The sequence below is a fragment of the Spea bombifrons genome, chromosome 13, assembly GCF_027358695.1.
Source record: "Spea bombifrons isolate aSpeBom1 chromosome 13, aSpeBom1.2.pri, whole genome shotgun sequence".
NCBI classification, from domain to species: Eukaryota; Metazoa; Chordata; class Amphibia; order Anura; family Pelobatidae; genus Spea; species Spea bombifrons.
Genome location: NC_071099.1, coordinates 7435391 through 7579569, shown reverse-complemented (window position 1 = coordinate 7579569; position 144179 = coordinate 7435391). Strand labels below are relative to the sequence as shown.

The window sequence follows — 144179 nt, the reverse complement described above, 5'->3', positions numbered from 1 at the left end:
AAATAGTAATAATGAGGCATTTACTTTTACTAACAGTGCTTGTAGCAGAGTATTCAGTTTTCATAAGCATGTGATTTGAAAAACATGTAACAGCAATGTCAATTGGCCCACACTAGTGTGACCAGGTTGTTCTTGAAAACAACCACGAACATAGCAAATCAACTTGCATAGTGATATATAAACGTATTATAAAAACAAAATTAACTCCCTTCTTATAGAGTGCAGCTACTGGCCCACACTCAAATTATATTATTTTAAGCAAACTGAAAATTTTAAAGAAAAAAAAAAACGAGAAAAAAAACCTTTTCCTTCAATATGTACTGGTTATACCTTGAATGGACTTCCCAGCATGTCCATTCATTTTCCTAGAGTTTTTTTTTCTTTTATCCATCTTATTCACTGTGCATTGTCCATTTGTATTCAGGATATTGTTTTTTCTTAAATCTAGTTGTTTATCGAAATCCTTTTGTCTTGAACAGTTTCCTTTAAAGATTAACTATCTGCCCTTTAGGGATATTATTCAACCAAACTGAATTATGACAATTTAAAAAAAAATATATAATATATATAAAACGTTGATTTAACACGTTTTAGAATTTCTTATAATAACATTGCATTGAAAACATTTGATTCTTTTTCTAGTTGGGTACAAATGTCAAATGCTAAATGTATTAAGTTATTGTGTAAATCATGGCTCGACAAATCTCAGGCGCCAGGTCGCAATGGTGACAGAGAATTTTGTCCTGGCGACTAGGTGTTTGTCAGCCTGTTACATGCACAAAAAATTGCCCCCGCGTCACCACACAGGGCTGCTGCTGCTCTCTGCCCAGGAGTCCGAGCAGACCAGCACAGCCACTCCGAGCCCGCCCCCGAGCCTGTGATCACTCCCACGGGCAGCTTCAGGGAAGGGGGTTGAGTGTTGATTGGGTCCCCACACAGATCAGTAGGGGGCAGGCTGAAGGACTTTCTTCATCAGTGGACTCGGTCCACTTAAGATGGCTGGTTTCTGGGGGTCATCTCCAGAGGGTACAATCTGGAGTTTATAAGTATCCCCCCCCCCTAGTGTTTCCGGGTGCCAGGCTCTTCAAGATTTATTCCAAGGTTTTGTAACGAAGAAGGCCCTGATTCCATTGCCCCCAGACCAAAGAGCAAGAGGCATCTACTATCAGGTCTTCACAATGCCAAAGGCTTCAGGTTAATCATAGACTTCAGGTTCCTGAATCGTATTCTTTACAAGAGATTTAAGATGGAATTGTTCGAATCTACCATAGAGTTTATCTCCCTGGGAGATTTCTTGGCGACACACGATCTTCAGAACGCTTATCTTCATGCACCTATCCAAAAAGACTCCCTAAGTTTCCTGCATGTGGCCATTCCTTCTTCAGGGGTCTTCCGCTCCAAGGATCTTTACCAAGTCAGAAGGTACAGCCTTCCTGAGAAGGTATAAATGTGGCCCCCTTTCTAGACGCTTGGCTACTAGCAGCAATGTCTTCAGATCGCTTAATCCATCACCCCTCTCTATTTCAGATCATACATTTTCAGAAGTCCCGTGTTCTGCCAAGCGGAAAAATCCCTTTTCATTATATGCACTTCTGTCTTTTTCCTTCGGAAGACACGGGCCATGATACATTCTGACTCATTTTGTCGTCAGAGATTGCTAGTGCTCCTTCTAGGAAGGTGTGCGTTTCTAGTAAGAGTTAGCCATGCTCTCGATGGGCACCAGCCTGAGTGGCTGGGGTGCAACCCTGGAGGAAGGCTTCCAATAAGGACTATGGTCAGCACGACAGCAGTGCCTACACATCATTGTTTTGGAGCACTTAGGTCTCTGGAAAGACCTTTGGTCCTGGCAGAACAGATTACGAGGCAGTTTAGTGAAGATTCTGGCAGACAATGTTAGAGTCCTGGTGTTTTTTTAACTAAACAAGGAGGAGCAAGGGGACCTACTACAGAGCATAGGGACCAAGAAGAATCTGCCCCACTGCTGTATTCATTCAAGGAAAACAAAAGATCCCTGCAGACTTCCTCAGCAGAAGACCAGTTAGACATTGCCCTTATGGTTACAACAGTCAACAATAGGTTGAATTGTTTCTACTCCCTGTCAGCAGTGGACCATCCTGGGCGCCTTTTCCCTCTGCCTCTAATTGCCCGAATTCTAAGAAAGATCAAGAAAGGGAAATGTCTTGTAGCTCTGGATTGGCCCAAGAGCATTTGGTACCCATAGCGTGTCCCCCTGTCAGAGTCCCAGAAGATAAGAGATCAAGCTAGAGCCTGTTCTCCATCCAGATACCTCATACCTAAAGTTTACAGCATGGCTTCTGACAGGAAGAGATTTGTCCAGGCTGGCCTCTCTAAAGAGGTTGCCGATACCTTTTTAATGTGGAGTAGGAAACAGATTACAAATCTGATACAAGAGCTGAAATAATTTCTGTTTATGGGGCTCCATTAGTCCCCTCTAGCTAGATTACATTCACAAATCTTGGACTTCCTGCAGTAAGTAAGGGATAATTTCCTATCGCCTTGAAGCTGTCCATATTGCGGCCCTTAGTTTATTCCACCCTGGGTGAAGGCTAAGTGAAATATCTGCTGACTGCAGCCTTTCAACCGATCACGGGTACCTTTCTGGAATCTCAATTTGGTCTTGACCTTAGCTCGGTTTAAAGCTTTGCAAGAAGTCTACCTCAGGATGCTTACCATGAAGACCGCCTTAACATCAGCCAGACGGGTAACAGATTCATGCAAAAAGTTCTTTCTCCTTTCCGCCTAAATCAAGAAATTGTGTGTTTTATGAAGTAATGGATGCTGGCTGTGGGCATGTACCGTATTTGCCCAAATACAGGCCACACTTTTTTTTTTCTCCCACTTTAAGTCTTTAAAGTGGGGATGCGGCCTATATTCGGGGTCTACCGCGCGACGCCGGGACATGCAGTGCCGGGCGCTGGGCAGGCAGCAGGGTTAGGACCTGCATCCTACTCTCCGATACGCTCAGAGAGCCTCCCCTGCCAGCACTTTCCACAGGGGGGGTGCCGGCACGGGAGATTGTCTAAGCACATTGCGCAGACGTTCACCGGCTGCGGCGATGCGCGCGTAAACAACCTTTGCTGCCGGCAGGTCTGCATGATGTGCTTTAACAATCTCCCTTGCCGGGAATTCCCACGAGGGGAGTCCCGGCAAGGGAGATTGCTAAAGCACATCGTGCAGACGTGCCGACAGCGGAGGTTGTTTACGCGTGTCACCACAGCTGGTGAACGTCCGCACGATGTGTTTTACCTCTGCCCCCAAGACTTACCAGAGCAGACTCCGGGGTGTCTTGCAGGGCCGGTGGGGGACATCTACGCAATATGCGTTGTGACAAACCCTGCAGCACAAGGGCCATAAACATCGCAGTTAGGGGTCTTAAGCACAGTCCTCTAGGGCGATCAGAGTCAGGAACAACAGTTTGAAGCAAAACAGTGCTTTATTTTTAATAGCTCAAAACCAAATTATAAAAACAAAACCTAGCTCCCAATTTGAGCCCTCTAACTAAACTATGCTGGTCCAGACTGACCAGCCTAATCACCCACTACCTCAACCTCCCAGCCAGCTACGCCAGGCTCTGGAAAACCTCCCCCAGACTGCACACAAAATGTCCAGGCAGGTATTGCCTCACTTGGCTCCGGGATGGTCCTCTTGTGCAGGGCCTCTCCTTGCCCTGGGAGCTCAGGGAAACTTCCTCTTCCCCCAACAGTCTCTCCAGGGGTTTTTAATGCCCAGCACCTGTACCTGATGCCAGCCTCACAGAAATCCCGTACTGGATCCTGCAGACTTCTAGCCTCCTGGAAAAGCTGGCATGGATTTTCCACAAAATGGGGGAATGGAGCATTGGCCCACCCTGCTCTCCAATTGCTCCACCCCAGGGACCCATCTGTATAATCTGCATAGCAGCTGTACTCAGATTCCATGCTAATCATCTCCCTGGGGTTCACAATCTCACAGCGTATACAACTTCCGGTACCGGCACATCTGCTGAGTGCCGGCACCGGAAGTTGTATAAGTCGGGGGGGGGCAGAGTGGCAGCATATCTCTGGGGAGGGGGGCGGAAGAGTGGCAGCATATCTCTGGGGAGGGGGGCGGAAGAGTGGCAGCATATCTCTGGGGAGGGGGGGCAGCAGAGTGGCAGCATATTTCGGGGGGGACGACGACAGAGTGGCAGCATATCTATTACAAAACCTTTTCTTTAAAAAAGCACCAAACTTTTAGGGTGCGGCCTATATCCGAGCCAAGACAGTAATTACTCTGGCATTTCTTTCCTTCTATCACTCTTGATATTTGGAGTGTAAAAAAAAAAAAAAAAAAAAAAAAAAAAAAAACAAGCAAGACAATTTTTCGAATCACTGTGGTTCAATCAAGAAAGGTCCTGAGTTTTCACTCCTTATGATAGCAAATGGGAGTTTTTGGAGGGTCCCACAACTACTAAAATTTCTGATCCCTGAGGTTCCCAACTAGTAAGTTCTTCACCATTAACTACAGCATTCTGCATCCTGTCATTCAACCATTGCATTATCCATTGAATTATTTTGACATCCAAGGACTGCAATTTTATTTATACGTTTTTAAAGGGGCACAGTGTCAAATCTCTTACAGAAATCGAGATGGGCTAGATTAACTGTTCCTCCTTGGTCTGTAACCTTAGTTACCCAATCAAAAAGGTTAGTTTGGCTACAAATACAGACTTTTGCATTAATTGACCAGGTACATTTTCTTAGAAGGATCAAAATTCAATTTTGGGGGGGTCGTCTTATAAACGAGCAAATACGGTATACGTGGTATATCTATTAACTGTTAACATTTTGTATTTTTTGTAGGCTGAAGATCTTGTTGCTGGCTTTTTCCCAAAGAAACTATTAGAACTGGATGGCTTTCTTAAGGTATTCACAACTAATCCTTTTCATTAATCTTGGTATGAAGCAAGCTGTACCCTTAACAAAACATATATTGTCTATAACAGGAACCCATATTAAACGTTCAAGATCTAACCCAGATCCATTCTGAGATGAACTTGCCTGTTCCAGATCCTATCTTACTCACTAACAGCCATGATGGATTGGATGCTGTAAGTATTACACATTTATTTATTTGAGGACCAATGATGTGTCTGGCATGACATGGGATTAAACAAGTGTAGACAGTGCTACTGCAACGCCCCAACAGATTATGTTAAGGTGTACTACATGTACTGGAGCCAACCAATGCTGATTAGTGGAGCCCAGCATACCAATCACTATGTGATCAGTAAAATAAGTATTATAATTTTTTTTTTTGGTTTAAAATAAAAATGTAAAAAATACCCCAGTGATGTCACCATGACACTGTAAGGGGAACCACTCAGCTGCAAGAAAAAAAGTCTAGAAAATGTAAAGTTTTCATGAGCAAGTCATAAAATTGGTGCTGTATCTTCCCAATAATCCTAGCATGGAAGTGGTCTATACCTAGAGCTGTAAATTTACACCTGAAGTATGTGCGGGGAATACAAAGCACAACGCGATGACTACAACAAACTTTGACAAAGGCTGATGGTAGAATTGATGCGTGAAAAAGTTAACCCCTGCACCATGACGTACCAGGTACGTCATCCAAAAAAAGAAAATGCCCACGCGTTGCCACAATCATGGTAATCTCAGGGGCTCTGCTGCTGCTGTCTGGGCAGATCAGCACAGCCCCCCCCCCGAGCACCCTTCCCCCAAGCCTTTGATCACTCCCACAGAGAGATTCTGTAGAGTCGGGCAGCTTCAGGGAAGGGGTTGTTTGTTGATTGGGTCCCTACACAAGTGTGGGGACCTGCCACAACATTCCCCTGCTGCCTGATCACTCCGTAAGAGCGACAATGCTGCGTTAACCCCTTCAATTGCATTTTAGGCCCCCACAAGCCTTTTGATCACTCCTACTCCTCTCTGCAGTCGGTGTAACTGCAAGGAGAGGGAAAAAGGGTTCTTCGGTGTTAACCCCTTCAATGCCACCATGACACCATTGTGGCATTGCAGGGGTTAATATTTGTCCCCACAAGCTTGTGAGGACTAAATATCGGTCAATGCTGTGCTCCAATGGACCTTTGGGATGTCAACTTTTAAAACCAGGCACATGTGGTGTTTCTAAAAACAGGACAAATACACTCTTGGATTTTTTTTTTCCATTTGCGCTGGTGGTTATATAAAGTATTCATAGGTGAAACTGAAAATATTTCTATTTTTACCCCCCTAATTTTCCCCACGTTTTTAGATATTTTTCATACTAAATAATGGTCTATATACCGTATTGGCTGCGATATAGGCCGTACCCTTAAAGTTTGGTACTATTTTAAAGAAAAAATACTTTTAAAGAGAAAATACACAGCGGAAGAGTAAAAGTGTTTTATCTAATGAACAGGAATCCATATATTTTTACATTTTTGGTATCTATTATACAATTTGTCAGCATATGTTATATACAAACAGCTGTTTCGAGGTCCCCCCCCTTAATTCATAATGCACCTTATTTATAGATATGCCACTCTGCTTCCTAGAAGTGCCACTACCCCCCCCCGTATTACCAATGCACCCCCAGACTCCCTGGTGTCTAGGGGGGGGCTGGCCGGTGGACATCTGTGCGATGAGTGCAGACAACCTCCGCTGCCGGCATTTCGGTCGGGGCTTCTACGGTGGAGCACCAGAAGGTTATGTCGCGCTGGTGCTCCACCATAGAAGCCCTGACGGAAGTGCCGGCAGCAGAGGTTGTCTACGCACATCGCGCAGATGTCCACGGCTGCCGAGGAGGAGGATCCAGGTCCCCTGCAGTGCTGCGGGGGATCTGGATCCTAACCCTGCTGCTTACCCGCAACAGGGATAAATAGAAAAAAGAAAAAACACCCGCTCCCGGAACTGCATGTCCCGGGCGTCGGGCGATACAAACTGACAAGGGTACACAATATAAAAAAAAAAGGTAGTGCACAAAAATTAAGATAGAAGGATAACAGAATATATAAAATACCGTATTTGCTCGATTATAAGATGACCCTGGTTATAAGACGACCCCCCAAATCTGAATATTAATTTAGGAAAAAAGAAAAAGCCTTAATATAAGATGACCCTATAGGAAATTTTTTTTACCAGTAAATGTTAATTCTATGATTGAGAAAAATATTTTGGTTTTATTTCCTTCTATTTTCCAACCTGCCCCCCCCCCCAGTTATGCACATCTGCCCCAGAAATGCCTTATGCCCCCTATATGCCACTGTGCCCCATAATATGCCTTTTAACCCTATATGCCACTGTGTACTATATATGCCTTTTGACCGCCTATGTGCCACTCTGCCTCCAGAAATGCCTTATACCCCTATATGCCACTCTTACATTAAGGGGGTTAAAAGGCATATTATGGGCCAGAGTGGCATATAGGGAGGTTTAAGGTGTTTTAGGAGGCAGAGTGGCGCATAGTGTTAAAAAGAAATTTCTGGAGGCGGAGTGGCATTAAGGGGGTTAAAAGGCGTTTCATAGAACACTCTGCCTCCAGAAATGCCTTATGCCCCCCATTTAACACTCCCCTGCCCCCCCAACATACCGGTGCTTCTGACTCCCCTGTCATGCAGCCGGGGCAGCGTGTAGATGTTTACGCGATTCGCGTAGACAGCTTACGCTGCAGCCGGAAGGAGGTGTGGCTAGGTGCGGGGAACTCTGATCTCTGACAGCCGGGGAAGGTCTGCGCGATGGACGCAGACAACCCCCGCTGCTAGCCACACCTCCTTCCGGCTGCAGCGTAAGTTTTCTACAGGAATCGCGTAGACATTTACACGCTGCCCCGGCTGCACACCGGGGACTCAGAAGCACTGGTAAGTGGGGCGGGGGGGGGGTTGGGAGACAGGAGGATCCAGGTCCCCTGCAGCTGCGGGGGATCTGGATCTTAGTCGTCTCATAGTCAGACCCATTTGAGATCTGATTATAAGACGACCCCAATTATAAGACGAGGGGTATTTAATCGAGCAAATACGGTATATAAATTAACCCCTTCAGTCTCCTATGGACGGCCGAAGACGCATCCCAAAAATCCCCTATGGACGTACCGGTACGTGGCTGGGACACATTCGCGTGATCGGTCGTTCTGAAATGCACGATTGGGCATTCCCTTCTGGATTGCGTCATTGCTGAGGTTATTGGAGGACAGGATATCCCCTGCCGTAATATCCGGTCGCTCCGATGAGGCACAGACTTGCGGTGCAGGGGAATCGCAGGGAAGAGAGTGAGAAACCATGTTTCTCACCCTCCTCACATGCTGAAAAATGAAACGGAAAATAAAAATTGTGATTTAAAAATAAATCACTAAAATACAAAAAAAAAGTGAGCTAAGTGATGTGATTATGACATCACTGGCATTAACATGTTCAAGAGGTCTATAAGAGGACCGCTAACTTTTTTTTATTGCTTTCTAAGCTTGTTTAACCCCATTACGTGCCTAGCACTGCATTGGCTGTCAATTGACCATTTTTCCATGACATGTCTGGCACTTCCTTGGTCGTTACTGTATTGGATGCGTCTTATACAGTGGTGGTAGTTTTTTTTTTTAAACTGCTGCTTACCTTCATCCGCTGCGGCTGCACAGGAACCCGGTGGAGTCACATGAATGCACATCGCATCACATGACTCTGCTCAGTTCCTGTTCCTGTGCAGCCGTGTCGAGCAAGGCAGAGGGGAAAGTCGGCAAGCGGCAGCAGAAGATATCATGCACAGGCAGCCAGTACAATTACTTTATGTAATATATACCGTATTTGCTCGATTATAAGACGACCCTGATTATAAGATGACCCCCCCCCCCAAAATCTAAATTTAATTTAGGAAAAAACATCCTGAATATAAGACTACCCTATAGGAAAAAAAGTTTTACTAGTAAATATTAATTCATGTAAAAATATTTCATATTTAATAAAAGCTATGATTGAGAAAAATATATATTTTTTATTTGCCAACCTGCCCCCCAGGGTTGCCACTCTGCCCCCAGAAATGCCTTATACCCCCTATTTGCCACTCTGCCCCATGATGTGCCTTTTAACCCTCTATATGCCACTCTGCCTCCAGAAATGTCTTATACCCTCCTATATGCCACTCTGCCCCATGAGTGGCATATAGGGGGTTAAAAGGCATATCATGGGGCAGAGTGGCATATAGGGGGTTAAAAGGCATTTCTAGATATAAATAAATAAATAAATATATATATATATATATATATATATATATATATATATATATATATATATATATATATATATATATACTGCTAACAGCAATCACACTCCTATCAAGCCAAGGCAGCCAGTACATTTTGGAACCTGGGGATGATAGGAGTGTACAGCCTCCCTATGCCATGCTACCACCACCACCCTCCTTACACATCCATGCTATCACACACACATTCACAAACATTTAAATACTCGTTCATTCCGTTAATCACCCATACTTGCTCAAAAACCCTCCCCATCTCCTTACCTGAACTGCAGATCTCTCACTCGAAGACTTCTGCAGGGGCCTGGCTGTGCGTGCAACTTCTCTGGCCCCGCCCCCAGAGGAAGGAGGGGGAGGCAGAATTATGTGACACTCTGCTAGCTTCCTGTCCTCCTGCTGCTAGTAGAAGAGACGCTGCTCGCGACCAAAGCACCGGTAAGCAGCCTGGCCCCAGCAGACATTTTTTTTGATGTCTGATTAGAAGACGACCTCGATTATAATCAAGCAAATACGGTATATATTTTTTAATTTTGGCCCCCAAAAATAGGGGAGCATCCAATACTTGGGGAAATATGGTAAGTGGTTCCCATGCACACCAGCTTTCATTGAAAAGTGTACTTGAAAACCCAGAGCTGGTTGCTGTGGCCAGTTTCGGTCATAAAATACGCAGGTGGAATGTCTGAACTCTTAAGGAGTGTCTTCATTTTTCCCCTATATGCATAATTTAAAACTGAAAATCCAGCCGTCATATGAAGTTTAATATTTTTACCGTTTTAAATGAATGTGGAGATTTGAGAATTATCCCTATGCTTTTGCTCCTCACCTCCCTTCTTTGGCTTGCAAGAGGTAATTTCATCTGAAAATATCTCCTGTTTGTCAATGTCTATGCCGTACACTTCAGCGTGAGAGTTCCAGGGGGGTCTGAAACCCCATTCATGCACACATGCTCAGAAAGTATTATTGTTGGTAGCTACTTTAATTAGCATTTTGCATTGGTGGGGATGTTTGGGGATATTAACCTTTAACCTGGAATATGTGTAACTCTAGAATCAATTTTACTACTTTTTAAATGTATTTTTTTTTTTTTTCAGCCGACTTTGAAGAAAAGGAAACTGGAAGATGCAGATGATACCTTTACAGGTATATACCCGAGTGCATTGTAAAGCTCTTTAGATTGAAGATGTCATACTTCCTATGTTAGCATCAAGATAATACATATAAATGCAATTTGTCCCATTCCGCATAAAATAAATTTAGTATAATTACTGACAGGTTTATTGAATTGAGTTAATAGACAATTTGCAAGTGAAGTACCCTAGACATATTTATTGGCATGCATTCTCTATGGTATCTTTAGAAAAAGGAAAAAAAAATTCTCTAGAATGTAATTGCACTTGCTTTTGCTTACAGTACAGATATCTACAATAGGTCTCAAAATTATAAAGAATAAAGATGTAGGCAGTAGTTATAAAGGCTATCTTAATGTACATGAGGGTCATCTAATTTCAGATTTTGAATATGGAAACACTAAAAGGGCTCACTGACTAATATGATCACTGCTGCATATTAGCCTAGAGCCTCGGCTCCTGTGGGATGGCAGACCATCTATGTCATGACTGTGGGCAGATCACCCTATTGGGTGACTTCTCTCCCTGGCATGCAATTGCTCCATGGCTGTCCCTTGTAAGCGGACCATATCTGCTTTGACTAGGCACCACTGACTCTGTGAGTGAATTTACTCTGTGCTATATGCCTTTAAAATGCAGTGCAGTTTAGACACCAGAGCAGGTAGCGTGGGGGGGGGGCGTCTGAGGAGCTAGTTTTTTTCTAGGAAATCTTTTCAACAAGATGGAACATGTCTGTGGGAATTTGTGGCTATTTCATATGTGAAATTAGGCACTGTTGTTGGATGAGAAGGCATGGCTCCCAATTGATGTTGCAAGTTAATTGTTTGGCGTTAAGGTCAGGGTTCTGTGCGGGTCTCATTCCTCCACACCAAACTCATCAAGCTATTTCTTTATGGACCTTGCTTTGTGCACTAGGGCACAGTCATGCTGGAACAGGAAAGGGTTTTCCCCAAAGTGGTGCCCCAAAATTGGAAGCGTACAATTGTCTGAAATGTCTGCTGTATATTATCCTTCACTAGGATTAAGAAGGTCAAGCACAAACCACTGAAATAAAGCCTCAGAAAATTATCCCTCCTCCACCAAACATTGAAACTTTGTTCCAGGAAGTTAACCCAGATTCATCATAGTGAAGTGTGATTCATGATATTTCCACTGCCCCAGTGGTAGTGTGCTTCACTCCATTCTAAAAAAAAAAAAAAAAAAAAAAAAAAAAAAACCCTCAGCAGGTTTACATGAAAAAAATATATGTATAAACAGTATTATACTATTGTGTATATAAGAGAGATATTAACCCCCCACTCAATGTTGTTGTTCCTCCATGAGCATCAGCTCAGGATTTTAAAAGCAAAAATTACAATTTATTATTAGTAAAAGTTAACAGCAAACAGAGTTCCATGCTTTGCCTGTGTAGTTTGTGCTACTTCCAGGTGGGCGTGTCACCAATTTGCATAACACGTTTCACCCAATCAGGCTTCCTCAGATGCATACCAGTCCCTCCTCTTCATTGTCCTTATATGCTCTGCTGCATTAGATCTACCAGGTGGCGTTCCTTTATGTGCAGCTGATGTTTAAATCCAATATTATTAGACACTTTATATAGAAAAGTTTGTCCATATTTAACACGTATATTTAAGTGTCCATAACAATGTCCATATTGCACAAAGAGAATCATATTAAAAAGACACTTATCTATAAAACATCGTAAGTCGTATTATAAGTTAGAAAATGGTTTAGAGACCTATCAAGCAAATCTATATAGGGCATATAGTATTCCTCACATAATAATTTATAAAGATCGCGTATAAATACCAATATAGATATATATTACATAATTTAAAACGAGCATATAAAAATATACCGTATTTGCTCGATTATAAGACGACCCCCCAAATCTGAATATTAATTTAGGGAAAAAAAGAAAAAGCCTGAATATAAGATGACCCTATAGGAAAAAAGTTTTACCAGTAAATGTTAATTCATCTAAACTTTTTTTTTATTAAAAGCTATGATTGAGAAAAATATTTTGGTTTTATTTCCTTCTATTTTCCAACCTGCCCCCCCCAGTAATGCACATCTGCCCCAGAAATGCCTTATACCCCCTATATGCCACTGTGCCCCATGATATGCCTTTTGACCCCCTATGTGCCACTCTGCCTCCAGAAATTCCTTATGACCCCCATTTAACACTCGCCGCCCCCCCCCCCAACTTACCGGTGCTTCTGACTCCCCTGTCATGTAGCCGGGCCAGCGTGTAAATGTCTACACGATTCGTGTAGAAAACTTACGCTGCTGCCAGAAGGTGTGGCTAGCAGCGGGGGTTGTCTGCGTCCATCACGCAGACCTTCCCCCCCTGTCAGAGATCAGAGTTCCCCGCACTGGTGCAGACAACCCCCGCTGCTAGCTACACCTTCTTCTGGCTGCAGCGTAAGTTGTCTACACGAATCGCGTAGACATCTACATTCTGCCCCGGCTACACACCGGGGACTCAGAAGCACCGGTAAGTTGGGGGGGGGCACAGGAGGATCCAGGTCCCCTGCAGCTGCGGGGGATCTGGATCTTAGTCGTCTCATAGTCGGACCTATTTGAGGTCTGATTAAAAGACGACCCCGATTATAAGACGAGGGGTATTTTTCAGAGCAAATACGGTATATAGAAGATAAACATTTAAAATCACACGCACACATATATTTTATTTCATATCTCATGACCTGAATAAATATAAAAAAGGAAATTGTCTGCAGCTCAGCGTCAGGCTTTTCCGGTAGCTCCCATGTCCCCTGGCTCCACGGTCTAGTGCGTCTTTCGAAGCAGCGTGTAGTGGGGAAGTCAACGATGGGAACTGGGGGCCAGATCTGACCAAAGGGTGAGAGGGAGTTTAATTTGCAGGCTGGAGTGTAGGAGGGGGTTACTGAAGGGACCCTGGGCAGCTGATGATGGGATAAGAGAGAGACTGGCGACCGGATCAGGCCAAAGGGTGGGAGCGGAGGTAATTAATGCATACCTTACAGTAGTCTGGCACGTGTTCTCCACTTAGATCCGAAGTAGCATCTGTCTGAAGTAAGTTAAACGTTGCCTTTAAAACAAAAGTATACATTTTTTTTTTTTGTCGACTTAGTCGATTAGTTTCAGCATTAAGCTTGTCTGCACAGAGCCCTGACCTTAACCTCATCAAACACCTTTGGGGATGAGCTGGAACAGAGATTGAGAACCAAGCCTTCTTGTCCAACCTGACCTCACAAATGCTGTACTGGATGAATGGGGAAAAAATCCAACACTCAAGTCTTCCCAGAAAAGTGGAAGCTGTTATGGCGGGAAGGGGGGGGGTTGGCAACTACATGTTAATATCTATAATTAGAATGCAATGTTATAAAATTCTGTGTCAGGTGTCAATACTTTTGTCCATATAGTGTGTGTGTGTGTGTGTATATAATCCACTTGTGTCTGTACTCAATCTTAAATCAGGAACGATAGTTCTTGACGCTCGAATACAGAGCCAATAAACTAAAGTCTGTCAAAAAGGCACACTCACGAGACGTGAAATCTTATAAGAGCGTGTAATTTATTTGATTAAACATAAAAAATATTTTAGTTCTGGTATCGGACCTTTATCGAGATATTAACACATGCAAAGGAATGAACAATTATACATTCACCTGATACACGTGTATTGCAACAATTAACCGCCAATAATGTTGACTCATGCCAACTGTATATGCTATCCAGTATTTCAATAAATAGAGAGGCGCCTCCACTGATTAACTTGGGAAACCTCTTTTCGCCTCCCTAATTTCATGTGAATGAATAGTGATTTGATTTACTTTTTCTTTTGATGTATCTTACTAAAATGATCTTTGCAATATTTCTATATACGGGTGCCTGATTCTGGTGCTCTGAATTGATATTTTCATATCTGTAGGTTTGTTTTTAAGATTTATCTACTAATCAGTTGAGCAGTTTCAGTGTATCTCCTATTGGAGACACTATAACACACATTAAACAAAGTACACAAATGTACAATTGTGTTTTTTGTTTGTTTTATGGTTCCATTATACATAGTAGGATATATTGCAAGTTTAACGTTTCAGTTTTCTATAGCAACCAGTAGAGATTCCTCTCTATCCATTGATACTCAATACTATGTTTAGTTGATGGTTGATTTTCTTTGTGTGAATTTTAGCAGCTCGTGGAGCCGCCGTTAATATCTTGCTAAAGGTCTGGAGCGAAACATCAATGAGGTTCTGTTGAACAGAATAAATGACTTGCTCTTACATAATTTCAAGTCCCATGTGTGTGTGTATGTGAATGTGAACCTCTTTCCTTTGTCAAGGTATTGCTTTTGTCTTGACAAAGTGAGGTTTATACTCTTGAAAGCTTATTCTTAAAATGAAATGTTAGTCCAATGTAATTTGTGTATTATACGTTTGTACGTATTATACGTTTGTACGTATTATGAAAATAACAAAAATAAAAATTTAAAGGAGTAATTTGTGTATTAATTGAAATACCAATTTCTATTTTTTTTATATATATATCTTAAATTTTCTTCCCAAAAGAAATAAATTGATTCAGAATTCCATAAAATTTACTTACCTCATTTATTCCCAGAGATGTAACATCTCTGCAGTTCAGGAAAACAGATTTATGCCACACTAATCCAAAGCCCAATAATGTATGTTACCACAAGCAGATGCCCATGTCTGTTCAAACATCAGATATCCTTACAGGTCTTACGAAAGTGATCAAAGTCTAGTAAGCTGTATCTATTAGACGTGCAAATTGGGCCAAAAATGTAGACACATTTTTCGGTTTGTTTTCATCAAATACACACATTCACTTACACTCTCTAAATGTTTCCCTAACTTCTCTGCCGACCACTTCCACATCTCCTTCCTCATATTCTATCTTCTCCCTTCCCTTCTATTTTTCATCTTTAATCTGGTAACTTTTCTTCAGTCACATCTCTGTGGACATAACTGGGTAACTTCAGCCGAAATGGCGGCACTGCAGTGAAGTCCTACTCGATCCTCTAATCGGGGGAGAGGATGTCACTGCAGGTGGCATAATTTTGCCCTCACGTGAACTGAGGGCAAAATGGTGGTGCTCGCAATGACGTCTCCCCTGATTGGAGGTTCAGGAGAGCATGTTACAATATTGCCCTCAGATGGCGCTTTCGGGGATATCCTCTGGGAGGAAGGTCACTGCAGTGCCACCATTTTGGGGGAAGTTGCCGGGTTAAGCCTGCGGAGATCGGATCGGAGAGGTTACCAGATTAGATATAATATAAAGGGGAAAAAATGCTAAAATGGCAAGAAGACCTGGAAACATTTAGAAAGCACGAGAGAGATAGTGAATGAGTGATAATGAACCCACAAATTGCGGATGAAAATTCTGAGCTGTTTGTGTGTGCCCTCATTTTTTGGGCTTGGTATGAATCGCTGTATATACCAAAATTCGGTAAATTTGAAATTTTTATGAATCTAGATGCCCAAGTATGTGGAATTATTGGAGTATATTAGCAACATCATTTATTACCAAATTAGATGAGTCATGCAATGAATTGTTCCATTTTCAAAGGCACAAAGGTTTTTGTGATGCCCAACGGCATGCTGAAGAGCAACACACAACTGGTGGAGATAATTGAGAAAGTTAAGCCAGAAATTAGGCTGCTAATCGAGAAATGCAACACGGTGAGTGTTAATGGTCATACATTCCTTGTATTGTAATTATGATCAAGTGGTGTCAACCCTATTAAACATTTTTGTTAATGCTTGCTATTTGAACAAATGTCTGCAAAAAGTATATGCAGTGTTGCGGGATTTAAATATTAGTTGGTGAGTTTGTTTTTTTTTTTTTTTTTTTTTTTCTTCGGTTTAGCAAAGTCACATCAAGTGCAGCCTGTTGATCCAATTGACAAAAAAACCCTCATTTATTTCTCAATGCTAAGTTATATATTTGCCCTTATTTAAAGGTATTGAATTTGATAGCACAAAACCAATACATAGTGAATTTAATATCTGTTCTTTTTGTGAAGAACCCAAAATAAAATTCCTTCATTGAAATCTGAATAGGTGACCTCTTGTTCTTTGCACAATCCTTTTAATGAACAGATCTGCAGAGTGACTGGTATTGTTTCCCTGTCAGGGCTGTCCAAGTTTTTTCTGCAGTGGGCCACTTCATCAGAAATGTACGTGTGTGTGTGGGCCGCACTCATTTTTCTGAGAGAAAATATGGCCTTTTTGTTTTATAATGCATATTAAGACAGGGTTAATTTGGCGATTAATTAAAAAAGTAGTGGACAGGTTTGATCAACTTAAATATGTAATTGTATCAATACTAAATTACTTAAGCAGTCCACAAGCCATTTAAAACAAGTTTAGCCAAATAATTTTACTTCTTATTTTACTGACATAATAATAAAAGCTACAAGAACCCAAACAGTGTTTCTCAAACTAGGTTTTAATAAAAAGTTGTTAGTAAATATTCATGTTATCTATTTTTCATATTTAATAAAAACTGAGAAAAAAGCCTTGTTTATATTTTCTTTTATTTACCAAACTGCCCCCAGTTATGCACATCTGACCCCCAGCTTGCCACTCTGCCCCCATATATGCCTTATACCTCTTAAATGCCAGATTCCGCTGTGCCCCCATATAGGCCTTATACTCCTTATATGCCAGTGATATGCAACTGAGCCCCCTGATATACCTTTTACCCCCAGATATGTTTTATGCCCCCCTGATAGAGAGGCAGAATGGCGTATGGGAGGGGGAGGAGCCAGAGTGGTGTATGGGAGGGTGGCTCCCATACACCCCTCTGACTCCTCCCCCCCTCCCATACATCGCTCTGCCTCTCTACCCGGCTCCGTTGCTGACAGGCACTTTCACTGCAGCTTCAAAGAAGCCTCAGCGTAAGTGAAGGGCAGTAACGATGCGATGCAGACCCCCACCGGCTGACAGAGGATGATTCTCTGTCAGCCGGTGGGGGTCTGCGCGATGCGCACAGACAGCCTCCGTTACTGCCCTTCACTTACGCTGAGGCTTCTATGAAGCTGCAGTGAAAGTGCCTGTCAGCGAAAAGAAAAAATGTCGGTGCGCTAAGCTAGTCTCAGGCTCAAAAAATACAAATGTATAATATGAGGCCTACCAAACAGTGTGAGCATGCTGCAAATACAGTGTGTTGGCTGTACAATGTATACAAAAAACAAAATACTGTCTGCGCTTCTCACCCTAATAAAGTTGGCAACCAATATATAAGCATAATATAAATGAGAGGTTTTGGTTATATGAATTGGCCAAAGCATAATTAAGCTCACCCGCCACGTCAAGGCAAAGTGCCTGTCAGCAACGGAGGTTCACAAAGCACCAGGGAGTCGGGAGAGAGGCAGAGTGATGTATGGGAGGGGGGAGAGAGACGGAAGTGAGAGACCGGCCGACAGTGAAGGGGATCTGGATTCTAGTGTTATAATCCGATCTCTGTTTGAGGTCGGATTATAGATGGAGAGGAGTTTTTCAGAGCATTTGCTCTGGAAAAAAACCTCTTTTTATAATCGATAAAAATCGATTCGACTAATCGAGAATGAAAATCGTTGACAACGATTTTCATTATAGTTTATCGATTTTATCGATTAGTTGTTTCAGCCCTACAAAATAGAATCTTATGGGATTGGGAGTAATCGGTAAACTAAAAAAAGTCGTCATACATGGGACGCCTGAAGCCACAATTTAGAGTAGGGCTGCAAAAACTAATTGATAAAATCGTTAATCGATAATGAAATTCGTTGGCAACGAATTTCATTATCGATTAGTTGAATCTATTTTTATCGATTTATAAAATGAGGGGTTTATCAGAGCAAACGCTTTATTATAAATAAACTGCAAACTCTGAATTTAGATCCTATGGATTAGGGAGTGGCTGAGTGACACACGAGGGTTGTAGTCAATGGCGTATATTCAGAGCAAGGTCTTGTTACCAGTGAGATACCTCGGGGATCTGTACTTGGACCAATTATCTTTAGTATTTTTATTAGTGATGTTGCAGATGCTCTTGATGGAAAGGTATGTTTTTTTTGCTGACGACACAAAAATAGGGCTGCAACAACTAATCGATAATGAAAATCGTTGCCAACGAATTTCATTATCGATTAGTTGAATCTATTTTTATTGATGAGGGTTTTTTCAGAGCAAACACTCTGAAAAACACCCGTTTTATAATCAGTTTGTGACTCACAGCAGCAGTTCCTACTTACCAGTCCCTCCCTGCAATCACTGCCGGAGAAAGAAAGGGGCGGGGCCAATTGGCACTGCAGGGTGGGAGAAAGGGGCAGGGCCAAATGGCAGATTTGCCCATTTCCTATGGCATCCACATGGCTGTGACACTCATCTATAAAATTAATATCGGGGCAGTTGTGGTTGATGGGGTCTTCAGGGTTAAATTAGGGGCAGCTGTGGTTGATGGGGTCTTCAGGGTTAAATTAGGGGCCGCTGTGGTTGATGGGGTCTTCAGGGTTAATTTAGGGGCAGTTGTGGTTAATGGGGTCTTCTCTTCAGGGTTAATTTAATTTAATAAGGTAAACTTAAGGTGCAGTTAGAGGTAAAGGGGGGGGCAAACTAAGGGGAATCTAAATCCTGGGGTCAGTGAAGATTATTAATGTTTTGTATTGTGTCTGTGAACGAGTCTGCAAATCTATGAGTGCACTATGGCATATCAGGGGGGTATAGGGCATACCTGGGGAGGACAGAGTGACATATCAGGGGGTATAAGGCATATGTGAGGAGGGCAGCGTGGCATTTTTATCAGTTTTGTTTTTTTTTATTCTGCCATTTGTTTTTAAACTTCCTATGTTACTTAAATTATTTTAAATAAATGAAAAATTTACATTTTTTTATCCGATTAATCGAAAAAATAATCAGCCAACTAATCGATTATGAAAATAATCATTAGCTGCAGCCCTACACAAAAATTTGCAACAGGGTTGATGTTCCTGGAGGGAGAAGCCAAATGGCAAATGATTTAGGTAAACTGGAAAAATTAGCAAAAGGTTCGATAGGGGGCGCTCGTGTATTCCGCTCAATATAAACAAAATAAAAATAAAAAACAATAGTGCAGGTGTATAAGAAATTCATGTGCCCTGCGTATTGCAGATTTTGCACTCAGTGTTTTTGTGTAGTTCAATGGGATATGTCAAAGAAAGGAACAAGAGAGGAACCAATAGTGTATATTGCATATGTCGCTAAAGGCGCAACAAATAGAGTTGTACTTACACTAACACAAGTGTAAAGATGCCCGTAGTCGCTGGTGACGTTCTGGTTGCATCCGTGTCCTCCTCTGTTTGATGGATCAAATGATCAATATTAGTGGATGTGTGGTGTCAAACAACCACTGTCCACATAAGCGATATGGTAAAATGTATATTTATTCCAAAATAACAATAAACTGGATCTATGACAGATGCAGCTAAAAAACTAGACAAATAAAATAAATAAATGAAAAGCACTAGTACACATAAAAATGGTAAAAGAAGTCCAAAAAAGTCACTCAACGCGTTTCGCCATAAAAGGCTTCAAACTGGAAAAATGGTCAGAGCTGTGGCAACTGGTATTTAATGTGGATAAATGCAAAGTAATGCATCTAGGGCCAAGGGCAGAGTATAGAATATTTGATACTGTCCTAACCTCAACGTGACTGGAAGGGATTTAGGAGTAATTATTTCTGAGTATTTAAAGGTAGGTAGACAATGCAGTAGAGCAGCAGGTTATTCTAGCAGAATGCTTGCTTGTATAGCGAGAGGTATTGGCTGTAGAAGAGGGAAGTGCTTATACCGTTGTACAGACCGTATCTCCAGAAGTATATAGATACTATTTTCATAATCGATTAGTTGGCAGATTATCTTTTCGATCGGATAAAACAAAATATGCACATTTTTTTGTTTATTTAAAATTAAAATGTATAATTTACATTAAGATGAGTGAATAACACTTTTATCTCTTTATCACTTTCTCTATTTGCCTTCTTATTTTACTGACATAATAATTAAAGCTATATTTTAAAGGTACAAGAACCCAAAACACATTATTTCTCAAACTACCAAATGTTTTACTAGTAAATATTCATTCTTGTAAACAATTTTTTCATATTTAAAAAAAAACTAGGATTGAGAAAAATGCCTCTTGTTTATATTTTCTTTGCCAACCTGCCCCCAGTTATGCACATCTCACCCCAGCTTGCCACTTTTCCCAGAATTGCCTTATACCTACTATATGCTATTCTGTCCCCCGATATGCCTTTTACCCCCCTATATGCCACTGTGCCCCCCGATATGCCTTATAGCCTCCTGATATAAGAAAAACTGACAGCGCTAAAATAGGTATAAAAATATGCTTTAATAAATATAGACAAAAAAGAATAGATAATATACAATACAATATAAATACATGGAAAATACAAACAATAAATCAAATATTACAGCAATCAAAACATAAAAAACACTAATTAAAGTATGCACTTTATAGGCCCCGGAAAAAAATTCGACCTGGCCCACCAGGGGTTAGTATATCAACAGAAGCATTTGCTCTGAAAAAAACTAATTTTATAAATCTATAAAAATGGATTCAACTAATCGATAATGAAAATCGTTGGCAACGATTTTCATAATCTATTTATTTTATCGATTCGTTGTTGCAGGCCTACTAAAATGGTTCATGGATTACAGTATAAACCATACCAGGACAGGTTAACCCCATCCGTACCGATGACGTACCTGGTACTTGCTGGTTGGGTTACGTCACCCACAGACTGGGGACGTACCAGGTACGTCATCAATGATGCGCGATCCAGCGTCGCTATGGATGCTGGGATCGCGAGGGGCGGTTGCTACTGACCGATGGGTGTCCCTAGCGATCTGTAGCAGGCACTCCCCCTCAATTCCTTGCATGTGATCGCTTTGAAGCGAATCACGAGCACGGAATTAAAATATTCAAATAAAACTGCAGTCTTAAAGGGAAGACGCAGTAGAAGAACGCCGGTCCTGAAGGGGTTAAAGGATCTTAACATAACATATATAGCCTGGAAGAAAGACGTGAGAGGGGTGATATGATAGAAACATTTAAAGGGAATCAACCAGATAAAGGAAGAGAGTTTATTTAAAAGGAGAAATACTACCACAACAAGAGGACATACCGTATTTTCCGGCGTATAAGACGACTTTTTAACCCGTGAAAATCTAATCAAAAGTCGGGGGTCGAGAATCACGAATCTCTAGGGGAGGGGTGAGTGGAGAAGCCGCCTCCCCTGGGCCGGTCTTCAGGGCCGCGCCGAGGTAGGTGCAAGATCGTGATCTCCCCAACTAGCCCTGATCAGCGGAGTGCCCGATGAGCAGGGCTGGTTGGGGAGATCACGACCTCCCTCTAACTAGCCCAACATTAGGGAGCTCGAGGTCTGGCAGGGTTAGGATACAGATCCCCTGCAGCGGTGCAGGGGACCTGCATCCTCCTCTCTCCGATACACTCAGACAGCCTCCCCTGCCGGCACTTTCCACCGGGGAGTGCCGGCACGGGAGGTTGTCTAAGCGCATCCTGCAGACATGCAGCGGCGATGCGCGTAAACCCCCGCTGCCAGCACGTCTGCTCGGTGTGCTTTAACAATCTCCCATGGGGGGAGTCCCGGCAAGGGAGATTGTTAAAGCACATCGTGCAGACGTGCCGGCAGCGGAGGTTGTTTACGCTTGCTGGTGAACGTCTGCGCGGTAAGCTTTAACAATCCTCCTTACCAGTGCAGAACGGTATACAACTTCCGGTGCTGGAAGATATCTATAGTAGGGATGCACTGAAATGAAAATTCTGAACCCAAACAGAAAATTATCCCCCCTCCTTAGAAACCCCCCCCACACACACTTTTATTAACAGTAATAAACACACCAAAAAGGGACAAAAAAAACTGCAATAACTATTATATATAACAGCAATCACACTATCATGCCCAGGCAACCAGTACATGCTGGAACCTGGGCGTGATGGGTGTACAATTACAGGCTCCCTATGACACACACACACACACATATATATTTATTCCTTTTATCACGCATTTGCTCATTAAAGAAAAAAAAATAAGTGAGTCCTAAAGTTGGTGCTGCCATGGAAGTAGTTTAAATACCAGCATTTGTGTGAGAAAAAACCCCAAATTGCTATCGCAAAGGCTTATGGTACAGAGAATGCATGGAAAGTGTTAAAATACCACTATTTGAAATACCCTTAGGTGGCTAGTTTTCAAAAATACATGGTTTGATGCGGCTAAATTAAATCAGCCAGCTTATAAAATGTCCCAAATAGGACATGGGACAGGAAGAACAGATGTGAAAATTGTTAGCTAAAAACCTGAATTGCTCATGACCCAAATGTGGCCTTTTAACTAAGGCTGCAACTAACTATTTTCATAATATATTAGTTCGCCGATTATTTTATTTTTTTCGATTAATCAGATAAAAAAATATACATTTTTCATTTATTTAAAATAATTTAATAAAGTAATGTAGGATGTTAAATACAAATGGCAGAATAAAATAAACTTTGATAGATATGCATTTTTATTTCCCAACCTGCCCCTAGTTATGCACATTTGAGCCCAGGCTTGCCACACTGCCTCCTAGACAGGCCACTCCGCCCTCCCCACATATGCCTTATACCCCCTTATATGTCATTCCATCCTCCCCAGGTATACCGTATACCCCCCTGATATGCCATAGTGCACTCATAGATTTGCAGACTCATTCAGACACAATACTTTTATAAATAAATACTGGGTTAATCTTCACTGCCCCCAGGATTTAGATTCCCCTTAGTTTCCCCCCCTTTACCTTTACTGCACCTTAAGTTAACCTTATTAAATTAATTAAATTAACCCTCAGTCCTCCAGCATTAAATTAATCCTGAAGAGAAGACCCCATCAGCCACAACTGCCCCTAAATTAACCCTAAAGACCCCATCAACGAAAGAGAAGAAAATTACAGCTAAACATGAGCACCACAAAAATGTTAATGCTATCGCTCGTGAAGGGTCCTTAAGGAGTTAAACTTTGCTGTACTGCTTGTTATAGCTGTTTACCCTCAATACTAATATTTGGGGGTTTGTAGCATATACCTACAATTCACTGTGCCGTTTTTGGATCTGTGTGATTTCTACATGTGACTTCCACATAATCACCTGTATTGGTATATGTACCATTTCCTTAATACTAGTCCTTACCTCAGAGCTAACATGTTAACCCCCCACCATTTCCTGTTTACTTTTACCTGGCTAAAAACTGTTTAACAATTGTAACTTACTGCGTGATAGCTATCCATTTATGCTTTCATGATGCCCTCTAGATCATACTGTAAAGTTTGAGATTCTTTTAATTATATGTATATTTCTCTCTAGGTGAAAATGTGGGTACAATTGCTTATCCCAAGGATAGAAGATGGTAATAATTTTGGAGTTTCCATTCAGGTAAAACTTATGTTAACATTTGTCTGTAGTTTTTGTTGCTAGTTAAGTTAAACAAATGGCAAATGCTACTTTCAGCGGCAAAGAGCACACTTGAATTACTCGTTGGAATTTTGAGGTGTGCATGGGATCATTGTCCTGTTGGAATGTCCAATGTTGCCAGGTAGTGTAACCAATGTTCCTTTAACTTTGAACTTGCAAACTATGATTCCAACAGTGTCTCTAGGGACATTCACTGCCTTCGCTATCTTTTTGTATGCTGTTTTTTGTTTGTAAAGGTTGACAATCTTTTCTAATGTTTCTAGCGTGCAGTCCAAACAAAACCTCTAAGCAGTTTTGGTATTTTATGTGTTCCACCTCCAACACCCCTGGTGCAACTAATGAAGCCCTTGATTAGTTAGACAATGTCTTTTTGTGAGGGATTCTATTCGGAGGTTGAATTAATTTTAAGACTTGAGAAGTCGTCAATTGCATTTTCAGTTGAATTTGGGGAAAACACTCGAAGCATTCATTGTTGGGCTAGTTCAATTGTTTTTGCTTGATTTGTTCATTGCAAACAGCTTGAAATGTCTGTACATTTTGGTAATAAATCTCATTGGCAATGGGGGGGAATAATTCTAATTGCAACTGTATGTTGCAGGCAAAGATGGGTAAATGCAGCCAGTTGTGCATCTCTATCATAGCGGTCCTCAGCTCTGTAATGAGGAATTTTCGAAAAGCAATCGTTCAAATTGCTCTTCTGTGGTGTAGCTGGGCTTCTCATACCTCCTACTTGCGTGTTTAAGAGTACACAAGAGACAACCAATAGACAGATGCCTCATGTTTACTGCCGACTGGCGTTAAGCCTTAACGACAGTCCACCATATACGAGGTCACAATGCAATGTGTTAGTGACAATGCCCGTACATGTACGTGGTAGCGTTATTTACCGTTGATCGCGGCGTTATCACAGTTTTCCTGGAAGCCTCATAAGTGATGCTGTCCAGGCAAACAAAAAAAAAAGTTTTTCTGACCTTCCGATCTCCGTGAATCACGGCGATTGGTGGGATAAACGACAGACCAGTGATTACATTTTTTTTTTTTTATGTAAAAACATATGGTAACCTGTAAAAATAATTCCCCATTGTCACCAAAAAAAAAAATGCATAACGTGTGTGGGTGCACAAAATGAGAGAAGAAAATTACCTCTAAACAGCAACACTGAAAAATGTTAAGAGCCTTTGTCCCAAAATGTGCTATGGGAAAAGACAGTCTTGTCATTAAGGGATTAAATGATCTGCAGATAAATTGAAACATGAGTATGCTGCCATCATGCTGCCTGGCTAGCCTGGTAGAAATCCCTGATCTCTGCAAGCATACAAAGTGTAATGAATACTTGTCTTCCAGGATTGTACAACAAAATTAAATATTTATGTAGTGTGCGGAAGCTTATTGTGGTGGAGTCTTGTGGATTGCCATCTTGAAAATTACCGTATTTGCTCAATTATAAGACGACCCCCCTGAAATTTGGAAAATTTAGGAAAAAAAGAAAGCCTAAAGATAAGACTACCCTATTGGAAAATATTTACTAGAAAATATTCACATGTAAACTATATTTCATATTTAACCCCTCTTTTTGTGTTTTTGCTATGTCTTTAGTCAACTGTAAATTCTCTATTCTCAATTAGTGCACCCACACAATTCATATATTATTTTTTTTCAGCACAAGTAGGGCTTTCTTTTGCAATAATAATTATATATATAAACCATCACTGAGTATGAAAAATATCTAAAAATGTGGGGGAAATTAAGGGAAAAAAGGAGATTTTCAGTTTCACCTATAAAAACTTAATATAACCAGTGCAAATAGGGGGAAAAAAACTCAGTGTATTTGGGTATTTGTCCTGTTTTGGGAAGCACCTCATATGCCTAGTATCTTCACTTATTTTGGCACTTACAGGGTTAAATATGAATGACGCGCATCACAGTTTCTAAACAAGATTTTTTTTAAATGTGGTAACCTGGGAAAAACCGCTCAACAAAAGTATATATTTTTTTTGAAAGATGACATTCCAAAGTGTTTTACTTGGCATTTTCACACATTTTATTTAACCATTTTAGTGCCAGTCTGTCCTAAACATTGCAGTAAAATTTAATTTTTTTCATTTTTAACAAACCCATTCATTCCGAACACCGTATTTCAGTATTTTTTTTCCTGGGTACATAAAATTACTGAAACAACTTGTGATTTGTATTTAGAAACACCCCTGAAATATAGGAATACCCCATATACATGGGTAGGGCATGTCTCTTTGGCACTGCGGGTTCAAAATTGGAACATGCGCATTTCAGTTTTCAAACATGGAATTTTGACAGATCAGTTTGTTGGGTCCAGGTCTCATCTGAGACACGTAGACGTCCCATATTTCATTTTAACCCCCTAAAACTATATATTTCCTAAAACTAGACGGCTCAGGGAATCTAGTTAGGGGCATATTGGCCTGTCCCATGCAGCTGATTCCACACCAGCACCTTTCAAATTTAGTCTAACAAAAAAGACATTTTTCAAATCCACTTTGCAGCTTCACCATGATTATTTTTCTGAGTAGATGTGTGAAAAAACAAAAGTCTTTATTTGTGTTCAGTAACCCCCCTGAGTACAGCAATACCCCACATGCAAAGATTAGTCATGTTTCTCAGACATTGTGGAGTCAAAACTGGAATGTGCGCATTTCAAGTTTGAAACTTAAAAAAAAAATCCATCAGATCACTTGTAAGTTGCATGTTTAGGCAACTGACATTGATACAGGGAGACCGATCAATAATCAGTGACATCAAATGTCACTGACAAGTGATCAGTTAATTATGTATTTTTTATTTTTTATTAATAATTTGTGTTTTTTTTCATAATTACCCTAGATGACCCCTCTCTATTTGTAGGGCAGGGTCATCCAGGGGCTGCCATAATGATCAGATTACTCCTGTCGGCCAGGAGTGATCTGATGATCATCGGCCCACTTTGATTGGTTTTGCAGCAGTTATTAAACTCACAGCATTTGACCTGGAAGCACCCTTGACTTTCAGGCCAGTGCAGTTGTTGTTGTTGTTGTTGTTGTTGTTTTATTTTATTTTTTTTAACTCTGTCAATGCTGATGCTCCATTGAAGCACAGCATTGACTGATATTTAGTCCCCACAAGCTTGTGGGGACTATTAACCCCTGCAATGCTGCGATGGGGTCATACACAATTGCGGCATTAAAGGGGTTAATTGAGCAAGGAAGGGGGTGGGGGCTGGTCTCCACACTCATGTGGAGACCGAAGAACCCTTTCTCCCTGTCCCTGAAGCTGCCCCTGGCAGCCGGGACACAATCTCCGGTAGACGGGAGATTGCAGGGAGGAGTCACTCCAAGGGGGGGGGCTTGTTGTTTCTGTTTTTTTGTTGGTTAGACCACAGCAACAGAGCCCCATACAAAACTGGTATTAACCCCTAAAATGAGGCAATTGCGGCATTGAAGGGGTTAACGCAACCCCCCTATTTTTGTGTTAATATAGCCCTATTTTTAGGGCTATAAATAGAATAACATTATATTAAAACATTAATATTTTAGAACTTCTTGATCCAAGGAGAAATCAGATTGCCTCTTGGAGTCGAGTAGGATTTTTTTTCCCCCTGGTAACAGAATTCAAAGTAGCTTAATTAGGGGTTTTTTTGCCTTCTTTTGCATCAAGAATAGGAAGGTTAGGTAGAAGGGTTGAACTTGATGGCCTTAGTTCATAAGGTTGAAAAAAGATCTATGTAACGCTGCACTGACGCTCTCATGGAGTGATCAGGCAGCAGGGGATTGCTGTCAGGTCCCCACACTTGCCTGAAGCTGCCTGTTCGCTCCATGAGAGCGTCGGTGCACCGCTAACCCCTTCAATGCCGTGGCGTTTTATGAAAAACGGATTTTGATCAACGGCACAATCACTCCGTTGGCGGGCTCTGGGTGGCTGTGCTGTCTGCTCAGACACCCGGGCAGACAGCAGCAGCAGCGCCCCTGCGCTCACCACGATCCTGGCAATGTGGTGACATTTTTTTGAGATGACGTCCCGGTCTCGAAGGGGTTAAAAGGTTGCTAAAAATTACTTTTGTTTTTATTTCCTTTTATTTGCCAACCTGCCCCCAGTTATGCACATCCTGCCTATATGTCACTCTTCCTCCATGATATGCCTTTTAACCCCCCCAGATTTGCCAACCTGCCCCCCCCCGAAACACCTTTTAACCGTCTTTATGCCACTCTGCCTACAGGAATGCCTTATATCCACCCATATGCCACACTGCCCCCCCTCCGACTTACCAATGCTTCCCCAGACTAGTTCCTCGTACCGGTGGACGTCTGCCTGATTCACGTAGACGACCTTTGCTGCTCGTTAGTTCCGCCCGGGCTTCTATGAAGGAGCACCGGCGTGACGTGACCTTCCAGTGCTCCGTCATAGAAGTGCCGACGGAAGTGCTGGCAGCAGTGGAGGTTGTCTGTGCGATGGAGCGCCGTCATAGAAGCCCCCAGAGGAAGTGCCGCAGCAGCGGAGGTTACCAGAGAAGAGGATCCGGGTCCCTCTATTTGAGGGCCTCTATTTGAGACGAGGGGTATTTTTCAGAGCGTTTGCTCGCCTTATAATCAAGCAAATATGGTAATTCAGATACAAGTTAAGGGTTTTTAGCAAAAACAAATAACAAAACTATAGGCTTGATAAGGCTTTGTCAAATATCTAATTGCTTTTGAAATATCTCAAAAATAAGTTTAGTTCAATATGTTTAAGGATGAGATCTAGTCTTTTATTTTCATGTAATTGTTCTCAAACCTATATTTTACAATTAAGGAAGAGACTGTGGCAGAGCTACGGACAGTAGAGAGTGAGGCAGCATCATACCTTGACCAGATTTCCAGGTATGTTATGTTTTTAAAATGTCCCTTATTGGGTTACTTGGTGCACCGTATATTAGTTTAAAAAATTGTTAGACATTGTAGGACAAAGCTTTTTTTTTTTCTATTTTTCTCCCTTTGCTTCAGGTACTACATCACTCGAGCAAAACTGGTGTCTAAAATAGCAAAATATCCTCATGTGGTGAGTATCATATATTCTTTTTATTTCAAAATGGTAGTAATATAGTAATACTTTGGTCCACTATCGCTATCTATCTATATATATATATATATATATATATATATCCTAATACATAGCAAAATAGAGTCCAGGATGTGTAGTGTAATTTTTCCCCTACGTTATTCATAGCTTTGAGCAGCTCTGTATAGCGCTAATGGCAGCACAGGTCACAGGCATATGCAAAAGCTTGGGACTTGTCACAGCAAATTCGGAACCAAAGAAGTGACCATAACTTGTATTCTCATTTTCATGTCTGCAAAGAATTCTTAAAATGCATTGGACATGTGCATTTTGAGCTCACTGGAAGTCTGCTTTTAGACTTTTTCTTCAAAAATCAACATCTCTGGTTAACATTCTATTAACAAATATTAATCAAGTATTTTTGTTAATTTAACCTAAATTATACTGATTATATTGAAATGCAACATTTCTTATATTTTCATATTGCCCATTTTCCTTCCATAAAACGTTTGTTATAAATTATGAACATGCTTCTCTCTACCAATTCTCATATAGTTATTTCAACATTAATAACTGGTATTTAACCCCTTGGCTGCCAAGCCATTTCCCATCCTGGTGCTAAGCTGGTTTTCGGCTTTTTTATGCATCTCACGTTTAAACGTGTTTAGTGTCGCATTTAGAAGTACATTTCTTGGGAATAAACTATACAAACCATATATTGTTTTTATCAGCACACCCAGCAGATTCCAAATATACAATTTTTTTATGTGAATGTCTCATTAGGTTTGCAAAATAAAGCCAAAAATGTGAAAAAGTGTAATTTTTCACCTCCGACTCAATAAAAACTAGTTTGTAATGTTATTTTTCTAAACTCTAATATCAAAATCCGTGTTGCTAAGTATTTGTAGTAGGTAACCAGTCTAAAATAAACAGAAATTGAGAACAGTAGACTGTTTTTCTAATATTTTATAGCTAAAAGTTAAATTTATTAGACTATCACAAAAGACGTCTTTAAATTTAAGGCATGGCTGCCATCAATTAAACAGCTCTAGCTGCCTGGGATGTTAAAATATGCCAACAAAACTATATATTTTTAGAAACTACACCCCCAGCTTCAGCAAATGAGGTCTTAGTTGTATTTGTATCACAAATCTGACGTGCACAACAAATAAGTGAATATCACACTTCTAAAAAAAAAAAAAAAAAAAAAAAAAAAAAAAAAAAAAATTAAATTAAAAGCGACAAGTTCATTTATGTTTTGCACACTCCAGTCTTGTGCTACAAATACATGCAGCCCCTCATTTGATGCGCCAAGGGGTGTAGCTTCTGAAAATATATACTTTATGTACCATAATTTAACTTTCCAGCTGTCTAGAGCTGTCTAAATGCAGGCATCACCCTTAAATGTTTTAAGACAATTTTTTAACAAGATTCTACAATCTGCCATATCTGAAGTTAAAGTGGTCTAGACATCTGGGAAGTTAAATTAGGGTACATAAAGTACACATTTCAAGAAACTACACCCCTTGGAGCTTCAAATGAGGGGTTACATGTATTTCTAGGACAAAAGTTGACTGCACAAATAACGATGGAATGTGTCGCTTTGGCTAGAAAATGTTTTTTCTAACCATAGCGACATGTTCATTTGTCTTGCGCACTCCAGGTTTGTACTAGAAACACATGCAGCCCCTCATTTGATGCGCCAAGGGGTGTACTTTTTGTGCCATAATTTAACTTCTTACGTGAGCAGTAATGCCACGTCAAGGCTTCAACCCTAATTACTGACCATTCGCACGCCTTTCATATCTCCATTCACTCGCAGATGCACACACCATACTTTCCATACATTCACTCACAGAAGCACACACCATTCTTTCCCCTTACAATCTCAAAGAAATGATGGTAAAGGGAGAAAAAAAATCACTTTTACAGCAAAAAAGTTTTGCAGTAAAAAATGCAAGGCGCTCCAGCGATGAGATGGTTACTCACGTACCTCACAGGCTAAATGGCTGATTTTAAGCAGTTCATCAGGATTTCAAAAATTGCCTTCCGCTACCATTGGCTAAATTTAACCCCATGATCAAAGGGATCATGGGGTTAAAATTTAGTATCGGCCATTTTTAAAAAGGGAATGTGACTTTTCATAGCTATATGATCACTGTGGTAACATTGGCTACCACAGTGATCAGTTAGCTAGAATACTTAAACTTTTTTTATTTTTTTTTAAAGTTAAACTAGTTTATGTTTAGGTGTTTGTCAGCCTGTGATCGCGGGGGCGGGGGCGCTGCTGCTGCTGTCTGCCCAGGAGTCTGGGCAGACAGCACAGCCACTCAGAGCCCGAGCCTGAGATCACTCCCACGGAGTTTTCAGCTGCCACAGACAGCTTCAGGAAAGGGGGTTGAGTGTTGATTGGACCTGACACAACATCCCCCCCTGCTGCCTGATCGCTCCATGAGAGCGAAAGTGCAGCGTTAACCCCTTCAATCGCATTTTAGGGGTTAATTCCCCTTTTTGTACGGGTCTCTGCTGCTGGTGGTCTGCCTGGAAGCCTATAGCAGACTCCCCCCTGCAATGGCTGGTCTATAGACCAGCAATTGCGTCCCAGCTGCCAGAGGCAGCTTCAGGGACAGGGGGAGAGGGTTCTTTGGTCTCCACATGAGTGTGGAGGCCAGCCCCAACACCCCCTGCTGCCTGATCGCTCCATGAGAGCGACAGTGCAGCGTTAACCCCTTCAATTCCACAATTGTGTATAACACATTCGTGGCATTGCAGGGGTTAACATTTGTCCCCCACAAGCTTGTGGGGACTAAATATCAGTCAATGCTGTGCTCCAATGGAACCACAGCATTGAAAGCATTAAAAAAAAATAAAAAAATACCGTATTGGCTCAGATATAGGCCGCACCCTTAAAGTTAGGTGCTTTTTTAAGGAAAATGTTTTCTTAGTTAAAAAAAATGTAGAATAGATATGCTGCCACTCTGCCCCCCCCATCCGATTATATATACTGCCCTCCACCCGATATATACTGCCACTCTGCGACCCCCCCCCCCGTGGGAATTCCCGGCAAGGGAGATTGTTAAAGCACATCAAGCAGGCGTGCAGACAGCAGAGGTCGTTCACGCTCATCCCTGCTACCGGTGAACGTCTGCACGATGCGCCTAGACAATCTCCCGTGCCGGCACTCCCCCCGTGGAAAGTGCCGACAGGGGAGGCTGTCAGAGCGCATCGGAGAGTATATCCCCAGTTATAAAATATATAAACTCATACGAGTAATTTTCGTTTAAAGCTGAATACATCATATTTATTAATGTCACAATGGCCATTTGATAGAATGCAAATAAGGTATGCCACATAAAATTGCTAAACGTAATCTATATCCATTAATATTGTAGGAATAATTACGTTGCAATTCCAATTGTTCTGCATATCTGATATTTAATAACATTAGTAACATTACATTGTAATTTAGGAATGACAAACACTTTCGAAAACTTTGTTCTTGAAATCCCCCACCTTTTTTTTTGCCTGATTCTCAGTGTCCAGATTGGCACATGTGATGCTCATTCCATGCATCTCTTGCTATGAAAGCTTTGTTGTAGTCTCCATAAAAAAAGTCGCCTGGAGCTTCTTCAACATTATCTTGTTGGTTATCTGTTATTTATATAGTGCCAATGACTTACACTTATTACAGTACATACTTTCAAATTATATGTCAAAACTAAATTTGCCAGAGCGTGGTACACTAAGTAAAGAGCTCCCCTAATCCCCTTATGAGGTACTGTTATGTTCTAAGCCAAGTGACAAAAATGAGCCTTACAATGTAATACATCCTAATTATTTTGCCATATATGTATGGGAGGAGTTTTGTACTTTGACATTTTTAAATGTTTTTGACTGGTGATTCGTAGGGTGTGCTTTTACATTATATAGAGAGCTGGGTAGAGATTTTGCATTCTCCAAAAAAATTTAAATTGCAAAAACATCTTGCTCCTTATTAAACCTGAAAAAAGAACTATACATATACACTCACTGGCCACTTTATTAGATAAATCTATTCAATTGCTTGTTAACACAAATAGCTAATCAGCCAATCGCATGGCAGCAACTCAATGCATTTTGGCATGCAGACGTGGTCAAGGCATCTTGCTGAAGTTCAAACCGAGCATCAGAATGGGGAAAGCTGATTTAAGTGAATATGGCATGGTTGTTGGTGCCAGACGGGCTGGTCTGAGTATTTCAGAAACTGCTGATCTACTGGGATTTTTAGGCACAACCATCTCTAGGGTTTACAGAGAATGGCCCGAAAAAGAGAAAATATCCAGTGAGCAGGATGAAAATGCCTTGTTGATGTCAGAGGAGAATAGGCAGACTGATTTGAGATCACAGAAAGCAACAGTAACTCAAGTAACCACTTGTTACAACCAAGGTATGCAGAATACCATTTCTGAACACACAACTCGTCGAACCTTGAATTAGAGGGGCTACAGCAGCAGTAAACCACACAGGCTAAGAACAGGAAACGGAGGCTACAATTCGCACAGGCTCACCAAAGTTGGACAATGGAATACTGGAAGAACGTTGCCTGGTCTAATGAGCCTCGAATCCAGCTGCGACATTCAGATGGCTGGACTGGACTTTGGCATAAACAACATGAAAACATGGATCCACCCTACCCTGTATCAATGGTTCAGGCTGGTGGTGGTGTAAGGGTGTGGGGGACATATTCTTGGCACACTTTGGGCCCCTTAGTACCAATTGACCCATCTTCTGATGGCTACTTCCAGCAGTATAATGCACCATGTCACAAAGCTCTCATCTCAAACTGTTTTTTTGAACATGGCAATGAGTTCCAATGGCCTTCACAGTCACAAGATCTCAATCCAATAGCGCACCTTTGGTGGAATGGGAGATTTGCATCATGGATGTACAGCCAACAAATCTGCAGCAACTGAAGCTTGCCATCATGTCCATACAGACCAAAATCTCTGAGGGATGTTTCCAGCACCTTGTAGAAAGTATGCCACGAAGAATGAAGACAAAAGGGGGTCCAACCCAGTACTATCTAGATGTCCCTAATAAAGTGGCCAGTGGATATATGCTGTATTATTGTACTTAAGCAAATATACTTCTAAACATACTTCATATTATACTAAAGTTATAACATCATCCTAAATGTTAGTCCTTACATGTAAACGTGGGATCATAAAAGCCCTTGTCTGTCATTGGGGTAAAAAATGTGTGGATGCATTAATAATGAAAAAGAGAAAATCCTGGTTTAACACTAATGGTAGAAAGGCTCCAGTCACAATGCATGTAAACCTTACTCGTCGAGCAATCAGACAAGATGTTTGATGCATATTTTTTTTACTTTTTGTCTTGCAGGAAGATTATCGACGTACAGTGACGGAAATAGATGAAAAGGAATACATCAGCTTACGTCTAATTATATCCGAGTTAAGGAACCAATATGTAAGGGAAAATTACCTAACTGCTTTAGTTTCTTATTTGTATATTCATATTATTTAATAGACCAGATGGGCAACTCTAATTTACATGTGTTAGCGTGGATTTTTGTTTCTAACCTGTGCAGGCCACCTTCTTCCCTGTTCATAGTTCAATGTCACAATACCACTTTAATATTGCATATTCAGTATTTGCTCGATTATAAGACTAGGTTTTTTCTCAGAGCAAATGCTCTGGAAAATAACCATCGTCTTATATTTGAGGTTGTCTTCTAATCGGACCTCAAATAGAGGTCTGACTACAAGACAAAGATCCAGATCCCTGCAGCGCTGCAGGGAACCTGGATCCTCTTCTCCATCAGCCGGTGGCCGTCTGCAACCTCCACTTCTGCCGGGGCGTCTATGACAGAGCACCGGCATCACATGACCACCTGGTGCTCATTCATAGAAGCCCCAGCGGAAGTACTGGCAGCAGCAGCTCAGGTTGTCTGAGCACGGGGAGAAGTCTAAAGAAGCACGGGTAAAAGTGGCATATGGGAGCGGGACTTTAAAGAGCTTTCTGGAGGCAGAGTAGCATTTAGGGGTTATAAAGAATATGAGGGAGGCAGGGTGTCATATAGGGGGTTAAAAGGAATATCAGGGAGGCAGAGTGACATATAAGGCATTTCTAGGGGCAGATGTGCATAACTGGGAGCAGGTTGGCAGGTAAAAGATAAAAACAAAAAATGCATTTTTCTCAATCTTAATTTATATTAAATATGAAAAAAATAGTTTATATGTGAATTCATATTTACTAGTAAAACTTTTTTCCTATAGAGTAGTCTTATATTCAGGCTTTTTATTTTTTTCCTAAACTAATATTCAAATTTTGGGGGGGGTCATCTTATAATCGGGCAAATATGGTAGTTTTCAGTTGCTCAGTCTCATGCCATGTTATGTCCATACATTTGAGGATTTATTTATGAAGTGGAAGCTAGCAGGACAGCTATAGTTAAAAAAAAAAAATGTCAGTCACAATGAACTCCTGCAGGATGAGTTGAACTTTGTGTGATGCTTTGTTTGCTAGATATCTGTTCCCCAACAACTTTGCAGTTCAACGTTGCACTGTGTATTCTAGCATTAATGAACTGTAATGGTTATGTACCCATCAAATATTTTCATTGGCAAACTGATGATTTTTTTTGAGGAGTGATGGTTATTATGAGTATTTTCTGTGTGTGTTTGTAATTACCGTATTTGCTCGGTTATAAGACGAGGTTTTTTCAGAGCAAATGCTCTGAAAAATACCCCTCGTCTTATAATCGGGGTCGTCTTATAATCAGACCACAAAGGCGCGGGGAACTCTGATCTCTGACAGCCGGGGAATGTCTGCGCGATGCACGCAGACAACCCCCGCTGCTAGCCACGCCTCCTTCCGGCTGCAGCGTGAGTACACGCTGCCCCAGCTACATGACAGGAGACTCAGAAGTACTGGTAAGTGGGGCGAGGGGGGGGGTGTTAAATGGGGGGGCATAAGGCATTTCTGGAGGCAGGGTGCTCTATGAAATGCTTTTTCACCCCCTTAATGCCACTCTGCCTCCAGAAATGCCTTTTTAACCCTCTATACGCCACTCTGCCTCCTGAAATGCCTTAAACCTCCCTGTATGCCACTCTTCCCCATAATATGCCTTTTAACCCTCTAAGTGCCAGAGTGGCATATAGGGTTAAAAGGCATATCATGGGGCACAGTGGCATATAGGGTTAAAAGGCATATCATGGGGCACAGTGGCATATAGGGGGTATAAGGCATTTCTGGGGCAGATGTGCATAAATGGGGGGCAGGTTGGAAAATAGAAGGAAATAAAACCAAAATATTTTTCTCAATCATAGCTTTTATTAAAAAATAGTTTAAATTAATTAACATTTACTGGTAAAACTTTTTTCCTATAGGGTCGTCCTTATATTCAGGCTTTCTCTTTTTTTCCTAAATTAATATTAAGATTTGGGGGGTCGTCTTATAATCAGGGTCTTCTTATAATCGAGCAAATACGGTAATACTTTAATAATATTAATATATATAAATAATATATTATGGGCTGGGCTGGACTTTGGTGTAAACAACATGAAAACATGGATCCATCCTACCCTGTATCAATGGTTCAGGCTGGTGGTGGTGGTAGGGTGTGGGGGACAGTATTTTATTTAATGAACAGGAGCACATGTATTTAACATTTTTGGTATAGATGATGCCGTTAGTCCTGCTTTTGACAGAAATATTGAAGACCTTTTAATATACCATAAAGTTATATGGTGTGATCGCTACTCTCATTCTTAATGCCACTTTAGGGATCCCCTCTTGTTATTCATGTGCTATCGTGATCATGTGCATCATGAATTACAGAGGGAACCTATACTTTATAGCCTTTTTAAGGTCCCTCCAATTCATGATGCACTTCCGCTGTGCTCTCTTACTTTCTCATTACCTTCTTCGCCAACTGCTTCAATGTCCTTTCCACAGTTCCCTTTCTCTAGCCTCTTCTTGGTCTTCAGTCTTCTTTCTTCATCTTGCTTCTCCCAGATATTGGCTTTATTAACCAGGATTCCCAGAATGTTTATGCAAAACGGTGGAGACCCCGCACACACTTTCGCATGATTGGAGGAGCGGCCCCATGGAGCACATCGTGGCTCCGCTGTTTTGCAGAAGTGCTACAAGAAGCCAGAATAATACAGGTGCAGAATCACTTCTTTTTCCGCAGATACATCTGCAAAATTCTGGCTACTTGGTGTACTTGCACAAAAAAAACTCTACCCCGTTCCTCCAATTGCGGGAGGTGAACACGAGCAATTTCCAGAGACCATAGACCGCACAGGAGAGGTAAAAACGTACCACTCTCCATCCTGAATATCTAAACCCGGATTACAGTCTGCACCCCTAATTTAAAGATTAAAGCAATGCGGCCTATATTTGGGAAGACAAGAATATATAATTATATATTTACACACACTCACTGGCCACTTTATTAGGTACACCTGTTCGATTGCTAGTTAACACATAGCTAATCAGCCAATCACATGGCCACAACTCAATGCGTTTAGGCACGTAGATGTGGTCAAAACAACTTGCTAAAGTTCACACCAAGCATCAGAATGGGGAAGAAAGGGGATTTAAGTGAATTTGAACATGGCATGGTGGTTGGTGCCAGACGGGCTGGTCTGAGTATTTCAGAAACTGCTAATCTACCGGGATTTTCATGCACAACCATCTCTAGGGTTTACAAAGAAAATATCCAGTGAGCGGCAGTTGTGTGTATGAGAATGCCTTGCTGATGTCAGAGGGAAAATGGTCAGACTTGAGAGGACAGAAAAGCAACAGGAATTCAAATAACCACTCGTTACAACCAAGGTATGCAGAATACTATTTCTGAACGAACAACGCATCGATCCTTGAAGCAGATGGGCTACAGCAGCAGCAGAACACACCGGGTGTCACTCCTGTCAGCTAAGAACAGGAAACTGAGGCTACACCACGGGCTCACCAAAATTGGACACTGGAAGAAAGTTGCCTGATCTAATGAGTCTCAATTCCAGCTGCGACATTCAGATGTCGGTGTAAGACTTCGGTGTAAACGACATGACAGCATGGATCCATCCTGCCTTTTTTGGCACACTTTAAACCCCTTAGTACCAATTGAGCATCGTTTAAATGCGACAGCCTACTTGAGTATTGTGACTAGGGATGCCGAAACTTTGGTGCATCCCTAATTTTTGTCCAATTGTGGTGTGTTAACCACACTTTTATTAAACAGAAAAATTGTACAGAAAAATTCAATAACATATATATATATATATATATATATATATATATATATATATATATATATATATATATTGATTAACAGCAATCACACTCCTATCATGCTAAGTTGGCCAGTACATGCTGGAATCTGGGTATGATAGGAGTGTGCTGTTTACAATCATGTGTGTGTATAATATATGTGTGTGTGTATGTGGATGTCCCAAATAGGGCATAGGCAGAGACTGACTTAAATGGGGAAAAAAGTTACTTTTACCTAAATGTAGCCTTTTAGCCCCAAACAACCCAATAAACTCATGTGTAAGCTATCGCTGTACTCAGGACATGTTGAACACATTGAGGTGGCGTTGTTTGACAGTGATATATACCAGGAGCTGTACATTCACACCTGAAGTAAAATGTGTGTACTTGTGGGGGAAACGCACACAAAAATACCACCATGAATTTTGAGAAAGGGTCATGGTAAAATTAGTGCACGGAAAGGGTTAAAATAAAGGCATTTGAAATACCCTGATGCGTCTAGTTTTCAAATCTATGGTTTGATGGTCTAAATTGAATTAACCAGCTTCAAGGATGTCCCAAATAGGACATGGTGGCAGGAGGAACGTATGTCAAAGTTCCAAGTTGGAAAAAACCCGATAAACCCATATACCAGTGTGTGTGTGAATTCACACCTGAAGTACAACTTGTGTGATTAAAAAAAAAGCACAAAATAAGTTACTCACCCACTACTCTCAAAGTTTGAGGTAGTGGGTGGTGGTAGAATTAGTGCATGGGATGGGTTAAGATGCCAGCATTTGTAATGCCTTGGGGTGTCTAGTTTCAAAAAAAATATATGGTTTGATGGGGGTAAGTTGGCTGGCTTCAAAGACATAGGGCAGACTGACCAGATTTGGAAAAAAAAATGGTTTTGAAATAGCAAAATGCTACTTTTACTCATCTACAAAAGCTCATGAAAGTACAAGATTTTTCTTCAATTTCTCATCATATTTTATTTTTTTATCTAGAAAATTAAAAAATGGTAACAGGCTCATGGATCATGCTCTGCTAAAGGTTGTCATAAAACACCTGCAGAGGCAGGAAGTGTCGGCAAGATACAAGCAACAGTTGTCTGCAGAAAATGACTCCAAAAATGTACACCTATCTGCTGACTATGAACAAGCAGCCACCCTTGAAGCCTGGCTTCCAGAACAGTGGAAATAGTACTCCTTTTCTCCTGCCAGAAGCACAAAAGATGTACTATGAAAAGGAAGCCTCTGCAGATTACCCATAACTAAAGGCTGATATTTTTGCCCGTATGGGGGCAACAACTGTGAGAGCCTAGCGCTTCTATTAATGGCAGTTTAAAATACAGGTTCCAAGATCCCAGATGTTTGACTTAGTTCATCTGGATCCAAATCCTGCCCAGATTCTGGAAACGTGGTGCTTTACCTATATTTGAGAGAGCTTCCTAGTGGCCTCCAATTTTGGCATTTCTCTATATTGAACCTCATCTGCCACTTGCACGCCCAGTCCCCAACTCTGTCTAAATCTTCCTGCAAAGAAGAAACATCAAGATTAGTCTGAATTACCCGGCCTAATTTTGTGTCATTAGCAAATACTGTAACGTGGCTATCAATGCAGCTTGGGAGATCATTTATAAATAAATTAAAAAGAGGACCGAGGACAGACCCCTGAGGCACTCCACTTAATACCTGCGTACAGGCTGAGAAACATCCATTCACAACAACCCTCTGCATTCTATCTTTTAGCCAATTTCTGATCCACACACAGACATTTGCCCCTAAGCCTATTTCTGTTAATTTATAGAGTAGCTTTTTATGCGGGACCGTATCAAATGCCTTAGCAAAGTTCAGATAAATCACATCTACGGCCACCCCCAGGTCTATATTTTTACTAACGTCTTCATAGAATGCTAATAGGTTGGTTTGTCAAGACCGGTCTTTCACAAATCCATGTTGACTTTTACTGATTGGATTATGGATCAAGATATGATCTTGAATGTATACCTTTAGCAACCCTTCAAATAATTTCCCCACTACCGATGTTAAGCTTACTGGCCTGTAATTGCCCGGTTGAGATTTTGATCCCTTTTTAAATATGGGCACAACATCTGCCTTGCACCAATCTAATGGAACTATGCCCGAGCTGACAGAATCCCTAAAGATTAGTAATAATGATTGGGCCATGTCTACCTTAACATTATTTAATTGCTTGAGCACTTTTTCTTGTCAGCCAATCCCATGTTTGCTGCAACGGTTCCTTAAAATTAGTCAGCAGGGGCTCTGTCATTGGCTCTTCCTTGGTATAAACAGAAGAAAAAAAAGCATTTAAGATGTCGGCTTTCTCTCTGTCCTCACTAACCAAATTTCCAGTTTCAGGTATTAACGTACCAACGTTCTCTACCTTTAACTTTTTCCCATTTACATACTTAAAAAAATTTATTGGGATTGGTTTTACTTTCCCTGGCAATAAGTTTCTCATTTTCTAGTTTAGCCAATTTAATCTCCTTTTTGCAGGCTTGGTTGGCATCTTTGTATGCCATAAATGATACTTCCGACCCCTCACTTTTATGTTGCTTAAATGCCAGTTGTTTATTCCTTATTTCCTGTTTTACTTTCCAGGTAAGCCACATTGGTTTTGATTTGTTTCTTTTGTATTTGTTTCCCATAGGTATATATTGGGATGTGTAACTTTGCAATGTGTGCTTAAAGGTATCCCATTTGTCCTCCGTGTTTAAACCAGAGAACAATCCATCCCAGTCTATATATTCCATGGTTGACCTTAGCTTATCAAAGTTTGCCCTTTTGAAATGCAACACATTAATTTATAGTTAGTAAGGTCTTCGCTGGATTTTGATTTTCTGAACTAGTGTTCAGCCGTGCAGCAGCACTTCTGAAGAAAGCGTGGGATTTTTGTATACCATGGTTTGCGTTTCAATTGTCGGGGGTAACATAGTAACTGGAGCTATGCTGTCGAGAGATGAGGCAAGTGTATTATAAAAAGAGGCTGCTGCGTCTGGACAAGAAAGGGTTGATATGGAAGGTAAGAGAGGTTCTAGTGAGGCTGACAGCTGGGTGAGCGCTGCAACTTTGTTTTGTTAGGGGTTAGCACTGGAGAAAAGGTTAGAAGGTGGTGGTCAGACAGAGGGAAAGGAGAGATGGAGAAATCTGAAAGGGAGCATGATCTGGAGAAAACCAGATCAAGTGAGTGTCCTCGCTTGTTCTGGGCTAGATCACCCCAACATGTTTGCCAGTTTGTGTGAAGATGCAGGGGAGACTAGCTCAGAAGAAGCATTTCTGGGGCAGGCCGACTCTCCTAGCACCCAGGAGAGTAGCCTTTCCAGTATAGTGGGGAGCCAGACGGCAAGGAAGGCTAGACAGGTGCTGGTAGGAGGGGATTCAATTATAAGAAAGGTTGATAAGGTAATCTGTCACCAGGACCCCGAATGCTGAACAGTATGCTGCCTCCCGGGTGCTCGGGTTCGTCATATTGCGGATGGACAGATTAGAGGGACTGGAGATGATCCAGCGGTTGTAGTACATGATGGTACAAACGACAAAGTTAAGGGCAGGTGGGGGGGTCCTTAAAAATTATTTTAGGGCACTAGGTTAGAAACTTAGGCGAATGACCTCCAAGGTAATATTCATTGGATGATGGCAGAGGAGGCCCTTTAAAATCCTGGCACCAACCCCCCAAAAAAAAAAAAAAACACCAAAAATGTACACGAATATTTCCCCAAACCGAACACGGCAATGGGCGAATATTCATAGGATACAAAGATTTCCCCCCCCCCCCTGTAGACGAACACGAAGGGTTGGCCGGTGACCAAATCTATATAAATCTTCCTCTGTCAAGTTAAAAGCAAACCTAATCGCAGACATCTATGTGAGACTTGGGCAGCAGTTAAAGGAGTTTAAGGAGCACAATAGAGACTGATAAGATAAAGCTTACAGCAGTTTAAGGTGGCTGTACATTTTTTTTTTGGGGGGGGTTCCAGTGCTGCCTAGAAGGTTAGCATCTCGGAGTTCCCCTTCACGGTTGACAAAGAGACAACTGTTCAGCGGTTACTATTTAATGCTGCCAGATGAGGACCTTTTGAGGTGTCTATTTCAAACTGGACACTAACGTATTTGTCATCTTTGCTCAGTTGTCCTCCTACTAGTCTTTTTATACTGGTTAGAGACAGACTGTTCTGTGAAGAGTAGGACCCAACGTTGTATGAGATCCCTTTCTTGGGAATTTCTCGCATGGAATAGCCTTCATTTCTCAGAGCAAAAATAGACTTCCAGAAGGTTCTTTTGTTTCTGCCCATTTTAGGTCTACAATCGAACCCACAGATTCTAACGCTACAGATAAGTCTAAAGGAGGACTGTTTTATTGTTTTTGTTAAATCCGTATAACAGTTTTCAGCTGTGCTAGCCTTGCAAAAGGATCTTCTAATTATCAATTGGCCTTGGATTATTTAACATATGATTCATGGTTGCTGGTTATGGACCTTTAATATATTGCTTAAAAAATCAGCCATTTCCAGCTAAAATAGTAATTCACAACATCAACAATGCCTATGCTGTATGTTTGATCCATGTGATGTTTTAATGGTCATGTGCTTTTCTTTCCTAAACAAGGAAATATCTGTTACACACTGTTCACAGGTTTGGGTATTAGTGCTGCAACTAACTATTATTTTCATAATCGATTAGTTGGCCGATTATTTTTTTCGATTAATCAGATAAAAAAAACAAATGTTTTCATTTATTTAAAATAATTGAATAATAAACAGGATGTTAAAAACAAACAGCAGAATAAAAAAAAAAAACTTTGAGAAAAATGCATTTCTTGTTTTTATTTCCCAACATGGCCCCCCCCCCCAAATTATGCACATTTGAGCCTAGGCTAGCCACACTGCCTCCCAGATATGCCACATACCTCCAAATATGCCACGTATCCCCAAATATGCCACTCTGACCTCCCCACATATGCCTTGTATACCCTATATGCCTTATATCCCCTGATATGCCACTCTGCCCCCTATATGCTGCTGTGCCCCACCAAATATGCCTTATAACCCCCTATATACCACTGTGCCCTTGATATGCCCCTGGATATGCCTTAAACCCCCGGATATGCTCCTCTTCCCCCCCCCAGATATGCCACTGTGCCCACCCAAATATGCCTTATAACCCCTATATACCACTGTGCCCTTGATATGCCCCCCAGACTTACGGCCCGTGCTCCAGACTCCCTGGTGTCTAGTAGTGGCAGCCGGTGAGCATCTGCGCGATGTGCATAGACAACCATAACTGCCCCTAAATTAATCCTAAACACCCCGTTAACCATAACTGGCCCTAAATTTACCCTAAAGACCCCATTAACCATAACTGGCCCACAATTTTCATTATCAATTTTTATCGATTAGTTGTTGCAGCCCTAGTGTGTATGTATATATGTGTGATACACACTGAGTTTGTGTGCAATGCTAGAAAATAACATGCATCTGTTTTCTTGTTTACTAGGTAACATTACATGATATGATTCTGAAGAACATTGAAAAAATCAAGAGACCAAGAAGCAGCAATGCTGAAACTCTATATTAACCATCCCCCAAATCCCTGTATTTTCCAGTCTGTTTTTTTCTTCCTCCCACCCTTAAGCTGAAAAGAAAAACACACCATCATTGCCTTGTTTGAACTTGTGACATCTCCACCATCAAGGAAAACTGACCTGGAGACTGCACAATACACTGGGGGGTTTTATAAAAAAATAAAAATTTGGGAAAATGTCTTGTTTCTAGATTTAACCAGAATATGCATGTTGAAAATGCCACCCGACAACAGGCGTTTAACAGAGCCTTATTTGTTTTAATGTACTTGCAGATTATTTTCTAACTTTTCTTATTCTAACATGAGAAAAGTATGTTTGTGATAAAGTGCCATCCTTCATGTGAGTTGTAAATGGTCTTCCTGGCTGAAGTGTATTAAAAACATGACTAGTTGTTCAACTTAGCTTACCATTATATTGCTGCAATGCATCCAGGAAAGATTTTTCCCATTGTCGATACAATCACACTTCCTGCTTTGATTTTTACTTTGTTATCTTAGGCAACTGTGGCTGTTTACATGTGATCCAGCATGCTTTGTCAAGCTCCTAGTATTAACCCACATTTAATAATGTCCCTGACAAGCAGCTGGATTGTGAAGTTGTTAGTGTTATAAGTTTTGAAAATGTCATCCAACCCTTTGCCAGTGACCTATTTTCAAAGCTTGCAAACGCCAGAAACACGTATGTGATTAAAAATGGAAAACATACAGAACTATTCTGCAACAGCCACGTCTCAAAATAAAGCAAGAGCAGTTATATTTAAAAAAAAAAAAATTATTGAAGTATGAAAACCACAAGATGTGGATACTTCATCATAGGAAAGTATTCTGAAACCCTGCAGCGGAGTGTCCTGTGTGTCTGAGCTGATTTGGAAAGTTTTAGGTGCCTAAATAAGACCTGAGAATTCGGCCTCCCCTTTATATTTTTATTTTGAATGTTGATTCTACAGCCTGTTATTTAGTAATCTTGTTTTTCCAAATGAAAATCCTAACATGAGTATGATATGTATATTTCCATTCTAAGGCCTGTAAAAGGGGATTATAAACTGGTATGAGCAGTATAAATTTTTACAGCTCTTAAAATTATACCCTGGCGTAAATTCTTCTAAAAAGTAACATCTTTAAAAAAAAAAAAAACTGTAGCAAAGACCAATCTTAACCTACAAGTGGATATGATGACTTGGTCATCTGAATGTAACATGGTGGTTATTTCAGTTTTGTTTTTTTTTTTGTTTGTTTTTATTATCTATATATATATATATGGAGTTAATCTGATAGAGAAGAATGCCTTTCAAGAATTTTAAGAGCCATAGCTGGTCTTGATAAAATGCAATGGAAGCAACTTGATGAGACAGTCTGCAGAATAACTGAATAGGAGGTTAACTGCATGGGAGATCTTAGTGTGTTTCAAAATACCCTAACGGACGTATGCCTTGCTTCCCAGGGATCAAACAATCCCCTGTTCTACACTTTACTAAGTCATACTTTTCTTTCTGTTAGGTTTGTTGACCATAATATCCATAAACATCTGTTTGCAACCTACTGGAACTAAGGTCTGAAGTTTTAGCATATATCATTTTTTGAGATGTTTAACAGCAGGGATCTTTCAATGTTTAGCTCGTTTTTTGTGAGATCTGCAAATGCAATGTATTATTGAGTTTTCCTCAAAGGAACCATATGGTAAACATTAATTTAAAGAACAGGGCCCTCACGGATTCAACATATGAAAGAACTTTAAGCAGAGTGAAATCCTGTGTCCACGCTGAAACTTTCATATTAATTTGTTTTTGAATTTTTGAAATCCCAATATTATCTGTTGTCAATTTCCTTTCAAAATGTTTTCCTCTTTTGAAATCATATGTAACATTTTAACATGTCAACATTAAAAAAAAAAAATAGGAATTTGTTTTTTTTTTATAGTTTTTTGTTGAACTTTTAATATTGGAAAACTTGAGGTTTTAGACTAATCCTAGTTAAGATGAATGTCAATAAAAATGTTAATTATTGGTCCTTAATGACCAATGACATGGCATTAAATGAGCTTAGAAAATTATAAAAGATTGCTTTCCTCGCTCAAATGCATTTGCTGCAATCCCTCAAAGTTGTGGGGCCCCCTGTGATCGCTGTCAGGAGTGCTTACGTTCGCCGTATTTAATATGACGGCAGCCACATGCTTAAAAAGACTAGGAAGTGATCAGTGATCACCTCCTATGCTCAATTGGTGCTGAAATCAGCAACACCAAAAACCAACCCCAGAGTTTGATCAGAAATGGCATGGTGAGAAGTATACTGCTTCTCACAAAATGGGGGCACCCAGCATAAAGCAATAGAGTTCTCAGAGGGTCTGCATGTTGATATTCAATAAATATATGGTTTGAGGGGGTAAATTGAATTGGAAAACTTCCACTTGGCGGTGCTCATATAAGATCAAATGAAAGAAGAAAAAATGTAGACTTGCAATATTTTTCATCATTCATTGCACTCACAATAAAACCATAATTTGCAGGCTTATTGTCAATATATCTGGATGGACTGAAATCCATGGAAAAAAAGCCACAATAGTGTAGTATATTGTAACAATGTATGATAAATAAAAAAAAAATGGATGTGCTCACACTGTTAGTTGTACACCAAAAAGTGTACCACATGCGCTTGCCGGTCTGTTCTTTCCTTGATGAAGGGGAATGATTCCAAGGATATAAATCCCCACCAGAAATGCCCTTATTCCCTTTATAAGGGGCAGCCTTCAATAAATAGCCGATACTTAAGCAATATATAATTTTATTAAGGGTCTAGCCCTTAGAATCTTTTCTATAAATCTAATATAAATAGATGAATATATTAGATATTTAAAAAAATTAAAAAGTACGTATTTCGCCGTGTGTGGCTACCTCAGGAGGTATTGTAAAAGTCTGTTTGCTTGAAGGACTTTCTTTTTGTCAGACGTAGTTGTCACAGTCAGTACTTCTTGCCAAGCCGTGACTGTGTGGAGGGAGTGGGCATGAAGGGGTTAATAGCACCAGGCCTCTGGATTTACTAACTTCACCCCTTAACAAGGCATCAGTTATACCAAATAAGCCCCCAAATCCTGCCTCTATCCCCTCAGGTAGTCTGCCACCACTCACGATTTTGATACCAGATTCGTGAGAAATCCGAATTAGAACATTTATCTATATATATATATATATATATATATATATATATATATATATATATATCGACCCACCCCGGGCAAACAACATATATATAATATATATATATATATATATATATCACAATTTGGTAACGTGATCCTCTCTTAGGGTTTGTGGATATTAATACTAGAGCCCAAAAACAGTTCTTAAAAACAATGGGACTTAAACACAGGACTCTCTCTCACGAGTTTCTCCAATAGGTAGGCCTGTGGGAACTCCTTAAGTCCAGACGGTTTCTGATTGTTCCGATCAGAGTGTTTCATGGAGTCTACCACTGGAGTATCCGCAGGAGAAGATTGAGGAGAAACCGTAGGTGCATTACGGATAGAATGATGGTGGGGCTCACCCACGAGGCTCTCATGAACAAATTGGGATTTATGGTTTCTGGATGAAGCCAGAAATTCAGCCTGTTGCGAATCATCCGAAGATGTTGCATGCCATTCATCTAATAATTGGAGAATATTCTCCGAATTAGCCTCCTTAGGCTCCTGAACTTGTGGAGTGAACGCTTCTTTCCTAGAGCGTTTAGCACGGCCTTTACCCTTTCCGGCTGAAACGCTACTCCCTTTCCAGGGACGTTTGGAGGTCTTTGAATCAGAAGTGTCTTTCTGAATCTGAGTGTCAGAAGCAACTACAGTAGGTCCAGCCTGGTTCATGGATTGAGTCATTTTGTTCATAAAAGTTTCCATGGAAGAGGAAAACTTTTCTTCCAACCAGGACAGGATGAAATCCTGAGAGGGGTTGGGATCTCCTGCCATGATGTAAACTGGTAAATGGGCTCACCCTTGACACCAAGAGAAATACAGGAGGCTTATAGGCTTATAATAAAGACCTTATATTTTCTTTGAAAACTAATAAGCTGAGGAAAAATAATATGTATATGTATAAATATCGGAATACCGATAATAACTTGCCACTAGTAATAAAACAGCTCTCTTTCTCTCGTAAACGTATGTGTCCCTCCAGAGGGTCATAAATGTTCTGAGTAGGGAATTTAGAGGGAGGTTTAGCAGCTACGAAACTGATGATCGCAAAAAATTGGAAAGAAAGGAAACCATTTTCTTATTTACACCTGAAAAATCAGGTGTTATTCCAATTACAGATGGAGACTGGTCTCCACTAGATTAGCCCACAACAGAAAAGAAAAACAATTATATATGAGGACTGGATCATTAAATTAAAGAATCAATGATTCAAATAATCAACACATACTACCGGCTTTTTTGTTTGTTTTTATTTATTTATTTATGTATGTATTCATCCACTTTTGACATGCTTTAATTCAGTAAGTTCATTGGATACCTTTTTTCAATAAACTATTTCTGTAGCTTGTGTTTTAAAATCTGCCTCTCGAGTACAGTTCCTCCTGACCCTCATCATCTGTCCTTTTGGTATGTTATCTAACCAGGAGGGTAAGTGGCAGCTGGTGTAGTCTATGTATCCATACCGGATAGAAAACCCTTCTCTTGAAGAAGCCATACGGCGAAACACGTCAGAAGGACTACACGGAACCCCCACGGCGGACTTTTACTCACGAGGAAAGACCACACGGGACTCCCCCCCCGGTGGACTTTATTCGCTTTTATATGCACTCCGTGCATGGATGAACTGTGAGTGCAATCTAAATAATCAATACTGTTTTATTGAAGATACTGCACCATGTTCAGTTTTATTTTTTTAGATCTTATATGAAGATCAATTAAAGATTCCACTTTTAACATCATTTGAAAGGCCTGAAGCATTCTATTTGTTTGTGAGTGCAATCATAACTTTACACATTTCCTAGTGTTTATACTTTTTACACTATATATATTTGTTTTCTTCCCTCACATGTACCTGCGTCCCAACCATCCGTATATCTGTATATTCGCACCCTAAGGAAGAGTGCTTTTTTGGGTTGCTGCGGTCATCTGGGAAGTATATCACTTTTTTTACTTTTTTCACTTTACACATTGAATTCACGTACACGAGATATAGCATATTATATTTATTTTATATTATTATTTTTCTTCCTTATTGCTTTTCTCACGTGCACAATTATGGCATATCAAAGAAGCCAATACACCAGCTCTAGAGAACAAAGAACACTTAAAATGAATAACATATTTTCACATGAGCACACTGAAAATCACCCTTCAATAGACCCATTTATTCAACTAGAAAGACTAGCAGAAAAAGAGATAAAGAAATGGTGGGAGATCACATTCCTAGAGCACTATATTAAAAATAAATTGATACCAAGAGGACTGAGAATTAAAAAATACCCAGCTTTTGGTCAAAATGATGCACCTTTTATGGATAAATGGAATGACATTCTAGATAGATGCTCCACAGACCTAATGATATTATTAGTTGAAACACAGCAAGAAAATCTAAAAAATATTGAAACTGAAATTAGGCAGACAGAAGAAAAAATACATCAAAACATAGAAAGTACAGAAATAGAAAGGAAAAATGAAAGCTTAAGAATAAAAATTCAAAAAATAGAAGAATTAGTTATAGACAAGAAAAAGAAAAAGTTAAAAAGAGACCAAGATGATTATCAGAATGGAACCAACAAAATATCTATGAAAAACTATAATTCACAGGGATATAGAAATAATCCTTATAATCAAAAAACAGGATTTAATAGACACACATACAATAATCAGAGAACTGACAAATATAGATCAATGTCTACAAACCGATTTAAGGACACACGGATCTATCAAGACAAACCTTATGAATACCCTAAGAGAGATTCAAAATATCAAAATAAGAGAAAAGATGATTATATAGATAGAGATCATTCATCCACTAAGAACACTGAAAGACGTCCTGAACACAATATATCACAAGACTCCAGACAGGCTTTTTTAGGCAGGGAGTGATCCCGAAAGGAGGAATTAGGAAGGGAACAAAAATGGAATCTCCCAGTAAGAGAAACCCAAAACAGATTCCAGACATTTGCCAGACATTTGCACAATCCCCAATAAAAAGAAAGAAAATACACAGAGACATAGAGGACACAGAGGACATTTAAAAAACCGAAAAAGATGAAATTATTAACATTTCAAAGGTTACTCTAAATCCTACTGAATTAAAACTTCTATCTAAAGGCCTCAAATTTGCCCCTAACAAAGGCCCCAGTGGCTTTGAATTATTTATGGACGCACAAAAATTCTTAAGAAAATTGACAATAAAAAGATTCTTTATGAAAAAAGAACTGTATACGGAAAATGATAAACAAATAATTCCAGATACCTTTATACATACTACATTTAGACCTAAATCCCATTTCTTCCCACACCATGAAAAGAGTGAGCACATACAAGTTTTTACTGATATGTTGCTTCATGAATTTGAAAAGATTGAACAAAATAAAAGACGAAAATATAACCTCACAAAACAAGAAATAGTGAGTTTAAAAGCATTAAAAGAAAACAAGCAAATCGTAGTTAAAGCCGCAGATAAAGGCAGCTCGACGGTGATTATGGACAGAGCATACTATCTGCATGAGGCTTATCGAATTTTAGACGATAAAGTTACGTACCAAAAATTACAACGAGATCCAACTAAATCTTTTCAAATGGATTTTAAAACCTTATTACAAGAGGGTAAGAATAATGGAGTTTTAAATAATCAAGAATTTAGTTTTTTAAATACAGAGTTCCCTAAAGTAGCAAATTTTTCTTTTTTACCAAAAATTCATAAAAATATGACCACTCCTCCTGAAAGACCAATAATTAGCGGAATACATTCCTTAACCAGCAACACTTCCCAATATGTCGATTTCTTTCTCCAGAAATACGTTACATTGGCGGCTTCTTACATTTGAGATACTAAGCATATATTGGAAATCCTGAAAGATATAAAATGGGCATCGGACTATATATGGGCAACTAGACGTAACATCACTGTATACAGTGATTCCCCATGATAAAGGGATATTAGCAATCAAAAAAACACTCGAAAAAGACATCCAAATGGATCCTCTCCAGCAGCAATTTATTTTAGATTGCATCAAGTTTATTCTCACATACAATTATTTTTGGTTTGACAACAATTTTTTTCTTCAACTGTGTGGCACGCCCATGGGGACCAGATTTGCGCCGAGTTATGCCGATCTGTATGTAGCAGATTGGGAAACCGAAAACATCTGGTCCAATAACCCATTCGGCGCAAGTCTGGTCCTCTGGCGTCGCTACATAGATGATATTTTGATAATTTGGAAAGGTTCTACAGATGACCTAAATGCCTTTATAACATATGTTAATCAGAATAATTATAATTTACAATTTACATCGTGTATTCATCAAAAAGAAATAAATTTTTTAGACTTAACATTATACACACATGGAGAGGAGATACATACAAAAACATACTTCAAACCAACAGATAGGAATGGATTTATTAATTTTACAAGCTGCCACCATCCTAATTGGTTGAGAAATATCCCAAAAGGGCAAATTGCACGAATTCGTAGAAATTGTTCAAATGAAGAAGATTTTCAAACACAAAGTCAGAAATTATTAACGAAATTCGAAGACAAACATTATCCACAAGATCTTCTACAACAAAGCTTTATGTCGGTTAAACAGAAGAAGAGGGAAGAATTTTTTAAGAAAAACCAACAACAACCAAATAAAAAATTCTCCTTCTTCACTCGGTATAATGATAAAGCCTTTGACATTAAAAAAGCGATCAAAAAATGTTGGCCAATCCTTAAACAGGACAATATTTTAAAAGACTGTTTACCGGATAACCCAAATGTTATCTAAAGAAGAACTGAGAATCTTAAGTCCATACTGGCCCCCAGTACACTACCTAGCATAGAAGAAAAAAACAATCAAAACTTTTTATCAATTAAGACACCTGGATACCACAAATGTGGGAAATGTAAACTGTGCAAAACATGCACTTTACAAGAGAAAAAAACGACCACTTTTAAATGCACGAACACAGGAAAATAATTTAAAATTAAACATTTTATCCATTGTGACACTATTAATGTTATATACCCCTGGAATCATTCCCCTTCATCTGTTCGTGACATCAAGTTCTACTGGATCCTCTGATTAAGGAAAGGACAGACCTGCAAGATAAATACTGGTCCCCTTACTCAAGCGCATTTGGTACACTTTTTGGTGTACAACTAACGATGTGAGTGCATCCATTTTTTATTTATCGTACATTGTTAGAACATACTACACTATTATGGCTCTTTTTCCTTTGATTTTAGTCCATCTGGATTCACAAAGATATTGACAATAAGCCTGAAAATCCCCTGCAGGGGATATTCTGTCCTCCGATGACCTTCCGGGTTACGTCAGCCGTGACGCAACCCGGAAGTCAATGCCCGATTGCGCGATTGGGCATTTGAAACTGCTCGCATGATCGGGCAGTTTGAAAAGGAACAGCTTTCTGGCTTCTGCTGTCAGTGGGGAGTCCAGGCTGCCTGATCTCCCGTGCAGCGGCAGGGATGTGTCCCTGACGCTGCAAGAAGGGCTGGACGTACCGGGACGTCCATAGGGGTTTCTTAATAGGCGTTTTTTGGACGTCCTGGTACGTCTATAGGGGATTGAAGGGGTTTAAAGAGTTTAGGAGGCAATCAACAAACACCCACCCCAGGATGCACGGTGACCACTGCTGCGAGAGAGATTGCCTCTCACAAAATGGCGGTGTCCTTTAAAAACTAAAACACGTTTCCAAGAGGGTCTCTCCACTCTCCTTGCAGGTTAGATACAGGTACTGAATTCAACTGTGCAAGTCAATGGAGCCCAGCTTTCTAATCACATTGTATATATACAATGTGTGTATATATACAATGTGTGTATATATATATATATATATATATATATATATATATATATATAAATTAGTTATGCAGTGATGTCACCATCACGGGAACTATCCAGTTCCAACAGAATGTAAAAAAATATTTTTAAAGGGGCGGACTTATCCTTAATGGCCGCTTTCTAACAGAGCTCCCGTGTTCCTTAACATCGGTGGCACCGGGCTGGTTCCCGTGCCTTCTGTCACCAAAGACATGGGATAAGTCGGTTGATAAAGTGGACTCTCCACCCAACGGCCTTGAGATCGGGCGACTCTTGGGTAAAGGTAAAAGTCGTTATATTTTTGGTATTTTTTTGGGTCTGTCATGACCATGCTATTGTGTTGCCTATGTCTCACATGTTCTTTCCAGTTAAGGGCAAGCAGGTGCAGAGCCATCTTAGGTGACTGCGTTCACAAGCGGTCTTACTACTGGAAAGACATGGATGCGTCCATGCTTAGGGCCCCTTGGGTGGGAACGTGTGTTTTGGCCCATACAAAACAAAGTCGAGGGGGGGTGGATATTTTGCTTCATAAGTCCTTATCATATCAAGTGGATTCCACCACATTAGACCCAGAGGGTAGATATGTATTGCTCTATGTCACAATCGAATGTAAACTTATGCTACAGGTTATATTTATGCTTCTAATGTTTATAATTACCACTTTTATCGTAAATTGTTTGATCTGCTCACAAATACTGTTTTCACAGATGTTTTTGTTGGTGGAGGTTTCAATACGGTTTAGGACATATGACTTGACAGGCAGGAACAGACTCTATCCACACCATTCCCCGACGGGGCAGGTATTTACCTACTTACGCAGAACTTACACTTAGTTGATCCTTGGCGAGCAGCTCATCCAACAACCCATGATTACACCCATGTATCTAGCGCACATCACACTTCCCCACGGTTAGATTTCTTTCTGGTCTCCCCCTCTCTTGTTCCTCACATCTCACATAGTTCTATTGGTGATATCCTTATCTCCGATCATGCACCCGTTATACTTTACCCGGATCTTCAGGTCACAACAGCTTACACTACACATTGGCGATTCGCCCAATATATAATGATTGATAACTTTAAATCCTTTTTGGAGGCAACGTGGGGCAATTTTGCTGATGAAAACAATGGAGAACCCTGTGCTTTTTTGGGGAAAGGGCCAAGGCAGAGATTAGGGGGCATATCATTTTGTACTCAGCGCAAAAGTGTAGACCATGGCCTGCTAAATATAATCACCTTATGGGAAACGCTGCTGCAGCACACACAAGACCCAACAGTGGAAAACAAGTGCCGCTTCACACAAACCATACAAAAAGTGGATACCTTTTTTAGAGGAAAAAGCGTAATCTCTATAAGATTATACCCGATCAAAATTCTTTAAATGGGGCAACAGGTTGGGTAGACTTTTGGCAGCTGTGGCAAAGCCCAGAAAACCTAGGCATAATATTAAGCACTTGGAGGACTCCCCAAATAAGTTGGCGTCAGCACCGGCGAGTATCAATGAGGCTCTTCGTGACTATACGCCACTGATGATTTTGCCTTGGGGTTGGAACTGCTTGATAAGCCTGACCTGTCAAATCTGAGTCCAGCCCAGAGCGATATATTGAATGCCCGGATCCAGAGTACCATGGTGATCACATCCCACCATAACAAATACCATATAGGCACAATTATAGGCCGCACCCTTAAAGTTTTGTGCAATTTTAAAGAAAAATGTTGTTTTAAAGAAACAATACATGCGTGGCAAGGTTAAACAGTATTTTATCTAATGAACAGGAATGTAGATTTTAACATGTTTGGTATCTATTATGCCAGGTTATATACAAACAGAAATTTGGAAAGCCAATAGCCATTTTAAGGTCCCCCCTTAATTCATAATGCACCTTACTTATAGATATGCCACTCTGCCCCCCAGATATGCCACTCTGCCCCCTGATATTCTTAATGCTGCCCAGAAATGCCACTCTGCCCTCCAAGTATGCCACTCTGCCCCCCGACTTACCAATGCATCCGAGACTCCCTGATATCTAGCGAAGGCAGCAGGTGGACGTCTGCGCGATGCGCGTAGACAACCTCTGCTGCTGCTTGCCAGCATGTAATGCTGGTGCTCCTTCATAGAAGCCCGGGCGGAAGTGCCGGCAGCAGCGGGGGTTGTCTGCGTTGAGCAGACGTCCACCGGCTGCCAGAGAGGAGGATCCACCTCCCCTGAAGCGCTAAATGAAAAAGGAAAAAAAAACACCTGCCCGGCGCCCAGAACTGCATGTCCCAGGCGTCGGGTGGTACAGATTGTGCATCCCTGTGCTAAACCCTGATTATAGGCTGCACTCCCACGGTACATATACCCAACATATAACAATAAACATAAAACAAAGCATAAAACAAACAAAACAATACAACCTACCTACTATACATTATAAGTCTCTACCGTATTCAATGTGTAGAGAAACATACTGAAAACAGTGCTACACTACATACGATTTGTTGTCTGTGCTGGTAAACTAAATTTATACCGGAGGCAGAGAAGAGGCAATAGAGGTAAAAGAAAGAGGAAAAAAAAGATATCATACATTAAAGATGGCCCTGGCGGCCACATCGGGCACTTCTGTGTGCAGCCACATGGCCGTTTTGTTTAGATTTGCGATGGCCTGATTACATGACAAAATTTCGTAACGTCCCAACATTTGTGTATGTATATTATCTTCTTAACCTATACAAATTAAGTTTTCATTGCATTGCAGTTAAATATTAATTCCAAATATACTGGTAGCCAAATTTGTCATATCAGGTCATCAAATACCTTAACAAAAATTTGCATTAAACACAAAAAAACACACAAAATAACTTCTCCATACCCCAGTTCCCCCCAAGGCCTCATCTCTGACTGTTTTAATTCATATTAAGTGTGCTTCGAGCATTTCCATCCTAACCATAACATTATTTTCCTTTTGTCACATGATTTTCCAACCAATCTTTTGCTTTATCATCATCATTGTTTTGAATGGTGTAATCACAATCCTCATATCTGAAAAAAACCTTCAGAGGAAATCCCCAGCTGTATTTGATTTTCAGTTTTCTCAATACCTCAGTAAAAAACCCAAAAACTTAGTGATCTTCTTTTAACCCCTTAAGGACAATACTGTTTCTTACTAGTAGTATATTGTGGGACAGTGGCTCTTTTAACATTTTTCAGTGTTGCTGTTTAGCTGTGATTTTCTTTTTTTTCTCATTTCGTGCTCCCACACATTATATATATTAGTTTTTTTCAGGACAAACAGGGCTTTCTTTAGATACCATTATTTTTATCATATCATCTTATTTACTATAAAACAAAATGATAAAATATGGTGATTTTTTTGTTAAAAAATTACCTTTTCTCACTTTTTAAACAAAAAACTTTTACTCATCTGCAAAAACTAATGAAAAAAATAGATTCTACTATTTGTCCTGAGTTTAGAAATACCCAATGTTTTCATGTCTTTTGCTTTTTCCTGCAGGTTATGGGGCAATAAGTACCAGTAGCGTTTTGCTATTTCAAAATTTTTTTTTTCCCAAAGCTGGTCATTCTGCCCCATGTGCTATTTCGGGTATCTTTGAAGCCGGCCAATGGAATTTAACCCATCAAACCATATATTTTTAAAAACTAGACACCCCAAGGTATTTCAAATGCTGGTATTTTAACCCTTTCCATGCACTAATTCTACCACTAGCCTTTGTCAAAGTTTATGGTAGTCAAAAAAAAAAATTGTGCCCACGACCCATACTTGGGACATCTTTGAAGTATATATATACCGTATTTGCTCTGAAAAATACCCCTCTTCTTATAATCGAGGTGGTCTTCTAATCAGACCTCGATTAGGTTGCCAGGCTGCTTACCGATGCTTTGGTCGCGAGCAGCGTCAGAACAGGAAGCTAGTAGAGTGTCACATAACTCTGTCTCCCCCCTCCTTCCTCTGGGGGCGGGGCCAGAGAAGTTACTCGCACAGCCGGGCCCCTGCAGAAGTCTTCGAGATTTGCAGTTCAGGTAAGGGGGTGGGGGAGGGTTTTTGAGCAAGTATGTGTGATTAATGGAAGGAATGAGTATTTAAATGTTTGTGAGGGAGTGTGTGTATGATAGCATGGATGTGTAAGGTGGATGGTGGTGACATGGCATAGGGAGGCTGTACTCACACTCCTATCATCCCCAGGTTCCAGCATGTATTGGCTGCCTTGACTTGATAGGAGTGTGATTGTTGTTAGCAGTTATATATATATATATATATACCTCCAGAAATGCCGTTTAACCCCCTATATGCCACTCTGCCCCATGATATGCCTTTTTAACCCCCTATATGCCACTCTGTAGATGCAGCCTGGAATGACACTAACCCGATTTGCATTGGGCTCGGGGGCGTGTTTAACAGATCGGTGATTTGCTTGTGAGGCTTCCAGGAAAACTGCAATGCCGCCGATCGCGGCAAAAACGCTGCGATCAACGGCAAATAACGCTACCACGTACATGTACGGGCATTGTCACTAACACATTGCATCGTCACCTCGTACATGTATGTGGATTGTCGTTAAGGGGTTAATTTGAGCGGTCACAGAGCGATCCTGGAAAAACGTTAATAAACTGCTCTTCTTTAGCAGCTATAAACACTTTCTCACAAACATAAAAAGGGGAGAATCTGGCATATGTCTCTGGGAATATGAGCTGCCAAATTCTTAGGTTTATAAGTTCTATGGGCTCTTTCTGTTATTGTATTATCTTGAGCATCTTTAATTCCCATAGCCAGAAATAGCTCCAACAAGAAAGGTTTAGTTTGATCTTGCACATGAGTTGTTGATTTTGTGGGCCCAGATTTCCAATATCATAACCTCCAACAAAATAAACACACTGACACAAAAGAGTTTGGATAAAAATTGGCCACATATTTTAACCCCTTAATGTCCAATGGCATGTCATGGCATTAAACAAACTTAGAAAGTGATCTATGATCATGTCTGGCCCCTCTCATCAACCTCTTCTACCTAACTTTCCTACGCTTGATCTAAAAGAAGGCAAAAAACCCTAATTAAGCTACTTTGGCAACAATGACATAGTAAGAGGAAGATGGAGTGCCCTAAAAGGTAATTTTGGGGATTTAGGTAGTAAGATTAAAAAAAGGACCTCCAAGGTAGTATTCTCAGAGATACTACCTGTGCTATGCGCTACACCAGAAAAGCAGCGGGAGATTAGGCAGCTAAATGCATGGCTGAAGTCTTGGTGTAAGAAGGAAGGCTTTGGGTTTTTAGAGCACTGGGCACTGATTTTGCTTTGGGGTATGATCTCTATAGTCATGATGGATTGCACCTAAATGCAAGAGGATCCAATGTGGTTGGGGAGAGAATGGCTAGACGATTGGAGGACACTTTAAACTAGGAATGGGGGGGAAATAAATACCGGCTAGACAGTGTAGAAAGGGAAGGCGATTTACTTAATAACCAGGTGGGTGGATCTGGGGGCTTGGTCTATACAGATAATAGGGAGGAGCATATATTTTACCCCGAAAGCGATTGCAGCATTAGTATTAAACGACAAGCTAAAGGTCATGTCTACGAATGTTTGCAGTTCAGGGAATAAGATTCATGAACTTGTAACAGTAGTGGCAATATAGTGTTGATATAGTGGCTGTTACTGAGACATGGTATAATGAGAAAAATGACTGGGACATATCAATACCGGGGTACTCTTTATATAGAAAAGACAGAAAGGGCAAGAAAGGGGTGGCCCTATATGTGAAAAATAACATAGTTACACAGTTACATAGTTACATAGTTATATAGGCTGAAAAAAGACATGCGTCCATCAAGTTCAGCCTTTCCTATATCTGTTAATTTGTTGCTGTTGATCCACAAGAAGGCAAAAAAAACCCCGGTTTCGCTCTTTCCAATTTTGCAATAACCAGGGAAAAAAATTCCTTCTTGACCCCAAAACGGCAGTCAGATTCCTCCTTGGATCAATAAGCTGTTTCCCCATAACATAAAATCTAACTTAACACAAGTTGGTGAGGAGAACATAGAGTCGGTTTGGGTTACAATACAATTTGTCAAAAGTAAAGTAGCTTGTGTAGGTGTTATTTATAGACCCCCTGGATAATCTACTAGTGGAGGAAATAGCTAAAATGACAGTGAAGGGGGGTGTTATAATCATGGGTGACATTAATCTCCCTGATGTGAAATGGAAAACGAAAATAGCTGGTTGTGCCCGGAGTGCAAATATTCTGAACTCCCTACTGGGATTATCTTTAAAACAAATAGTTGAGGAACCAACTCGTAAGAAGGCCATATTGGATTTAGTGTTCACAAATGGAGATTTGTTAACGGATATTTCTGTAGGTGAAAGTTTGGGATCTAGTGATCACCAGTCTGTGTGGTTAAATACACAAACAGTGACGCACCACACAAAAACAAAAGTTTTAGATTTTAGAAAAGCTGACTTTTCTAAAATGAGAATATGTGTAGAGGAGTCATTATCAGACTGGGGCAATTTAAATGGAGTCCAGGAGAAATGGTATTCTTTAACCCCTTCGCGACCGGGACGTCAAAAAAAAATGGCCCCACGTTGACACAATCATGGGGGCACTGCTGCTGCTGTCTTCCAAGCACAGCCACCTCGAGCCCCCCCAGAGCCTTTGATCACTCCCATGGAGGGATTCCGTAGGCTCAAAATGCAATCGCCGGTAAGGGGAGGGGGTTGTTTGTTCACTTGTGTGGGGACCTGCCACAACAATCCCCCGCTGCCTGATTGCTCCATAAGAGCATCGTTAACCCCTTAAATGCCGCAATCATTTAAGCCCAGGCAGACCAGCAACACCAAAAATTAACACCCCCAAGCCTTTTGATCACTACTACAGGAGTGATCAAAGAGACTCCTCCCTGCAAACGCCAGTGCACCGGCGATTGTGCCCCAGCTGCCAGAGGCAGGGACAGGGAGAAAGGGTTCTCAGCCCCCACCCTTCCCTGCTGCCCTGTTAAAAGCAATCGTACAGTCTTAACCCATTCAATGCTGCGATGGCATTTCAGGGGTTAATATTTGTCCCCACAAGCTTGTGGGGACTAATAATCAGTCAATGCATCAGCATTGAAAGAGTTAATAAAAAATATATAATAAAACATTTTTTTAGAAACTAACAGCACTGACCTGAAAGTCCAGGGTGCTTCCAGGTCAAATGCTGTAAATCTGGTAACTGCAGCAGTTAAAAACTGCTGTAGAACCAATGAAAAGCGGGCTGATGATAATCAGATCACTCCTGGCCAATAGGAGTGATCTAATCATTATGGCAGCCCCTAATTGTTACCTCATCACTTGTCAGTGACATTTTATGTCACCGATTATTGATCGGTCTCCCTGATCGATGTCAGTGGCCTAAACTTGTCACTTACAGAAGTTTTTAAAAAAAAGTTGAAAAATGTTTAAAAATGAAATGCGCACGTTCCAGTTTTGGCTCCACAATATCTGAGAAACATGATTTATCTATGCATGTGGGGTATCGCTGTACTCAGGTACTTGTCCTTTTTTGGAAACACCACACATGCCTAAATAATTTCATGTACCCAGGGGGGAAAAATACTGAAATACTGTGCTTGGATAGAATAGGTTTGTTAAAATGGAAAAAAAATACTTTGGGATGTCATCTTTCAAAAAATATATACTTTTGTTGAGCAGTTTTTCTTTTTCCGGCCACTATTGGGGGGCAACTCCCACATTTAAGTATACCACATTAAAAAAAATCTTGTTTAGAAAAAGCGATGCACATCATAAATAAATGAAAATACTAGGCATATGAGGTGTTTCCAAAAACAGGACAAATACCTAAATACACTTTTGGAGGGTTTTTTTTTCCATTTGCACTGGTTATATATAGTTTTTATAGGTGAAACTATTTCCTTTTTTCCCCCAATTTCCCCCACATTTATAGATATTTTTCATACTCAGTGATGGTTTATATATATACCGTATTATTACCGTATTTGCTCGATTATAAGACGACCCTGATTATAAGATGACCCCCCAAATCTTAATATTAATTTAGGAAAAAAAGAAAAAGCCTGAATATAAGACGACCCTATAGGAAAAAAGTTTTACCAGTAAATGTTAATTCATTTAAACACTTTTTTTTAATAAAAGCTATGCTTGAGAAAAATATTTTGGTTTTATTTCCTTCTATTTTCCAACCTGCCCCCCCAGTTATGCACATCTGCCCCAGAAGTGCCTTATACCCCCTATGTGCCACTGTGCCCCATGATATGCCTTTTAACCCTCTAAATGTCACAGTGCCCCATGATATGCCTTTTAACCCTATATGCCACTGTGCCCCATGATATGCCACTCTGGCACTTAGAGGGTTAAAAGGCATATTATGGGGAAGAGTGGCATATAGGGAGGTTTAAGGCATTTCAGGAGGCAGAGTGGCATTAAAGGGGTTAAAGGCATTTCACAGAGCACTCTGCCTCCAGAAATGCCTTACATCCCCCCATTTAACACTCCTCCTCCCTTCTCCAAACTTGGAGTTGGGGGGGGCGCATAACACAGGAGGGTCCAGGTCCCCTGCATCTGAGCCCCAGGTGCTTAGTCCGGGCAGCATGTAGAGCTCCACGCGAATCGCTAAAAGACCAGAGCACTATACAATCGCGTAGAGCTCTACACGCTGCCCGGACCAAGCACTGGGGACTCAGAAGCACCGGTAAGTTGGGGGGGGCATAACACAGCAGGATGCAGGGGGCAGCGTGTAGAGCTCTACGCGATTGTATAGTGCTCTGGTCTTTTAGCGATTCACGTGGAGCTCTACATGCTGCCCGGACTAAGCACCTGGGGCTCAGGGAGGGTAGAGCTCTACGCGATTGTATCGTGTAGAGCTCTACGCGATTGTATCGCGTAGAGCTCTACACACAGCCCGGACTAAGCACCGGGGACTCAGATGCACCGGTAAGTTGGGTCGGGGGTTAACACAGGAGGATCCAGGTCCCCTGCATCTGGGTCCCCAGTGCTTAGTCCGGGAATCGCGTAGAGCTCTACACGCAGCCCGGACTAAGCACCGGGGACTCAGAAGCACCGGTAAGTTGGGGGGGGGGTTAACACAGGAGGATCCAGGTCCTCTGCATCGCTGCGGGGGATCTGGATCTTAGTATCATAATCAGACCTATTTGAGGTCTGATTATAAGACGACCCTGATTATAAGACGAGGGGTATTTTTCAGAGCATTTGCTCTGGAAAAAACCTCGTCTTATAATCGAGCAAATACGGTATTTCAAAAGAAAGCCCTACTTGTGCTGAAAAAGACAATATATGATTTGTGTGGGTGCACTAATTGAGAAGAGATAATTTACAGTTGAAGAAAGACATAGCAAAAACACAAAAATGCTCTGGTCTTTTAGCGCAAACGTAGTAACAAAAACCCGGTCCTGAAAGGGTTAAAAGTTGTATTATTGAAGATAACATAAAATTATATTAGGCTGTATTAGGTCAGTAAGAGTAAAAAATTAAAGAAACCGCTGTGGTACTCTGCAAAAGTTATCCGTTAGTAGATACAAAAATACCCAAAGTGAGGAAGATAGACAGAGCTATAAAGTTAGGCAGAAAAAAGCAAAGAAAGCTATAAGAGCCGCCAAATCACATGCAGAAGAGCGAATTGCCCTGTCAGTAAAAAAGGAAGATAAAACATTTTTTAGATAAATAAATGAAAAAAGGAAAGTAAAACAAGGATTAGTTAGATTAAAAACAAAATGAATGTATTTAGAAGAGGATAAAGGTCTAGCTGATTGCCTCAATTAATATTTCTGTTCAGTTTTTACAAATGAAAATGAGGGAATGGGATCTCAGTTAGGTTGTACTTCAGTTGTCTAAGGTACAAATAAGTCGATGGGGCCTGATGGGATACACCCCAAGTTATTAAAAGAGCTTGGTGGTGTACTAGCAAAACCATTAAGCGATTTGTTTAACAAATCATTGTTAACTGGAGTTGTCCCAGGGGATTGGAAATTAGCGAATGTTGTGCCCATTCACAAAAAAGGCAGTAGGGAGAAGTCGAGCAGCTACAGGCCAGTTAGTCTTACCTCTGTAGTGGGGAAATTAATGGAAACAATGTTAAAGGACAGGATTGTTGAACATCTGAAGTCACATAGGTTTCAAGATCAAAAACAACATGGGTTTACCTCAGGAAGATCATGCCAAACTAATCTTATTGTTTTTTTTGATTGGGTGACTAAAGTAATTGTTTAGGGTGAGTATCTGGATTTCAGGAAGGCCTTTGACACTGTGCCACATAGAAGACTTATACATAAACTGCAATCTCTGAGTTTAGATCCCATTGTTGTTGAATGTATTAGGAAGTGGCTGAGTGTCAGACAACAGAGGGTTGTAGTCAATGGTGTATATTCAGAGCAAGGTCTTGTTACCAGCGGGATACCTCAGGGATCTGTACTTGGACCCATTGTCTTTAATATTTTTATTAGTGATTTTGCAGATGGTCTTGATGGAAAGAAATGTCTTTTTGCTGACAACACACAAATTTGCAACATGGTTGATGTTCCTGGAGGGAGAAGCCAAAGGATTTAGGTAAACTGGAAAAATGGTCAGAACCGTGACAACTGGCATTTAATGTGGATAAATGCAAAGTAATGCATCTAGGGCCTAAAAACCCAAGGGCAGAGTATAGAATATTTGATACTGTCCTAACCTCAACAGGCGAGGAAAGGGATTTAGGGGTAATTATTTCAGAGGATTTAGAGGTAGGTAGACAATGCAGTAGAGCAACAGGTAATACTAGCAGTATGTTTGGTTGTATAGCGAGGGGTATTAGCAGTAGACTCCCTCTAGACTGTAAGCTCGTTTGAGCAGGGCCCTCCTCACCTGTTGTCTCTGTTAGTCAATTTGTTATCTTACAGACTACTTGTTATGTCCTGTCTACCCATTGTACAACGCTACGAAATTTGATGGCGCTATATAAAACAATAAATAATAATAATAGAAAGTTGTACAGATCACTGGGGAGACCTCACTTGGAGACCGTATCTCCAGAAGGATATAGATATGTTGGAGAAAGTTCAGAGAAGGGCTACTAAAATGGTTCATGGATTACAGGATAAACCTTACCAGGACAGGTTAAAGGATCTTAACACATATAGCCTGGAAGAAAGACCTGACAGGGGGATATGATAGAAACATTTAAATACTTAAAGGGAATCAATAAGATAAAGGAAGAGAGTTTATTTAACCTCTTCAATCCCCTATGGACGTACCGGTACATCCAAAAAACGCATCACAAGAATCCACTATGGACGTACCGGTAAAGAGGGCTGATGATCAGATCACTCCTGGCCAATAGGAGTGATATGATCATTATGACAGCCCCTAGATGACCCTGCCCCAGAAAGAGAGAGGGGTCCTCTAGGGTAATAATGAAAAAAACCCACAAATTATTCATAAAAAATACATTATTACCTCATCACTTGTCAGTGACATTTTAAGTCACTGATTATTGATCGGTCTCCCTGATCAACATCAGTGGCCTAAACTTGATCTGATAAAAAAATATTTTAAAAAAGTTTAAAAATTGAAATGCGCATGTTCCAGTTTTGACTCCACAATATCCAAAAAACATGAGTTATCTATGCATGTAGGGTATTGCTGTACTCAGGGGGTGTTACTGAACACAAATCAAGACCTATTTTGTTCTTTCACATATCTTTTTTTTTTTAGACTAACTTTGGAAGGCGCCGGTGTGGAATCAGCTGCATGGGACAGGCCAATATGCCCCTAACTAGATTCCCTGAGCTGTCTAGTGTTTGGAAATAAATAGTTTTAGAGGGTCAAATGAAATATGGGACATCAACTGTGTCTCAAATGAGACCTGGAGCCACCAAACTGATCTGCCAAAATTCCATGTTTAAATACTGTAATGCGCATGTTCCAATTTTGAACCCACAGTGCCAAGAGTATTCCTGTACTCGGAGGTGTTTCTGAATACAAATCACAAGTTGTTTCAGTAATTTCATGCAACCAGGGGGAAAAAATTACTGAAATACTGTGTTTGGATAGATAGGGTTGGTTAAAAATTAAATTTTACTGCAATGTTTAGGACAGACTGGCACTGAAATGGTTAAATCAAAAGTGCTAAAATACCCCTGGTAAAATACTTTGGGATGTCAACCTTCAAAAAATATATACTTTTGTGCAGTAGTTTTTCTTTTTCTGGACGCTATTGGGGCGCAACTCCCAGCATTCCATATTTAAAAAAAAATCTTGTTTAGAAACAACGATGCGCGTCATTCACATTTAAACCTCAAAGTGCCTAAATAAATGAAAACACCAGGCATGTGTGGTGTTTCCAAAAAAGGACAAGTACCTAAATACACTTTTGGAGTTTTTTTTCCATTTGCACTAGTTATATATAGTTTTTATAGGTGAAGCTGTGAGTATATTTCCTTTTTTCTCTAATTTTTCCCACATTTTTAGATATTTTTCATACAAAATTATGGTTTATATATATAATTATTATTTCAAAAGAAACCCCTACGTGTGCTAAAAAAACAAATAATGTATAACGTGTGAGGGTGCGCATTTAGCGGGTAATCAGAGTTGAATAAAGTCACAGCAAAAACACAAACTGCTTAGACATATTTGGCTCTCTGTCTAATTTCAAAATTAATTACACTAAATCTGACTTACTTAATGTTTCTGTGTCTGCTGAACAGGCAAGGACACTGCAAGATGGTCACCCATTTAAATGGGCCCGAGGGAACCCTCTTTGATATGTGGGAGTCATATTGTCTCTGGACCTGTCGTTTAGTTTTCTCAGATCCTCCTTTATCTGCCCAACCAACTCCCTTTGAGGAATCAAACCCAAATCATAAGAATGTCCCGCAATCCATGCAACCAAACCTGCAAACCAACCCGAATCTCACCGATTCCCACCTCCTACTCTTCTTTACAATGTCATCCCCAAAACCCAACCGTGCAGCCTCCGTCCCTGCCCCAATCCTTGTATGAAGAAGAGGGGATAGGCCTCCGGGATAAGCCACCCATTAACCAACCCTCGACCACTTACCCAATAAAACACGGACAACTGAATATGGATGAAAACAGGCCACAGCTTTTATTACAAAACACAAACCATACTGTGTTAGCCTATATATAAAAGAAAGCACATTTATAAACACACAGAAAAACCGCCACAACTAACACAGTAATAAATTAACTCTGTCCTTGCCGGCCCAGCTTCCATCCTGAAAAAACCACCGAGGTACTCACCTCCCCCTCGTCCAACATCACAAAAACAGCTTCTTGCGCTGCCCATCTACCAGTGCTAACCACCAGCCGACCATAAGCTCGGTGGGCACGACCAAGGTCATTGACCTTACCACAAGAGGTTAGGGGAGGATTGAGACCCGCCTTCCATATCCAGCCACACCAATTCCTGACCGGCAAGGACACGCCACCCGCCTGCTGTGACAAAGAAAAGAAGTTAAACATGAAAATGCCATAAGAACATAGGGAGGGTAGTGACTGCTAGCCAGCTATTAAAATGGCAATGACCCAGGTCACCTAAAGTTCACCCCTATATATCTTCTGACAAGCACGCCCCCACACCATGCACCCACCAATCACTACGCACTACCCCACACTCATACATGTGCCCTGTACATTAAGCTAAGCTAATTCCCAGGGGCCTAAACGAGTGTGTCCCAAACTGTGACGGTTCCAAACCCAACCATCCCAATCCCAACCAAAACACTCTGGAAAATTGCACAACAACGGTGAACCATCTTCAGGAATGAAAAATGGACCCAACATATCTGTCTTAGACTTTGGCATCTAATAGACACCATGTCGCTGCACACCTGAACATCCAACATTTGCAAAACACCCTTGCCTCCTTATTCCCACTCTCCTCAAACAGCTAGAAGCAGATTGTGGGAGCAACTGAATAATCCTCCTCAGGCTGTTCACTGACAATGGCCTCCTCTGATAGTATAGTATACAAAAGAAGGCAAAAAAAACCAAAAAACCTTAGAGGCCATAACCAATTGTGCCACAACAGGGAAAAAAATCCTGCTTGATTCCATGGTGGTAATCAGATTAATCCCTGGATCAGTTTGCTAATACTACTGTCCTTTTAACAGTTGTAGCCCTTTATGTTATGCTTAGCCAGAAAAGCATCCAGACATTTCTTAAAAATATTAAGGGAGTTAGATAATACAACTTCCTTAGGCAGAGAATGCTATATTCTTATTGTTTTTACTGTGAAGAACCCTTTCCTATGCTGATGCTGAAATCTCGTTTCCTCAAGTCTCAACTGATGACCTGTGTCTTTTGTAGACACCTCTTAACGAATAGATCACGAGAGAGCTGTTTATACTGACCTTGACCTTCTCCAACTCTATAAGATCCTTCAAAAAAACTGGTGCCCAGTATCACACTACATATTCAAGATGAGACCTCACAATTGCTTTATAGAGAGGTAAAATTATATTTTCATCTTGTGATTTACAGTAATACTCCTCTTTATGCATGCCAATACCTTACTGGCTTTTGTAACCACTGACTGGCACTGCACTTTGTTGTGAAGTCTATGGTATACAATTATACCCAAGTCAATTTCTGCTTTCCCCAATGCAATGCCCTTTAGAGTGTAAGTTGCATGCTTATTTTCCCAGTCCCCTAGTTTATCCAAATCATTCTGTAGAGAAGCTACATCCTGGCCAGAGTTTATAACCTTACCTAATTTTGTGTCATCAGCAAACACAGACAGGTGACTTTCAATATCTATTTCAAGATCATTAATAAATAAGTTAGAGAACTGGACCCAAGACAAAACCATGAGGTACCACACTTACCACAGTTGTCCAGCTTGAAAACGTACCATTAACAACTACTAAACCAATTTCTAATCCAAACACTTTTCTCCAAGACCGATTTATCCTAGTTTATACAATAACCACTAGTGTGGAACAGTGTCCGGCAGCTTTCTCTTTTTCCGAAAACACTTCATAGCTTGCTGATCAAAAAATGCTTAGTTAGATCTTGCCAACAAAAAGACTAACTCTGCCAAATTCCGATCAAACACCGCTACTGATACACCCAGTGACAACAACCTAAAAACAAACCACAGTAAACCCTCCAACCTCTCCATTTCAGATGACACCCCCCAATCCAAACTACTGCCTGATCCCATGCATCTCAATCCTTATTATATGCCGACCATGCACCAGGCACCAACTAGTCCCTTATGAGTCCTGCAAACATGCGGTCCAGAGCACCCACATCTCTTCCGGACAGCTCTGCTCGTCCCATGCCCCCGGAGCCTCTCGCAGAAACTGAGACCAGTGAAAACGAATTAGCCACCACGTTAAAATAATCCGGCACATGCCGAGCCCGAAAAACCACATTGAGGGACATACAGAGTAAAACAAAACTATGTAATAACTGAACCACCGGAGGAGATAAAGCTGACCGGTGATTAACTGTGTGCACCACCGCCATGTTATCCACTCCGCAACTCCTCTCCCCATAATGACAACACCACCAACAGCGGAAACAACTCCAAAAAAGTCATGTTCCAAATCAACGGGCTTGTAGCCCAAGCCTCCAGCCATGGATGTTCACACCATCTACCATCAAAATAGGCACCATGCATCCATAAAAACTCCAAATCCACTGATGACACCAATGGTTGTCTAAAAATCACCGCACCATTAAAATCCTTCAAATTCTCTTTCATAGCATCCGAAACCCTGAGAAAGTGCTGTGCAGCCTTAACCCCCTGTTGCTCTCACGAAGCTTCTATTGAAAATTCTCCTCAAGGTATGACCCTACACGTAAAATTCAACTGTCCCATTAAAGACTGAAGCTGACCTTCGTAGCTTCCTCAACCTGAATTACCAGGCCCAAAAAACAAAGACACGTGGTTGGCCCTTCTGTCTTATCAGCCACCAATGGAACGACTGTGCCACCCACTCCAGTGTCCTCAACAAATAGTGACATGCTGAAGAACCTGGCAGCCCCACACAAAAAAACATTAACCACCCACTCCTAAAACAAAGTAAATTGCTCAAAATATGAACACAAAATGGAACACAAAATGGCACAGGCCTAAAAAATAACACCCTTTGAAAAAACACCCCAACAAATGATATTCTGGATATAAAGGCAACAGCCAGAATGCCAATTCCACATCTGCTTTAGCCATCAGCACATCCATTTTAAGATGCATTCCTAGGGGGCCAGCAAAGGAAACATATGCATTCTGGCAGGCTGCATCGGGTACCCAACAACTCCAACCTTTCACTGCTACCCTCGACTACCACCTCTAAAGCTGACGCTCCCCTTGTGCAGCTGACCTAACGCCCCCTTCCTCGTCCCGGCACTTCAACTGCCCTGACGCCTGCACCTACCCTAGATGCCCTACTTGGCTCACCCCTGCACCTCTTGCGCTCCATACATCAAGCAACACTCTCAAACTCTCCATCAACCCTAGGTACGATCTTCTACATTGGTAATTTTATTTTCCAGTACCTCCTCAGAGGTGTTTACTTCAAATGCAATGCTATCAATTTTCTGTACATATCCTCCGACGTATAATCTGGTATTGTCAAACTTAGTCTAGTTAGAAGTGGCGTTTTGGAGTCAAGTCCTGGAGATTTGTTTATTTTGTCAGCTTTTTTGTGAATTGGGAGGAAAAAAGAAAGGCCAATTTCTTTTCTGGCCTCTTTTACCAGCCATTTTCACTGCTTCAACCTATATCCAATTTTGAGGTTTTTTTCGTTACTTTCCTCAATCGTATTCAGCAAGACTCTTACCTTTGCTCCTTCTATTTCTGTCTCTTTCCTCTTACTCTCAAGGTGGACTTATGAGAGATTAGTTTCTCAGTACACGCTCACATTCACCAAAATGCAGCCTTCCTCTGGGTGAACTCTGGTAGGAAAAGCATTAACCCAGGCCAAATGAATAAGCTGTATCCTCCTTTAAAGTCTCCACACAAACCTCCACTGCAAGTTATGAAAAGGAGATTTAGGGTAAGTTTAACCCAGAGCCAGGTGACTTTCTCACTTATTCCATATTTTTTGCTTTCAGCAGGGAATTTAACAGGTGGCTTTTAACATTATCCCTGGGTTCATATATAAGCAGGTTTTACCGTATTTGCTCGATTATAAGACGAGGTTTTTTCCAGAGCAAATGCTCTGAAAAATACCCCTCGTCTTATAATCAGGGTCGTCTTATAATCAGACCTCAAATAGGTCTGATTATGAGACTAAGATCCAGATCCCCCGCAGCGATGCAGGGGACCTGGATCCTCCTGTGTTAACCCCCCCCAACTTACCGGTGCTTCTGAGTCCCCGGTGCTTGGTCCGGGCTGCGTGTAGAGCTCTACGCGATATAATCGCGTAGAGCTCTACACGCTTCCCGGACTAAGCACTGGGGACCCAGATGCAGGGGACCTGGATCCTCCTGTGTTATGCCCCCCCCAACTTACCGGTGCTTCTGAGTCCCCGGTGCTTAGTCCGGGCTGCGTGCAGAGCTCTACGCGATATAATCGCGTAGAGCTCTACACGATACAATCGCCTAGAGCTCTACACGATACAATCGCGTAGAGCTCTACACGCTGCCCGGACTAAGCACTGGGGACTCAGAAGCGCCGGTAAGTTGGAGGGGGGGGCATAACACAGGAGGATGCAGGGGACCTGGATCCTCCTGTGTTATGCGCCCCCCCAACTCAGAAGCACCGGTAAGTTTGGAGGAGGGAGGGGGAGTGTTAAATGGGGGGTGTAAGGCATTTCTGGAGGCAGAGTGGTCTGTGAAATGCCTTTTAACCCCTTTAATGCCACTCTGCCTTCTGAAATGCCTTTTACCTCCCTATATGCCACTCTGCCCAATAATATGCCTTTTAACCCTAAGTGGCATATAGGGGTATAAGGCATTTCTGGAGGCAGAGTGGCACATAGGGGGTCAAAAGGCATATCATGGGGCACAGTGGCATATAGAGGGTTAAAAGGCATATCATGGGGCACAGTGGCATTTAGAGGGTTAAAAGGCATATCATGGGGCACAGTGGCATATATGGGATATAAGGCATTTCTGGGGCAGAGTGGCAAGCCAGGAGGCAGATGTGCATTACTGGGGGGGCAGGTTGAAAAAAAAAATGAAATAAAAACAAAATATTTTTCTCAATCATAGCTTTTATTAACAAACAATTGTTCACATAGTAGCCAGAGTGGCATATAGGGGTATAAGGCATTTCTGGAGGCAGAGTGGCACATATAGGGTCAAAAGGCATATCATGGGGCACAGTGGCATATATAGGGTTAAAAGGCATATCATGGGGCACAGTGGCATTTAGAGGGTTAAAAGGCATATCATGGGGCACAGTGGCATATATGGGATATAAGGCATTTCTGGGGCAGAGTGGCAAGCCAGGAGGCAGATGTGCATTACTGGGGGGGCAGGTTGAAAAAAAAAAGGGAAATAAAAACAAAATATTTTTCTCAATCATAGCTTTTATTAACAAACAATTGTCCACATAGTTTACATGAACTAACATTTACTGGTAAAACTTTTTTCCTACAGGGTCGTCTTACATTCAGGCTTTTTCTTTTTTTCATAAGTTAATATTCAGATTTTGGGGGGTCGTCTTATAATCAGGGTCGTCTTATAATCAAGCAAATATGGTAAGCAGTAGTGGGATTCAAATTTTTTAGTAACCACTTCCGAGCTTTCTTACTAAAAAATAAAAACCTCACACACGCAGACTCAGGCAGTCTCACACACACAGACTCAGACAGTCTCACACACACAGACTCAGGCAGTCTCACACAGACACCGTGCTTCAGACTCTGTGGTGTCTAGTGGGGCAGCCAGTGGAGGTCTGTGCAATGCAGACCTCCACTTCTTCTGCTGGCTGGTACTTCCATCCATGGCTTCTATGACTGAGAGCTGGCATCACATGACCTTCCGGTGCCCCACCATAGAAGCCCCGGCGGGAGTGCCGGCAGCAGCGGAGGTAGTCTGTGCGCATCCCGCAAATGTTCACTGGCTGCGGGATGTGCACAGACAACCTCCGCTGCTGCTGCCTGCACTTCCTTTGGGGCTTCTATGGTGGAGCACCGGAAGGTCATGTGATGACGGTGCTCCGTCATAGAAAGTGCCGGCAGCAGCGGAGGTTGTCTGTGCGATGCGATGCGCACTGTAATGTTTCACCCTTCACTGGCTGGACTTCTTCAAACTTTGAGTTGCTCATTTCCGTTTCCAACCACTAGTGGCCGCTCTTGTCACTCTGAACCACTCAGAGTGATTAACATGTCCAGCTGCAGTGTATTACCTGATCAAGCCAGCCTATATAAACCTGCCCAGCCCTTCAGTCTGGGCCTTGACATTGATGTTTTAGGACTGCCTGTTTGGTTCCTGATCTGCTCCTGTTTGGTTCCTGTATTGTTCCTGAGTTGCGGCCAGCGCCCCACTAGTGGACTCCCAAGTCGAGTGCCCTGCAAGTGGGCAACCTGCTGTGTACCCTGCAAGTGGGCAACCTGCTGTGTGTGCCCCATCCAGAGGGCTTCCTGCCGTGTGTGCCCCATCCAGAGGGCTTCCAGCCAAGAGACTTTCCTTGTTTATATGTTGTAGTACCATCATCTGCAATACAACTATTGTCCGCATCTCTGTCTGTGATTTATTTCCTGCGCCTGTCAGTACCAACCCCAAGCCATCATGCATTGTGGGGTACAGACAGAGCCCTTCGTATCCCCTGCACCTGGGCTCCTATCAGACCTGCTCACCCCGTCCGTGACACGCACAGACCTCCACCGGCTGCCATAGAGAAAGATCCAGGTCCCCTGCAGCCCTGCGGGGGATCTGGATCTTAGTCTTATAGTCAGACCTCTGTTTAAGGTCTGATTAGAAGACGACCTGGAATATAAGACGAGGGATATTTTTCAGAGCATATGCACTGGGGAAAAAAAACCTTGTCTTCTAATCAACAAATACGGTATATGTTTATAATATATACAATTTATACATTTAACATTAATTATGTTTATTTTATTAATAATAAAGAAAAAAAACATAAGCAAATTATTACAAGAGTAATATCAGAGTCACACAACAAAAAATCACAATCAATCTAAAAAGCACTACTATATACTTTTAATTACCATTAATTAATGCTAGCTACCATTATACCGTATTGGCTCGATTATAAGCCGCACCCCTAAAGGTTGGTGCTATTTTAAAGATTTATTTTTAAAGAAAAAATACACATAAGTGGAATGGCAAAGCAGTGTTTTATCTAATGAACAGAAATACACATATTTTGACATTATTGGTATCTACCGTATTTGCTCGATTATAAGACGAGGTTTTTTCCAGAGCAAATGCTCTGAAAAATACCCCTCGTCTTATAATCGGGGTCGTCTTATAATCAGACCTCAAATAGGTCTGACTATGAGACTAAGATTCAGATCCCCTGCAGCGATGCAGGGGACCTGGATCCTCCTGTTCTATGTCCCCCCCTCAACTTACCGGTGCTTCTGAGTCCCCGGTGCTTAGTCCAGGCAGCATGTAGAGCTCTACGTGATTCGCGTAGAGCGGAAGTTGTCTACGCGAATCGCGTAGAGTTCTACATGCTGCCCAGAGTAAGCACCGGGGACTCAGATGCAGGGAACCTGGATCCTCCTGTGTTATGCCCCCCCAACTTACCGGTGCTTCTGAGTCCCCCGGTGCTTAGTCCGGGCAGTGTGTAAAGCTCTATGCGATTCTACACGAATCGCATAGAGCTTTACACGCTGCCCAGACTAAGCACCGGGCGACTCAGAAGCACCGTTAAGTTTGGAGGAGGGAGGGGGAGGGAGTGTTAAATGGGGGGCATAAGGCATTTCTGGAGGCAGAGTGCTCTGTGAAATGCCTTTTAACCCCCTTAATGCCACTCTGCCTCCAGAAATGCCTTTTAACCCTCTATAGGCCACTTTACCTCCTGAAATGCCCTATACCTCCATATATATGCCACTCTGCCCCACAATATGCCTTTAAACCCCCTAAATGCCAGAGTGGCATATAAGGGTATAATGCATTTCCGGAGGCAGAGTGGCACCTAGGGGGTCAAAAGGCATATCATGGGACACAATGGCATATAGAGGGTTAAAAGGTGTATCATGGGGCACAGTGGCATTTAGAGGGTTAAAAGGCATATCATGGGGCACAGTGGCATATAGGGGGTATAAGGCATTTCTGGGGCAGAGTGGCAAGCAGATGTGCATAACTGGGGGGGCAGGTTGAAAAAAAAGGAAATAAAAACAAAATATTTTTCCCAATTGTAGCTTTTATTAACAAACAATTCTTCACATAGTTTACATGAATTAACATTTACTGGTAAAACTTTTTTCCTATAGGGTCGTCTTATATTCAGGCTTTTTCTTTTTTTCATAAATTAATATTCCGATTTTGGGGGGTCGTCTTATAATCAGGGTCGTCTTATAATCGTGCAAATACGGTATTATGCAGCTCTCCTAAATATGCTTTATGCCTCCTGATATGCCACTCTGCTCCCCTGATATGCTTTATGCCCCCCTAGATATGCCACTCTGCTCCCCTGATATGACACTCTGCCTCCTGATATGCTTTATGCCCCCCTGATATGCCAGTCTGCTTTCCCTAGATATGCCACTCTGCTCCCCTGATATGCTTTATGCCCCCCCTAGATATGCCACTCTGCTCCCCAGATATGCCACTCTGACCCCCCCTTCCGACTTACCAATGCATCCCCAGACTCCCTGGGTGCCTAGTGGGGGCAGCCGGTGTACGCAGACAACCTCTGCTGCTGCTCATCACATCCACTGGGACTTCTATGCCGGTGCTCCGTCATAGAAGGCCCGGTGGAAGTGCTGGCTGCAACGCAAGTTGTCTGCATGCATCACGCAGACGTTCCCCGGCTGCCAGAGAGGAGATACATGTTCCTTGCAGCGCTGCGGGGGATCCTCATCTCTGGCAGTCAGGGGAATTCTGTGCGATGCACAAAGACAACTTCCACTGCAGCCGTCACTTCCGCTGGGGCTTCTATGATGGAGCGCTGGCATAGAAGTCCCGGCGGTTGTGAGGAGCAGCAGCAGAGGTTGTCTGCGTGCATCGTGCAGATGTACACCGGCTGCCCCCAATAGGCACCAGGGAGTCTGGGGATGCATTGGTAAGTTGGAGGGGGGTTAGAGTGCATATCTGGGGAGCAGAGTGGCATATCTAGGGGGCATAAAGCACATCAGAGGAGCAGACTGGCATATGCAGACAACCTTGCTGCTGCCAGCACTTCCTCTGGGGCTTCTATGGTGGAGCATCAGAAGGAAAATTTCTTTAGATCCGGTTAGATCAACTGTTTTTTTCGTTAGATTTATCACGCAGCAGGCGGTATTCACAATCCTATTTTGTGTGCGGGGGATGGCAATACATATGGGTTGGCCCCCCCTCAACTGAAATGTGGAAATTTTTTTATGGATTTTGGTAGATATTCGTTAGATCCGGTTAGATCAACTGTTTTTTTCGTTAGATCTATCACTCAGGAGGCGGTTTTCACAATCCTATTTTGTGTGCGGGGCATGGGTATACATACGAGTTGGCCCCCCCTCAACTGAAATTTGGATATTTTAAAATGGATTTTGGTAGATATTTGTTAGATCCGGTTAGATCAACTGTTTTTTTCGTTAGATCTATCACGCAGGAGGTCGGTATTCACAATCCTATTTTGTGTGCGGGGGATGGCAATACATACGGGTTGGCCCCCCCTCAACTGAAATGTGGAAATTTTTTTATGGATTTTGGTAGATATTCGTTAGATCCAGTTAGATCAACTGTTTTTTTCATTAGATCTATCACGCAGGAGACGGTATTCACAATCCTATTTTGTGTGCGGGGGATTGGAATACATATGGGCTGGCCCCCCCTCAACTGAAATTTGGAATTTATGTCCCGCTTAGCTCTACCTCTGTTCCGTGGAATTCGGGGGTGGTCCGCACAGGGCACCTGAACACCTAAGGCCGGCCCTGGAAACGCTACAAAAACCTAAAAGATAGGAAATAAAGCATTTAGGAAATAAAACCTATCCTCCCCGCACACAAAATAGGATTGTCAATACCCCCTCGTGTGATAGATCTAACAAAAAAAAATATTGATCTAACCAGATCTAACAAATATCTACCAAAATCCATTGAAAAATGTCCAAATTTCAGTTGAGGGGGGCCAGCCCGTATGTATTCCAATCCCCCCACACACAAAATAGGATTGTGAATACCTCCTCCTGCGTGATAGATCTAACGAAAAAACAGTTGATCTAACCGGATCTAATGAATATCTACCAAAATCCATTAAAAAAAGTTCCACATTTCAGTTGAGGGGGGGGGGCAATCCCCCGCACACAAAATAGGATTGTTAATACCGCCTCCTGCGTGATAGATCTAATGAAAAAAACTATTGATCTTACCAGATCTAACGAATATCTACCAAAATCCATTAAAACATTTCCAAATTTCAGTTGAGGGGAGGCAACACGTATGTATTCCCATACCCTGCACACGAAATAGGATTGTGAATACTGCCTCCTGCGTGGTAGATCTAACAAAACAAACAGTTGATCTAACCGGATCTAACAAATATCTATCAAAATCCATTACAAAAATCAAAATTTCAGTTGAGGGGGGGGCCAACTCGTATGTATACCCATCCCCCCGCACACAAAATAGGATTGTGAATACCACCTCCTGCGTGATAGATCTAACAAAAAAAAAACAGTTGATCTAACCGGATCTAACGAATATCTACCAAAATCCATAAAAAAAATTCCAATTTTCAGTTGGGGGGGCAGCCCATATGTATACCCACCCCCGGCACACAAAATAGGATTGTGAATATGCCTCCTGCGTGATAGATCTAACGAAAAAAAAAAAAGTTGATCTAACCGGATCTAATGAATATCTACCAAAATCCATTAAAAAAAATCCCAAATTTCAGTTGAGGGGGGGCCAACTCGTATGTATACCCATCCTCCGCACACAAAATAGGATTGTGAATACCGCCTCCTGCATGATAGATCTAACGAAAAAAAAATGTTGATCTAACCGGATCTAACGAATATCTACCAAAATCCATAAAGAAAATCCAAATTTCAGTTGAGGGGGGCCAGCCCCCCTCATTAAATATGCAATATCTCACTAATTAGACTAGATCTAACAAATCAAACCTGATCTAATGCAGAGCTATCATAATCAGTAACATTTGGTTGAAATTTGTTGAGGAGGGGCTGGCTACGGGTTAGCCCCCCCTGAAAAAAATTGTTAATATTGCCTATTTTAGAGTAGATCTAATGAAAAAAAAACAGTTGATCAAACCTGATCTAACAAAGATCTAACAAATGCAATGATCTTTTGTAAAAATTCTTAATATGGGGGGGCTAACCCGGGGGAGGTCAAAAAAGGTCCCAGTATGCCTGTACTTCTAATACCTGCTGAGCATTTTTTTAATAATTGGTATCATTTTTGTTAAAATTCTGTCCCATAGCATTCTTCTGGCTGTATCTTCCCATTTGTGTAGTGCTGCTGCAGCAGGGAGTGGTGGCACCGCATTTCAAAAACCTACTCTGGATTTAAGAAGGTGTCACAGAACTAAAATATTGTGCAAAATCTAAACTAAATAGTCTTGAAGCAAATTTTGTTGTCCAAAATAGAATGCGTCAAACATAAAACAAAAAATTGTCCCAATAGATGTTTGCTCTCTGTGCACAAATCTGTTGAATAACTAAACAAAGTTAAAATTCAAAACATTCTAATATGGTTTTTTCGTCGATTAAAGCCTATTTTCAGTGTCTACAATGTGTATTCTAAAAAATTTCAAAATCTATGTTAATGCTTGTGGCACTTTAAACCAGTATTCCCCACCCTTCCTGAAAAAATAGGGTATAACACGTTTGTCTTGTGACAAAAAAGCAGATATTGAAAGTTTGTTGCCATAGAAACTACAATGATTTCTTAAATGTTTGTATGTTGTCTTAATGTGATTAAATCTTTAGATGACTGAGTAAAATGACATATGGTTATGTATTTTGAGCTCATTTAATGTTTTTGTGTGACAGCACATTTAATAACCGGCACATCTATCTCAAATTAATTCCTTAATGCTTTAACTTAGCTCTAAAACATGATTAGCATTTCTTGGGAAGCTGGGTTTCTAGATCGTGTAGGGTTAACCATCTAACACAGATTATATATTTCCCCTCTGAAACACAAAAACCATTATCCCTCCCCTTTCTACAAGTTTTCCCATTTCCTTTTACAATCCTTCATGTTAAACTGAGAATTTGCAGCAGTTTTTGTTCTAAGCCTAACTGTTAAAGTGGAACACAGTGAGTTATTCTGGGGCACAATCATGGAGAAAAAAAATCTGATAATTTGGTCAGTATGTCTTGCTGTTGTTTTATCAACAGTTATAGGAATGATAATATTTATAAAAATTCAACACAAAATCTGTGGACCCGAAACAGAGAAGTCTTTACAACTGAAACACAACGAGGATAGCTTGGTTTTTGCAGATTTAACCCCTGAGGAACTTACTAAGGTGGTGGAGTACATCAAGAAGGACTTCAATGAAGATTTTGTGGACATCTCCAAGGCTGAACCTAATTCAAATTGCATATACTCTGTGCAACTCCAGCTCCCCAAAAAGCAAGATGTCCTTCAATATTTGGATAAAGGTGGGTCAAAACCTAAAAGAGAGGCATTGGTTGTGGTTTATTTTGGAAGCAAAAAAGAACCTGAAGTTAAAGAGTATGTGGTAGGACCTATTCCAAAACTGGCATACAGAAAAGATGTTACTTTTCAAAAATATAAAAGTCAACTTCCTTACTACCGAAGGCCAGTGATTGGCAACGAATATAAACAACTGATGAGACACATCACTGGTATTGATTTCCCCAAGGCAGCAACATTTCTAAAAAATGTTTTGGGATATGATGGTTCTGATAGTGATTACTTCTATTTTTTAACCAGTGCTCCACGGGGTTACAAATCTGGAGACAGGGATACTTGGTTTGCTGTTTTTTTTAACACCCATGGCAGTGGATTCTATCTGCACCCTGTAGGATTGGAACTGATGGTAAACCACAAGAGCATGGATAGGACCAAATGGAGAGTAGAAAAAGTATTCTACAATGACCAATACTTTGAAAGTTTTAGAGAACTGGAAGATAAATATAGGAGCGGGAAACTAAATGTTGTTGAAATGAGAAAACCTCAGCCTAAAGATGACATTGGTTATATGAAATCCCACAGAACTGCATTATATGACATCCCCATGCAGTATGAGCCACACGGGCCACGTTACAGTGTTAAAAATAATCAAGTTTTATTCCACCACTGGAGTCTTGCATTTGGTGTCAATGTGAACTCGGGACTAAGATTATATGACATAAGGTTTAAGGGTGAGAGAATAGTGTATGAATTGAGCATTCAAGAAGCCATCTCAATTTATGGATCAAATGCACCAGCGGGGATGTTAACAAGGTACATGGATGGACACTTTGGAATTGGCCGTTTTATCTACCAGCTTGTACGTGGAATTGACTGTCCTTATGTTGCTACCTACGTAGACACATATTATCATTTGGATTCAGACACATGGGTACGCAATAAGGATTCCATCTGTATATTTGAACATAACTCAGGCCTTCCACTTAGACGCCACTCATCAGGCCTCGGTTCATATTACTATGGAGGCTTAGCTAACACAGTTCTAGTTGTAAGGTCTATTGCTACCTTGGGCAACTATGATTATGTCTTTGACTTCAACTTCTATCAGAACGGTGCTATTGAAACAAAAGTTTATGCCACGGGATACATAAGCTCATCTTTCTATGTGGAAGGGGGAAAAGATTATGGTAATCGAGTTGGCCCACACACTCTAGGAACAATCCACACTCATTTTATTAATTACAAGATTGATCTGGATGTTGGAGGTAAGTAACTTCTGTATTGGGTCAATGTCTTCAGTGTTAGAATAAACTATTAAGAATTCTGGCACAAGCTCATCAGCAACTATTTTAACCCCTTAAGGAACAGGCTGTTTTTCATTTTTTGCACCCTTTGGGACCAAGGCTGTTTTAACACTTTTGCAGTGTTCAGCAGTAATTTTCTCCTTACCCGTTTAGTATACCCACACAAATTATATATTGTTTTTTTCACATACCATTTTTGATCATATCATCTAATTTCCTATAAAAATAAATAATAAAATATAATGACCAATTTTTCTCACTTTTTTAAGAAAAATCTTTTACTCATCCAAAAAAGCTAATGAAAAAAAATGCAAAATAGATTCTACTACTTGTCCTAGGTTTAGAAATACCCAATGTTTTTATGCTTTTTTCTGCAAGTTATTTCAAATCCTGATATTTTAACCATTTCCATGCATAAATCATACCTCCCAACATTTCAAAATGTGAAAGAGGGACACTTTTTTTTTTTTTACATCACTCTCATGGAACTCACCGATACAAGCAAATGCACTTTACAATGTCACGTTTGCATCACCACTTAAAACATGCTTCATTTTTACCAGCACTGTCATGCGTATTAAAAATAACCAACACATTGAATTGAATTCCCATGAGGCTCAGTGGGTGGGGGTGCCACATACAGGATCCGCCCCAGGTGCCAGAATACACTAAGTACGCCCCTGACTCCACTGACTTTTGTTTTTTGCTAATACCTAACACAATGAGTCACTGTATCTCTCCATCAGTCAGCATACTAGTGTTTTCTGAAACTCCCAGGTTCCGGAAGAGAACTTTATCCCTAGGCTTAATGTCTCTGAATTTTATTTTGGAGTCATTCATCCTCATTCATCCTGTCAGCAGCTCAGGAAGCTAACTCATAAGTTCTGTAGATTTTGCTTCAGCATCCTTACATATTGAGAATGAGATGTTTGACTTGTTCCATCTGAAGATACTCCCAAACGCAAATCAAAAGGCAATCGAGCCAGGAAATAAGGAGAGAACCCTGTAGATTCATGTCGAGTAAAAAAATAACATACATAGCCCTCTACCCATTCACCAGCAGCAAGTGAACCTTTCTAACCCCTTATTACACCTTAAAATAAAAATACACAAAAAGTGGTTCATTTGATAACATTAGTGTACTTGTTCATTAACCTTTTGTTATAATAACCTTTATGGTCTGAAATTGTCCTCCAAATCATTTTTTAAAAAAGGAAACATAAAACAGAAGAAAAAAGGTATATAGTGTAGTAATTTTGGTATCCTTTGGGTTTTGATAAGCATCATGTAGTCCAAACATTAGCAGGCGCTTCAAAGGATCTTGTAAATGTCTTCACTATATAATGGAGCCCCCTAAAAAACTTCCAGCAAATGCTCATAAATTTAAATATATACTGAACGCCCTCGTAATCTTCTTTATAACCACTATACTTGTAAAAGTTACTTCTGGGTTTCTTGTTGCATTTGAGATGATATATTTTGAAATGTTTGCCATTGGTATATGAACATCATTTCTGTAATTGGATATTTTCTGGATTTTGTTACACACTGACCACATTTTACATCCATAAAAAAACATTTTTTTTGTGAGAAAATTACTCACATTTTATTAATATTTATTATCTAAGTGTAACTTTTGGTTAGTTTCTTTTTTACATTTGGCACCCCTCTAAAAACAACCATGGAATTTTCACGGAAAAAGAGCCTTATAACGTTTTAAAATCGTTTTGATTGATAGTATAAAAAAAAAAAACCAAGACTTATGCATTCGTATTTGGGAGAACATGAAAACGAGCATGAATGGTGTTCAAAGCGAATACCAAATAAACTAATATGGCGGCTGGTAAACGTACACAAAGACACCTTCAACTCCTAGAGCCGAGAGACCAATGATCTCGCCAGGCCAAGTTTCCGCGCCAGGAGTTAAAGGTCCGAGCGACTCTATTGGTTGCCGGCAGGGAGCTCCTTTGGCATCAAACAATGAGGGACAGCTACCAGAGGAGGCACCTGCCGGTTGCAGATAAACTTTTAAATCTGTACAGTTCCTCCGTAATTGAGTATACTGGCTTTTCGGAATGCCTTTCAACCAGAGGGCATAATGGCAACTCTACCTAATTATATAATTATTAGTAGACTTGTGCATTCGTATTTATGAGAACATGAAAACAAACACAAATGTTGCATTTTCATTGTTTAAAACAAATAACAAAATAAACGAACATGGCAGTGTATAAATGAAAACGAAGGCACACAAAACAAAGAATCTTTGTTTCTTCGTGTTCGTCTTCGTTTTCACGTTGTGCCCGCCAATTTCTCAAAGAGGAGGAGGGAATTTCTGGAGGCATATCATGGGGCACTCTGCCTCCAGAAAAGCCTTATGCCCCCTCATATACAACTCCCCCCACTTACCAGTGCTTCTGACTCCCCGGTGTCTGGTGGGGGCAGCGGGTGGAGGTTGGCGGACCCCCACTACTGCTGGCACTTCTGCCGGCGCTTCTATGACTGAGCACCGGAAGGTCAGGTGATGCCGGTGTTCCGTTATAAGAGCCCTGGCCGAGGTCAAAGCACTAGTGGGGTTGTCTGTGTCCATCAAGCAGACATTTGCTGGCTGCCAGAGCAGAGAATTCCCCTTGAGTTTATTGGAGTTGATGCCAAATTACGAGGTCTCATCTGACCACAACACTTTCACCCAGTTCTCCTCTAAATAATTCAGATCTTCATTGGCAAACTTCAGATGGGCCTGTACATGGGCTTTCTTTTGAAGGGGGACCTTGTGGGCGTTGCAGGATTTCAGTCGTTCACGGCGTAGTTACCAATTGTTTTCTTGGTGACTATGGTCCAAGCTGATTTGAGATTATTGACAAGATCCTCCCATGTAGTTCTGGGCTGATTCTTCACTGTTCTCATGATCATTGAAACTCCACTAGGTGAGATCTTGCATGGAGCCCCAGACCGAGAATGCCAGTTTCTTCCATTTTTGAATAATCGCACCAACTGTTGTCACCTTCTCACCAAGCTGCTTGGCGATGGTCTTGTAGCCCATTCCAGCCTTGTGTAGGTCTACAATCCTTAGACAGCTCTTTGGTCTTGGGCATGGTGGAGAGTTTGGAATCTGATTGAAAGATTGCTTCTGTGGACAGGTGTCATCTTTACAGGTAACAAGCTGAGATTAGGAGCACTCCCTTTAAGAGAGTGCTTCTAATCTCAAATAGTTATTTCACTGAGTAAAATGCAAAGCAATTTATAACTTCTTTGAAATGCGATATTCATTTATAGACTGATCATGTCTTTGTCAATAGGCAAATGTACAAAATCAGAAGGGGATCAAGTATTTTTTCCTTCACTGTATAATGTTGTTCATATATTTATGCTGATGGAATCATAAATATATTTTTCTTATAAATAAATTAACTTATTCCAGAAATCTTCATAGAAGACAGAATGCAGGGAAACAGTACGAATTAGAGCTAATAATTCTACTAGCTCCATATGTCCTGAAACAACATATATCTGTGTATTATAACGACACGTGTGTATTTTCTGAATTAGGCAACTTTTCTGTATCAACGTCAAGCTTCCTTATTTGCCTAATAATTAGAGTGAAAAGTAAATATTTGAAGTGTTACAGCCCTGTTAGCTTATATCTTTGGATCTAAACTGTAAACAAACTCATTAGCTTTTCCTTGCTCTTTTCATTTTTTATTATATAGCAATTTGCGACATTGTCTGATAAAATGTTCCATTTTTTTTTGCAATAGAAACAGCGTATTAATTCTTTATTCCAAAACTTGTGTTCCCTGGGAGCCCGCAGATGAGTCTTGTTAAACTCCTGAGCAGGGAAAGGGGGATTCAAGGAATGCACCATTTTCCTTCTGTGTTTGTAAGAACCTGTCTTTATAGTGGCCACATTAATTTTAACTCTTTCATGTCTGCGTTCTCTCTGGTTTACTATCAATAAATAAATAAATATTTTTGTCTCCAATGGGTTTCTTGGAGAAAGCAAATATCTACATGTTTTTTAGTAAAAAAAAATATATACAATAGATATTTTGTAAATAGAATTAAGTTCCTGTGCATCCACTGAGGCAAATCTAACAATTCCCCCTGCTTGGTATCTTGCGAGCTCCCTCCGGCATGTAAGATTCCACACTAAGCAGACAACAAAAAACATATGAGACTGTTTATTCCAAAACTTGTTTTCCCTGGCAGCCCGCATATGGTTCTTGTTAAACTCCTGAGGAGGGGAAGGGGGACTAAAGGAATGCACATTTTTTTCTGTTAATAGCGGTCAAATTCATTTTAACCCTTTCATATCTGCGTTCTCTCTGGTTTATCATCAATAAAGGCAGCAGCATCCTTAAGTGTTTGCATATCAGAACCTATTGCTATACTAGTAGGATCCAGATATTTAAACATTTTAACAAACCCTTGGATCATAGAAGCAAGACATTAATCATCAGAAATTTTAAAAACTAATCTGTACGCCTGCTCGAATCCCAGTAGGAAAGCAAATGGATCTTCTGAAATGGCAGGTTTCTGATTTTCTAATACTTCAATAGTTGGATTGGCACTCCCCATTGTAAATGTAATCAATTGCTTTATCTGTCCTATGTATGATATCATCATCTTCAACAAGGGGGCAGCTTACCAGAGCTGTCACTCTTCTGCTTATATATATATATATATATATAGGATATTATACAATCTATTCTTTTGTTCATCTGACAAATTATACTTATTCGTATTTGATTCAAATACGTCTGCATCACTAAATGCATCAAGATTAATTCTTTAATTAATTTCATCAACTAGAGTTGTAACTTTAATTTGGCTGTTTTGTTCTTAAATTTTGTTCTCTGTAATTCCTGTGCTGAACTGACCTCTGGGTCATCCTCTGCATTTTCTGGCATTAAACTATGGCTTTGCTTATCTTCCCTTGTGATTGCACAAGCTATTTTTAAGTCTTTCTGCAACTTTGAAATGAACAAATTCTTTATTTCCAAACAATCTGACAAATCAGAAATCTCTTCTGTTAATTCACACTTGGGACATTCCTTTTCTATTGCATACACATTGTGCATCTCTCTTTTAACCATGTGATTACTTTGAAATTAGCTTTGACTAACATTATTAGTCAGATTCTCACCACCAGCAACTAATGTTTTGAAAATCTTTATCGTTCTTATTCATAGAAAATAACTTTGTATTTATCTTATTATTTGCATCTTCACATGCAAATGCCATAAATCATGCCAATAACAAAAGTTATGGCGGGTAAAGGTGATGGAAAACCCTTCCACCTAAAATTAAGGGGTAGTAATTAAACACTCATCCTGTAACGTTTCACCCTTCGCTGTCTGGAATTGTTTGAAACTCTGTGCTGCTCATTTTCTTTACCAACCACAAGTGGCGCCCTTGTCACTCTGCAGGACTCAGACCTGATTGGCATGTCCAGCTGCACCTTATTTCCTGGAGTACACAGCCCTTATAAACCTGCCCACCAGCGGGCTACAACTTGTATTTGTTGTTTTACCATCATCTGCAATACAGAGCATATCAACGTAATCAGTCTGTTGTTCGTTTCTTTCCGCCTGTCTGTAGTATCCCCTGCACCTGGACTCCTGTCCTACCTGTGTACTCGGTTTGTGACACATCCACATCTACCAGACAAGTCAGAAGGCTTGTTTTTCCCCCAGAAAACCCATATTGATGCCACAACCACAAGGAATTCTGGGTAGGCGAATGCAAATAAGGTCAACAATGATCACCTTTTGCCTCTATATCCATTTAATAAAAACAAGCCTTCTGGCTTGTCTGGTAGATGTGGATGAGTGTTTAATAATAGTTCTACTACCCCTTAATTTTAGGTTGAAGGGGTTTCCTTCACCTTTACCCGCCATAACTTTTGTTATTGGTATTTCTTGTGCTTCTCCAAGCCTCAAATAGTTAGCCAGTATCACAACCTCATGCTGGCGAGTCCCATTAAGGACAAAACAGCTGTCCATGAGTGGTGATCTGGCTACTGCACCTCTTAACCCGGGTTCTGTCTAAAGGCTTGCCCAGGGGACATTTTCCCTTAAAGGGATCCATCTATAAAGTGGATATTGAGGCAAAAGGTGATCATTGTTGACCTTATTTGCATTCACCTACCCAGAATTACTTGTGGTTGTGGCAGCACCATGAGGTTTCTGGGGAAAAAACAAGCCTTCTGGCTTGTCTGGTAGATGTGGATGAGTCACTAGCAGTATAAGGAACACACTTATATTCAAGTTTACTTGCAGGGGGAAAAGTATCAATAAAACCCATACCATAGAAAGTCAGTTGCTGACTTCAATCAGCACAGCACACTTTTGCTTCTGGAATGATCTTTCCTTCTCACCACGTGGTCTGGTGTTGTTGAATCACTCTCTATGGTCGCTGCTAGGTTCTTTAGCCAGATAATTTGAACCCTTTTGTTTGAAAACGGAACATGCTAAAAGAAACTTACAGTAGACGTTCTCCGTATATATAACACTGACTCCTGACTGGCTCACCAATTTATTAGATACTTGTCTTAAATATATAAACTTTTCAGTGACCAAAACAGCAATCAAGACCACGGTTTCTAAGTCTTCTTAAATAGGTTTATTTGTTAGAACAAAGTAGTATACAGTATGTCTCACATGTGAGTCAATAGTATTGTCTATTATGTGATCATGGGTCTTTTCTGGGTATGTTAGTCTGTGTATGTGGTTATTTTATTGTGTGAACATGTCACTTTAGGTATGTTTCTGAGTGCGTGGGTTTTTTTTTTTTTTGTGTGTGAACATATGTATTTGGTGATGTTAATATGTGCATGTCTGGGTATGTTAGTATGTGTGTGAGATTGGTTGTGTTAGTTTGAGTGTCTGGGTGTGTGTGTTAATGTGAGTACCCCTCCCGAGGTCAGGCTCTGGATCCCTCCTTGAGGTAGGCCTGACAAAGGGGCAGGCTCTGCATCTGCCACAACAGTAACATTTTATGCGGAAACCCTCTTGCACGAAACCGTCTCAGGTTATTGGGTTTCATATGAAAATTGTCAGTATTGGTAACGTTTCTACATAATCTAAGACACTGGCCAGTAGGAATACCTTTTTTAAGGTTCGTGGCATGATGGTTGGTCTACAGTAGACTGTTGTTTTAAGATGTCCCACTGTATATTTCATGACCAAAAGGTCCAGGAAACGGATTTGACCCTGCTGGATCTCGCATATAAATTTAATATTTAGATTAATTTTATTCAGAACATGTACATAAATCGAGGGACGTCTGTTTTGTATTCCATCCCAAATCAAAAATATGTCATCAATGTATTTGAACCATGTGACTAAATTTGCTGTTAAAGCACCTAAACCAGGGGCGTAACTAGAAACCTCAGGGCCCCGGTGCGAGAGTCTGTTGAAGGCAGTAGAAATATGATCTTGTATGTTTGGGGTTCAACATAAAGGAATATTCCTACTTGGAGATCACTCGCCCCTCTAGAGTTTCTCCCCAGACCCTCTTGAGAACTCTGGCTCTCCTTTGTATTCAACCATGCAAGTAAATAGATCAAGTTTAAAGTTTATTATTATAAGCAAGTGCTAAAATGAGCGCTGTATCTTCCCAAAAATCTTGACAAGGAAAGAGTTGAAATAAAATACCCAAGGGGTGTCTACTTTGATGGTTTGATGGGGTAAATTGGAGTGGCTGGGTTCAAAGATAGGGCATAGGCACAGACTGACCAAATTGGGGAAAAAAGCACCCTTCCCAAATGTGGCCTTTTAGGCCCAAACACCAGAAAAACCCATCCAAGGGTGTTACCACAGTAATCAAAAGATGTTGCTGAACCAGGGGCATACCTAGAGTATTTGGCACCTGGGGCGGATCCTGTATGTGGCACCCCACCCACAAACACTTTAAAACTGCATAGCTTCTATCGTTATATACTGGCGCAGACATTGAAGGTGGTACAGCATTACTGTTATCATTATATACTGAGGCAGACTTTGACGGTGGTACAGCATAACACCTGCCACTATATACTGAGGCAGACATTGACGGTGGTACAGCATAACACCTACCACTATATACTGAGGCAGACATTGATAGTGGTACAGCATAACACTAATCACTATATACCGAGGCAGACATTGACGGGGTACAGCATTACACCTATCACTATATACTGAGGCAGACATTGACGGGGGTACAGCATAACACTTATCACTATATACTGAGGCAGACATGTACGAGGGTACAGCATAACACCTAACACTGAGGCAGACATTGACGGTGGTACAGCGTAATCCCTATCACTATACATTGAGCCAGACATTGATAATAGTGCAGCATAACTCCTTTTACTATATACTAAGCCTACCACTTCATTGTCTGGTTTAGGGGTGCACCAAAATGAAAATTCTGGACTGAAACTGAAAATGCAGCATTTACCTGTCCATAAAAAAAATCTCACATCTTTGCCTTTCCACAAATCAATTATACATCTATCACACACACAAACACTTTTACAGTCACTCACTAATTCACACTTTCATTCACATAATTAATTCACACAATCATTTATTCTCTCACTCATTCACACAAATTTACACATTCATTAATGCACAAACTCACAAACTTATTAATTATCGACCTCATTCAGACAATTTATCCACACATTCATTCATTCTCTCACTCATTCACACAATGCATCCATACATTAATTTATTCTCTCGCTCATTCTCACTATTTATTCCAATATACTTACTACCCTCTTTCTCACTATCTACCTTTCCCCCTTTTCACTATCTATCCCCCTCTCCCTCCCTTCTCACTATCTACCCCCTCTCCCTCCCTTTTTCCTATCTATCCCCTCCACCTCCCTTCTCCCTATCTACCCCCTCCACCTTCCTTCTCACTATCTAACCCATCTCACTATCTACCCCCTCTCCCTCCCTTCTCACTATCTACCCCCCCCCTCCCTTCACACTATCTAACCACCTCTATCTACCCCCTCTAACTAACTACCCCTCTCCCTCCCTTCACACTATCTACCCAACTCTATCTACCCCCTCTATCTACCCCCTCTCCCTCGTTTCTCACTATCTACCCTCTCCCCCTTTGTACCATATTTGCTCGATTATAAGACGACCCTGATTATAAGACGACCCCCCAAAATCTGAATATTAATTTATGAAAAAAAAGAAAAAGCCTGAATATAACATGACCCTATAGGAAAAAAGTTTTACCAGTAAATGTTAATTCATGTAAACTATGTGAACAATTTTTTTTTAACAAAAGCTATGATTGAGAAAAATAGTTTGTTTTTATTTCCTTTTTTTCAACCTGCCCCCCCCAGTTATGCACATCTATCTGCCCCAGAAATGCCTTATACCCCCTATATGCCACTGTGATCCATGATATGCCTTTTAACCCTCTAAATGCCACTGTGCCCCATGATATGCCTTTTGACCCCCTATGTGCCCTCCAGAATTGCCTTATACCCCAATATGCCACTCTGGCATTTAGGGGGTTAAAAGGCATATTATGGGGCAGAGTAGCATATAGGGAGGTATAAGGCATTTCAGGAGGCAGACTGGCATATAGAGGGTTAAAAGGCATTTCTGGAGGCAGAGTGGCATTAAGGGGGTTAAAAGACATTTCACAGAGCACTCTGCCTCCAGAAATGCCTTATGCCCCCCATTTAACACTCCCCCTCCCTCCTCCAAACTTACCGGAGCTTCTGAGTCCCCGGTGTGTAGTCCGGACAGCGTGTAGAGCTCTACGCAAATCGAGTAGAGCTCTACACGCTGCCCGGACTAAGCACCGGGGACTCAGAAGTACCGGTAAATTGGGGGGGGGCAGGAGGATCCAGGTCCCCTGCATTGCTGCGGGGGATCTGGATCTTAGTCTCATAGTCAGACCTAGTTGAGGTCTGATTATAAGACGACCCCGATTATAAGACGAGGAGTATTTTTCAGAGCACTTGCTCTGGAAAAACCTCGTCTTATAATCGAACAAATATGGTAGTTAACGGTTTTGGACTTACCATCCGTCTTCCTGCTCTGCTGCTGCTTCCTTCTCTGCCGCTGCTTCACTGATGAGCGCCAAAATATGACATCATATTCCGGCGCTCAACATGACATGCCGGCACCGCAACAGAGTTAGGTTGCTAGGTAAATCCATACCATAAGTGCAACTTTTGTGATAAAAAAACACAAAATAAATTATTACCACAAAGTTTGATAAAGGGTGGTAGTAGAATTCACCACTTTAATATATCAATACACAAATATACTTTATTAGAAATGGCACTTTAAATAATTCAAGATTTATAACAGAATCTTAGACAAAGCCATGGCAGATAATATTATGGGAAATGGGGAGGTTTATTTATGACTTCCCTGGACAAATGATAAAGCAAATTCGGTGCAAAATACGTTAAGCAGTTTCTCTGTCCTTAAGGCTGGTATGTTATTTATTGTATATTTTCTATTTTTATATATACTTTTGAATATATTTTTTCATATATATATATATATATATATATATATATATATATATATATATATATATATATATATATATTGTTAATACGGGATCAAGCATCCAAATAAACCAAACATTTTTACTCCTTTATCTTCAAAGAGTGCCTTACAGTCTGTAAACATATGGCCTGAGCTGGCGTTTCATTTTCTGTATTCTTTAGTAGATTATGATGGGTTTTCATGCAAGCGGTGTGAGGTAGTATTCACCAGTTCTTGCAGTTTATAGAGTAATTGCTCTGAGTTTAGCTCTCTTTAGTATTCAGTGATGCTGTTTAATTAATTTGGTGTAAATGTTCATCAGTACCAAATATAGTCATAAAGGTATATATTTCTTTAAAGATTATAGAATATTAAAGTACCGTATTTGCTCGATTATAAGACGAGGTTTTTTCCAGAGCAAATGCTCTGAAAAATACCCCTCGTCTTATAATCGGGGTCGTCTTCTAATCAGACCCCAAAAAAATGGCTGGGGCCATGCTGCTTACCGGTCGCGAGCAGCGTCTCTTCCGTTAGAAGCAGGAGGACAGGAAGCTTGTAGCTTCCTCACAGAACTCTATCTCCCCCTCCCTCCTCTGGGGGCGGGGCCAGAGAAGTTGCTGGTACAGCCGGTCCCCTGCAGAAGTCTTCGAGTGAGAGATCTGCAGTTCAGGTAAGGGGGTGGGGGAGGTTTTTTGGGTAAGTATGTGTGATTAATGTGTGAAGTATGTGTGATTAATGGAATGAATGAGTATTTAAATGTTTGTGAATGTGTGTTTGTGTGTGATAGCATGGATGTGTAAGAGGGGTTGTAGCATGGCATAGGGAGGCTGTAATCCCACTACTATCATCCCCAGGTTCCAGCATGTACTGGCTGCCTTGGCTTGATAGGAGTGTGATTGCTGCTAGCAGCAATCACACTCCTATCAAGCCAAGGCAGCCAGTACATGCTGGGTTAAAAGGCATATCATGGGGCTGAGGGGCATATAGGGGGTTAAAATGCATTTCTGGACCTCCAGAAATGCATTTTAACCCCCTATATGCCACTCAGCCCCATGATATGCATATATACCTCCAGAAATGCATTTTAACCCCCTATATGCCTTTTAACCCCCTATATGCCAGAGTGGCATATAGGGGTATAAGGCATATCATGGGGCAGACTGGCAAATAGGGGGGGGTATAAAGCATTTCTGGGGGCAGAGTGGCATAACTGGGGGGGGCAGGTTGGCAAATAAAAGGAAATTTAAAAAATATATTTACATGAATTAATATTTACTGGTAAAACTTTTTTTCCTATAGGGTCGTCTTATATTCAGGCTTTTTGTTTTTTTCCTAAATTAATATTTTGATTTTGGGGGGTCGTCTTATAATCGGGGTCGTCTTATAATCGAGCAAATACGGTACTTTGGGCCATTCAGAAACTGACAGGGAAACCGGTTTCCAGATTTAGATGGAATACTTTTAGTTGAGTCAGACACAATAAGCATGGAAGCATTCTTTGTATGGGCAGTAATCCCCACACACAGTGGTGTCTCTGGTTCTCCTTAGTATGGATTTTAGATTGTGTTCTTTTAATGCAGTGGAGCTAGCAATCAAGGAATCATTTTGACATTTTATACATATTTTTTTTATAATAAGTTAATATATATTACCTTAATAGCTCTATGGACTGGAATTCTCACTGTCTAGGGTGTTTCTTTTAGAGCGCATCATGTGGGTATAGTATATTAAAGTCAAATTGAAGCCTCTGGCACCGGAGACATGAAATGGGTGCAGGACACGGGTGGAGAGTGAGCTTGGTTTAATTAACTTGACGGAGAGGCCTGGTAATCAACTAATTTCACCTCAAGATTGTAAGCTTGCGAGCAGGGCCATGTCCACCTAATGTTTCGGTTTGTCTTAGTTTGTCAGTTCTCGTCTTGTCATACCCCTTGAATATATGTATTGTACTAAGCGCTGCTTAAATTGTTGGAGCTATATAAATAAAAGATAATAATAATTTCATAGACTATGCAAATTGTTGGTAGCAAGTTCTCAAAGATTTGGTAATACTCTAGTTTATGTCATATAGATTAAAATGCTTGGTTTTGGGGAGTTTGGGTTGTGCGTTGTGGTTTCATATGAATAGGAGAGAGCTAGTGAGACAGAGTAAAGGGCTACTATCAGAGCATCTTGGATGCTGGTATGATTTTGCTGTTTCTGGGCTGCTTAAAACAGCTTCTTTTTATTTGCACTCAGGTTTGGTAAGACTTTTTTTCCCATGAGATATTGATAGCGTCGAGACGGTAAAAATGCAGAGACAGGTAAATGCCCATACAAGTAGGGCTGCAACAACTCAGAGTTTTCTTTCAGAGCAAATGCCTATATAATCTATATAATCCGACCTCAAATAGAGATTGGATTATAACACTAGAATCCAGATCCCCCACAACGCTGCAGGGGACCTGGATTCCCCTCACTGTCAGCTGGTGGGTGTCAGAGAAAACTTCCGCCTCTCCTCTCCACTTCCGCTGGGGCTTCTACGATGCAGCACCAGCATCACATGATGTAGAAGCCCCAGTGGAAGTGAAGAGGAGTAAAGGAGGCTGTCTGTGCACATCGTGCAGACCCCCACTGGCTGACAGAGAATCGAGGTCTCCTGCAGAGGATCATCCTCTCTGTCATCTGGTGGGGGTCTGCGCAATGCGCACAGACAGCCTCCGTTACTCCACTTCACTTCCGCTGGGGCTTCTATGAAGCTCCAGTGAAAGCGCCTGTCAGCAACAGAGGTTCACAAAACACCAGGGAGTCGGGAGTGAGGCAGAGTGGTGTATGGGAGAGGGGAGGAGGCAGAGTGGTGTATGGGTGAGTTATAGTGGTGTATGGGGGGTATAAGGAATTTCAGGGTAGCAGAGTGGTGTATGGGTGTGTAATGAATTTCAGGGAGGCAGAGTGGCATATCTGGAGGAGGTAAAAGGCATATCAGGGGGCATAGTGGCATATCAAGGGTAAAATACATATCAGGGGGCATGGTGGCATATCAAGGGTAAAAGGCATATAGGGAGCTATAAGGCATATCAGGGGGGCACAGTGGCATATCGGGGCTATAAGGCATATCGGGGCACAGTGGCATATCAGTGGCATATATGGGGCTATAAGGCATATCAGGGGGGCACAGTGGCATATAGGGGGCTATAAGGCATATCAGGAGGGGTATAAGGCATATCAGGGGACAGAGTGGCATATAGGAGGTATAAGGGGGCACAGTGGCATCTCTGACATATAGGAGGGTATAAGGCATATATAGGGGCAGAGTAGCATATAGGGGGTATAAGGCATTTCTGGGACAGAGAGGCAAGCTGGGGGTGAGATGTGCATAACTGGGCAAAAATAGTTTACATGAATATTTACTAGTAAAGCTTTTTTGGTATTTTTTGGGTTCTTGTTAAAATATAGCTTTAATTATTATGTCAGTAAAATAAGGCAAATCGTGAAATGCCATTGTAAAATATACGTTTTTATTTTAAATAAATGAAAAATTTGCATATTGTTTTTTTTACCAGATTAATCAAAAAAATAATTGGCCAACTAATCGATTATGAAAATAATCGTTAGTTGCAGCCCTACATACAAGTGCTACAAGGTTAATATTATCGTAGGCTTTTGTGTTGGCTTTTGAATGAGGTGTGGCTTATGGTGTTTTGCTTTTTAATAGGTTCTTGGTGTAGCAGGTGACGTATGTTGGACTTTTGTTCATTAGGTAGATGTTGTGGTGCTTTCAACACTAGAGTTGAAGCGTCTAGTCCGCTTACCACTACTGTAAAAGACAAGGGCAGAGGTAATCGGAGATATAAATGGTATGAGCCACTATGTGTAGTTAGAGTAGAGTTGTAGTGGATAGAGTCAGGATGATTATTTGGGATCAGGTTCATGTTATCCTAACAGTTGAGGCTTCCCTTGATTTCCAGCAGCATTTGAGCGATACTTTGGATATGTTCCAGTGTGCAATATCCTACTGTATTTTAGTGTTGAATGAAGTGTGTACATTGATACATCTGGATGAATAAAGAAGGATGAGGTGTGGGCATGGGCTTGGATTCCACTAGTTATACCAACTGTACTGTAAGGCACTTGCTATAGTAGGGGTGCGTCACCAGTCTCAGGTGTCCTGTGCTGGTGTGGCGGCTGGCGGTTTCTGGTCACCTTACTGGCGCCTAGGAGGGCTATATGGTATCCGCAATTTGGAAATTGGGAGAGACCAGGCCAGTAGGGGTTTATGGTTTTTATGGCACACTTTCTTAAAAAAAAATATCACAGTAACCAGATTATACACTTAACATTCTTTAGGGATTATGGAAGTATAGGATAATCACATATAAGATAAGTAAATAGTCACGGGATTTAATTCATGTTAAAAATGTCCTCTTGATACATAATTTATTTACTGACAACTATTGCACTTTAGACATAACTTTGATAAATCAGCACATAAGTATTCTTCAGGATTCATCCTAGATATCTAAAAATGCACTCTAAATAACTCACAATTTACAGGAGAGTCATATATAAAGCCTTATATTACCATTATCATGGTAACTGAGTACAATTTTACATTTTTTAGCCCTTTGAGTGCTATGCCATTTTTTGACATTTTGTTATACATTGCTTTAAACAGTATTTCAGCTAACATTGTTTAGTGATTAGAAAACCTATATTCTGTAGCGTTCTACAATACGTAGACAGGACATAACAATTAGTATATAACATAACAATTTCACTTACAGAAACAATAGGTGAGCAGGGCCCTGCTCAAGCAATCTTACAATCTGGAGGGTTTATCTTTTCATTAGTGGTTGACTTGAGATCTATTAAACAACATGTCGCAAGATATGATGCCATAATGACCAAATCTGTATTATATATATATTTTTTCTAATGTTTGATAAAGTTTAACCTCCTTAAGAACCAGCCTGCTTTTTGTACCCTTTGTGACCAGGGCTGTTAACATTTTAGTGGTGCTTGGGTTTAGCTGTAATTTTTTTCTCTCTCTCATTTAGTTTTTTTTTTTTGTAATATTTTTATTATAAACATACAAAGGAACATATATAAATAAATACATTACACATTAACATACAAAAATACATATATAAATGCATAAAGGAGTAAAAAAAACATTCATTCAAAGAGATGATATCTTATATTAGTTCCCTTTTTTTTTTCCTTTTTTTTATTTACGTTCTTCCAATTTTAGTTGTTATTTATTTACCGTATTTTTTTTTTTAAAAGGGAAATATATAAATCATAATTCGTATTAATCATTTCTAGATTCATACCATCATCCATCTCTATAATATTAGTAAATTGAGTATCTCTTGATGTGATATGGATAATTTATCTTCTTATTGCATCTCAGTCTCTGAATGTGTATGGGTTAACCATGGTTTCCAATAGTTTTTATCATATTTAGAAACTGGTGTGCTAATACCATCTGTGTATGATTTTATAATAAAGTTCATGCATCCCGAGACAGTGTGAGTGTTTCTTAATTTCATTGTACGCCTGAATCCATTCTTCTTTTGAATATGATTCTCCAGTATCCTTTTCCCATTTGCCTTTATTAGGTAAGGGGTCGTCTAGTTCTAAACTTCCCATTAATAAACCTACCCAATGGATTAATCTTGTTTTATAATGTTTATTAAGAAATTCTTCAAGTCTTGGGGAGGTAATAACATCCACTGTTTGTAAGAAATGTTTTATTCTTATATGGTTGAAAATTTCTGAATTTGGTAAATTCCCCTTCTCTTTCAATTCAGGCCAGTTATAATTAAATCATAAATCACTGTATTATCGCTTTTAGCATACCTATTTATTTCATGGGTCATCCAAATAATATCAGTTCATTGAAAAGAGTTATTAGCTTCTTTTTCGATGAGAAACCATGAAGTATTGTCGTTCTCAGGTCTATCCAGAAGCAATAAATGTGTAATCATACAGATTTCATGTAATGCTTTGTGTACTTTTAATTACATTATTAAAGGAGATTCTTGAAGTCTTATTTGCCAAATATATCTTATTATTAATTTTTGAAATTGAGAGAGAATAGAATAGGGGACTCTTAAGGGAATTGCTCTTAGGAAGTATAGTATTTTAGGTAAATAGTACGCATTGAATGCGTTAATCCTCCCCAACCAGGAGATCTCAAATCCTTTCCATTCATTACATTTTTTTCCATTCTCTTTATTAATAGAGTATAATTGTCTCTAACCATTTCTTTCAGGTTATATTTAATTTTTATGCCTAGATAATTGAGGATATCAATATTCCAGTCTACATTTATATATGATTTTATCGGAACGGCTTGCTCTTCAGTTTGATTAAGAGATAATTTGAGTTTTATTAATATTTCATTTATAATTAGAGAATTTACCATATTCCTCTATTAAGTCTAACACATATTTTATAAAATTATCTGGATGTGGGAGTGTTAATAAGATATCATCAGCAAAAAGTGTTATCTTATATTCTTTATGTCCTATTTTAATACCTGTTATCTTAGCAGAATTTCTTATTGATTGTGCTAATGGTTCAATTGATAGGGCATATAATGGGGGTGCTAAGGGACAACCTTGCCTTGTACCGTTATTAATGTTAAAGCAATTTGAAGTTATCATAGGTCCTATAATTTGAGCAGTAGGGTTTTTATAGAGTGCTAAAACTCTATTTCTAAATCCTCCCAAAATGCCTAAGGCCTCTAAAGTTTCAGATAAAAATTTTCAATCCACTCGGTCAAAGGCCTTTTCGGCATCTAATGCCAAAAATGGCGGATATATGTTGATCTCTTATTAACTATATCCATCAGATTTATGTATTATCGGCTAAACGTCTATCCAAAATAAATCCAGCTTGATCCGAGTGGATTATTTCTGGAAGATATATCTTAAATCTTTCTGCCAAAATCTTTGAATATATTTTAATATCTATATTTATTAATGGTATTGGTCTATAATTCGATACATTACTTTGGTCTTTATTAGGTTTCAGTATCGGGCATATAGAGGCCAGTAGCATCTCGGGGGGAAAACTAGAGCTCTCCGCAATTTCTCCAAATGACTTAAATAATAAAGGAATAATTATCTCTCTAAATGATAAATAAAATGCCGCTGTATAACCGTCTGGCCCTGTCGCCTATTGGGGCATTTAATATTTCCAGATATTCTTTTTTAAATTTCGGTAGATTAAGAGATTGAAGATAACTTCTAATATCAGTGTTGGATTTTGTGGGGCCTGTTAAATTATAAAGTGATTTATACTAATCTTTAAAACATTTAGCTATTTGCGAAGGATTTAAGAAGATGCTATTACCGATTACTATCTTTTTAATCACACTTTTTTCATTCATATTTTAATTTGTTTGTTAAGTATCTACCTATGCGGTTATTACCTTAATACCACTTCTGTTTCATTCTTAAGAGTCCACTATGTACTCTCTCTTGTAGTTTGGTATTAATTTCTCTTCTTGTTTTATTGAGTTCTATTGTATTTTCTATATTGGGATCGTCCTTATTTAATCTTTTTTTAATGTATAAATCCTCCAAGCTTTGACCCTTTTTCCTCTTATTATTTGAGGCTGTTTTTATTAAGCAGCCTCTCATGTAACATTTAAATGTATTCCATAATATTATTAAGTTGGTTACCTCCCCATTATTATTCTTTTCCATAAATAGGTTAGCTTGTTTCTAAGAGTTTCTTCCTTGCTTAATAAAGATTCATCTAAACTCCATTTCTGATTTGTTCTATAATGTTGGTTGTTCTTAAATTTAATGAACATTGGTGCATGGTCCAACCAGGTGATTTGTCCTATATTTGAACTTATTATTGAACTTATATTATCTGGTTCCATTAATATATAATCAATTCTAGAATGAGAATTCTGTGAAATCTATTTTGTTAGGATGGAGAACTCTCCAGATATCATATAGTAAATTGTTTTCTAAAAAGGCACTCATATGTCTTGCTTCTGTTTTTATATAAGGATCTAAAGTTGATATTGTAGGTATTTTTTTTATCCTTATTAGGGTCAATAATAGTTAAAATAAGGGATTCTTATTGGGTGCATATATGTTCACCAATGTATATATCATTAATTTTACAAATTAAAATTTGTGATCTACCTTGTTTATTGTCTTCATGGTATATAAGTTCAAATTTGACATTATTAGAAATTATAATTACAACCCCTTTTTTTTAGTGTTTCCCTCCAAATTAGAAAAAAATATTTCTGAGAACAATCTATATCTCCATAATTTTTGTGGATTTATTATCCAATGTGTTTCTTGTATTAAAGCAATATCTACCTTTTCTTGGAGTAACATTATATAAATGATTCCTTTTTTGTGGAGAATTTAACCCTTGTACATTCATTGATACTAATTTCAAAGAGATATCCATATTACTATTTCCCTATAGATTTTTGGAGATACCTTGTTATTGTTATAAAAACCATTAAAATCATTCATTCTACATATAAATATACATATATCGATTTTAAGAGACTCTTTCTCAAAATCCATCCTGTTTTTAATACAGGGATTTCCTGACTTGGAAGTGGAATAGAAGAAAAATAATTAAGTTTTCTTTAGCCATTATATACAAATCATTCTCCTGCTCCTCCCTCTCTCCCCCCAGCCTTGAGGGGGGAGGGGGCAGGTGGAGGAGGAGAAGGAGAAGGTAAGGAGTTTGAGTTGATGGAAAGGTCATGGGATGTTACTATTAATTCTATATTTAGAATTTTACTTAGAGAATTTACGTTATACCAGTCTTATAAATTTCCTAATCTTAACACATGGAAGTGTACTACTATAAATTAATTATATGTTAAGATTTAACATTATTCATAATTTCCTCCAAGCATAAATGTCATACTATCTAAAAAGTAGACTTTATATAAATACATAGTGCTCATACCGGATATTTATTCAGCACATAGTCGATAGACAGATAATATTGAAACTTATACATTCACATTAAAATATTAATATTATTAATTTGCATTCGGATTTTAGATCAAGTTATAATTAAATTCTGTAGATATAGTAGAAATTTCTGCTTATGAAGCGCAAAGGATAAAAGAACAAGACACATGTTATATATATTTTTATTCCAGGCAAGAAGGACATATCTAACTTACTATAAAAAAAAAAAAAAAATAATAATGAAACATGGTGATTTTTTTTTTAAAAAAAAGACACTGTAAGGATTTACCTGCCGACCACGAGGCAAACAGGTAGTAATAATATTACATGTTACATCTGTAACATGTTCTTATAACCTCGGGTGACCTCCTTAATGCAGGACACACCTCCACCTTTCCTTATTTAGACCTGGACTTCCTCTTCTGGGTCACCCTTGATTGGTGTATTCTGCTGTTTTCCTGTGCAAGTTGCTGTGACTATTTCTTCGTTTGACCCGGCTTGCTGACTTCGCTCCTGTTTTCTGATTTGGCTCCTGTTCTCTGATCGTTGGTATTGACTCGGCTTGTTTGACTACTCTTCTGAATTTGATTCGGCTTCCTGCTTTACTGGTTACCAGACCTGATTCTCGGTTCCAGCTCTCCTGGTTACTCCTGGTTCCTGTTTGCCTGGCTCACTCCGCCATCCGAGGTCCTCCTCATCCAATCGTTACAGACACTTCTTATAACCTTTATTCATCTACAAAATCTAATGAAGCCATTTGAAGTTGGCCAATTGTATATGTCACAAACAACACCCCAACTTGTATTCAGCAACATCTCCCAAGTACAGTGATACTAGTAATGCATAGATTTGACTTGTTGTTTGGAGGCTAAAAGGCCCCAGTTGAGCGGTGCACATGTTTCCATTTAGAATTTTTACATTTGATCATCCTGTGCCCATTCCCATTTTTGAAGCCGACCAATATCGACTTACCCCATGGAACCATATATTTTTGAAAACTAGACACCCCAGGGTGTTTCAAATGATAGTATTTTAACTCTTTCCATGCACTTTCCATGCACCAAGATTGTGGTAAAAAATTGTGTGTTTTTGTCACAACTGTGGGTATACGGTCTGGCAGAGGCGTATCTACCGAAAATAGCGCCTATGGCAAGCACTGAAATTGCGCCCCTGTCCAAATATCTAAAACCCATTTATTAGACCCTGCTGCCGATAGCAGGTATAGATCAACACACAAACCCAGATCAATTGAAATTCACTTGTGATCTCGCACTGAAGGTATATATCAAATAAACAGAATCAGACATACAAATCCTATTTGCAGGTATACAATAATAATATATGAAACGTAGCATCGCAGGTATAGATCAAATAAATACATGGAAACAGCATTGCAGGTATTAATCAACTGAATAAGACATATTAACCCTGTATATGCAGGTATACATAAATAATGTATGGAAACATAGCATAGCAGATATGGATCTACAGAATAACACAAAAACCCAGCTTTGCAGGTATAGATCAATTAGAATTCACATAAAAACACAGCATTAAAAGGTATATTTAAGGCAAAAAGGAACAAACACCGTCATGACGTGAGACGCTAGGTGGGAGGAGCGCCAGGAGTTCGCGGGCAAACGATGCAGGCAGTAGCAGCCTGACGATACAGCCGCCAAAGATACGGGAAGTACCCAGGAATACCAAGCTGCATTGAGCCGCTGAATCGCCGATATATCAAAAGACGGGCAGTGCTTCTGAAGGAGGCTGAAGAGGAGAGAAGTGGAGGTCCCTGAAGCTACGATGCCCGTTCATATTTGATTGCGATATTTGAAGCGGCCTGGCTGCTGAGTGCGGTGGTGAGCACATTTACCGAAAACTGTTGAGCAATATTCGATTTACCTCAAAACAAGAGGAAATGTATGATATAAAACCGCTAAGCTGAAATCCGATCATTTAAAAAAAAGAAAGGGAAAAGAAAGGGAAGAGAGAAAGAAAAAAAAAAAAGGAAAGAAAAAAGGGGAGAAAAAGAAAAAAAAGGAAAAGAGAGGGGAACCCCCAAATACTCCAAGGCTTTAATTTAAAGAAATAAAAAGAGGCCTATAGTGCCTTAATGAAGAGAACTTGCATTTAATCTGGGACAGTCACAAGAGGTCTATTATATTTTGAGGCCAAATATATACGAGCTCTGCAGTGATAATCAGTGGTTACTGCTATCAGATCCTAAAATTATTATAATTTTGCAAACACCGCCTACGTATTATATAATATTTACTTCATTTACTTTATCTTCATTCCGAGGACTATTTGACACAGAACATAAAAAGGCATAACATAAAAAAAAAGGAGAGAAAAAAAAAGGAGAGTGAAAATGTCACGAAGAAAAGCAGCTGAAGAAAGAAAGAAGGAAAAAAAGAATGACCAAGAAAATAAGAGAAAAAAAAACGGTTACACTTTTCTCTCCGGTTCCACAAAAAAAGAAAACGTGATCAAACATTAGAGAAGTTAGAACAAAGCTCTATCCTTTCAGCTGGAGATGCTTTAGAAGAAATATCTATTAAAGAGGGTATACCAAATATAATTACTCACCCAAGAATATCTACAATCCTGCATACAAACTTGTGCGGAGCACCAATTGCAACAAATAAAGCAAGAGTTAAAAAATTATTTCTCCGATATAAAAAGTGATATAGCAAACATTGCAGAACGCCTTAAAGTGGCAGAAAATAAAAATGAAGAATTGAAGTTTGAGCAAGACCAAATTAAAGATAATTTACAGATAATAGAAGATAAATTATTATTATTGAAAGATGAATTGGAGGAAGCAGGATAATCAGAAAAAATTATTACAAAGGATCTTACATCAACATGTTTATTATTATATCGAGACATGGGTTTGAAAGATTCACTAAAGGAGCCTACGATAGAAAAAGCATACAGAATACCTAAACCTAAATCTATTACCCCCGAAGTGCCTAGAGATCTGATCGTAAATTTTACAACTCTCGAAATGAGACAAATGATCTATCTAGCCTCAAGAAAATATAACTCAGAAGATGATAGATTTAAAAATTTGATTTTTTTTCAAGATTTATCGCGAAGAACTCGTCATCAAAGAGCTCAATATAAAGATATTACTAAGACCTTAAGAGAAAATAACGTACGATATACATGGGGATTCCCCACTAAGCTTAAAATAATATGTGATGGACAAATATTTGTAATGGACTCACCTAAAAAGGCCCAAGAGTGGAAAATCAAAAATAGCAATGCTACAAGATAACTAATGCGGAATAACTGTTCTTTCTGATCAGTTTCTTTTTTTTTTTTTCTTTACGACATTTAGTTATTTTTCATGTCATATTTAATCACTACACATGAATTTATAATTCTAATGTAACCACACTATACATAACACATTTACATCATATCGGTTTTTAGTTATTTATTTATTTATTTATTTATTTATTTCCTTTTTTTTTCTCTTTTATAATACTATGCATAACTGCACACTAATTTACACATTTTAGGCTCACTATGCCTTCATATTACTAAACATTTACTCACTTATTTTTTATAATATTTATAATATATTTGATTGTCACATATGAACGTATAATTAGACTATAGTTCATATATACTATTATGGTGTCACTCACTTTACTGCATTATATTATTATGCACTTTATACATTTAATACACATGACAATTAATTTTTTTTAATATATTTACCCACTCTATATTTAAATTTACATGAACTGGATACGATAAATAAAAGATCGCCAACCAAATTCAGATCTAGTAGAATATTACAAATAAAGAAAAAAATAAATGAACTAGAAACAGAAAAAATTACAAAAAAATTTAGAGAGATTAAAGCAGAGTTGGTATTATAAAAGCAATAGAGTGGATAAGATTTTAACAAATAGATTAAAAAATAAACAAGCAAATGAGCGTATATATAAGATAATTGAAGATAATAAGTGTTACATGTCACCAGAGGGTATTGGCAAAATATTTAATCAGTATTACAGAGCACTATATAATTTAAACCCCAGTACAAATATAGAGGAAGTAAAAAAATATATAGAGGGACTACCTATCCCAAAGATCGGTAAAAATCAGTTAACTGTATTAAATAGACCTATTGAAAAAATAGAAGTGAAGACAGCTATAAAAAAATCTTAAAAATCATAAAAGCCCAGGTCCAGATGGCTTCAGTGGGGAGTTTTATAAATGTTTAAACGAGAATATTTACAAAATATTAACAGCTATGTTCAACGAAATTAGTAAACAAGGGGAAGCCCCGGAAGAATTGCTGAGAGCAAATATACTCCCAATACTTAAAGCTAATAAAAATGCAGAGGATGTTAGAAATTATAGACCTATCTCGCTTATCAATGTAGATATGAAGATATACGCAACAATTTTGGCCGAAAGATTGAAATTAGTGATAACAACCATAATACATCTTGATCAAATAGGCTTTGTCCCTCAAAGATACACATACACAACATTAGACGAGCTATTGATGTTTTGGATTGTGCACAATTAGAAAAAAAAACATTATGTTTAATGGCACTTGATGCAGAAAAAGCCTTCGATCGAGTAAGCTGGGATTTTATGTTTCAATCAATTAAGGCTTTTGGGATTAATGGTCAATTTTTGTTAGCGATTCAGGCATTGTATTCTAAGCCGTCAGCAAGAACAATTGGACAAAATATTAAGGTTAATTGGTTTAAATTGAAAAATGGTACACGGCAAGGCTGCCCTTTATCACCTCTACTATATATAATATCTATGGAGGTCCTAGCTATTGATATAAGAAATAACGAGAATATCAAAGGTTTTCAGTTTCTAGAAGAAGAATTTAAAGTGAGCATGTACACCGATGATGTTCTTATAACGGTAGAGGACCCTGAAAAATCAATAGAGACCCTTATGTCAACAATAAAACAATATTCAAATGTTTCGAATTATAAACTGAATATAGGAAAATCCGAAATTACATCATCAAATATTACAACCCAAACTAAAATAATAATACAGCAGGAATATAATTTCAGATGGAAATCTGAGCTAAACTATTTAGGAATAAAAATTACATCAAAATTAGAAGATATGGCAGAAAGAAATTTTATAACCCTCCTATCCACATCTAATTATACATTGAGTAAATGGAAGAATATACAATTATCATGGATAGGTAGAATAAATGTAGTCAATGCATATATACTTCCTAAATGGACTTATTTGTTTTGCCATATGCCTCTAAAAATTCCGAAACCTTGGCTGAATATGCTACAATGTAGTATAAATAAATTTATTAACAAAGGGAAACAGATGAGGTTGGGAATTAAATACTTGACAAAAAAAATGGATAGGGGAGGCTTAAACTATCCTAGGATAGAAACTATATATGAAGCTAGCCTTTTATTACATACGTATAACTTACAACTCCACTCAAACCTAGATCAACCTTGGGATAAACTGGAGAAATATATGACAGACATTGAACACTTATCACCACATATGTGGCAATCTGATCTTAATGTAGACCGTAAAGTCAGTGAAATAAAAAGTCATATAATTAAAGATAACACAGGAGAATGGAGAAAGTTTAAAAAGAAAATTAATCTCTGTAATAAGATCTTAGACAATGCATATTTATATTTAATAGAAATGAATGTTCCAGATATAAATCTAAAGAACTGGAAAAACTCAGGGATAATAGAAATTAAAGATATTATATATGAGGACAAAATAAAAACATTCAACCAGTTAACTTTAGAATACAAATTGCCTAACTTTATATATATTTACATACTTAAGAATTCAATCCTATTTAAAATATGCACGATATAAGACAGATAAAGGGATTTTTGAAAAACTTGAAAAAATATTTAATAAGATAATTATAAAGAATGTTATGACTAAACTATATGCATTGATTAAAAAAATAGACGAGATTACACCAGAAAAGTTTTTAGTAAAATGGGCTAAAGATCAGATCACAGAAGAAGATTGGTACACAGCAATAAACATCATATATAACACCTTACACTCTATAACGATTAGAGAAAACTATTTTAAGGTAATACATCGATGGTATCTGACCCCAACGAAGTTAAAAAATATGTATGCTAACACATCGGATGTGTGCTGGAGATGTCATGTAGATAAGGGGGACTATAAACATATCTGGTGGGGATGCAAAGAAATTAGATCTCTTTGGGAGTATACCTATGAGTTATTAAGAAAACTGGATAATATCCAAATTGAGAAAAATATGAAGATTGCTCTTCTTCATATTCTCCCAAAGAATTTATCTACCGAAAGAAAAATAATAATACATATACTAGCGGCAACCAAGATACTAATTGCTAGAGCTTGGAAAGAAACTAAACCATGACCTTAGTATCGTCAACTTCGGCCCCATTCCCCAAAATAAGACACATAGACAATGCATGTAAATAAAATTGCTTTATTGTTCGATTTTGGATAAATTTGGCCACGGTCAAAATCCCAGTATTATCCCCCAACCGTGACACTCATTATCATATTTCTTAAACGTTATAAACCACAAATTTTTTGGCTACAAGCCAACCATATAACACCGTACATCTATAGGGCTGGTAAGGGCGTAACAAACCACGTCACCTGTAGAGGCTGCCGGCGTCCAAAGCCCAGCAACCACCCGTCACCCAACGTATCACCTGAGCAAGGCGCCCAGGGAGTGTTCTGCACTTCCGCCCTGAGGCATGTGCACCACGAGTACAACCATACCTTAGATAGTTGTCTCAAGCACCGAACCAGCCAACCACATATTAACAATGACCAAAATATAAACACCAACCGCCACACAAGACGATAACAATAAAAAGAGGGAAGGGAGGGTGGGAATTTCGCCTACTTAAAAACCTACAAGCTCATCTGTGAGCAGGTCCCCAAATTTATTTAGTTGATGACACCCAGTGCCCTCCCCTTCTTCCTGTTCCTGAACATTCAGAGTGTGGGGGTAAAAGTTCACACAGGGGCCAAGTAGTCACAGAGGATGTATGTATCCAACCAATATTTAACCCCTTGTTAGGTCATGGGGTGCTCCTCGTTCCTTCCCCGGTCATGGTGCCCCTACACCTATTTCATGCTCCGGGGCTGGTCTATACTTAAAATACTCTTGGTAAAACAGATAATGTTCCAATTGCAAATGGAAAGAGGTTTAAACTGGGTCAGTTTGTCATATAAAAGAAAGTCAGAAATCTGCAAAGAATGGATTAAAACACTAACGAAATTTATGAATTTGTAACTGAGTAAAAAATTCTACTCCTGACTCCAAGTTTATGTTTAGTTTTTTTTTTTTAGTTTTTTTTTTTAATCTTCGTATGTTTATGTTTTTTGGTGCCTACTATGATATGACCATATAGAGGTCTAATGATATGAGCTGATGAATGATTTAATTTGGCTAAGGCGCCATGAATTTGTATGTATACTTATGTTATCTTTGTTTTGTTATATGTTGTATGAGCTGTGAAAAAACAATAAATATGATTTAAAACAAAAAAAAGGTATATTTAAAACCCCCTAAATTACAGGCATAGATCACAGGTGGCACACCCCAAAGCCAGCCCTGGCGTCCACACTGCCCGCATAGAACCTGACCAGCACCCAAATTACACACACCTAAGATTTGCCATCTTTGTCCCCAAATAGCCCAGCACAAATCAACTTTTTCCCCAAACAGTTCGGCCTGTGCCATCTTTGTCCCATATACACCCTGCCTGTGCCATCTTGGTCCCCAAGGCTCAAACCTCCTGCTAGTGCCATCTTTGCCCTTCCACAATTATACATCTATGATACACACAAACACTTTTACAGTCACTCACTAATTCACACTTTCATTCAGACAACTCATCCACACATTAACTCATGCTCTCCCTCATTCAGACAATTCATCCACACATTAAGTCATGCTCTCCCTCATTCAGACAATTCATCCACACATTAACTCATGCTCTCCCTCATTCAGACAATTCATCCACACATTAACTCATGCTCTCCCTCATTCAGACAATTCATCCACACATTATCTCATGCTCTCCCTCATTCAGACAATACATTCACATATTAACTCATGCTCTCCCTCATTCACTCATGCACACATTAATCCACTCTTTACTTATATCACTTTCTAACCCCTCTCCCTCCCTTATCACTCCCTTACCCCTCTCCCCCCTTATCACTCTCTAACCACTCTCCCTCCCTTATCACTCTCTAACCACTCTCCTTCCCTTATCACTCTCTAACCCCTCTCCTTCCCTTATCACTCTCTAACCCCTCTCCTTCCCTTATCACTCTCTAACCCCTCTCCCTCCCTTATCACTCTCTAACCCCTCTCCCTCCCTTATCACTCTCTAACCCCTCTCCCTCCCTTATCACTCTCTAACCCCTCTCCCTCCCTTATCACTCTCTAACCCCTCTCCCTCCCTTATCACTCCCTAACCCCTCTCCCTCCCTTATCACTCCCTAACCCCTCTCCCTCCCTTATCACTCCCTAACCCCTCTCCCTCCCTTATCACTCCCTAACCCCTCTCCCTCCCTTATCACTCCCTAACCCCTCTCCTTCCCTTATCACTCCCTAACCCCTCTCCCTCCCTAACCCCTCTCCCTCCCTTATCACTCCCTAACCCCTCTCCCTCCCTTATCACTCCCTAACCCCTCTCCCTCCCTTATCACTCCCTAACCCCTCTCCCTCCCTTATCACCCCCTAACCCCTCTCCCCCTTTGTAGTTCTCACCTTGGGGTCCAGCGACCAGAGCACGAGGCTTCTGCCTTCTTGCACTGCTGTGATGCCCGCTGCTTCACTGCTGAGCGCCTTAATATGACGTCATATTTCGGCGCTCAGCACTGAAGCAGCGGGGACCAGCGAGCGGCTTTTAAACGCTAGACGCCCCTCTCTCTCCTCCGCATCAGGAGGTGCCTGCTGCTTCACTGCTGAGCGCCGCAATATGCCGTCATATTGAGGCGCTCTGCATGAAATGCCGGCACCGGGACGAGAGTAGAGGGCTCGTGGAGGAGAATGAGGGGCGCCGAGCGGTTGCTAGGCGCCCCTCTCTCTCCTCCGCATCAAAAAAGAAAAAAACAAACAAAAAAACGGCGTTTAAAAGCTGCTCACTGGCGCCCCCTTTCAAATGGCGCCTATGGCACGAGCCATAGTTGCCATAACCTAGATACGCCGCTGCAGTCTGGTAGGAGTCTCTGTGCAGGGACAGGTTTGGGCTCAGAACCCTGCATGGGGCAGGCCTGTATAGAAGTGCCTGGTTGCAAAAAACAGTCTGCAACAGCTTTAGGCTTCTTTGTGGCAATACAATTAGCAGAACACAGCGGTCCAGGAGATGCTCTATACATCTGTAGGACATTTACGGTCTTATCAGTCAAAAGATCTTGTCTGTAAAAGGGGGCTGCCTCTTTTGGGGAAATCACGTGATTATTCCATTAAGTTTACAAAACAAACTCTTCATCTACTACATGATGGCCATCCAGGTATAGTTCACATGAAACAAAAAGCAAGATGACATGTGTGGTGGCCCACTGAAGATGCAAATATTGTTCAATATGTCTCCACATATTTCGGCTGCGCTCAGGGTCAACATGAAATGCCAAGAGGAACTGTACACCTGTGGGCATGGCCCCTAAAGCAACGGGAACATATTCATATTGATTTTGCAGGGCCTATTGAGGGACAAATGTTCCTCATTATTGTGGACTCCACTCCAAATGGCCAGAAGTTTTTGCTACCTTTGGCCTTCCTAGGGTCCTAGTTTCTGACAATGGACCGCAACTACAAAGTTTAAAGCTTTTCTTACGGCATTACCGTACTGGTCCTTACCGCCCTGCAACCAATGGACTGGCTGAACATTTTGTTCAGACATTGAAAGGATTTTTCAGAAGCACACAAGCTGTGGGTAAAAACTCCTCACAGGAACTACTTAAATTTCTTCTACATTATAGAAATACACCTCACCCTGCTACAGGCCAGACACCTGCATACTTACTGTTGGGAAGGCTACTTCGGACAAAACTGAAGAACAAGTGAAAAACCTGCTTGAACAGCGGAGTAGTTGCCAGAAATCAAATTGAGAGACTGTGGATTTTTCTCTATCTAGGAAAACTCAGATGAACACCTGAAATAATTACAAAAGTACTGGGTACCAAAACGTATTAAATCTCCACAGAAGACGGTCGTATTACAAGACGACATGCTGAACAACTTAACCCACGGGTCTCCAAGACCCCAGAGTACTGACACTATTTGGTTTGTTGTATGGTATGGTGATGATACAAATATCCAACGTCAGAATGATTTACAGCAGGATGTCCCTTCAGACCAGGTGAGACAATTGCTTGACAATTCAAACCCAATGGTCTCAATGGGCTGATTCCCAAATTAATACCAACCTCCAGTTGTGAGAGCTGTAATTGTCCTGTGAGAGATCACCATCCGTCAGATGGCTGGCAGTGAAGGGTCCCTTTATACCTACACAGAGTTATGTTACTAATGAGTGCTCATTTGTTTTGTTTCTAGTTTTTTTGTTATTATTATTTATTTATTTTATGGGAAGAAGGGAGGTCTAAGCCACTCTGTTGTTCAGAGTGATTGTCTCTGAGTCTCAGTCTGACACAACCGCTCTGAGCAACTTGGCCTTGGAGGATGGGGTTTAACTAGACTTGGGCGCCGGCCAGCTCTTCGTGTTAGTCTCCGTGGGGGGAAAAAAAAAAATAGACGTATTCCGCGAATATTCCCCCCTTTCCTGTGTTCAGTTCGGGCAAATATTCGTGTACATTCTTTGTGTTTGTTTTTTTCTTTGTTTTTTTCTAGAATGGGTAACATGGGGTTAACGCGGCACAGACTACGCAGCATTTTGAATGTCCGTACGAGCAACTCTATTGTTCGCCTGCAAGGGCCTCCTCTGCCATCAACCAATGAAGTACACCTGTACTTCATTGGTTGATGGCAGACGAGACTCCTACTGACGACCAATAGAGTCGCTCGTACAGACTTTTAAAATCCTGGTCCAGCAACTTGGCCAGTAGAGACCACTGGTCTCCCTGCTGCAACAGTGAAAGGTCTGTACAAGCGAATTTATTGGTCGTTCGTACGGACTTTTAACTGTTGGAGCAGGGAGACCAGTGGTCTTTGCTGGCTAAGTTGCACCAAGTTAACCCCTGACGGCGAACCTATGGATTTCCGCTCCCTTGATCTACGCAGCATCGCAGGGGTTAACGGGAGCAGAAATCCGTAGGTTCGCCGTCAGGAGTTAAAAAGGCCAAGCGAGTGAGCCTATTGGTCTCCTGCAGGGTCCTCCTCTGGCATCAACCCTGCAGGCGACCAATAGAGTAGTTCGCACGGCCCCGTTAACCCCTGATGGCGAACCTACGGATTTCCGCTTCCGTCAACCCCTGCAATGCTGCGTTGATGAGGTCGGCTAGATGGGGAAGGGATGAGGGAGATTAGTAGATGAAGACAAAGATTCTTTGTTTTGTACGTCTTCGTCTTCGTGTTTGTTTTCATGTTCGCCCAAATATGAATGTACGAGTCTACTTTTAATCTCTTCTTCAGGTGGAGTTTATTTGTTTTGGTTGTGCCCCAGGAGTATAATCCCACCCTTGTGTCACCCCGACCCATTGAATCTTTATTCCCCTTACCCTGTACCAGACCAGGTCTTAGCCATAATTCTCTGGAACTGTTTGCTGGCTAGGATTGGCAGGAATGCCCGCTGGACTGTTTAACCCTAATTATCTCAAATGCCCCTGGCCCCACCAGAGTGCTCTTTTGCACAAATACACAACATGTGGTGAGGCTCAGACGAGTTTGGAGAGGGCGCCTGAAAACAACGATTTAGCGTTATACGGGCATTGCTGTGATTGGTGGGCTGATTGTGGCGCTGGGCTGTCTGGACATGGTATTGTTTATCGTGATGGGATTATCTCCTTTTCTGATAGAGTTTGTATATAAGGCTGTGTGTTTTCACAATAAAGTGTTCTTTGTTTTCACCTCAACATTGGTTCTGTCTGATGCTTGGGATGGGCTGCTATAATAGGGTGATCAGACATCCCCGGATTGAAATTATGTCCCCTACATGTCCCCGGATGCAGGGCTGGATTAACTACCGCAGGGGCCCTGCTGTTTACCCGTGCGTTGCTCACACAGTATGTGTGCAAGCAGCGTCTCTTGAGTCCGCCCAAGGGAAGCAGGAACCCAGCAGAGTCACGTGAATTTACATCACGTCACATTACTTCGCTTCGTTCCTGCTTCCCCTGGGTGGTACCCTGTGGAAGTCTGCGAGCGGCGCTGAGAGCTCTGCAGTTTAGGTAAGGGATTGGGGGAGGGTTATAAACCAGTATGAGTGATTGAGAAAATGAGTATCTGTGAATGAGGGAACGAATGAATATCTGTAAATGAGTATATGAATGAGTGAATTAATGTTTGTGAATGAATGAATATGTGTATGATAGCATGGGTGTGTAAGTGGAGGGGTATGGCACGGGGAGGCTGTTTGAGGCTAGGATGGCAAGTCTTATGCTTCCAATCTGGGTGTTTTGCAGGTCCTGCTTCCAATCTGGGTGCCATGGCTGACATGATACTAAAGGGGAGCAATGGGTATGGGGGTATGGGGGCATTAACTTTTACATATTGCTGGCAAGCCCAGATATAATACAGCCCTGCAGTATGGGGATGTATAGACCCATGGAACTGAACCAACTGCTCTGAGAAACTTGGTCTGGCAGGAACAGGGATTATCATCATCATATGAAATAAAAAAAATGAACAAGTAATAGACATACTTGGCTAGCATTTGCAACTTACCTACAATGGCATACTTACCTACACCCCGGGCCAGGACTAAAAAAAAAACAGGAAATTCAGGACTGTTGACAGGTATGGCAGAAAGTGGGTCAAAAATAAAAAATAAGGTTAGACTTATACTTGTACACTTGTCTGTGTATGTGTGTGTTATGAGTGGTTGTAAACCAGAAGGAAAAAGCAACATTTACAAAGAAAAAGTATATGATTGAAAAATGGTAAAGGCGAATGTGTGTGTGGACAATTGGAGACCCACTCATCCCCAGGGCAAAGCATCCAAACACTTTCAGTCCTTGACGTTTGGGAGCAGGGCTGAAACACTAGGCCCTAGCGTAAAATGGCTGCTTTCCGCGGAATTAGCAGGCGTTGCCAAACCGCAAACAGACGCAGACAGGGGGAGAAACTACCTTTACCATTAGGGATATTTTGGGCATGACATTTAATCAGAAAGGGAACTGGCACGCAAAAGACATTGGCACAACCACCAGCAGAAGCAGCATTGAAAACAGAAAAGGCGAATGAGTGGGCAATTGACGACCTGCTTACCTGTTTCACCCCTAGGGCAAAGCGTCCAAACACTGTCAGTCCTTGACGTTTGGGAGTGGACTTCCAGAGCTGAAACACTACGCCCTAGCGTAAAATGGCTACTCTGGCGGAGGCAGCAGGAGTTGCCATACTGCAAGCAGATGCAGCCAGAGGGAGAAACTACCTTTACCATTTTGGGCATGGCATTTTAACCAGAAAGGGAACTAGCAGGCAAAAGACACTGGCACCACCACCAGCAGAGGCAGCATTGAAAACGAAAAAGATGATTGAGTGGGCAATTGACGGCCCGCTCACCTGTTTCACCCCAGGGCAAAGCGTCCAAACACTTTCCGTCCTTGACGTTTAGGAGCGGACTTCCAGAGCTGAAACACTAGGCCCTAGCATAAGCTGGCTACCTGGCGGAGGTAGCAGGCATTACCACAGCCCAAACAGGCGCAGCCAGGGGGGAAAACTACCTTTACCATATGGCAAAATTAACTTTCCAAGCTATGAGTTGGGTACCCCAACTTGGCCAGATTGAATTATTATTATTATTATTATTTATTGTTTTATATAGCACCATCAAATTCCGTAGACAGGACATAACAAGTAGTATGTAACATAACAAGTTGACTAACAGAGACAACAGGTGAGGAGGGCCCTGCTCAAACCAAATTAAGTGGGTCTGACTATACTCCTCATTTCGGGGGCTTTCTTCCATTTGTTTGCAAAGGCGTACTTTTAGTAGATCCTTCAGCTTCCTGGGTATGGCTGCTACCTCAGGAAGTAGAGTGCTACTTTGATCAGCCTCACGGTTTTCAAGGAACACATCTTTTCATCCATCACTTCTTCATGGAGAAGGAATGATCGGTAGCCAGTGTGCCGTCAAGTAACAGCTAGGTGCACTCCACCAATCTGTTGTGAAATGTACACACTGAACAGCAGCCTTGGAAAGCTCCTCTTTCATTGCTGAAACACAGGACCGATACAGTGAGGGCACAATATTCCTACTGAAAGTAGAACGTGAGAGAACTGTGTATTGTGCAGCCACAGCCGCTATTGTTTGAAAGGCTCCCCTTCAATCATGGTAAAAGACACCTCCAACAGCAATGAACTGCACAAAAGTCTGGTTATTTTATTGGCTTCTCTTTGGATATTGACCTCCTGGAGTGTAATGCCCCAAATTCTTCCAGGGTGGACTGAACAGTGCTCCAACCTGCCTTGGTCTTTGATTGCCAGTGCTAGCTGTAGCTGCTATTGTCTCTAAAACAGCTGTTGGGGTTTTCCCACTGTCTCTGGAGATGGTACTAGTTGTTGTAGTTGTACCACGGCTGCCACCTAGGCTACATGTTTCAGCCTCCTTCCCCAATAACACAGCATTCAGTTGAGTGCTGAGGTGATGCTTCATCGCAGCACTGGTGAAATGTCTGATGTAGGGCTGCAACTAACGATTATTTTCATAGCACCAGGATTTTCATAGCATCGTTTAATAATCAGGGTCATCTCATGCAAATACGGTATTACTATTAAATTATATTATTTAATTAATAATACCAAAAGTCTGTACGAGCGACTCTATTGTTCACCAGCAGGGGGCTTGTCTGCCATCAACCAATGACACTTCATTGATGACATTGATGACAGAGGAGGCCCCTGCCGGCGACCAATAGAGTTGCTCGTACAGACCTTTTAAAATCCTAGTGCCAAAGCTGCTGCGTAGTGTGTACCGCATTAACCCCATGTTAACCCCTTCTACAAAAAACAAAGAAAAAAAGGAACATGGAGAATGTACACGAATATTTGCCCGAACCGAACACAGGAACAGGCGAATATTCATGGAATACGAAGATTTTTTTGCCCACGAAGACGCATAGGAAGATGAACACGAAGAGTTGGCCGGCGCCCAAGTCTAGTCTTTATTAAATATGAAAAAATTGTTTACATGTGAATTCATATTTACTAGTAAAACTTTTCTTATAGGCTTTTTCTTTTTTCCTAAATTAATATTCAAATTTTGGGGGGGTCGTTTAATAATCAGGGTCATCTCAAGCAAATACGGTATTACTATTAAATTATATTATTTAATTAATAATACCAACAGTTCAGCTTAACTAACTTATTTATTGACTGACTGTCCTGAATTAAAATTAGTATTACAAAATTTTGTAGGCACTGCCAGCCCAGGGCAAGGGCACTGCGGTGCCAGTGAGGCACTGTGTGTGGTAAACTGTCAGCTCAACAGCACTAAACAGTTGACAGAAGCACTGAAAAAGAAAAATCCTGCTTCAGTAACGTACACTGTGAGAAATGGCCATTAGTCTCACACAGAACTTTCTCTGTAATGCCCTGATGCAGCACAGCAGTGTTGCTGAAGCAGTCACAACAAAATTGAATGGATCCTCTGCAAGCTCTGCTCTTATGTATAGGCTGTTTTCTGGTTTTTTTTTTAAATGCACCACAGACATTGGAAGAGTCCTCAGCTTGATGTCACAAGAGTGAGCTGATTGGACAAGCGAAGATCAGTTCACTCCTCTTGGCGGACGCGACACGAAAGCGAAGAAGAACACGAAGAAACGAAGATTCTTCATGTTGTGCGTCTTTGTATTAGTTTATAAGCAGCCATGTCCGTTTATTCGTTAGAACAACAAAAATGTAACGTTTCTGTACGGAACATTGAAATATGAATGCACAAGTCTAGTTCCAGTGTATTATTGTGGGCTCTTAAGAGAGACAACTTTGGTTGATAAATTGTTAAATTTGTGCTGTTTTTGTATTGTAGTGGGAACCAGCTTAGCTGACCAGACCAGTTGAAGATTGTGGTTTACTAAGCCTACTTGCTTAATAGGAGTAGGGTTATAGGAATTGTTTTATTTTGTTTCAGTAAAAGTCTGAAAAACTATTGAGGTCTTAGATTTCCTACGTTTCTTGCAGCCCTAGAAGTGTCCTGGCAGTGGCAGGTACCCTCCTACAACCTATATACACATAAATATAAACTAATATTTGTATATTTATATTTGAGAAATGATAGGGGATAGGTTTAATTGCAAAGTACAATGAGGGGCAATAATTGGGGTAGATCCATGCAGAAATCAAAGATATGATTAGAGAGCCCCTTGGTGGTTTCTCTTGTATCAATTTCTCTTGTTCTCTTGTATCAATCAATTGATACAAGATGGGAATTAAGGTGGTATAGTTGCTAACTATACTTTATAAGCCTTCTTTTAGTACTCTGTTCCACTGTGCCTGAGTTGGGGAAGGGAGGTAATTGTCCTCTGACCAGCCCCCCTTCTCACTTGGTTGATAGGTGGTCCTATAGATTTAATTTGTTGTTTTTTTTTTTTACTTACAAACAATTCACATTTTAGTAATTTTGCAAGGGGATACAATCTTAGTCAGGTCTGACAACTTGACTTCTTAGGAAATTGACAAATTGACCCATTTTTCTTGCTGGCTTGATGGCCAAACACTGTTACAAAATACGTTACTAATATTTTCACGTTCATTTGATTAGTTGACGCAATGACTTTCAAGCACAGTGAGTAATTTTAATTAATTTCCCTTTTGTGTCTGCAGGTACTAATAATTCAGTAGTGGCTCATGATATGGAATTTGAGGCCTTGAAAGTTCCCTGGAATTCACAATGGGAAATACAACGAACAAAGTTAATCAAGAAAGTCTTAAAAACAGAGACCCAATCAGCATTTGAATTGAATTCTAGTATGCCAAGATATGTCCAGTTTGCAAGCAACCAGAAGAACAAATGGGGCCATGAGCGTTCCTATAGGCTGCAGACGGTCAGCTTTGCTGGTGACTACCTACCAGAGACGAGTGCAATTCATAATTCTATGAACTGGGCCAAGTAAGTGTATTATGTATTATATAGTAGTAGATTGTTTCCAGGACCCTTTATAGTTGATCCCTGGGCCATCCTCCTTGCAGAGCAGGTGGACAGCTGCCAAGTGGCGACTCTAGAAACAATATATAGGGGGGCACACAAGATACCACAGTCAAACTGGGGGGGCATTAATAATTTCCACCATTAATCATACCACTGAAAAAACATATATATATATATATAGATATATATATATATATATATATATATATAGATATATAGATATATCTATCTATCTATCTATATATATATATATATATATATCTATATATATATATATATATTGTGAAATAAATATTATAGAGTAAATAACACAATACCTTAACTTTTCCAGGGCCTTGAACGTTTTGTCCCCTGAAGTCACTACAACTTCAGGAGGGCATTTTATCTCTGGATAAGCATAAATTAAATACCGTATTTGCTCGATTATAAGACGAGGTTTTTTTCAGAGCAAATGCTCTGAAAAATACCCCTCGTCTTATAATCAGGGTGGTCTTATAATCAGACCTTCACCGGTGCGGGGAACTCTGATCTCTGACAGCCGGGGAAGGTCTGCGCGATGGACGCAGACAACCCCTGCTGCTAGCCACACCTCCTTCCGGCTGTAGCGTAAGTTGTCTACGCGAATCACGTAGACATCTACACGCTGCTCCGGCTGCATGACAGGGGAGTTAGAAGCACCGGTAAGTTTGGGGGGGGGGGGGCGAGGGAGTGTTAAATGGGGGGCATAAGGCATTTCTGGAGGCAGAGTGTTCTATGAAATGCCTTTTAACCCCCTTAATGCCACTCTGCCTCCAGAAATGCCTTTTTAACTCTCTATACGCCACTCTGCCTCCTGAAATGCCTTAAACCTCCCTATATGCCACTCTGCCCCATAATATGCCTTTTAACCCCCTTAATGTCAGAGTGACATATAGGGGTATAAGGCATTTCTGGAGGCAGAGTGGCACAGAGGAGGTCAAAATGCATATCATGGGGCACAGTGGCATATAGGGGGTATAAGGCATTTCTGGGGCAGATGTTCATAACTGGGGGGGCAGGTTGGAAAATAGAACGAAATAAAACCAAAATATTTTTCTCAATCATAGCTTTTATGAAAAAAAAATAGTTTACATGAATTAACATTTACTGGTAAAACTTTTTTCCTATAGGGTCCTCTTATATTCTGGCTTTTTCTTTTTTCCTAAATTAATATTCAGATTTGGGGGGTCGTCTTATAATCAGGGTTGTCTTACAATCGAGCAAATACGGTAATTCCTATTGTAAGTTAAGTGCCAGGAAACAGATGACCAAACACAAACACAGGCTCTGTCACACCGACACCCAGACACACACCAGGACAAGCTCTGCTACACTGACACCCAAACACACACACCAGGACAGACTCACACCAGGATAGGCTCTGCCACACCAACACCCAAACACACACACCAGGACAGGCTCTGCCACACCGACATCCCCACACCCCCCCACACACACACACGAGAGGCTCTGCCACACGGACACCCAAACACACACCCCAGGACATGCTCTACCACACCCACATCCAAACACACACAGACCAGGACAGGCTCTGCCACACTGACACCCGAACACACATATCAGGACAGGCTCTGCCACACCAACACCTATACACACACACCCCAGGACAGGCTCTGCTATATTGATAACCAAAAACACTATGATTGAAACATGATTTCAAAATTACAGCTGAACTGGCAGTTTCATTAATGTTAGACCCTGCTGAGCTTCCCCCAACCGGCAAGTTTAAAACCGAGCGCTGAGCTTTGCTCAGTGCTCAGTTATTGTGCTTCCCTGCTACATCCTGAGTGCGTGTTTCTTATTTGATTTATCCATGTACCTTCCTGGCTTCCCTCTGACTTCGCTCCTGCCTGAGCCTTATCTGTTAAACAGCTTGTGGTTTCCGTGTACCCACCTGGCTTCCCTCTGACTTCGCTTCTGCCTGACCCTTTTGTACCTCGCTGCCCGTTCGTGTACTGTACCTCGGCTTGTCTCCTGACTCTGTGTGGGCCTTATCCACATCCACTAAGTGCCTCTTCCTGCATTCCTGCATACTGAGCTCCGTTACCCTCATTATCATCCTGCCGGATTGTTCCTGACACAGTTGCCGATATATATTAATATTAGACCCTGCTGCCGATAGCAGGTATAGATCAAGACATTAACACACAAACCCAGCTTTGCATAGATCAACTGAAATTCACTTGTGATCTCAGCACTGAAGGTATATATCAAATAAACAGAAACAGACATACAAACCCTGTTTTTGCAGGTGTACATAAATAATGTATGGAAACATAGCATAGCAGATATGGATCCACAGAATAACACACAAACCCAGCTTTGCAGGTACAGATCAATTCACATAAAAACACGGCATTAAAGGTATATTTAAAACCCCCTAAATTACAGGCATAGATCACAGGTTGCACACCCCAAAGTCAGCCCTGGCATCAACACTGCCCACATAGAACCTGGCCAGCACCCAGATAACACACATAAGATTTGCCATCTTTGTCCCCAGCAGAAGTCAACTTTGTCCCCAAACAGCCTGGCCTGTGCCATCTTTCTCCACAATTATACATCTATGATACACACAAACACATTAATTCATGCTCTCCCTCATTCAGACAATTCATCCACATATTACCTCATGCTCTCCCTCATTCAGACAATTCATCCACATATTAACTCATGCTCTCCCTCATTCAGACAATTCATCCACATATTAACTCATGCTCTCCCTCATTCAGACAATTCATCCACACATTAACTCATGCTCTCCCTCATTCAGACAATTTATCCACATATTAACTCATGCTCTCCCTCATTCAGACAACTCATCCACATATTAACTCATGCTCTCCCTCATTCAGACAACTCATCCACATGGTCCTTTTCTTAATTGGGGTTAGAAGAGATGTTAAATGTATTATAATTTTTTACACTCCCTCATTCAGACAATTCATCCACATATAAACTCATGCTCTCCCTCATTCAGACAATTCATCCACATATTAACTCATGCTCTCCCTCATTCAGACAATTCATCCACATATTAACTCATGCCCTCCCTCATTCAGACAATTCATCTGCACATTAACTCATACTCTCCCTCATTCAGACAATTCATCCACACATTAACTCATGCTCTCCCTATTCAGACAATTTATCCACATATTAACTCATGCTCTCCCTCATTCAGACAATTCATCCACATATTAACTCATGCTCTCCCTCATTCAGACAATTTATCCACACATTAATTCATGCTCTCCCTCATTCAGACAATTTATCCACATATTAACTCATGCTCTCCCTCATTCAGACAACTCATCCACATATTAACTCATGCTCTCCCTCATTCAGACACTTCATCCACATATTAACGCATGCTGTCTCTCATTCAGACAACTCATCCACATATTAACTCATGCTCTCCCTCATTCAGACAACTCATCCACATTAACTTATGCTCTCTCATTCAGACAACTCATCCACATATTAACTCATGCTCTCCCTCATTCAGACAACTCATCCACATATTAACTCATGCTCTCCCTCATTCAGACAATTCATCCACATATTAACTCATGCTCTCCCTCATTCAGACAATTCATCCACATATTAACTCATGCTCTCCCTCATTCAGACAATTCATCCACATATTAACTCATGCTCTCCCTCATTCAGGCAATTCATTCACACATTATTTCATACTCACTCATTCACACTTTACTTATTTCAATAATCTTACTAAACTATGTACCCCCTCCCTTATCACTTTCTACCCCCTCTCCCTCTCTTATCACTTTCTACCCCTTCTCCCTCCCTTATCTCTTTCTACCCCTTCTCCCTCCCTACTCACTATCTACCACTCCCCCTTTGTAGTTCACACACCTTTAAGTCCTGTGGCAGGAGAACGAGGCTTCCGTCTTCCTGCTCTGCCGTGGCGCATGCTGCTTCCCTGCGGTCCCTTCCGAGCGGTTGCTAGGCGCCCCTCTCTTTCCTTCGCATCAAAAAAAAAAAAAGCGCTTGAGGCTGGCCTGGACTTAAACTCCCATTGCTGGACTGTTCTGGGAAATCCTTTGGGTGGTTCCAAATCTGGCAGGGGGGCAACAGGGGGGGCAAGGAATAACTTCCCCCTTGCCCCCTTGTAGCGACGCCACTGCAGCTGCCCAATGCCCATGTGTAGGAGGTCTACTAAAATGGTGAATGGCTTACAAGTTAAAAAAATATCAGGAAAAATATCAGTATGTATATCTTGGATGAAAAAATATAGATTTCATAGAAACATTTGTTGTGGAAATCAAACGTTGTGCTGACCCCCAGACTTCTTTTTAATATGTATGATATGGGTGGGGTTTCAGTTATTTAAAGCAGACATCCTGTGCCCTGAAGTTGACCCCGATTCTACACTTATGGTCCAGTTTCTCACCAGCTAATTAAGTTTGTGTAATTTGACCTATGTCCTCTACCATATATATATCATGTTCCTCTAAAGAACAATACTACCTCCCAGTGCATCAGACTTATCACCAAATTGCAGAAAACAGTTAACCTCTTCCTACCTACACTCTCCACATCCTAAGATTCCACACATTTAAATGAAAAGTACTGTTAGAATAAAAGCTATAATATAAAGCTAGGACTCAGACTCTTAATTAACGTAAGAAAGTTTTTCTGTACTGAGGTGGTAGTTAAAAGCCTCCCACCAGGAGTAGTAGAAGATAATTCAGTGAGGGAATGTAAAAATGCATGGGAGTGACATAAAGCTATTCTGAATTTAAGAAGAGACGAAGGGCCAAATAATGCCTAAGCCTTAATTCAGGAAATATGGGCAGACTAGATGGGTTTATCTTCTGTCAAATACTATGCTTCTATATATCTAAGTGGCACACACTGAATAGCCTTAATGTCCAACAGCTTTTTCTAAGGGGAAGCAGAAATGGATCAGGGGAGGCCAAGGAGGAAGGGGAATGTGCTTAGATTATTTTTGGTAGCCTACAGATGCTTGCCCAGGGGCAATATTTGTGAACTCTCTGGGTTTCATCCCAGAGACTCAGAATGTTTCAGCAGGAGCAGGGCGTGTTTGTATGCATGCGAGCATGGATGACTGTGTATGAGAGTATGTAAGCATGAATATGTATGTAAAAGTGTTTGTGTGTAAGTGGTGTGAGACTTACTGGCGAACCACAGGCTTGGGCTGATCACCTACTACAGATCAAAAGCCCAATATGGACAGTCTTTAAGAAGATGTACATAAATCTGCTTCCTCCCAGGCCAAGATATGGGCTGTCCACCAGGGACGTCGACTTGTGGAAGATTACATAACAGAGTTTTGGAGACTTGCCATCGAGACTAACTGGAATTCCGTTTAGGCCTATCTGAAGGGCTAAGAGATGAACTGGCCAGGACTGGGGTACCCAACACTTTGAAAGAGCGCTTACGGGAAAGGCGCCTTGAGAATAGTTCATCCGTCTACTATCCTCCTGCTCCAGTTATCTCTTCTTCTTGTGTATCCACTACCTCCGAGGAGCCTATGCAAATTGTGCTTACCCCTGGCCCCCTTATCCCACAAGATGTGGCCCCCAGCATGCCCAGAATCTGTGTACATACTGTGGGAAATCTGGGCACTACTTACACTTACAGCCCTCACTGCACAAGGATGCTCTCAAAACTACACCTGTTGTGCCAGCTCAGTACAAAGACTTTCAAGATGTTTTGATTTATTACCTACATCCCCTATACCCTTATCAGAGGCTGAATTGAGACATTTAGAAGAATATCTTGATGAAAATTTAAGAAAAGGGTTTATCTGACCTTCTACCTCCCCGGATGGAGCAAGCATATTTTTCTTTGAAAAAAAAGATGGTTCTCATGTATACACTACAGACAACTCAATAAAATACTATTATGAACTGTACCCACTACCACTAATTCCTGTGCTTCTGGACAGAGCCCAGTCCACTACCGTATTCTCCAAGCTCGATCTCTGAGGGGCATATGTCATGGACTGGGTCCAAACAGATGACTGAAAGGACCCAGCGCGCCCGATGTTTGTATGCAGGAGTCACAGTGCAGTAGTGGAGTTTGGACAGGGCCTGGTTGCAGGGTGACCACACTCACCCAGGTGTTGAGCACCTAGGGTTGTGCAGCCAAACACCAGCGCCCTGATATGGCAGCGGATGAAGTCCAGAATGAAGTGAAGATATATCCTGCAGGCATCCTGGAGCAGACATGAAGCATATCACTTGAATCACGTGCAGGATGCTGCAGGCTGGGAGTATGGAAGCTAAGCAAAGGGTATAGCAGAAACATAACAAGCAAGGGACAGGGAGACCAGGCACGAAACATAACCAGACAAGACATACATGTTACAGGGCACAACAGTGAACCAGACAAGGAATAAACATTACTAGACAAGATATACATGATACAGGGCACTACAGTGAACCAGACAAGGAATGAACATTACTAGACAAGATATACATGATACAGGGCACAACAAAGGACAGGGAAGAAGGCAAGGAACACAGGGGAAGGAGTGAGGAGCCGGAATCCTCGGACGCTTCTCCTTTAAGCAAGGATAGGCCATATTAACTAGGATATGGGGAGAGGAGAGAGGAACCGGAATCCTCAGATGATACAAGGGAGAAGGGCAAAGGTACATAAGAAACACAAACATGAATACAGAAACTAGCCTAAGACTGATTGATAACAATTGGAGATTCCGTCACATGATATGGCCATAGTATGCTTAGCCCACCACTACGCCAAAGTACTCCAATGACGGTGGGTCCTAACGCTAATCCCTGCTGACAGTGGTACGAAACAAACCAAACATGTAAACCAAACATGTAAACCAAACATGTAAACCAAACATGTAAACCAAACACATAGCACTGAGACATACCTTTAGACTGAAGACTGAGACAAACAGAACATACAGGTGGGGCACACCTTATAAAGGAAACAGAGCTGAAGCAAAGAGCTGAAGCAGAAGCAAGGAATGGAAGATCAGAACAGAGCAAAAGGAAATCCAGAAATGGATCGAAGCAAAACAGAGAAACTAAAGCAAGACAGATATGCAGCTCCGCAGCCTGGGCAGAACGTGACAGCATACAACTTAGTCCGCATCAGGGAGGGAGACGAATGGAAGACGGCCTTTCGGACTAGTTATGGACATTTTAAATATACAGTGATGCCTTTTGACCTTTGTAATGCCCCAGCCACCTTCCAGTATTTCCTAAACATGTTCAGTTCATCTTCATGGTAGTATACCTCAATGACATTCTACTGTTTTCATCATCTCTTTCAGAACATAGGCTCCATGTTAAGAAGGTACTGCTTCGTCTCCGCAAGAACAACCTGTATGCTAAGCTTGAAAAATGTGTCTTTGAAACAACTATGATCGAGTTCCTAGGTTTTATTGTGACACCCAAATCTATCCAGATGGACCCTAAAAAGATCTTATTGAATTTGCCAATTTTTATCAAAAATTTATACGCAACTTTTCCCATATTATTCAACCACTTACCTCACTCACCAAAAAAATATTCTCCTTTCCTCTGGTCTCCACAGGCACAAGACACTTTTGAAATACTTAAGGACACATTTATGTCTGCACCTCTTCTTGTCCTCCCTGACCCATCTTCTCCTTATTTCTTAAAGAGTGATGACTCTAGTGTAAATACACTAGACGCCTTCAAAAGGGGTTTGGATATTTTTTTTTAGAAAGGCATGACATACAGGGCTATAAATAGAATAACATTAATAGTTTAGAGCTTCTTGATCCAAGGAGAAATCCGATTGCCTCTTGGAGTCAAGAAGGATTTTTTTCCCCTGATGGCAAGGATAACACCGCCTCCCTTGGCAGTGAATTCCATACCTTTATTGTCCTCACTGTAAAGAATCTCTTCCTTTGTTGTGTATGAAACCTGCGCTCTTCCAGTCTCAGAGGGTGACCTCTTGTTCTTTGTACATTTCTGTTAATGAACAGGTCACTGAAGAGCTCGTTATATTGGCCCTGCATATATTTATATAATGTTATCATATCCCCTCTGAGACGCCGTTTTTCTAGCGTATATACTGTATCGACTCGAGTATAGGCTGCACCCGAGTATAGGCCGCACCCTCAAAGTTAGGTGCTTTTTTAAAGAAAAAGTGTAATAGATATGCTGCCACTCTGCCCCCCCCGAGACATGCTGTCACTCTGTGTGTCCCACCGAGACATGCTGCCACTCTGTGTGTGTCCCCCCTGAGACCGGGTGCCACTCTGTGTGTCCCACCGAGACATGCTGCCACTCTGTGCCTCCCCCGAGATGTGCCCCCCCTCCCCTAGACTTACCAGTGCAGACTCCCGGAGTCCCCGGTGTCTTACGGGGCCGGGGGGGGGACATCTATTCTATGCAGAACGGTATACCGGGACTCCGGGAGTCTGCACTGGTAAGGAGGATTGTTAAAGCTTACCGCGCAGACATTCACCGGCGAGCGTAAGCAACCTCCGCTGCCGGCACGTCTGCACGATGTGCTTTAACAATCTCCCTTGCCAGGACTCCCCCCGTGGGAATTCCCGGCAAGGGAGATTGTTAAAGCACACCGAGCAGACGCCTATAGTCGGGCAAATATGGTAATTTTACCTTTTTTAGTCTCTCTTCATAACTAGTATCTCCCAATCCCCTTATTAATTTTGTAGCCCTCCTTTGCACTTTTTCTAATTCCATAATGTTCTTTTTAAGGACCGGTGCCCAGAATTGTACCGCATATTCAAGGTGAGGTCTTACCAATGACCTGCACAGAGGCAAGATAATATCCTCTTCTCTTGAATCAATACCTCTTTTTATGCATGCCAAAACCTTATTGGCCCTCGCAGCTGCTTGCTGGCATTGTGCAATGTTGTCAAGTCTGTTGTCAACCGTTATTCCTAAATCCTTCTCATCGGTAGTTTCCCCCAAGGATATTCCATTTAAAGAATAGGTTGCCTTTTTATTATTTTTACCATAATGCATAACTTTGCATTTCTCTATATTGAACCTCATCTGCCACTTGCACGCCCAGTCCCCAACTCTGTCTAAATCTTCCTGCAAAAAGAAACATCCAGATTAGTCTGAATTACCCTGCCTAATTTTGTGTCATCAGCAAAAACTGTGACATGGCTCTCAATGCAGCTTGGGAGATCATTTATTAATAAATTAAAAAGAAGAAGACCAAGGACAGACCCCTGAGGCACTCCACTTACCGTATTTGCTCGATTATAAGACAACCCTGATTATAAGACGACCCCCCAAAATCTAAATATTAATTTATGAAAAAAAAGAAAAAGCCTGAATATAAGACGACCCTATAGGAAAAAAGTTTTACCAGTAAATGTTAATTCATGTAAACTATGTGAAATTTTTTTTTAATAAAAGCTATGATTGAGAAAAATTTTGTTTTTATTTCCTTTTTCAACCTGCCCCCCCAATTATGCACATCTGCCCCCTGGCTTGCCACTCTGCTCCAGAAATGCCTTTTACCCCCTATATGCCACTGTGCCCCATGATATGCCTTTTGACCCCCTATGTGCCACTCTGCCTCCAGAATTGCCTTATACGCCTATATGCCACTCTGGCATTTAGGGGGTTAAAAGGCATATTATTGGGCAGAGTGGCATATAGGGAGGTATAAGGCATTTCAGGAGGCAGAGTGGCATATAGAGGGTTAAAAGGCATTTCTGGAGGCAGGGGTGCGGGGGATCTGGATCTTAGTCTCATAGTCAGACCTAGTTGAGCTCTGATTATAAGACGACCCCGATTATAAGACGAGGGATATTTTTCAGAGCATTTGCTCTGGAAAAAACCTTGTCTTATATTCAAGCAAATACGGTAATACCTGCGTACAGTCTGAGAAACATCCATTCACAAATACGCATTATAAAGCTAAAAGGCCATATGTTCTCTCAGTGAAAAATGAGCGTGGCCCAGGCACACATACATTTCTGATGAAGTGGCCCACTGCAGAAAAAACTTGGACACCCCTGTTATAGGGTTTCTTTTTTTCATAATCCTGCAGTTCTTTGAAACGGAGTGTCTTACTATATCCCTGCAGTTTAAGTGGGTTAGACACTAACGGCCAGTTAATAGAGCCCTGCTGGTTAGAGATATCTAATTTGAGTTGCACTCCACTGAGATAGGTGTGCTTTAGCAACCGGATTGCTATAATATTACACAATATGAGCAACTTAGTTTAAGGAAACACAAGCAACCTAGTTCAAATAATATATATTTTTAGTACTGGGGGACTTTTTTAGTGACAACAGCTCACTTGACTACACAAGCAGTCCAACCCTTTTCTCAAACCATATGCAGAAGAATGCATGAAGCATCTTATATAATCTGATCTTGCATATTTGTCTATTTATGATATTGTAACCTGTTTGTTCCATTGTTAAAAAAAAATCTGGTTTGGATATGTTTTCTTCAAACTAAAATCTATTTTCTAGGTACAAGCTAGTCATCACCAATCTCAAAGATGAAGAGCCTCAAAGCAGCAGCATTTACAATCAAAATGACCCCTGGTCTCCGACAGTCAAGTTCTCTGATTTCATCAATGATGAAAACATTGAAGATAAGGTGAGGAGATATGTTTATTTACTTGTCTCTATACTTGGCATCCATTAAGGCATTATAGACAAGTATCTTTAGTGGTTTGAATAGGAGTGGGGTAATGCGTGCTAAGGATAATGCATGTAAGTCTGGTCCATGTTATAGTCAACTTCAAACACTAAACCCGCCACATTCAGGTGTGAGATAACCATGTACTAGAAGAAAGGAAATTGGGATTTATATCAACCACATACTCACCAATATTTTTTTGTGTTCTGGTATACCAGTCAATAATTCTAAAAACAGTAATTAACAGGATTACCATTAGTTATTAATAATTTATTTTTATCTATATTTACTGTTTGTTTGTTTTTAGAATTATTGACTGGTATACCAGAACAAAAAAAATAGTCATTAGCCTAAGGCACATGAGGAGATATGACGCTTGGTCATAAGCAGATCAGAAATTATAATTAGAAAAAAAGTTTACAAACCTTAAATACTCTGACTTGCTTAATATTTTCATTTACAGGATTTGGTTGCATGGATCACAACTGGATTTCTGCATATTCCTCACGCAGAAGACATTCCAAATACTGTGACAGCAGGGAATGGAGTTGGTTTCTACTTGAGACCTTACAACTATTTTAATGAGGACCCTTCAGTCCATTCTCTTGATGCTGTTTATTTCCAACCACATGAAAAATATAACTCATGCAGTGTTAATCCACTGGCCTGCTTATCAGACACAGTGTCTTGTTCTCCAAAACTACCTCCCTTTTCCTATAATGGGTTTGATAACAGTTTTTCCGCAATATAGGGTCTATATTTTATGGTTAGACAATATATGCTAATTAAAAGATAATTCCCACATCTAAAGCATAACTGAAACTAGCACTGAAACCATGTATCACTTTTGTGTAATAAAAAAAAGAAAAACAGCAATATACCAGTCGAGAAAAGCAATAGAAAAATGCTCAAAAGATAAATGATAATGTACCACTGATATATCGATTTAAAATACAGTAATCCTTCAAAACAACCTTGTGTAAATTGTGTGCTGGGTTACTTAATCTACACACGCACACACTCTCTCTTACACACTCTCACTCTCGTTGGTAAATGCCTTCACGGTCCAGCCTGTTCAAACCTCAGGGTCATGGATTCAAATCTGGTGAGTTCATTTCAGCACTTCATCCTTCCGAGGTCAATAAAATTAGTACCATCAATGGGGTAATAACATCTATCAGCTTCTGATTTGATTCATTCCAAGAACGTGTGCTAAAAGTGCTTTGAGTCCCACTGAAAGAAAGTCGCTATATAAATACTAGTTATTATATTTTTCCTAACCTCTTCATGACACAGAACATTCTATTATGCCCTGCAGTTTCTGGAGCCAGATTTAAGAATTTGGAAATGCTATACAAAGGTACCCTTGTGTGGTCATGTATTACCTGTTTGGTGAATTGATCCCTTTTATTACTACCACGTTTATTTTGTCTGACCATTTTCTGCCTGGCGATTTTGTACTTTGCTGAACTTTGCTGATCTGAAATGTCTGACTGACTACATGCTCTGTGTTATGACCTTGGCTTGTCTGAATACCTGCAAAGATTACCAACCTTGGCTTGTCTAACTACTTGCTGAGTGTACCCAACCTAATTGTGGCTGACTATCTATTCTGCAGTTTTACCTGGCATTCAATGTTACCTGACCTGAGTATATGCCTGCGGTGTTGCCTATACAGGTATCTGTATCCGTATTCGTACAGTGCTTTATCACTTATACTAAGTGCCTATTCATACCTGCCTATACCTGAGCCTCTGCATTTTTTGGATCATCAAAGATAACCTAGGTGTGAAATTCTTCCTAAATGGTGGAGCTTCAGGTGACGTGCTATCCCTCGATCAAGGAGAAGACTTCACCAGAAGATACAGTATTTTGAATAAGGTTCTCAGGGAAGTTATGTCCCTGGAGATACGGACAAACAGAGAAGAGTGAAGCGAGAAGAGAGGAGAAAGAACAAAAAGATGTCAGACATGAAAGCAGAGCTGGCAGACGCAAAAGTGGGCGGTGGAGAAGATATTGAGACACAGACGTTCACCGTCTGCCAGAGAGGAGGATACAGGTCCCTGCAGTGCTGCGGGGGATCCTTATCTTTGGCAGCCAGTTAACGGCTGCACGATGCGCTCAGACAACCTCCGGTGCTGCTGGCCGAAACTTCTGCTAGGGCTTCTATGGTGGAGCACCGGAGGGTCATGTAACGCCCGCACTCCTTCATAGAAGCCGTGGCGGAATTGCGGGCAGCAGAGGGGGGTTGTCTGTGTTGCGCAGACTTCCACCAGCTCCCAGAGAGGAGGATCCAGCGCTCCAGGGGACCTAGATCCTAACCCTGCTTTTTTGCCCACAGCAGGGCTAGATGAAAAAGAAAAAAAAAACGCACATGACTCAGGCCTCGCTGCGCTAAACCCTGATAGGAAAAAAGTGCAGCCTATAATCGGGCAAATACAGTAGTTGTCAACAAAAACGAACTACAAAATACAGTATGTCTAAATAATTTTTTGTTCAGTTTGCACATGTCTAGTAAATGGGGAATTTTATTAAATTTGATTTTGAAGTTTCCAAAGAAAAAGGAAGAAAAGAAAACAAGGGTGACAGTAAGGAGGGTACCATGCAGGCCCGGACTGGGACAAAAAATAGGCCTGGGCATTTAAGCCTGAGCAGCCTATTTTAATTTATTTATTTATTGTTAAAGCCCACCCTTCATGTACCATCTTTGCATACACAAATCATTAACACATTCATTAATGCAGTCTCACAAATCATTCAAGCAATTCATCCACACATGAATTCATTAATTGTCATACGCATTCACACAATTCATCCACACATTTATTCATTCATTCTCATACGCATTCACACTACCCCTCTCACTATGTTCCCCCTTTTCACTATGTACCCCCTCTCACTATCCATCCCCTCTCCCCCTTTCTCACTATCTAACCCCCCCTCTGCCCCTTCTCACTGCACCCCCCTCCCTCACCCTACTTACCTTGTTGCCGGAGTGTCATAAATCAACTCACCCTCTCCCCGGCTCCAGCCGTCGGCAGGTCTCGGCATCGGGTTTCCTCTCAGCCTCTGCTCGCCGACACAGACACGAGCAGAGGCTGCGTGCAGGCACACCCCCTCCACTGCCAGCAGATACCAGCAGGGAGGAGGACGCGTTCCCAGGTTACTATGGAGACGCTTCCACTCCCTGTTACTGCTGATAGACGCCGGCAACGTAGGAGTTGTGTACTCTCAGTATGACGTCATTTTGGCGCCAAATTCAAACTACCGTATTTGCTCGATTATAAGACGAGGTTTTTTTCAGAGCAAATGCTCTGAAAAATACCCCTCGTCTTATAATCGGGGTCGTCTTCTAATCAGACCTCAAATAGAGGTCTGATTAGGAGACTAAGATCCAGATCCCCCGCACCGCTGCAGGGGACCTGGATCCTCCTGTCGTCGCCCCCCCCCCACACACACACTTACCGGTGCTTCCGGAGGTGAAGTTGGCAGCGGGGGTTTGTATGCGTCCGTCGCAAATACCTTCCCCGACTGTCAGAGATCAGAGTTCCAGAGTTCCTGATCACTGACAGCCGGGGAAGGTATTTGCGACGGACGCATACAAACCCCCGCTGCCAACTCCACCTCCTTCCGGCTGCCGCGGAATGAGACGTCAACCCGCTGCCCCGGCAATACAGCAGGAAATTGGAAGCACCGGTAAGTAAGTAAGTGTGTGTGTGTGTGTGTGTGTGTGTGTGTGTGTGTGTGTGTGTGTGTGTGTGTAGGGCATTTCTGGAATGCCTTACACCCCTATATGCCACTCTGGCACTTAGGGGGTTAAAAGGCATATTATGGGGCAGAGTGGCATATAGGGAGGTATAAGGCATTTCAGGAGGCAGAGTGGCGTTAAGGGGGCATTTAATAGTGCACTCTGCCTCCTGAAATGCCTTATACCTCCCTATATGCTACTCTGCCCCATAATATGCCTTTTAACCCCCTAAATGCCAGAGTGGCATATAGGGGTATAAGGCATTTCTGGAGGCAGAGTGCTCTATATAATGCCTTTTAACTCCCTTAATGCCACTCTGCCTCCTGGAATGCCTTATACCTCCCTATATGCCACTCTGCCCCATAATATGCATTTTAACCCCCTAAATGCCAGAATGGGATATAGGGGTATAAGGCATTTCTGGAGGCAGAGTGGCACATAGGGGGTCAAAAGGCATACCATGGGGCACAGTGGCATATAGAGGGTTAAAAGGCATATCATGGGCCACAGTGCCATATTGGTGTGGCAAGCCTGGGGGCAGATGTGCGTAACTGGGGGACAGGTTGGAAAATACAATAGAAAATATAAAAGAAATAAAAACAAAAAAAAAATATTTTTCTCAATCATAGCTTTTATTAAAAAAAATAGTTTACATGAATTAACATTTACTGGTAAAACTTTTTTCCTTTAGGGTCGTCTTATATTCAGGCTTTTTCTTTTTTTCCTAAGTTAATATTCAGATTTTGGGGGGTCGTCTTATAATCAATTGCGTGTGACCCGACTTTGTTTCTGGATTATCCTTTTGTACCTCGCCTCGGACTTTGTGGTTGCCATCTGCTATTAGGAACCAGCTACCTGTTTGGCTCACGGGTCAGCCGTGATACGGAGCAAGCAGCAACTACGACCGGGCCCGTGGCAGGGCCGGATTGACTTAGGGGCTGATGGAGCTGCAGCTCCAGGCCCTTACCTTAAAATAGGCCCAGTATGTAGAAAAACCGGGGCGCATATATATGTGGGAAAAAAATTAAACAAATATAGTGTAATAAGTCTCAACAAAAAATTAAAAATGTGATATTAATTGCACTCACAAGTGTACTTGAAAGTGATCGCTCGTCAAAAAAACAGACTCTTTTCTGTCTTGGAATTTAAGCGGATGGGCATAACGAATAAGTTATGCGTAAAAGCAGTGTGAGGATGTCCTTCACAATAGTAGAATTGGTGATCAGCAAGTCCTTATATAAAGTCCAAAGATCGATAATCGAAATTATAAAGTTTCTCAATGCGTTTCACCGACTTCAATGTCGGCTTCCTCAGGAGAAATTCAAAAGTCAGTATGTATCCCGTCTGTATCTTCGCGGTTTTTAAAGCTCCCGCTCGCTGTCTTCTGTTTACGTCATCACGTTTAGTCTTTTTTTCTTTTTTCCTCTTTTCTTTATTAGTTGTTGTCTTTTGGATGCCTCAGGATAAATGACAGCGAAAGATGTGGAGCTTTTCATTCCATCATATCATCTGGACTCGTAGCCGCCAATATTCATGATCGGTAAGTATACAAGATAAATAATTTATGAGATTGAAATTGTGACATATCGAATATATTAATTGAATAATTAATTAATAATTAATAATTAATTAATAGAAATCTTTTTTTCTATTCGCAGGAATATAGCCACAAAACAGCGGGGAACCCATAGAAGAAACAGACAAGCGAAATCAAGATAGAAGACATCTGTGTGTACGGTTTGGAATCTATCCAAACTTAAGTGGGTAAGTGAAACAATGTAGCAACATAGTAGCAATGTTAATTGATACCAATTAAGAGATAGAAGGTGCATCTGATGTGTTAAAAGTATATTTTCTTCTTTCCACAGGGATATGTCATGTTAAACAGAACCCCCATAGGGAAAAAGGACGTCAGAGAGAGATGAATAGAACATGATAGTTGTAACAGCGTTAATTGATTAATTGAACGTTGCTGTAACAATGTTACTGATGTCCATCTGTTTTGTGTTGAAGCAATTAACTCGCGGATGGAATAGAGATAATATGTGAGATGTATAAAGAGTGTATTAAAAAAGTTAAAAGCGGGAATGTAATAAATAAAATTAAATAAAAACTATGTAACTATGTAAACTATATATGAATGATAGCATATATATGAGGTTATAAAATTTTGTTGTATTTAAATTTTTTTTATTGTATTTTAAAAAGAATATAATAAAATGAATTTAAAAAAGAAATGTGTGTGTTATTTAATCAAATTAAGTGGATTAATTCAAAAAAATGGATATATCAAGTTCTATATTTAGACCATCTTTTTTGAAAGTTTGAAATTTATATATCCACTCGGTTTCTTTTTTTGATAGAATTTCTTTTACATCTCCTCCACGCCAGTGGGAGGATACTAGATCTATCCCTATTACTTTGAAGTCAGGAAACGAAAACTTATTACATTTCACACAGTGTCTTGGGACACTGTGTTTCATATTATTATTTCTTATTCCTCCTAAATGTTCGAGACCTCTTACTTTTAGTTCCCTAGATGTACGTCCTATATACTGAATTCCGCACTTTGAACATAATTATCAATATAGACAAAAGATAGGTAGAAATTTTCAAAAACCAAGATTCAGAACTCCTTCAAACAGCCGTAGAGATAGAAGTGCTTCTGATAATTTTAGAGATAGGTCTAACAGATATTATAAATCACCACAAAGACACGACAAGAGAGATATGAAACAACACACAAAAATACATACTGAATCTATCCCTAAAAGAAAGCCCGATTCTCCATCTACACGTTCTCCTATTTTAACAAGAAATAGGTCACAAATTCCTAATGATTTTAACAAAGCTTTTTTAGGCAGGGGGCCATCCCCAAAACGAAGACCCTTACTAAAGGACCCAACATACCGGTCCTATATGACACAAGAGCAAAAATTCCCACTGACAGCACATTCTCCTGTAAAGAAAAGGAGAATCACAAGACACTCAGAGGATGCAGAGGAAAGGGAAAACTATTAACACTTCAAAGTAAACATTCGCCCAATGAAATAAATAACCTATCAGCCCACACTCTAAATACAGCGGAATTGTCACTTTTAAATAAGGGTTTAAAATTTGCCCCTAATAAGGATCCAAACGGATTTGATCTATTTATCGATATACAAACCGTATTTGCTCGATTATAAGACGACCCTGATTATAAGACGACCCCCCAAAATCTGAATATTAACTTAGGAAAAAAAGAAAAAGCCTGAATATAAGACGACCCCAAAGGAAAAAAGTTTTACCAGTAAATGTTAATTCATGTAAACTATTTTTTTTAATAAAAGCTATGATTGAGAAAAAGATTTTTTTTGTTTTTATTTCTTGTATTTTCCAACCTGTCCCCCAGTTACGCACATCTGCCCCCAGGCTTGCCACTCCAATATGGCACTGTGGCCCATGATATGCCTTTTAACCATCTATATGCCACTGTGCCCCATGGTATGCCTTTTGACCCCCTATGTGCCACTCTGCCTCCAGAAATGCCTTATACCCCTATATCCCATTCTGGCATTTAGGGGGTTAAAATGCATATTATGGGGCAGAGTGGCATATAGGGAGGTATAAGGCATTTCAGGAGGCAGAGTGACATTAAGGGAGTTAAAAGGCATTGTATAGAGCACTCTGCCTCCAGAAATGCCTTATACCCCTATATGCCACTCTGCCATTTAGGGGGTTAAAAGGCATATTATGGGGCAGAGTGGCATATAGGGAGGTATAAGGCATTTCAGGAGGCAGAGTGCTCTATTAAATGCCCCCTTAACGCCACTCCAGAAATGCCCTATGCCCCCATTTAACACACACACACACACCCTATACCCCCATTTAACTAACTAACACACACACACACACACACTCTCTCTCTCCCCCCCTCTCTCACCCCCCTTCCCCCGCTCTCCCCCGCTCTCCCCCCTCTCTTACCGGTGCTTCCAGCCGGGGCAGCGGGTTGACGCCGCCTTCCACTGCAGCCGGAAGGAGGTGGAGTTGGCAGCGGGGGTTTGTATGCGTCCGTCGCGTATACTTTCCCCGGCTGTCAGAGATCAGAGCTCTGATCTCTGACAGTCGGGGAAGGTGTATGCGACGGACGCAGACAACCCCCGCTGCTAGCCACACCTCCTTCCGGCTGCAGCGGACGTTGTCTACGCGCATCGCGTAGACGTCAACCTGCTGCCCCGGCAACACAGCAGGAAGCACCGGTAAGTGTGTGTATGATGGGGGGGGTGCGGGTGAGACAGGAGGATCTCTATTTGAGGTCTGATTAGAAGACGACCCCGATTAGAAGACGAGGGGTATTTTTCAGAGCATTTGCTCTGAAAAAAACCTCGTCTTATAATCGAGCAAATACGGTATATTAGAAAATTAACTGTAAAAAAAAAAATATTTTTGAAAAAAGAACAGATCGATTCCAACGAAGTAACTATTAACAATCCATTTGTACATACCAATTTTAAACCCAAATCCAAATTCTTCCCCCAACAAGAGAAAGGGGAACATTTGGAAGTATTTTCGGATATGTTTCTCAAAGAACTCAATAAATTCGAAAACGACAAAAAAAGACAAAACAATTTAACTAAAAAGGAACAGGAAAGTATTAAAACATTGAAAGAAAACAAACAGTGATTAAAGCAGCAGATAAGGGAGGTGCAACGGTAATTCTAGACAGAAGTTACTATATGAAGGAAGCACATCGCCTGCTAGATGATGAAGCCACATATCAAAAATTATCAGGAGACCCCACAGTATGTGGACTATTTTTTACAAAAATATGTCACAAAAATTCCATCATATATTAAAGACACTACACATATTTTGGAAATAATGGAAGAAATCATTTGGTCGGATAGATACACATGGATAACGGTCGATGTATCCTCCCTTTACACAGTGATTCCACACCAACAAGGAGTGGAAGCTATAAAAAACGTATTAATTAATGATTCACAAATAGATCCATTACAAAATCTTTTCATTACGCAATGCATTCATTTCATCCTCACTCACAACTATTTTTTGTTTAATAATCAATTTTATCTACAAAACTGCGGCACAGCAATGGGAACCAGATTTGCACCAAGCTACGCTAACCTATACGTAGCTGACTGGGAACAACATCAGATATGGTCAAATAATCCTTTTGGTGCAAATCTGGTTCTATGAAAACATTATATTGATAATGTACTCATCTTCTGGCAGGGATCTTCTGAAGAACTCTCACAATTTATAGACTTTATTAACTTGAATACATATAATTTAAAATTCACCTCTTGTATCAATAAGGAAAAAATAGATTTCCTGGACCTTACACTAATGGGTAGAGATAACGAAAAAATCATTACAAAAACTTTCTTTAAACCTACCGATGGGAACAGTTTCATAGACTATTCCAGCCGCCATCACCCCCAATGGCTAAGAAATATTCCAAAAAGCCAATTAGCTAGAATACGCAGGAACTGTACTCAGGAAACTGACTTCATTAACCAGAGTGAACATCTAATCAGAAAATTCGAGGAGAAAAATTACCCCGATGAATTATTAAAAGATAGTCTAGTAAAAACTAAAGACATAAAAAGAGAAAAGATGTTGCATAAAGAAAAACGAATACAAAAAACGGAGGATTTCAACTTTGCTTTTATCACTCAATACAATGATAAAGCGTTTAAAATAAAAAAGGCGTTTGAAAAATGTTGGCCAATTTTACAGGGTGATAATGTACTGCAGAATTTCCTTCCAGAAAAAAACAAAATTATATACAGAAAATTGAATAATTTGAAAAGTTTAATAGCCCCTAGTGCTCTTCCAAACGAAAGAGTAAATAAGGATCACTTTTTAACTCATAAACCTGTGGGCTTTCACCGATGTGGCATATGTAAACTTTGTAAAACCTGCCACTTTTAAATGTACTATAACGAAAAAAGAATATAATATTCGTCATTTTATACACTGCACATCAAAAAATGTAGTGTATTTATTAGAGTGCAAATGCGGAATTCAGTATATAGGACGTACATCTAGGGAACTAAAAGTAAGAGGTCTCGAACATTTAGGAGGAATAAGAAATACCGTATTTATCGGCGTATAACACGCACTTTTTTAACTAAAATTTGAAGCTGAAATCCTACCTGCGTGTTATACGCCGATAAATCCTAGAGCCAGTGGCGGAACTACCGGGGTCGCAACTGCGACCGGGCCCTGGAGCATATGTAAACTTTGTAAAACCTGCCACTTTTAAATGTACTATAACGAAAAAAGAATATAATATTCGTCATTTTATACACTGCACATCAAAAAATGTAGTGTATTTATTAGAGTGCAACTGCGGAATTCAGTATATAGGACGTACATCTAGGGAACTAAAAGTAAGAGGTCTCGAACATTTAGGAGGAATAAGAAATCCCGTATTTATCGGCGTATAACACGCACTTTTTTAACTAAAATTTGAAGCTGAAATCCTACCTGCGTGTTATACGCCGATAAATCCTAGAGCCAGTGGCGGAACTACCGGGGTCGCAACTGCGACCGGGCCCTGGAGTTCTGCCAGTCAGGGGGGCCCAAGGGGTGCCGAGCGGTTGCTGAAGACGACCACTCGGCAACTCTCGGGCCCCCCTGACTGACAGAAATCCAGGACTCCTCTGCTGGTGGTGGTGGCCGCCGCCGCCGCCGCCTCCTGCCTGCCTGCCTGCCTGCCTCAGCGCCGCCGCCGCCTGCCTGCCTCAGCGCTTCAACTCCTGTGTCGGAAGCGTGAGGCGTTTGTCTCGGGTGCCGGCGCTTCACGCTGGGCGCCGGCATATGACGTCAGACGCCGGCGCTCAGCAGTGAAGCGCCGGCACCCGAGACAAACGCCTCACGCTTCCAACACAGAAGTTGAAGGTAAGTGACCGGGGTGGGGGGGAGAGGGGAGATCCTGAGAAGGGGGGTTAGGGAGTGAGAGGGGAGATCCTGAGAAGGGGGGTTAGGGAGTGTGTGTCTGAGTGTGTTTGTGTGTCTCTGAGTCTGTTTGTGTCTGTGTCTAAGTGTGTGTCTTAGTGTGTGTGTCTGAGTGTGTGTCTTAGTGTGTGTGTCTTAGTGTGTGTGTCTGAGTGAGTGTGTCTTACTGTGTGTGTCTTACTGTGTGTGTCTTACTGTGTGTGTCTTAGCGTGTGTGTCTGAGTGTGAGTGTGTGAGTGTGTGTGTCTTACTGTGTGTGTCTTAGCGTGTGTGTCTGAGTGTGTGTGTCTGAGTGTGTGTGTGTGTGGGTGGTTTCCCAGATAGCAGTGATTCTGATGAAGTTTTTTTTGTTCAGTTTTTTTGTTCAAAGAGGTGCTTTTTCTTTCATATTTGTCTTATAATGGTATAAATGTTATAATAAATGTTATAATGTAATAAATATTATTCCAACATTAAGTTCATAGCTTCCAAGTTAAAATTATTTTTTCTTACTCAAATTTCCTTGTTAAAATGGGGGTGCGTGTTATACGCCAGTGCGTGTTATACGCCGATAAATACGGTAATAATATGAAACACAGTGTCCCAAGACACTGTGTGAAATGTAATAAGTTTTCGTTTCCTGACTTCAAAGTAATAGGGATAGATCTAGTATCCCCCCACTGGCGTGGAGGAGATGTAAAAGAAATTCTATCAAAAAAAGAAACCGAGTGGATATATAAATTTCAAACTTTCAAAAAAGATGGTCTAAATGTAGAACTTGATATATCCATTTTTTTGAATTAATCCACTTAATTTGATTAAATAACACACACATTTCCTTTTTAAATTTTTTTTTAAATACAACAAAATTTTATAACCTCATATATATGCAATCATTCATATACATTTTACATAGTTTTTATTTAATTTTATTTATTACATTCCCGCTTTTAACTTTTTTAATTCACTCTTTATACATCTCACATATTATCTCTATTCCATCCGCGGGTTAATTGCTTCACCACAAAACAGATGGACATCAGTAACATTGTTACAGCAACGTTCAATTATTCAATTAACACTGTTACAACTATCATGTTCTATTCATCTCTCTCTGACGTACTTTTTCCCTATGGGGGTTCTGTTTAACATGACATATCCCTGTGGAAAGAAAATATACTTTTAACACATCAGATGCACCTTCTATCTCTTAATTGGTATCAATTAACATTGCTACTATGTTGCTACATTGTTTCACTTACCCACTTAAGTTTGGATGGATTCCAAACCGCACACACAGGTGTCTTCTATCTTGATTTCGCTTGTCTGTTTCTTCTATGGGTTCCCCGCTGTTTTGTGGCTATATTCCTGCGAATAGAAAAAAAGAAATTATTCAATTAATATATTCGATATGTCACAATTTCGATCTCATAAATTATTTATCTTGTATACTTACCGATCATGAATATTGGCGGCTACGAGTCCAGATGATATGATGGAATGAAAAGCTCCACATCTTTCGCTGTCATTTATCCTGAGGCATCCAAAAGACAACAACTAATAAAGAAAAGAGGAAAAAAGAAAAAAAGACTAAATGTAATGACGTAAACAGAAGAAGACGGCGAGCGGGAGCTTTAAAAACCGCAAAGATACAGACGGGATACATACTGACTTTTGAATTTCTCCTGAGGAAGCCGACATTGAAGTCGGCGAAACGCGTTGAGAAACTTTATAATTTCGATTATCCATCTTTGGACTTTATATAAGGACTTGCTGATCACCAATTCTACTATTGTGAAGGACATCCTCACACTGCTTTTACGCATAACTTATTTGTTATGCCCATCCGCTTAAATTCCAAGACAGAAAAGAGTCTGGTTTTTTGACGAGCGATCACTTTCAAGTACAGTTGTGAGTGCAATTAATATCAAATTTTTAATTTTTTGTTGAGACTTATTACACTATATTTGTATATTTTTTTCACACATATCTATGCGCCCCGGTTTTTCTACATACTGTTTCTAATAACACTTGTGAGGAGTGTTAATCTTCGGGAGCAGCAAGATCTGTAGGGTATTGTATATAATTTTTATAATTTTTAAGATTCACCCATTTGTGGAGGTGTTCCTATTTCTTTCTATATTGTCACTTAAAATAGGCCCAGTCAGGACAGGACTGACTGGGCCTATGCGGCCTCTACGGCCACATAAACGCAGAGCCCCTTATGCCCGCCGCAACTGCGACCAGGTCCGCCACTCTAGGGGGCCGTAAAGGCCGCATATGCCCAGTCAGTCCGGTCCTGACTGGGTCTATTTTAAGGTAAGGGCCTGGAGCTGCAGCTCCATCAGCCCCTAAATCAATCCGGCCCTGCTGCGGCCCGGCCCACCGGGCAAATGCCCGGTGTGCCCGATGGCCAGTCCGGGCCTGGTACCATGCGTCCAGGTATCGACAGACATGTTTCCCCCTCCTGGGTAAAGAGTTTTGCTGACAAAGGGGCTCAAAGCTGGCAAGGTCCCTGGACAGTATGTGCTTTTAGAGTAAGCCAGAAATGCAGTGCATTATCTGTCTATATTTAAAATGTGCAAAACAGGGAAAAGAAAAAATGTCGGTGCGCTAAGCTAGTCACAGGCTCAAATAATACAAATGTATAATACGAGGCCTACCAAACAGGTGTAAGCATGCAGCAAAAACAGTGTTTTTTTATATTTAAAATGTGCATGCCACAGAGCACCTCCCCATGAGGAAGCCTGTGTAAATGGAGCACTCTCCCTTCTGAACAGAATTAAGCTGCCCTCACAGGCGTAGAGCGCTCCAAAAAATCTAAATATCCCCTCTACATCCCCAGACCAAAATCAGGATTTCCATCTACCAGTAGCGGAGGACCACACTTCCAAGGTTGCTTTTACGAAAGGGGTGGGTTGCGCATCTTGTCGCGCTGTCAGTGGACTGATCCACAGGGCCGGACTGGCCCACCGGGATACTGGGAAATTTCCCGGTGGGCCAGTCGGTCCGTGGGCGCAGGCGATTGGCAGACCAACACTCAAAACAGCCGCTAAGTGGCTGCGAGCACAATTGAAAGCAGCCGCCGGGCCGCCTTCTTCAGCCGCCGGCGCCTAATGAAGTTAAAGGGGCTGGAGTGCACGCGTCGCCCAATGGCAGTGCCTCAGCACTTCCTCCTACGTCTTAAAAGGGGTGGGTCGAAGAGCTGAGACACGGTCTTTGGGCGGTGCGGTGCTTGCACGCCAGCCCCTTTAAATTCATGAATGCCGGCCTTCACCTGCTGTCCCCACCAGACTAGTGATGGGAAGTTCAGATCATTAAAGTGAATCGGATCATTTCGACTCGTTCACTGATCCGATTCATGATCCGAATCTTCGGATCACTCAGTGTGACTCACAGGAGTTACTGTTTCCCAGTCCCTCCGTGCAGGCACACTAATGATTGGCCCCGCCCCTTTCATTAGTCAATCAACCCTCCTGCCTGCCTACTCACGTGATGTCACTGAAGGCAGAGAGTCGTTCAAAGATTCGGATCTTAATAAAGTTAACTTAAGGTGCAGTTGGAGGTAAAGGGGAATGTAAATCCTGGGGGCAGTGATTATTAATGTATTTATTTATAAAAGTATGGTGATATTCTCTGAATGATTGGAATCCCTGTAAGATCCTGATCCCTGTAAGATCCGGATCCCTGTAAGATTCGAATCATTTGAATCTTTGAACGACTCTCTGACTCTATGAGTCATCGTTCCTCTGTGAATTAATGAGCTGTAACCTGATCCCAGAGTCTGTGTCTGAGTGCTCTGCAGATGACTCGCTCTAGGATCAGGTTACAACTGCATGATTCACAGACTGAAGTGCTACAAATGAATCGTTCAGTCTACTGAACCGATTCATCCGGATCACTAAAAAGATTCGGATCAAATGAATGATTCGTTCATGATCCGGACATGATCCGTGCCCAATGATACGGCTTTTAAACCCCCTTGATGCCACTCTGCCTCTAGAAATGCCTTATACCCCCTATATGCCACTTTGTCCCATCATATGCCTTTTAACCCCCTATATGTCAGAGTGGCACTCGCTGCCCGGGAAGCTGGCAGAGGAGGAAGCGTCGCGGGACCAGCCACGGCGCGGGACCGGAGAGGCAGGTAAGTCCTTACAATGCAGTACAATTCTGGGCACCGGTCCTTAAAAAGGACATTATGGAATTAGAAAAAGTGCAAAGGAGGACTACGAAATTAATAAGGGGATTGGGTAATACTAGTTATGTAGAGAGACTAAAAAAGTTAAAATTATATACGCTAGAAAAACGGCGTCTCAGAGGGGATATGATAACATTATATAAATATATGCAGGGCCAATATAAAGAGCTCTTCAGTGACCTGTTCATTAACAGAAATATACAAAGAACAAGAGGTCACCCTCTGAGACTGGAAGAGCACAGGTTTCATAGACGACAAAGGAAGGGATTCTTTACAGTGAGGACAAGAAAGGTATGGAAATTCACTTCCAGGGGAGGTGGTGTTATCCAATACATTAGATACCTTCAAAAGGGGCCTCGGTGGTCTTAGAAAGACATGTCTTTCTAAGACCCTCGAGGCCCCTTTTGAAGGTACAGGGATATAAATAGAATAACATTAATATTTTTAGCTTCTTGATCCAAGGAGAAATCCGATTGCCTCTTGGAGTCAAGAAGGAATTTTTTCCCCCTGATGGCAGAATTCGAAGTAGCTTAATTAGGGTTTTTTTGCCTTCTTTTGGATCATGAATAGGAAGGTTAGGTAGAAGGGTTGAACTTGATGGACTTAGGTCTTTTTTCAACCTTATGAACTATGTAACTATGTAACAACTGACATGACCAAAAAGGACAATAACGCCTCTCACTGGTCCCCAGAAACCATTAAAGCCTTTGAGTCAGTTGAAAATCCTGATCCTCATGGATCATAAAAACGTCACTTACCTGTCCGAGGCTAAGCGCTTGACTCAAAGGCAAGCCCGATTGGCACATACTAAAAAACGATGCCATTTTAGCCTCCTCCCTACCGATAAACCCACAGATAATATACAGAAAAACCAATACACTTAAACACCACTTTTCACCTAGCATTCTGCCAAAAATCAGAATACCAAGGGAACTAATTCCCTCCTTGGTGAGAAACCAGAAGGATTTCATATATGTGGAAGATGCAAAATCTGTGTTAACCTACCGAAAAAAAAACACAAATTTCACCTGCACACAAACAGGAAAAACATACAAAATAAAGAAATTTATTAGTATACCTTTTACAGTGCCCATGTAATAGTAAGAAAATGTACAAATATCAATTAACACATTTTAATCTTTATTATTATATTTTACATAATCATTTTTCCCCCCGTATAAAATGACCCCCAGATGGCAAACACGAAGTTTGCACATGGTACAGAACACATTAACGGATCAGCATTTTTTATCAGAGTATATGAAGATAGACATTTACCTAATCTAAGAAATCTTTCCTTTATGTTCCTTCATGCTTCGGCTTCCTCCTGACTGATAATGGAGCGGCTGTCCGATGTTCTGATGGCATGGACGGCTCCTCTGATAGAAACAGCTGAAAAGGAAGAGAACATGGTCTTTGAATTTGACGTTCCGTGGCAAGAACATACCTGTATCGAGAAACAACTTACTTACGAGGTCATCCAGGGATACACGGAAGTGAACTTGGGACCTTCCTTGGCAACCTGAGGAAGTATAAACGAAGATAACGGGAGTGAACGGATTAATGAGTGATACCTCCTGATGAAGCCACCGTTTTCAACATTTGGAGAGTGTTGTAATAGGGAGGCTTCCCGAAAACCACTTAAGGGAAGTATTACATTCATCTTATTCTAATTCACATTCATTTGGGTGACTTAAGAAATACCCACATTGGCATTTCCTATTAGCTTTTCCATTTGGGCATTTTTTTTAATCTTTTCACACATATACACGTATACTTTGTTGCTACCTGTCCAGTCTGTGCACAGACTAAATAACGCACATGAGCATGGCAAAGGTGACATGCCGGAGAGTCCAGCAACATCAGTCTTGGAGAGAAAGAGTTCAGAGACAGCGCATCATATACGCATATACAGATGTTGCAATGGAATCATGGTTCCCCAAGCAGAAGGAGGGACAGCAAGGTAGCGGTCACGTAGCAAGACTTGTTATGTGGAGAAAGAGAAAAAAATGGATAAGAAATCATAAAGATATGTGAGATAATATGTAATA

At 40.7% G+C, this 144179-nt stretch overlaps 2 protein-coding genes across 2 annotated transcripts in view; both read left to right on the top strand.

Annotated features, from left to right (window-relative positions):
* The window catches only part of PSME3 (proteasome activator subunit 3), a 51992-nt gene extending 7828 nt beyond the window's left edge, over positions 1 to 44164 (top strand). The window contains exons 3-11 of the mRNA XM_053453935.1: positions 4842 to 4904; positions 4985 to 5089; positions 10313 to 10361; positions 15923 to 16035; positions 23758 to 23826; positions 28663 to 28730; positions 28854 to 28908; positions 34291 to 34377; positions 43680 to 44164. Of these exons, the coding sequence (XP_053309910.1) occupies positions 4842 to 4904; positions 4985 to 5089; positions 10313 to 10361; positions 15923 to 16035; positions 23758 to 23826; positions 28663 to 28730; positions 28854 to 28908; positions 34291 to 34377; positions 43680 to 43760 (690 nt within the window). The 3' untranslated portion in view covers positions 43761 to 44164. The remainder of the gene's footprint in view (positions 1 to 4841; positions 4905 to 4984; positions 5090 to 10312; positions 10362 to 15922; positions 16036 to 23757; positions 23827 to 28662; positions 28731 to 28853; positions 28909 to 34290; positions 34378 to 43679) is intronic.
* A 33921-nt stretch (positions 44165 to 78085) lies between these two features.
* Positions 78086 to 128107, top strand: LOC128471931 (membrane primary amine oxidase-like). Its single transcript, XM_053453928.1, has 4 exons — positions 78086 to 79760; positions 116234 to 116519; positions 127060 to 127189; positions 127695 to 128107. Exons 1-4 carry the CDS (start codon positions 78176 to 78178, stop codon positions 127980 to 127982), a joined length of 2289 nt encoding a protein of 762 aa, XP_053309903.1. The 5' UTR covers positions 78086 to 78175; the 3' UTR covers positions 127983 to 128107.
* Positions 128108 to 144179: the final 16072 nt, after the last annotated feature.

Excerpts from the sequence above, each read along its gene's own strand:
- LOC128471931 (XM_053453928.1), top strand. The coding sequence starts at position 78,176 with ATGGAGAAAAAAAATCTGATAATTTGGTCAGTATGTCTTGCTGTTGTT. Across the intron at positions 116,520-127,059 it reads AATTCTATGAACTGGGCCAA|GTACAAGCTAGTCATCACCA; the intron begins GTAAGTGTATTA and ends TCTATTTTCTAG. Across the intron at positions 127,190-127,694 it reads ATGAAAACATTGAAGATAAG|GATTTGGTTGCATGGATCAC; the intron begins GTGAGGAGATAT and ends TTTCATTTACAG.